We start from the raw sequence: 144179 nt of genomic DNA on the forward strand, positions 1-144179 counted from the left end.
ATTTTACCCAGAATTGTAAATCTAGAAGATTTCTGTGGTTCAGTTCTGTTTGCAGTCTTTGATGCACAGAATAAAACTGTGCATCAGACAGGTTGACACCATTGGTTTAGTTCTGAAAAATGCATTTCTGCTGTGTGGTTATCACTGTTGCTTTGTAAATTAAAATGTAAATTAGCACAAGCGCAGATGGAAAGGTTTAAGGTATATTTGTGTTACAACTACAGGGATACGCAATAAATGGATTTCTATTGAAAGGTAATGCTAAATTGAAAAACCTTCGGGATTTAGTTGACTCGACAGGCAGACTCACACATGGGACGAAAGGTCCAGGTCCATCACAACACGTAATGCACCTATTTATTCTTTGTTAAAAAGAAAAAAACACCTAGCTAGTTTTAAACAAATAGTTGTTTTAAAATGTAACCACTCTCCACAGGCGGCCATTTTGAACATGAAAAATGACATATCTGAATTGACTTAATCTCTTCCACAGGCTGAAAAAACAAATGGTAAAATGATGCTGTATAGTACTATTTGTGTCAGTGGGTTCTGTAAACGGCTTTCTTTCACGCTAGAGAACACGTTTGTTCACTCACCAATTCATTAGCCCTTCCTGGCTAACTAGTTAGCACAAGCTAGTGTTAGCTAGGTTCAACAGTCACACACTGACCATAGAATTGGTCATAACAGCAATATTGAAAAGCAACACTGTATAAAGTGTTACATACAGAATATGAACTCTGTTGTCCGAATTGAACTGTTTGGCAATAAAAGTGTTATTAGACATTGCTAAGGTGTTGTGCAGATCAATTCGCCCCTTCACCATTTTGTACCTTTGCAGTTTGGGTCATTTTATATACATGAGATTTTAATGCATGAAATGGTGCTGTTTTCCAATGGAACAATTGAGAACACCAGACTTACGTTTTGCACTTATTTAGGGGACATTTTGCACTGAATATACAGTATGATATGGTTCTCGTCTGCATGCCTCAAAACTTTTACATTAAGATAAAAACACACAATTTTATCTTCAAAAATGAAAGTATTTGAAAATGTTGCCATATTATTTAATTATGTTTCTATGATTATCTATCCGCTATGCTTTTTCAGCCAGAATACGCAAAAAATATGGATGTATTTTGAATTTTTTTTTTTCTTCCACTTTCACAATATTTGTCGGCAAAATTCACCAAAGTGCTAAACCCAGAGGAAAAACTAGAAGCCTATACAATATGGTAAGTACTTGTATAAACCATGATATATGAATGGACAAAATGGTAGGCTTGTTGGCACACACTGGTGGTGGAAAGGACAAAAAGGCAACACGTGGACACAAAATAGGGTTGGGAATAAATGAAGTGGAAAACATTTTGCACAGAAATTACTGTTTTTTGTTTTTTTTATTCACTCAGCTCACTGGTAGCCTTGCCATTAGACATTAGTGAGTAAGCCAATTTTTGTGGTTGAAGACCAAGATCAAGTTGCTGCATCAAACTTTTAATCTGACCATGTGGTTTGAAATACACTCAGAGTTGAGTTGGCCCATATTTGATTCAGGACTGAGTTAGGGAAAAGTCCAGTTGGGTTGTCTTTAACCCAACAGGTTTTGAAGTTTACAGGTACTATATGTGAGGAGAGGCCAGACTACCGGCAGTCTGTCACACGGCCACCACTCGCAACAAACATGCATGCACCCCTCCACACCTACACCTAAATGCAAATTTCAGATGCCAACCAAACTGACAGGCATGTTTTTTGGACTGTGGCAGGTAACAGGAGTACATCGTGCTACCCTATGCATGCATGGTGAGGAACTCTGCACTAAAAGGCACGTGCCAAGATTTGAACCAAGGAGTTCTTGCTGTAAGCCAACAGCCACTGTTCTAGCGTGCAACCCAGCCATATCTATATTTTCCAACATTTACAGAGCCGAAATTGGCAAATAAATTTCATACCATGTCTTAACTGCATTGCCTTATCTCTCATATGATACTAAATATTTATCAAGGTGTTATGAATGTCAGCCTGCAAAAAAAAAAAAAAAGTATAAATTAAAAAAATAATAATATAAAATCAACCGTTTGAATGGGAAGACCCTAAAACTAGTAAACTGGCATAGTGTAGTGGTTGACTTTCCCTTTTGGTCACTATTAACTTGAAAAGGCTGCAAGTGAAGTTAAAGCTATTTAGGTCCAATCCAGTGTTTGTAGATCAGCAGGAAGTATCAATAACAGCAGTACGATCCTTTGATTCACACACAAGACATTTATACACCAACCAGGGAAAAAAGGACTAAAGAAGGTCACAAAACCATGGCATACTAGTAATGACATCTAAGTCACATGCTAAAATTGGCAACAATATTTTGGCTTGACGTGAGGTGACACAATTGGAGTAACTGATTGCTTATAGAAAATAATACCTGATGCTTTCGATCGTTTTGAATTCTCTGTCTGCAGCAAGGCAATGGGATAATACATAATAACAAATATCTCTTCAAGTTAAAGTGAAACAAGCAAACTCCCTTTGAAAAATAGCATTTCCCCAGTGTGCATCATTTAGTACGTAACCAAAGTTCATGTATTAATTTTATAGTGTAAATCTGTAATAAGTAACCTTTTATTGTTCATGTTGTGTCTCTTTAAATTAGGCAATTCTTGAAAAAATAGACATCCATGCTTCATGCTTTGCATCCTTTTGGGTCCACTGTTGCTGTCCTGCCCAGTCTTCTTTACATGTTCCTGGCAATACTTTTATTACATACCACCAAACCGGGGTGGGGGGGGGGGGGGGGGGGTGCTAAAATAAAATCTGGTGAAGAGCAGCATTGAAAATGTTTGACCTAGTGTATAAAACATGAAAACTCACTGGTCCTGTGAGTGCTGAGTTTTAGATAGATTTCCTTCTCCTCATGAGCTGGTGATTGTCCGTGAAGCTGTGAAGGCCGGGAGAAACCGAGCTGATGGGCGAGGGGAGGAGGCTGTTCTTCAAGGTGCTGGGCGAGATCTCCTCGATCCTGTACGAGACCGAGTGAAAGTACTGATTGCGGTTGAGCTGCGAGCTGAATGAGTTCTGATGGGAAAAGGCACAGCCCAGGCCTCCGATCCCGCCGCTGGAGCTGCCGTAGTCGTGCGAGCGGTAGTGCATGCACGGGCACACCGACTGGAGGTCGGTCACCTCCGTCCTGTATGGCTCTCGTCGCCGCCTGCTCCGCTGCAGTGATTCGTCCTGGATGTGGATGATCATGCTGTTGCGGTTGCCCGCGAGGGAGGCGCGTTCCTCGGCGTCCCGTCGCTCGTCCTCGCTGTTCATAGTCAGGAAACGGAGCACGACAAGGTTGAGGAAGGCTCCGATGACAGTCAGGCCCACAAGGATATACATGAAGCTAAAGGCCACGTACAGGGGCTTCTTCTGGAGGGCCCGGTTCTTTTGAAGGGCCACAAAGTCCCCAAAGCCTATTGTTGTTAATGTGATGAAGCAGTAGTAGTATGACTGAAAGAAGCTCCAGTCCTCGTAGTGAGAGAAAGCAGCGGCTCCGATGCACAGCGTGCCGATGCAGGAGAAAAATCCCACCGTCACCATGTTTTCCATGGACACGTCCGTGATGCGCATTCCGCAGCATTTCTTGATGCGTTTGAGGAGGTACTTGACGAACGTGTTCATCCTCTCACCCAGGCTCTGGAACATGACGAGAGTCAAAGGGATTCCCAGGACAGCATAAAACATGCAGAAGGCCTTCCCTGCGTCGGTCCCGGGTGCTGCATGCCCGTAGCCTGACAAAAAACAAGAGACAGAGCAGAAGTTAGCCATGCTAGGATCACTTTACTTCCAACTCCTTGCAAAAGTGTTTATACACTTTGAACTTTTTTCCCCTTTTGCTGTTTAATATGGAAAAATGGAAGGAAAGCAATAGATGTTTTTTAACACTACAAATGTGTCCAGTTGTATTTTGGTCCCTTTAATCTGATACCCTTCAATAAATCTCAGTGCTCTCTGAAAGTTACAGAATTTGTAAATAGTATCTAAATGACATAAATGTTAAATGTTGCCACAGATTCTTAATTTAGATCTGGACTTTGACTGGACCATTCTGGCCCATTAGTTGACTTTGTTGTGAGCCTCTCCGTTGCAGCTCGGGCTGTTTGTGTTGCCTCGTTATTCTGCATTCATCTTCCTATCAAATCTGATCAGCTTCCCTGTTCACCCCAGGGGAAAAAAAAACAAAAACACAAACATCACATCTGAACAGCGTTATGCAACCACCACCATGTTTCCCAGTGGAGATGGTAAATTCATTTGCATTATTAATTTTCCACCGCACATTTTCCAAGTGGTGCCAGAAGGTTTTTATTCTGGTCTTCTGTAACCTGAGCACCTTTGCCAACAACATGGCTTGTAGCAAACTGCAAACGGGACTTCTTTCGAATGATAGCTTTTTTTTTTTCGTTTTTTTGCTTGTTTAAAAGTCAGATTTGTGGAGCGCATGAGTACAGTGATAGCTGTCCAGTCAACAGATTTACCCACCTGTGCTGAGGATTTCTACAATGTTAACATTTTAGGGATTATTGACTGAACAGTCCATTATGAGATGTTAGTAAGTAACCTGCAACTCCTTTGGATAATTGGTTGCACCTGAATTTCTATGTAGGGGCATTAAGGTAAAGGGAGATAAAAAGATCTTTTACATAACACTTTACAGAAAAGCTCAAAAACCTATTGACATTTAACAATTTTGTGTTGTACATAAAACCCAAGTGAAAAAAAACACTATAAAGTTTGTGGTTGTTATGCAACAAAGTGCAAACGATTCAAGGGATGGGATTTATTTATTTATCTTTTGCTTTGGCTGCATGTGCTTTTCAAGCTGCAGACAGGACCACTTCGCTTCCGCCCCCCATTCAAAAAGCCCCGAATCAGCTTTTGTTTACAAACAGCGCCATACAAGAAATCTCACTAAGAGTCTGCGAGCGCTGCCAGAAGAGGTATACTGAATAGGTGGCCGCCACAGAAATGTGTCTGCTCATTAATCTTATTTGGGCTTCAACATTAAAGTGAAGGGGCGTCCCATTAGTCAGAGGTTTCCGGTGAGGTAGAGGAGTTTGGAGCAGGGATTGGGGAAGAGTCATATAGGGAGGCCAGTAAAGCTTTTAGCTTAATTAGACTTTATATTTAGACCAAAAGCCGCTGACTCACACAATACTTTGGAAAACTAGCCTGTGGGATAACAATGGAAATTATTCACAATGTTTGATTCGATTTTCAAATTTAAGTGGTTTTATGTGTACATCATCTTATTTACAAAGTCACTTCTGCGATTACAGTATAAATAAGAGCTACAGTTCTTAAGTAGTGTCACACTGAGCGTGTCTTTTTACAGAGTCCATAGCTGCCAATATTAAAACTAAAGTCAAAGCCAAGAAACACCAACTGTCAGCTGGCATATCATCACTGCATGAAAGGCTCTCCAGAACAGACTTCATATTTCTGGAGTACTGTAAAGAAATATTAGGAAACATATTTATTTAAATGTCCATGATAAGCTCTGCGGTTTATATTGTCAAATATTGATTCCGTCTTTTCCCATTTGGCCTTCTGCCCACTCGCGTATCTGTTATTTATGAACTTTAAGAAAAGAGACCTTGACTAAGAAATCTGGTTTGCACTAGCAACAGCATCACTTACTTCATGTTCGCATGTGTGCTGCGGATTACTGGAATTTGCACTTCCTCTGTGGATTTTCAGAGAAACGCAGGGCATCAGGATGGGATTGAGCTCTGCATAAGCAAATACGGGTTTGAGGATTTGGTTAAATTGGAAGCCGAAGATTCAGTTTGAATTATCAATTTAAACAACAGCGTGTCAAAAGTCAGAAGACAATAGGTTTGGGTTTGTCATTAAATATATACTTATGGTTTACTGAAACACCTTACTTCCATGATGCAAGACAACTATAGTTGTCTTGCATCATGGAAGTAAGGTCACACTTTTCTAAGTGTGAGGACAATATGACCCATTTAAACTAAGCAACATGTCAACAATGCCACAGTTCAATGAATTGCGATGTAAATATAGAGAAATATTTATACATCTGAGAATTTCAATAAAACTGGAAATTCATGCTTCCAGTGTTATATATTAACCTACTTTCATCATACATAAATAAATATATAAACATAGTTGCTATCAAAAAGGCTTTCTTTTATTACATCATTATTTCCTTTCATGGCCATGCGGTGCAGCCCAATATTATATTATTTCTCTTCTTTACAAATCAAATTACAAATCAAATTCCATTTGCAACATTAAACAATTGTAGGAAAAAAAGCTGAGTTGCTGTGCATCCTAACCAACAATTTGAGGATTTATTTAGCAAGACGCAGAAGCAGTTTAAGTTGTTACATAATGCAAACAAAAAGTAATTTAAAACATTGAAATATTTTATTTATACCATCAAGATGAGTTGCAGTAATTTCCCCATTTAATTCCTTAAAGGGGCCATGATAAAAAAATATTTTTCTGAGGTTTTGGGGGTATAATATGATCTGTTGTGCCTTGATGAGGCCGTATTAATGTCAAAACTGAATACCAAAGGATCTGCTCAGGGGTGATCAGCTTTGTTGCTTTGCTCGGATCATAAAACAGGTTGTCTTTCTATGTAGGTTATCTTTCTACAGAAATAATATTCTCCAATCAGAGCACACTATCAAGCAAACAGCCTTCCCCCTCCCCTCCTACACCCACCTGATGCACCAGCCGTGGTTTCCCACTTGCATGTCTGACTGCTCCACTTAAGAGGAGGAAGGCGGAGCAGCGAGCAGACGGCAGAGCCAGATCAGCCTCCCTGTATCGGCTCAAACAGGAGGCAGTCACCGCAGAATATTCCATATTCAACCTAAATCTAACTTCACAGCGGTTACTAAAAGGGGAGCTGAAATGTCCGAGGGTGGTCTAAAACGCATGAAGGTTCCACTCACTCCTGAAGGATGAGAGCTACACAGAAGAGTGGCTGAAGTTCTTCTATGAGGACTTTACTGAAGACTGTTTCCTGTGAGGGAATGTAAGTCATGGTTTTGGAACAAATGGATTAAAAAAAACTTTTGTTCCAACACGGAAGGTGGCGACCACAACGCTGTCATTACCTATAAGTTTATTTCATTTCTAAATGCTCTCAAATGTAAGGAAGGTGTTTGTAACTGAAAAATCCGGTTGACCGACTGACGAGCTAAGCCGCTGCCAGCTGCATGATTTTCCTGTCGCAGCCCGGGACAGCGAGCTCTGCGCCATACAGTCTGAGTCACGGTGACTGTGTGGAGCTCTCCTTCTCATAGTCCATTGTGTGGACCATGCCACGGTCTATTGGCTTTGTATTTCAGTCCCACTGTGTTGAATCCCGGCGCCAGGTTAAAGCCTTTGGACAGCTCGGCCTCACCTGTTCCACGTCCAGCAACACAAACACTTCCACCAGCCAGAATAATGGATTTGTAATGGAGTGTTGTGCCGAGAAGAGAGGTGTGGATGGAGAGGGTCACTTGCCTGACAAAACAAGTTGACTTTTTTTTATTCAATTCTTTGGAGAACATATGCAACAATATCAACCACATGAAATGGTTGATACAGTGATGTTATGGCACCTTTAATTTAGTAATTAATAAAGGCCTTTGATATAGGGCTGCACAACGTGGACCAACAAATATTTTAAATATTTTTAGGCTTGATGCCAATATATATTTATCTCGATATGTTTTTCTTTTCATAAAATAATCAGAAGTCAAAGCTTTATTCCAAATGTCTCACAGGAACATTGTTTCACAAACAGCTGTAGATAAATATGAGAAACGGCTGCAAAATAACCTATTGGAATACATAAAAGCATAATTATAATGCTTATTGACCATTTGGAAATAAACAATGTATTTCCAACTAATTTCAATATTTTTCAAATCTCTGTATATTGCCCAGCCCTACTTAAATACTTAAATTATAACATCAAAACATTATTAAATGGGATTTTTTTTGGACATGTTGGACTATTATCCCACTACAGCAGTAATATCAGTTAGAACCTGATCTAAGAAGAAAACAACCACAACATAAAAAGATTGCATGAAGCAGATAGGAGGGAGAAAATGAAGGGGAGATGGGGAGAGAAAGTGAGAAGGGGGAGGGGGAGGAGAAAGAAGTCAGAATGATTTTAAATAGTACAGATATATCTAAAAAAACATTTTGATTATTTGTGTCATTAATTTCTGAAAGTGAGACAAATAGATTCACTAAATATAGAATGAAATATTTCAAGCCTTTACTTTTGGTGATTTGGATGGCTTACGGTTAAAAGAAATCCCAAATTCAGTGTCTCAGTTAATTACTATAATGCATAATACCAATAAAAGTAATATTTTAAAGAGAAATGTCATGGTAGTGGAGAGTATGTTCATTTCTATGCACTCAGTTAAAGCTGTAATGGAAGCTCAGGTTGCATTGACGGGGGTCTTCATGTCATCTCCATTGGTTCTGCTGTCCCTCATCTTCCTCTGGACAACACTCCGCAGGTTTTCAGTTGGATTCAGGTGAGGGGAGTTTGCTGACCATTCAGGAAGTAACACCAGGGTCACTGGACCAGCTTTTGGTACCTTTGGCAGTGTGGGCCGGTACCACTGCTGGAAAATCAAATCAGCATCTCCAATAAGCTCGTCAGCAGAGGGAAGCATGAAGTGCTCTAACGTTTCCTGGAAGATGGTTGTGTTGACTGTGGACTTCAGAAAACCAACACCAGCAGATGACAGTCATCACTGATTATGGGAACTTAAAACTGGACTCCAAGCAAAGGGGATTCCATCTCTCCACTCATCCTCCAGACTCTGGGATTTTGACTGCAAAATGAAATGCAAACTTTACTTTCATCTGTAAAGAGGACTCTGGATCACTGCATTGGGGTGTCAGGAGTGGCGTGACTCGAGTAATGCAACGTTGGTGCAGGCTTCGTCTGTGTGCGGTGACTCTTGATATGCTGACTGCAGCCTCGGTCCTCTCTTTGTGAAGCTCTCCCAAATTCTTGAATGGATGTTGCTTGATAATCCTCTCAAGGCTGTGGTTATCCCTGTTGCTGGTCTACATTTGTTTTCTTTGACTCATCTTTCTATGAATATGTTTGGATAGAGTGTTTTTTAAACAGCCAGCTTCTTTGGTAACTTCAGTGGCTTACTCTCGTTGTGGAGGCCGTTAATGACTATCTTCTGGACATGTTTATGTAGCCTACGGACCCAGACTCAGATTCTGTTGTCCCAAGCCTAGGCAATGATGTTACCAGTGTCAGTACTGGTCCTATATTTGCATTAAAGTCAGCTCATCTGGACTCTAGGTCTCTTTTTACCATGGCACCATTGGCAGACATTTTACATGCACAACAGTCTAATGTGTGGGTTCTCTCTGGGTACCCCAGCTTCCTCTCACAGTCATCAGTTACGTGAATTGGTTACTCTATGTTACCCAAATAAGGAAATGTATGTGTGCATGGTTGTTTGTCTTGTGTGTCTCTGTGTTGGCCTGTGGTGGATTGGCAACATTCCCAAGGTGCCCTCCTCCTTTTGCTCACTGACCACTGAAAACAGGTATTATAGAAGAATAGAAAATAGATGACTAGGTGGTTTTATGTTGGCAGGAAACTGCGATTAATAATCTGTCCATTAAAGTGAACATTATGCATCTCTGGCTGTATTTGGCGTATTATTTCCTTAACTGATACTTTACTATTAATGAAAAGACCTTTAAAGCCTTAAAGAGGCTTCTTGGTTACTAGGTTGTAAACTACTCCTCTTTGCCACCCAAACAATATCTTGTTTTGATGTATAGTTAAAATGTTAAAGCTATTGTCTTTTTACTTTGTTAATATCATTGTGCCATACAGAAAGAAACATTAAGACCATCAGGGGGGGTACATAAGTTCAATTTAAGTCAACGGGGATTACCTCAAAGGCACTTTCTAACTTTCAGTCTCTGCTTGGCGTATTGTATTTTTATATCATACTGTATGTGAACAGCTGTGTTAATTAATGTGGGTCTAACTTTTATTTCAATCTTAGTATTGCTAACAACAGTTGTAAAAGTAGATCCACTCTAAGTAAAAATCACACATTTTTGTCCCCCACACCTCTCGTGACCTTCTCTTGAACTGTGTTGCCTTTAAATAGATGCAGAACGGATCACTCTCATTTCACCGTTAATCTAAAAACTAATATAAAAAAAGAGTTCACAGAGGGTGTTTGTGATGATTAGGATGTTGGATCATTTCCCACACAACTGAATCTGCTTCTTAATTGTAAAAGTAGAACACTAATTAAATATGCGGCACATAACTATTTTCAATTTAACGTTGTAACGGCAAGGGTTTAGGTAGATTCCTTAACAAACCTTTGAGTATATGCAACTGTAAAAGAAATTGAGGATTTTATGCAAAACTATGTTGTTGTTTTTTTGTAAGAACTGTACCCTTAGCTCCAGAAAGATAAGGTAAAAAATATAGCAGCAGATTTTATACGGACAGAATTTGCGATGAGCAACAGAGTTGGGGATTAATGCAAAAATGTAATGTAGGAGTCACTGTCCAAGAAATAAATCAAGTTGCTTAAAAGTGCTACAATGTAATAGTGCTAAAATGTTTTCTAAGCCCTGCCTGTTTTAAGCCAGTGTCTTAAATTACTTGGTTTACATTGAGAGTTCATTATTTCATGTTGCATGGGCAGCTTGAAGCAGGGGTAAGGTTCTCTGATACAATCAAAGCAATGGAAACCAACAAGAGGATATGTTTTTTGCCGGAAAGGGACAATTACCCTTGCTGATCATATCTCAGGCCAAACTGTGGAATTAAAGAAGCCGCTCAATTCACTGCACTATCTGTTGCAGCGATCTGGAGCAGGTTTACCACTCAGAGAACAAATGAGAATAGGAAGCCTTATCTCCATGACAAAATAAGCCAATGTGAAGACCACAGTAATCAGGATTCTGCTGTTTGCAGCAAACCTGATTAAAATAACAATGCACCAAGCTTTCCATTCCTTTTTCCAGATATCACATAATTTTGTGTTACTATGCGACTAGGGTTCGAGTCCTGGGCCCGGCAGGGGCCTTTCTGTGTGGAGTTTGCATGTTCTCCCTGTGTCTGCGTAGGTTTCCTCCGGGCGCTCTGGTTTCCCCTTCCACTAAAAATATGCCGGTCAGGTCAGCCATTAGTGGCGGCATGCTCAGTCGCAGCAGATCAGACTCGCCCTCCATCTGATCTACGACATTTCATTGTATGTACCTTGTATGTATAATGACAAATAAAAGAATCTTATCTTATCTAACTATAGGTTTTATTGCTGTCTTTTAAGAAGCTAGACAAGTAAAACCCACAAAAAACAAATGACTGACGAAAGGACAAGAACATAACAACAAAAAGTTCCACAGCATGACGGCTGCAGCTCTACATGCCATAAACATAATCCACTTGGCTCTGTCTTTGTGTTGTCAGCACCTGGTGAGAAAACTGGTCCCCCTTGGACTCAATACCCCCTGTGTAACTGGCTCCTGGAGTTTCTCACAGGCAGACCCAAGTCTGTTCATAAGATAACACCTCCATCATCATCTCCCCCAGGGCTTCGTACTGAGCCCACTGCTCTTCACCCTGATGACCCAGGACTGCCATGCCAGGTCCAGTACAAAAACAGAAGAGGAGCTCATCAGGGACACCTGATGAGCTCCTCTGGCGTTCTGTTAACTGTGACATCATCCAGAGAAGACGGCTCACCCGCTACTACCATCTAATGTAGAACAGATTACTGGATCAATGTGTGCTTCTGTGCTTTTTTGTCTCTCTTGTTGTGTCTCTGCTCTGTCTTCTGTAACCCCAGTCGGTCGAGGCAGATGACCGTTCATACTGAGCCCCGTTCTGCCGGAGGTTTTCCTTCCCGTTAATGGGGAGTTTTTCTTCCCGCTGTCACTTCATGCTTGCTCAGTATGAGGGATTGCAGCAAAGCCATGTACAATGCAGACGACTCTCCCTGTGGCTCTACGGTTCCCCAGGAGTGAATGCTGCTTGTCGGGACTTTGATGCAATCAACTGGTTTCCTTATATAGGACATTTTTGACCAATCTGTATAATCTGACCCAATCTGTATAATCTGATTGAACTTGATTTTGTAAAGTGCCTTGAGATGACATGTTTCATGATTTGTCGCTATATAAATAAAATTGAATTGAATTGAATTGAACTGGCCTAAAGGATGGAGGTGATATATATAGATATAGATAGACATAGATATAGATATAGGTATAGATATAGATATATAAACTTCTGTGGTGTCTCTGCAGCTGGGCCCAGTGGGGCCCAGCTGCTCTATGGAGCTCTATGTTTGCAATAATCATAAATGAGCTGACCTGATTGTTCTATATAGTTCTGTACAAATAGAATTCAGTTAGAAACATTTGTGTTTATATGTCTAACCTGAGAAGCTCAGTAGGCTAAATTCTCTTGAGGTGCCTTGATATTTGGGCCAGCTCACCAGCGTTTGTTTAAATAATGAACATCTGAAATCGCAGTGCGCATGCCCAAGACGCTCTCAGCAGACAGCCGTGTAGCACAAATCATCTGGCCCCAAGCTCGGCTTGTCCAATCAAAATACTTGAATTGCACACGTTAGGTTTAAGCTCTGCTGGATAGTGTGTGACAATCTAGGCAAAGCAAATTTATTTGTATAGCACATTTCATTACAAGGACAATGCAAAGTGCTTTAAAACACATATCTATATCCAGATAGATAGATAGATAGATAGATAGATAGATAGATAGATAGATAGATAGATAGATAGATAGATAGATAGATAGATAGATAGATAGATAGATAGATAGATAGATAGATAGATAGATAGATAGATAGATAGATAGATAGATAGATAGATAGATAGATAGATAGATAGATAGATAGATAGATAGACAGATATCAATGTGGGCCACTGCCACAGAGTTCAGGGAACAACAACATTTGCCACATTCTTCTCAGTCACCAAGTGGCGTCTCAAATGTATTGTGCATAATGATACAGTTGGTGGAATGCTGCATTCTGCACAGCAAATGCCTAAATTGTATCCTCCCATGCTGCTGATAAGCTAATGACCATGATGGAGGTACTGCCATCATAGCACAGCAGATTGTAAGTAAACATCATGCAGAGCAGATGTTATTTCTATGATGGCAACATTGTGACAGGATTGGCACTTATGTGAAGAGCACTCAGAATAGAGTAGGGTCATGTTTGTCTTCACGCTGAATAGAAAGAAATCTAGTAGACGTTTGAATTACTAAACTTTCCCTTTTCAATCCACTTTTAACCTGGGAATCTAGGGACAACTTAGATTGTCATTTAGACGTGTTTCAGTACGAATAAATGCTCAGTGGCAATCCTCCTTGGAAATGTTCCTCTGTCTGCAATGACTTCATTTGGAACATGAGTCATGCATGACAACAGGCATCCCAACAGCCACTGAACACAAGCTGGAATCCTGAAAAACAATATCTTAAAATCCATTGTAGATTGGAAACTGGGAACAGTGTTATCTCTGAAGAATGAAACCAGGGGGTCTCGGGAATTTTGAGGTCATTCTGTACAAACATCGTCATTTCAGTCTCTAAAACTTGATTTATTTTTCTGTTCTACTCTTTGACTGAGGGAGGTGTCTATCACACCTTAACTTGTTTCATTCCTCCTCTTGTGCCAGCATGTAGGTTCACTTTTTCTTCACATCATCTTTCAATATACAACCTGCACTCACACATAATAAGGTTCTGCTTATTACATGCAGCTTATTAGTACGCCTCTACTTATTACATAGGGTTGCATGACACTATATTACTCTAGAATAGATCACTGTGCGCATCAATGTAGTTTTTTTTTCTTTTTTAAATCATCAATTCAACATAAACTCTTTGAAGCATGTAGAGTAAATATGTACTACAGACACAGAGCGAGAGCGTCTTACACAAACAAGATGATGTACTGCTCTACTAACATGACAAAAGGGAGGATATTGACCTGCTTTGGTGTAGGATAAATAAATATGATGGGGTTGTATATCGATGGAGCTGGAGAAAATGGCAGACAACCATAAGATTTTCAGCATGATTTGTCCTGACTGGTGCACTGCTGGTCACGGCTAATGCCATAACAGAGTGAAAGCAGTTCACACTGAAACAAGCACTCGCCAGTATAGATGTTGCTATTGAGTGAAGAAGACTCAATGTTGGCTACTGGGAGTGTGTGTGAGGGGTTTGGAAATGAACTCAGAGGAAACACAAAGCAGTAAGAAGCTTTTTAATGTAAGTACTATCTATGGCATGTCGCGGTATGTATGGAGTACGTTCAGGCTGTAAAAAGTCAAGGGAGACCAAGACTTTTAGTCAATAACAGGAAGGCTAAATATGTCCTTCATTCTTCATTCACCACAATGAAGCGTCTCTATTTAGTCTTTTTGAGGCTTAAACCTTTGAATTTAAGAGAACATGTTGGATCAGGAAATGGTAGCATGCTTTTGAAAATCTCCAAGTTAATGATAATTATGCTAATCATTAATATTAATAAGATGCTGTAGACTCTTTAAAAGGTCAACCCCTTAATGTTATCATTTTAACATCCTGCTTGACAGCAATCAAGTCTCTAGCACTAGTTGTGTGTCTTCTGCTCTTGAGATAAATTAGTGTGTGGTCTGGGCAGGAAGGCTTGAAATTAAAAAAAAAAAAAAAATGCTGTTGATTGTAATATTAAAACATGGGGATGCCCTGAGTTCTATATCAGAGGTTGGAATTCAATCACAAAATTATATTTTTGGATCTTCTCAAAATACAGACAGAGGCTGGGAATGCACTATATATAATTTTGCACAGTTTTAGCCCTGATTCCCAGCTGACAAAAGTCTGGTTCTGTCTGCGCTAGTTTTGGTCAGTTGGCATAAAAATGTGTTAGTGTGAGATGGGATGAATGCTGAAAGTGTGTGTGGGGAGACAACCTAATCCATCCTCTGTTGCAGTGAAACTGGATGCAGAAGGGAAGTGGGAACTAATCAAAGTACCAACTCTAAATGCATGTTGCTGACAGCCAGGTACGGACTGGGACTACAGAACGACCATAGACTTTGAGGAGCCAGCCCCAAACAACTGGGGCACGGAAAGTCAACGCCTGTCATGATACTTTAATCATTGCTCATGACACTATACCATCCAAAGCAACAGCATTGCTGCTGACTAGATGTGCTAAGACAAAAGTATTTAATCTTAAATATTCACAAAGAAATGAAGGTCTCATCACACTGCAGTGCCTCTGGCTGAATTAATTCAAAACAGGTATCTGAAACACACAACACATCCTAGAAGTTATGATGAATCAAAACAGTTTGTGGTGCTCTTCACAGTACTTTCTGTCTGTCATCTCTGTGTGTAAACATTTCCTGTACAGTCAGGTATTTTGTCTTCTATTGAGGGTGGGTAAGGAAAATAATTTCTAGTGCAGGTCTGTAACCTGCTGCCACAAGCCACTTTTTGAGCCTTCTGCAATGACTAGTCTAACAATTATTTAATATTAAAATACTATTTAATATTTTTAAATATAGATATAGCAAATGCAGATTCAAGAATTTCAGTGTTTTTGTGGAATAACAGCATTGAATTTCCGTTACAGAGTTACATTAAAAGAACCAGATATGTATAACTTTTTTTTTATTTTAAATATAACTTTAAATATGTAAAAAAATATATATTTTTTTTAAATTTAAAGTATGTTTTTTTCCCTGGGGAATGAAACTTGCGCTTTTTGTTTTAACAATGTTAAAAAGTATAGAAAAGTTAATGTATGCGTCATTTTTGTGCAAAAGTTTTGGCATAACTCTCTGGCTCCCCCAAGACCCTGTTATACAACTGAACATTTTCAGTTAGTTTGTGACGATTAGCGCTTCACTTTCCAAATGTCCGATTTTTTCCCCTGGCCTTCTCAGCCCCATGCTTTTCTGTGCATCTTTAATCTGTTTAATCTATATATTTTACAAAAGTGCTTCAACTACGACCAAAGACACATGATGATCTTATCTGCTGGTGCTACTGCTGCACTGCTACTACTTCTCCCCACTGAGCTATATAATACACTGGAGTGCTGATTTTGCTGAAAAACTGAAGTCACTGGCCGCCATCTTGCTCCTCCCTACTCTCACAGAATCCCATAGGATTTGGTTGCAACAACAAGCAGTTTTCTGGCTCAGTGAAAACGTTTCACAGGTAATTCTACAGTCAGTGGATGTACTAACACTATCAACTACTAGAAAATTAGGTGCTGAAATATTTTACATGTTATTCATATTAGATATATATATATGTATATATAAGTATGTGTATATGTATATATGTATATATATGTATACACATATGTAAATATATGTTTTTGTATATTGTTATTTATATATTTATAAATGTTAAACATATATATTTAAATGAATAAAATGCTAAATATTTCAGCACATGACTTTCTCAGTACTTGATATTTTTAGAACATAACATAAAACTATATGGCATTTGACATTTTAAAAGTTTTAAGCTCCCCCTGAACATGAGAAAATCCTCGTTATTCGATGCTGTAGCGCACATATTCCTTAGTTACTGGGGGGAAATAGGGAGTACCAATATGGCGGCTGGTGGCTTCAAAGTGACTCGTTCAAACAGACGGTGATTAGCACTCCAGTGTATTATATAGCTCAGTGCTTCTCCCTCACTTCACCATCGCGTACGGTGTCACTTTAACGTTAACGACACCTTGTTGCCATCTAGAGGACGGGAGTGTGAAGCTGTTGATTAGCAAGGGGACAAATGGCGACAACTGCGTGGCGATGGTTCTGCGATTCTCCAGAACATACAGATGGCCAGTCTGCCCCTGCTGACAGCCAATGCTAAAGAGAGGCTGGGTAATTTTTAAACTCTATTTGAAACTATACAACATTATGAACATAAACACACAACACCTCCAGGCACAATGCACAAATAACTAATTACAATCAATCTCTGAGGAAAAAATAACAAAAGAACAAATGAGAAATACTCCCATATCCAACAATAAAACACACTCAATGATGAAGGGCCTTGTTGAATTACTGTATGGATTGGGCTGCACCGTGGCACACTTGGTAGCACTGGTGCCTTGCCATAAGACGGTTCTTGGTTCAAATCCCAGCCTGGAATCTTTTGCATGGGGTTTACATGATTGACTGGGGACTTGTGCACCAGTGACTTGCCCAACGACCCTGCATAGATAAGTGGTTATATCCAATGGATGAAGATCACTCCATTTACCAATTATTGTGGTAAATGTACACCTAAATGGTAATCTGAATCTGTTACAACTGTGACATTCATGTAGTGTGTTCCCAGCATTATTCATGAACACTTAAAACACAAGGAACCAACTAGTAGTCTGATGGACTCTTAACTTCACCAGATTGGCCTTCAATTTGCACCTTGGGAGTCGGTGAAGTTGTGCCAGAAATCTTTCGATTCCAGTTTTAGAGAAGTAAGTCAACACCAAAATGCTTTTTCATAGATTTTTTTTTCTAATTTAAGCATTAGAAGAAGTATCTACTGAAAAACATGAATATTTAAATGGTGTAATAAAAAGGCTTTTAGCATCAAATAAGGCAGATTGTACTTACATCTAGGTAAACGTTTGTATAAGCAGCCATCCTCCTTCGTCCCACCATAGTCAGTGACAGCAAATTAATTGATATCATTTCTTATTGCATGAATTTGTTCATGGTGAGTAATTACAAGGCATTGAATTACAGTTGCAGCTGTGACAAGATGAAAGCGTTTATTTTATTTGCAGCAACACTCTCTGCAGAGAGATTACCCCAGGCCTAATCAGCAGGTTATCCTTGGGCATTGCGTTTCCCATTTTAAGACATTATACCAACTGATTTTGGTCATCGGAGTTGTCCCAGAGCAGGCCTTTGCTGCTGCAATCACATCAGAGTGTATTAGGTAATTATTCAACGGCCGCTATGAGCTGGTGGTCATCAGGCCGTGTTTTTGCACATCACAGTCGTGTCTGTTTTTCAAGCTGCTTTCCTCTGGATCAGTTCAGCAGCATTTTGAAGTCAGAAGTCATTACCTCTACCTGACGGGACCTACGCAGGAAGTCATAAAAGGGCCACATTATGAGTGGAAAAAAAAGCCCCAGTTGGTAAGTTCCTTACATTGCCAAGATAATAAGCACAAGATCATTACCTGGGAGGTCCAGGGGCACACACACATGACCTGCAGATTACCTTCTGAATGTCATTCCCTGTGACATTTATGGTATCAAACATTGTCCTCATGGGTGTTCTCTATCCCTGATTTAATTCACTGAGAGAAAAGGTTCATAAAAAGCTTTCAGTTGTTATCTTGTAAAAGCTAGCAGGTTATGGTACATTACACACTTTTGGTCACTGGAGAACTAGATGAAAGAAAAACACAATTGGGAAAGTGGTGTAAACTATCCCTTTAATTTTTCATCTTAAAGTATTCCTTTGATGTCATTGATGGGATGTGTTGTTTCTGCCTCAGCACTGAACTGTGTAATCTGTTTGCCCTGTTATAATGCCTCTATTATCTTCTGTTGTCTTGGGAACAGACATATTTGCTCCTCCACATGGAGCCCTGCCATGCACAGGTGCTTCTGCGCTCATGTGTGCACAGGTGAATGCTGGTGTTTGTGGAGAGCAGCTGAGAGAGAATAAAACTCCCCCGATGAATGATAAAAGGAAAAGACAAAACCTCTCACTCAAGATGCATCTACGAAACAAAATCTCAGCCAAAATCAGAAAGACACAAAGAAAATATCTGATGTATTTTCAATTTCAAGCCTCTGACAAGCTGCAGCAAATAAGTTTTACTTTCAAAAATATGTATCAACTGAGAAAGGTCTTATCAGCTAGAGCTACCACGTGACTCCCCCAATAAAAGAGAGACTTGTGAATTATTAATTATGTAAAACTGAGTTGTAGCACAAGTGGGAAGAAATAAGAAACAGAGACAGAGTGACTGATAAAATACAAATATTTTGTAAGCATTGTGAGAATAATGTATGTCAGCATCTGGGTCAGAGCTTTCATTGTGATCTTCAGCATTCATGAAACCTTTATTTATCTGTGAAGAGAAGGTAAAGCATCTCCTTTTTGCCGTTAGTGTCACCTTACAATTAGGTAAAATAAGAAAGAGAAATGTGCATCTAAACTCTTCAAAGCAGTTTGTGATTTTAGAAATGTGTCGGTGCCAAAAATAGTCAGCTAGCTGAAAAAAATTCCATCCATCCATCCATCCATCCATCCATCCATCCATCCATCCATCCATCCATCCATCCATCCATCGCCTTCCACTTGTATGAGTTTGTTTCACAGGGTAACAGGTCCAAAAGGTAAACCATTACTTCCCTTTCCCAATGGCGCATTCCAGCTCATTCTGGAGTTAGTGGGATGTGCTGAGAAAACTTCCAAAGGTCAGTGCATCCAGGAGACATACTACTTGGGTGCCTAAACCAGCTCAAAAGGCTCCTTTTGATGTGAAGGAGAAGCGGCTTTACACTTGAGTCGCTTCCAGATGAGATAGACGAAGGCTAAGTCCAGCCACCCCACGGAAGAAGCTCATTTCTGGAGCGACTGTGGCTTGATGGGCTGAGTAGTCGTCTGGCAATCGGAAGGTTGTGGGTTCGATTTCAGCTTCCCCTTGCCACATGTCGATGTGCAAGGCAAGGCACTTCACTCCAAGTTGCCTACCGACCTGCATCTCGGTGTACGAATGTGTGTGTTAGTGAGAGCAATTGGGTGAATGTGGCTCTAGTGTACAGTGATTTGGGTGGTCAGCATGACTGGAAAAGCGCTATATTCAGTCCATTAACCATTTCACAAACCAAACCCTGGTCATCTGGTTTAACCGGACACTCAACCCTCCCCCAGCCCAGTCACCCCTGTTTGTAAACCTTCTTATCTTTGACAATGGCCTCGAACTTTTCAGCTCTCAGCCATCACTCACCCTCCATTTCAGAGGACTCCATCCCACAGCCTTCCGCCCTCACCACCCTTTCCATTTCAACCCTTCAGGTGAGGCACGAGCTGCATGAGATCAAGGTGCCAAAGTTTGCAGGTCCAGATGGAATTAACTCCTAGCTCCTAAAGTGCTTGCACAAATTAACTTTGTGGCATCATGGGAAACGTGTTCAACATGAGCGTTATGATGAGGAAAGTGCTACAGCTGTGGAATACCTCTTCTGTGGTACCAGTGCCAAACACCACACATCAAAAATACCTAAGTAGTTAAAGCCAGTAGTGCCAAAATCACAAGTGAATAAAACCATTAAGAGATTGGTCCTCAATCATCTTCTTGTTGGTTGCACTGAATCCAACATTGAGGAATGCATTTCCTCAGTGCATCTGCGTTGATGAAACCATCATCTACGTCCTTCACTGAGGTCTGTCTGAGCTGGAGAAACCTGAAACCCTTGTGTGGAACATGGTCTTTGATGTCTTCAGTCCTTTTAATACCATCCAGTCAAGACATTCGATGGACAAGCTGGAACTGTCAGTAGTTGATCCTTACCTGTCTCAGTGGATACTGGACTTTCTCACTAGCCCCCTACAGTATATGATGAAAACAGGATTGTCTCTCTGTCAAGCTGGTCTGAAGTCCTTCAGGGAACTGTGCTGTCACTGTTACTGTTCACCCTCTGTACTGCAGACTTCTCTGTGAACTAACCCAGGCTGCCATCTACCAAGGTCCTCTAAATTTAATATAGGGAACTCTTGTAAGTGTCTGGGTGTTCACCTAAACAATAAACTGGACTAGAGTCACAACCCTGATGCTCTTCACAGGAAAGGTCAAAACAGATGCTACGTGCGGAGAAGACTAGGGTATTTTGGATTTGAGACGCTCCTGAAGATTTTTTTTGACTTTGGTGTCATCAGCCATCTTCTATGGTCTGCTTGTTGGAACAACAGCTTATGTATAGCTGAGAGGAAGTGGTTAGATAAGCTCATCAGAAAGGCCAACGCTGTACTTGGATATCCCCTCAACCCAGTGAGGAGGTGGGAGACAGAAGGACTCTGGCAAAAATAACTATAGGATAGTGTCACCCACTTCATGCATGAGACTGTTGCAGAACTAGAAAGGATATTCAATGACAGACTGCTGCATCCTAAATACACATTGGAGCGTTTATCGCAGATCCTTCCTCCCAGCAGCTGTAGACTTTAGAACCATTATGTCTGTGCAAATCCCCAGTTCACTGGGTCATAGTAACAGAAAACAGGCTGAAATCAGAGGCAACCTGACTTTCTCTAGTTTCAAACCTGTTTGTAAGCATCAAATTATGTTTGATGATTATAAACATGTGTTCATAACCATCACTGCTCCTAACAAACTCAAAAAAATATATATGTTTCCATTCTTACTGTTATTTGCAGTTTGGTCAGTTGTTGTTTTTTTCTCTACAAATATGCTTGCGTATTTTGTAAATTATTTAGATTTAACAGTCGCAGATTCTTTTAATGAGTATGCCATGTTAATAAAATACTTTAAAATGTTTGATCTTTTCCTTTCCCATACAGTCTCTTGTTCTGATTTCTGTTCTCTTCAGTTCTTTTACCTTTGCACTATAAACATTTCACTTTGTTTCCACTCGTATTTCTTCACTGAGGGACAATAATGGATATTTCCAAAAAAAGGTAAAAAACAAAGCAACTGGACTTGTTTTCCGTAGTTGAAGACGTTTCGCTTCCTCTCCCGGAAGCTTTCTCAATTCAAAAAGTCTGGAGTAATGATGAGTAACAAGCTTTATACCATACCAAACAAAGGCCTGTAATGGCTTAGATAACATGCAAATTCAACCGAAACAGGACCACCCCTTAGTAATGGGCGGTCGTAAAAACCATTAAGCCAGCGGAATGGACCGAAACTGGTCCACTCCTCTCTAACGAGGAGTCGTTAGGGTTGTTATTGGCTTGGCTTAAAGGAACAATGTTTTGATCACCCGAATGAGGGTGAGAGTTAAGTTGACGATTGGCTGGAATTAATCCTATAGCTGTGTTGTAAGTTTTTGAGAGTTGGAACCTAAGGCCTCCTCCTCTGTTTAAGGTTGGTCTTTCTCTCTTGACGTAGATGGCTTCCTTCACACCCCTTTCAAACCATCTGTCTTCTTTGTCCAAAATGTGAACATTTTGGTCCTCAAAAGAGTGTCCTTTGTCCTTAAGGTGTAGGTGGACAGCAGAGTCTTGACCTGAGGAGGTAGCTCTCCTGTGTTGAGCCATGCGTCTGTGGAGAGGTTGTTTGGTTTCTCCAATATAAAGATCAGAACATTCCTCACTGCACTGAACTGCATACACCACTCCGCTCATCTTAGGTTTGGGGGTTTTGTCCTTGGGATGCACCAGCCTCTGTCTGAGGGTCCTGTTTGGTTTGAAATGTACTGGGATTTTATGTTTGGAGAAAATCCTCTTGAGTTTTTCAGAGACTCCAGCAACATATGGGATGACGATGTTTTTGCGTTTATTCTTCTCACCATTATGTTCTGCAGCGGGTCTTTTGGATTTTCTTGCTGATTTGACAAAAGCCCAGTTAGGGTACCCACAGGTTTGGAGGGCATCTCTGATGTGTTTCTGTTCCTTGTGCTTCCCTTCTGTTTTAGTCGGGACATGCTCGGCCCGGTGTTGTAAGGTTCTGATGACGGAAAGTTTGTGCTCCAGTGGGTGGTGTGAGTCAAAAAGAAGATATTGGTCTGTGTGGGTGGGTTTCCTATACACTTCAATGTTGAGGTTTCCATCTCCTTCCAAATTCACCAAACAGTCGAGAAAAGGTAGCTTGTTGTCATTGGCATCCTCTCGAGTACACTTGATGTTGTTGTCCACCGAGTTGATGTGTCTTGTGAACGCTTCCACCTCTTTTAACTGGATTTTGACAAAGGTGTCATCCACATATCTAAACCAGTGGCTTGGTGGTGTTCCTCTGAAGGTTCCCAAAGCTCTCTTTTCCATTTCTTCCATGTAAAGATTGGCTACAATAGGTGACACTGGAGATCCCATGGCACAGCCATGCTTCTGTCTGTAAAATTGATCGCTGAACTTGAAATAAGTAGTAGAAAGACAAAGGTCCAGTAGGGTACAGATCTGGTCCGGAGTGAAATTAGTTCTGTTATTAAGGTCACTATCTTGTTGAAGACGTTTCCTGACTGTTTCTACTGCCTCTGATGTAGGTATGCAAGTGAAAAGTGAAGTGACATCGAAAGACACCAGAGTTTCCCCTGGTGCCATCTTTAAAGGTTTGACTTTGTTAGCAAAGTCCTTGGAGTTTTCTATGTGGTGTGGTGTGTTCCCCACCAGGGGGGCTAAAATACTAGCAAGCTGTTTAGCAATGTTATATGTTACTGAATTAATGCTGCTGACAATGGGTCTGAGTGGTGTTCCTTCTTTGTGAATTTTTGGGAGTCCATATAAGCATGGAATGTCTTCCCCTGGATATAATCTATAATAAGATGAGCGATTGATTACCTTGTCTTTTTCTAGTTGTTGTAGGTAGTCAGTGATTTTCTTTTTGTAGGAGTTGGTAGGATCCCTTTTCAAAGACTCATATGTATTGGTGTCACTCAGTAGAGTGTGAATTTTGTCCTGGTAGTCTGAAGTGTTGAGGACCACGGTGCATCTTCCTTTGTCTGCTGGTAATATGGTGATGCTTTGGTCCTGGCTAAGCGATGTTATGGCTTTCCTTTCCTGTGGTGTGAGATTGGAAGGAGGTGGTTTGGCGCTAGATAGGGTAGCTGTTATTTTCATCCAGCCAGATTGTTGTTCTTGATGGCCGATTCCGTGGCCGTTATCAGTTCCACAATGGGTATTTCTTGTGGAGAAATGGCAAAATTCAGGCCTTTACTCAGTACCTTCTTTGCAGAGTCCCAACATTCAAATTATCATATATTCTTCAATTCTTTGTTGATTTCCAAAAATTAGACATCATTGGAAAGCTTAGATTCCACTCTTTCAGAATCTGTATACAACTCAAAACGGCCCCAAGGAGACTTGTCCCTGGTTTTGCTGTGGCCTGTCACATATGTTGCGGTTTTGTGGACACTGTCTTCTCTCATTTTCCTCAATCTAAAGTGGTCCTACAGCCAAGAAACATTAAGACTGACCTGCAAGCAAGCAAGCAATAAAACACTTATTTAGGCTTCAACTGACAGGGAACTTTTTTTTTAATACCCCTCTAAGGTTATGCCACCCTGGGTGGACAGCCATATATGAATTTTCCCTCTAAAAAGAGCAGAACTGCAAAAATCAATGGCACAACTACTGTCACAACAAAATTGTGCTTGTGCTTTGTTTCTTACTGTGTAGCTCTGTGATCAAATATCTCATCAGCCATTAAAATGGCTCCTGAGTTTAAGATGGAACAGACTACTTTTAATCTTTGATCATAAAGTATCTGCAGCAGTCACAGAAGCATATGAAACATATGACTGATTGTAAGGGTTAACTTTCTTACCAGTGCTTTGTCTTTCCTTATTTCAAGAATATTGTCACTATAATTGCATACAATAATATTGTGGTACCTATTTCAATAAACTGCTATGGCAATATGTGATAATACCTTCAGTAGCAATAGTAAAGACTGCTAATATTCACTTTAGAACAAAAGTAAGTTAATTCTACATTCTGCATTTTTGTTTGAAACTGATGCAATATTATCATAGTGCCGTGACATTGTTTTATTTTTACCTATGGCCATTACACTACGAGTAATTTTATTTACCACCCAATGCTTGCTATCTTCTAACCAACTAAAAAAGCCAGTGAAAGAAACAGAAATAGTAAATTTGGTAACTTTTCTCTGCCCATCCCATTAACTTGAAATTTATACATTTAATTAGATGCAAACTGTACAGTACTCTACCCATTAGATAACATTTATTGGAGATTTTTATTAGACAACCCTTTTAATAGCAACTTTAAAGAATCTCTTCTATTATTTATCTTTTTGGAATCACAGAACAACACAGCAACCTGATTTCTACCAAGTCTCAAATATATTCAGGAGTCCTACTTAATCTGAAAAGAATAATCTATTGGTGTATGATAAACATTTGCCAAATTAGAACAGCATCATTAATTGAGGAAAAAAGAATAATTATTTATTTATTTTTAGTACCACAGTCAGACTTACACAGGGTCAGATCTTTGTTGAACCATCGATTCCCATAGCTCTCAGCAGTGATGACTTCATGGAAGTCTTTGAAAATAAAATTATTCAGGAAGGGGTAGTTAGCAGGCTCGTGGAGAACTTTATAACATGATGAAAAGCTAATTTATCCATTTGAATTAGCTGTTTTGGAGCAGGAGAACATCTAAAACAGGCAGGACACTGGTCCTTAAAGCAGCACCTTGTAACTTTTAGCCAATAGGGTGCGCTAGACGTGTAACTTCCAGGTTTAGTGTCTCAGAAGGCTACAGGTAATGCTGCACTGTTAAATGAATATCCCTCTGTGTTTTGGAATCTGACAGCAGAACACTTTGGACTAGCAGATTTAGAGGTCATGGAGTTGCTTGCAAAGACAAGGCCACATTCACCCATCTGGATTAAATCCTACATCAAAGAACAAAAAATATGTCTGATCAAGTAACTGTCATATCTGCTTTGTTTTGTTGTTACGCCTTTCAGCAATAGATCTGACCTTCTCAAGTTACATGGGCAGGTTTTTGAGAACACGCCCGATACACACCAAGTGCTGTACATTGACCTGAAAAATAATTTAAAATATCTAAAATTAAGCTAATACTTACACATCATAACGTACACGGTGCTGCTTTAAGGAGCAACAAGCAATATTTCACCACTAGGTGGTGCCTGAGCGCTGTTTTTAGACCAAAACAAGATGTGTGACAAGCTGCGCCCCTCTACCTTCACACCAGCTGCAACCCAGCCCCTTCTTTCCCTTTTCATCCATCGCCTGCTGTGCACATATTTGTAAAGGATAAAAACGCAGCAAAACAGCATCAACTTTCGGACGAACATTTCTAGTGAAGAAGTACGTAAGTTATATCGTTATAATCCTCTTAGCAAGAGAACATTTTGATCTGCTGGTGGTGCTCTCCGCCATGTTACTCCAACGCTGCGTTGCTCTGACGGTGGTATTTTAGGGCAGGGAGGGGCTAAGCCGTGTGTGGCAGCTGTTCACATGCACGTACATGGCTGTGTAAACATCTGGCTTTGTATACATGAGACTGAAGAACAACATAAGAGAGATGTGGTGTGACATCATACCGTAGTCCATCAGAAATATTACCTTTAATTGTTCACATACTAATCTTTTAGTTGTTTCTATCTAAAATAATGAAATTTTACTTATTGCTCCTTTAAAGACTTATTCTGGAAATGCAGAATGTCATGAACAAAAAACCCAGATGACTTTAATTACTTGAATTTTCTGCTTTTAAATTCAGACTCAACAGATGTTTGTTTCTTTGGACCAGAGTGTTTAAAAGCAAACTACTTAGTTGCATGGATGGCATTAAATTGACCTCCAGTGGTAGGGTAAATAATTTTCGTGTCACCTTTGACCGGGACATTTGATTCCAATCCCATAATAATTTTATAGAGCTTTTACAATTAGAATCGGAGGCAGATCTTTCAGCCATGACTCTCCTGTGGAACAAGTTTCCAGTTTTTGTCCATGAGGCAGAATCCCTCTCTACATAAAGACTATACTTTAAACTTTAGTTTTTGATGAAGCAGATAGTAAGAGGGTCTTAGGTTTACCTGTTTTTCAGTAGATATGCTGCTATAGCTGGAGGACATACAGACCAATTTTCCTCACTCTGCTCTTTTGTCTTACAACTCTTCAAGTTATTACTGCAGGTAATGTATAACTTGACATCCTTCTTATTTCTCCTTCTGTAAGTTACATCTGGTCCGGGTTCTCTATTTAGTTGCAACCCCTTCCTGGAGGGGGCCATCGACAGTGATTGCTGAAAGTAACTTTATGTTCTTTTTCAATAGCTGATACACTTGACCCTGTCATTCTATGTTTAGCCCTGTCTCTCTCCAACATAGCAAGCAAAGGACCTTGTCCTACCGCTAACCAGGATGTAATGAAATGAACTGAACTACTGCACTTTATCACGAGGCTTGACACAAATTTGTCTAATTGTGTCTAATCGGTCTGCATGATTGGATTCAACTGACTGTATATGTATACATATATATATATATATATATATATATATATATATATATATATATATATATATATATAAAGCAGATCTGTTTGTCTTGTAAAGTGCCTTGAGATGATTTTATTGTTAATTACCTCTGTATAAATAAACTGAACTGAATCACATAATTTAAGGATTATTGTGTCAGTGTGAATCTGCTTAAAATGTTAGAACAAACCAAAGTGGGAAGTGCGACAATGCATCCACACAGCGGCGGCCCCTTAAAATAGTGCTGCTTTCATTTGAAGTAGGAGGAGATACAATCTGTTGCTTTACAAACTTTTAATGTTACAATCATTTTCCATTTATTAAATCACTATTTTACAACTGAGCAAAGAAAAAAGACATACCAAAGTACACAATTGGGGAATAAGCTAATGTCATGGATTCAGTACATTGTGCTGGTCCAGGCATTCCAGGAACTGCTTATCTAATGAGATTTATTACAACAGGATCTCAGGTTTAGAAAAAGGGGGAAAAAAGTCCAGACAGGGCCGGTTCTATGGATGAAAAGGGCTTGTTGATGCCAGAGATCAGATGAGAATGGGCTGGCGTGGAATTGTAGAAGTCAAGAACAGTGGCTCAAATAATGAGTCTCAACATAAAATAAACAGAATACCATCTTTGAATGCACAACCCTTTGAACCGTAGACCAAATCGGCCACAGAAGCTGAAGACCACACAGGGTGTCACCCCCATCATCACAGCAGGAGTATTGTCACTCACCATTTCCATCCCTTTAAGACCATAGTGTACCTGTTTTATAATGGCTACTTCCAGGAAGATAATGACGCAAAGCTCAAATAATCTTGATCAAACTTCTTGCCCACGATGAAAAGTGCCCTGTATGTCATCCACAGTCAGCAAATCTCAAACTGACAGAGCACCTTTTGGACGCGACAGAGCCGGGGATCCACATCATGGATGTGCAGCCAACAAATTAGCAATAGCTGCCCTGCTATTGTGACAATATGGATCAAAATCTCTGTGAAATGGTTCTCAGAACTTCATTAACCTGTGGCACAAAATATAATGCAATTCTGAAGATAAAAAGAGGACCAACATCACTATTAGCAAGGTCCACGTGCTAAAGTGGTTCGATTATATTCAGTTCAATCTGCCAGGTTGTAAAGAAAATACTCTACGGTAGCTTTTTGTAGTTTAATAGTCCTCTGTTTAAGTATTTGTGAATTTCAGGCAGCTTTCATCACAAATTGTATGAGTCAGCCTTTGTTTGGCTTTACTCCACTTTACTATGACTTATTTTGAATGGCTGCCCACATCCACAGTGTGAGTTCTATAGGTCTGTGCAAGAGTGAGTCATTGTTGCTCCAATTTAAAACTGACAAAGCAAGTAGCCCAAATCTAATTATTTAATCATTTTATAATTGCATGATCAATATTACATATTTTCTGTGCTACAGAGACATGGAGCTACCTAAAAGATGGACTCACAGACTTAATCAAAGAATAAACATGTTTATGTATGATGAGCAGATATATTATGCAATTTCATCTGTAACCTGACAAAACATTTCTGAGTTAAAGTTTAGAATATTCTAAGAAATATTTACAAATAAGTGGCAAACAATAAGAGATCCTAAAAGACAATGTGTGAGTTGCTTTGACATATTTAGACGTATGGATATTAAATATAATTTTAAAGTTAAATGAAGAAGTAAGCTAGTACAAATATATATATATATATATATATATAAACTGAAGAGAAGAAAAAAAATGTTATTCCTGGAGAGAAATAAATTATGACACACCCACATTTATAACTAGCTTTCTAAATCTGGTGCAGATGTTTAGAACACCATCACTCTGCATTTGGAAGGATGTTTGCACCGTTTAAACCTCAGGCATTTAATTTGGTCTGCTGCTGGCTGTTGACATGACAGTGAACCCCATTGTTGGATCTAAACACCTGTCTGAGGCCTTCAGAAAGAAGATATTACCATTTTATAAGTCTGATAACGGATTTAAAAATGTCTCACAAGAACTTGAAATGAGCATCTTCTCTGTTCAAAACCAAGACGAGGATATTCAAATCAACAGTCAATAAGCCCTGGTCTGGCAAGTTTATAACCTGACAAGCCAGATTGATAATATGTAGCACTCTAAATTCTGCACAACATCAATCTGAGCCTGCTCCCATCGAAGCCACACCTAGTGCCAGCCTACGAAAGGATGAATTACACAGTATCAAATGAAAATGTAAGCAGCAAGTGCCATTAGCAACCACAACAAGGTAAGTTAGCGGGGGCATTTATTGCTGTTCTTCTTTTAAAGAAGGAATCGTGGATTCTGACTAAACAGATGTGATAGCAGCAGCTACGCGTGCATTTTCCTGGCTGCCATGTTTATTTTGGTTCAGGTATGGGCTCGGCAGCTCTTGCTTTTGTCACAGCTGTATGTCCCGACAAAAACCATAATACTGCAAGGTGATTGGCCCGAACCATTTTCGGTATGGGCCTGAATGATTGAGACGGGAGCGGGACAAGATGGACTCTCATGTGTTTGTGAATGCACAAATACCACGAGAATTCAGTTTGCAGGCAAGGTTAGCAAGTTTACATCACCAGCAGATCACAAGATGCAAAAATAAGTGTCCAAAAGGCCTAAAAATGTCATCCTGGGACCTAGACCAGGCTCCCAGGAATGTCGAAATGAAAATGCATGCCTTTACAATAAGAAAGAGATGCTATATGTTTAACTTTCATGGGAGCTGTGACAGAAAGTAATCGTTTGCTCTGTGAAAAATGAGTAGGCCATGCTAAAGTTTGACCTAGAGATAATAGACACAGACCAGGAATAATGGAAGAAATTCTGTTCATCCCACAAGCTAATCACAACTCTTACATCTTTTTTCTTTTGCTTAACAAACAAGAAATTAAATATTTTCTGCAGAGATTAGCATTAATCATAAAATGAGACATACTTGATTTCATCTGAAGAAAATGCTTTTTGAATAAAATGCATCCACGTATCGTCTATACCCTCCTGTCCTTTCAGGATGGTGAGGGGGCCCTCAGAAGCTCATTAGATAACTTTAGGGGACAGACAGCATCATGAAGACCAATTAACACAACAGATAGGTCGGGAATGGGGTTATTAAGAAAGACAAAGCAGGGTTGAGTTATAAAACACTATCCCAAGCATTGAGCATCTCATAATTTCAATTAATAATCTGAAAGTGAAAATGGTGTGGTACAAATGCAAACCTACACAAATATGCCTGGCCATTTAAACGGAAATTGACAAAGAGAGTTCATGGAAGCTCTAACGAAGCTCAGGTGGGGTGATCCATTGACAGGACAATTGGGTGTGCACTACAAATTTGGTCTTTCTGGAAGAGTTGCAAGAACAAAGCCTTTTAATAAGAAAACCAAGGGAATCCTGTTTCAAAATCGCCACAAGCAAACAAACGCAATATGTGGCAGAAACCAAGACTGCACTCAACTGCAACAGACAGTCCCCATGGTGAAACAAGGCGTTAAAGACTGTCTTCAGCATGGACAGGGAAGCAGATATGGCATAAGGATGGATTAAGCTAAAGGCAGGGCATTGCTGCAAGACTGGGCTACAAAGGAAAGGTTGAGATCAAAGCAAAATCAAGGCTGCCTGGCAGTGTTGCACTAAGAATTGCTTTGTTAATGTCAAAGTGAGCCCAACAGATTTACTTTTACAAGTGGGGTATTACTGCTTTTGCTAAAGTGCTCCGCTTAATATGTATGCAAGAAAACTCTATTAGATATAATTCGGCACATACCCGAGCACCCAGACACCAAGAATCACTAATGAACCAGTGGGTCATTGCGCCAACCACCTGCATGCTAACACATTCAAACACTCATAACAATATGTATAAGAATAGACGCTGTACACACACTTGCACTCACCACATGCATCCTATACTCCCAGGTAACAATACCCCAGAGGGGCGTCCTGGCCCCAGGAGGTGATCCCCATTACCAGAATGGAGGAGAACAGACCCTAATCCCCTGCCCCAATCCCAGCCCCAACAACTCCTGAACCCATCCATCCAGAGAAAGGACCAACACAGACTCCAGTAGGCACCTCCATTCTACAAATCACAACTGGTGAGGGAGGCACCACCAGCAGCGGCACCAAAATCTGCGGGACACAAGGCTAGTGACAAACGCCAAGGCCCAGCAGCACCCCCCAGGAAAGTCGAGCCCACCCCAAACCCATCCAGGAGTGACAGAGCGACAAGGCCAGGAACCCACTTCTGCCGGCACAAACTCATCACATGTAGTCTCCAAGACACACACCCCCCCATCAGCCACAACACCTCACAGGACAAATCCAACAATTCCCCATCTCAACTAGGTGATCAAAGGAGTCAAAAGAGCCCAGAGAGATTAAACTGATTTTGAGGCAGAGGCTCTCCAGACTAATATAGTCCAATAAATGATCTCTATGCTGAAAAATACTGAGAGTATTTTTTTTTTATTTTTACAACTCATGTGGATAGTTTTCTTAGTGATAAATGAAGCACTAAGTCTCTCCAGTTATCGGGCGAAAGTCAGGGTCACCCTGTACAGCTCATATGAGCTGATCTAAAATGCTGCAGCAAGAGTTCTGATGAAAATCAAAAAGAGGGATCATATTTCTCCTATGTTAGCTTCCCTTCATTGGCTTCCAGTTAAATCAAGAATAGAATTTAAAATTCTCCTTCTAACGTATAAAGCCCTTAATAATCAAGCTCCATCATATATCAGAGCTCTGATTACCCCGTATGTTCCTAACAGAGCACTTCGCTCTCAGACTGCAGGTCTGCTGGTGGTTCCTAGAGTCTCTAAAAGTAGAATGGGAGGCAGATCCTTTAGCTATCAGGCTCCTCTCCTGTGGAACCAACTCCCAGTTTTGGTCCGTGAGGCAGACACCCTGTCTACTTTTAAGACTAAGCTTAAAAGTTTCCTTTTTGACAAAGCTTATAGTTAGAGTGGCTCATGTTACCCTGAGCTATCTCTATAGTTATGCTGCTATAGGCTTAGGCTGCTGGAGGACATCAGGGCCTATTTTTCTCACTCTACTGATTTCTACTGTTCTCCAATCTACTGTTCTCCAGTTTTGCATTGCATTACATTGAAATGACTGTTGTCATTTCAATGTAATGGTCTGGCGTTCTGTTAACTGTGACATCATCCAGAGAAGACAGATCACCCGCTATTACCATCTAATGTAGAACAGATTACTAGATCAATGTTTGCTTCTGTGCTTTTTGTCTCTCTTGTTGTGTCTCTGCTCTGTCTTCTGTAACCCCAGTCGGTCGAGGCAGATGACCGTTCATACTGAGCCTGGTTCTGCTGGAGGTTTTTCCTTCCTGTTAATGGGGAGTTTTTCTTTCCACTGTCACTTTGTGCTTGCTCAGTATGAGGGATTGCTGCAAAGCCATGGACAATGCAGACGACTCTCCCTGTGGCTCTACGCTTCTCCAGGAGTGAATGCTGCTTGTCGGGACTTTGAAGCAATCAACTGGTTCCCTTATATAGGAAACTTTTGACGAATCTGTATAATATGATTGAATTTGACTTTGTAAAGTGCCTTGAGATGACATGTTTCATGAATTGGCGCTATATAAATAAAATTGAATTGAATTGAGTATCCGCAACAATTACTCATTTTTGTCATTGACATTTCAAACCAAAAATGTTGAACACAACACCTCACAAAAGTCATATCTATAGCTTATATTCTTTTTTTTTTTTACTAATTTTACTTTGATTGTTGATGGTATTTTTGATGCATAAGGGGAGATGAATCTGTGATTTTGTTTGATGTTACACATTGACAATAATACGTAATCGAAGTGTATTGGTTGATAATGTAGAAAGGGAGCCTGATACAATTAGATTGAAAGCACAAGTAATTCCTGGGGAAACTCGTATGTAGTAATTATGGAGTGAAAACAATATAATAAATACATTAAAGCAAAACACAGCTAATTCCCTTTGAACCTCTAAACACACCACTTAACAAACATACCATTATCAGAGACTGGATCAGTCAAGTAAATTAACTCTCCCTGTAGTCTTCATTTATTATTTGGGTTGTACAAACATGCATCATCCATAATTCATGACTGTCAAGGTAGTCCCTCATTAGCAATCGTGCACAGACTGGGAAGTTGCTCTAGTGTTGAGCAGTTTCCTAAACCAACCCCTTCGGCTTGTTTGATCCACAGGTTAATCTGCTTCCAATTATGCTAGCGGCCCCGGGTTTAGGCATGTTAATGAAGGTCTGGAAGAACCGGGAGCACAGAGGTGTTTTGTTTAGCTTTCTGCCTGAATCTCTGCACATTATCAGCAAGATCCTACTGTGTCAGAAAACTGGAAAAGTAATGGTTTACATCAGCAGTTAGAGAACTTTTTATTGTCTATGTTTCCCTGCAATTGTTCTAATGTTGCGGTACAATCATGGTTATGGTGTTCCAAATGCTAGTCATCTTAACCCTTTTGTTAAAGGGAAAATGTCAAACCATACGCTATACCACATATAAGGCAATTTCAACAATATAAAACATGCCTGCCAGCAGTTTAAAAAGATCACATTTACATTTTAAGTGGCTTGTTCATTGGTTTCATTCTGAGATTTGTAGTCAGTGAATAGCACAGCAGAATGTCACAGAGTAGGATAAAAGCTCAAATTATCATTCCTCAACTAAACATTTCATGAATGGGTTTTGTACCTCCAATTATGTCCTGATTTTACACACACTGTGTGCTGGCATGTGTGTGTGGTGCATTCTGATCCCATCAAATAAATTGATAGGGAGTTGCTATGTTGTTGCCTTCAGCCAAATGCATCTAGTGATGTAAATCTGTTCTATATGAAAGTCTTTGCCCATGCTTGATAATCTGGAACTACTTATTCTGGAATAAGAAATGAAGTAGTTCTTGTTGCCATGCGCCGTTGAAAGATTGGCCAGATTGCTGGACTGGCCGACAAGCATTGATGAAGGCCGCCTCCTACCACACATACGCCGTTAAACTGTCTGTGTGACAATGCAGTAGAAAGACACTTGGTAGAAAGAAGAAATGGTGACAGAAAAGATTAAATTAGTAAAATGTTTTTGTGTTCATTTGTTCGCTTGTTTGTAGTGTGTTCATATGTGTTTTCTAGACTGTTTGATTTCTATTACAGCATTATTGTGTTATTGCATATTAATCACATTATGAAAATTGTACAAAATCCAGAGTCAAATCCTGCATATGTGTACATATACCTGCCAAACAAAGTTGATTCTGATTCAGAAAACAGAGACACCAGTATCAATGCATATAAATATTTTGAAATATACATAACAGACTCAGGTTGTGAGACGTGAAAATGTGTGAAGCTTTGTTAAAGTCGTTTGTAGCCAACTCCTACCTCAGGTGTCTTGTTTTTGAGTCCTCACTAACCACATATTAGTGACACTCGTTCTTGTGTCATCCATTTGTTCATCAGCAAGCTTTGTTGACAAAAATGCGCCTACAAAGCAAAGGTGAATCTGTTGGTGTCTTTCATCGGTCAATTATATTGACATTATTTAGGGAAATAAATGAAGGAGACGAATTCATGAGAAGCAAATGCTGAGCTGCAGGCAACAGGCTGCTAACTTGGGGCTTCTTGTCAAAGCAACAAGATCTTCTCAATGTGCCAGGTTGTTTTCAGCCTCGTGCTGTGTGCAGAATAAAATCAATGCGGCTTGCAGAATGTTGCAAAAAGGCCAATTATTTCCCAACTCCTCTGGTGCGACGACAATCATTTGTTATGCTGTCAGATTACAGAGCCACGATTATTTTTAAACCCAATTTCACCACCAGTAATGTCAGGTGTTATCATATAAACGAAAGTGGAAACCAGAGTTCTATAAAAAGACAAATCCCATTGGAAAATCAGCAATGCTGTATAGAATGTAAGACCTAACAACAAAAAACAAACTCCTATCTGAATTTACCACAACCTTAAGTTACAATTAATTTTATATTTACTTCATTTTAGGAAGCGTTTCTTTATCTGTAAGTTACTTTGGATAAAAGCACTGGCAAAATGCATAAATATAAACATAAGGTCATTCAAGGTCACAGTATGAAAATGAGAGGGTATTGGCAGAAGCAGCAATTACGCATAAATACAATCCAATTTGGAGGCATAGAACTGTTTCATCATTGTCTGTCAAGCAGAAAATGGGAAAAGGGCTGGCTTAAGAGGAAAAAATGGATCTTTGCTAAATCAGCTTTCAATGAGGTCAAGCAAGCCTCCGATTTGTTGTCCTTGAATTGTCGGATTCTTTTGGGGGGATAAGACTAACAGCCCGGGGCATGTGTAAGAATGATCTACCCGTGTAAAACAAGCACTGAACCCAAAGAGCCTTGGGGATTTAATAGTGTGTTTTGGTTCGTCATCATGTTACTGGGTCCAGCTCTGTTTCAGCTTTTCTTTTTACAGACTGTCTGTAATATTCTAGGTTCTGTTTTGCTTTGTTTACTCTCCTGCCTTAGGTTCTCTGGCTGCTTTGAGTTTTGTCTTGTCTAGGTTCCTGTTTAGCTTGTTTACAGTTAGTTTATCCTGTTTTGGTCATCCGTGTTAGTCTTGGCTTTATCTTCTGTTTTAGTTTTATACTTCGGGGTTGTTTTGTTTCTTATAAGGTCTGGTGTAGTTTGTTTCTGTCCACTTGTCCTCTCAGCTTTTTAGGTTTGGTTTCTGATCTGTTCTTGTTTTGAGCCTCAGCACTGATGTCTGGTCTAATTACTTAATCTGCACACCTGCCTAACTCCACCCCTGCTGCAATCACCTCTCACCAGTTTCACCTGCCTCCACCTCCATATATACTGTTGAGACCAGACATCAGTGCCAGGTCGTCTTGTTGGTCTTGTCATGTTTTTGGGTGAGTCAATCCTGATCTGATGTTTGTTTTTGGAATTTTGACCAAGTTTTTCCCTGAGAACCTGAGTTATTTTGTCATGTTACCAGTCAGTTTCTGTTCCTATGAAGTTCTGGATGTTTTTTATTAGTCTTTTTGATTATTCAGTCCTTTTTGCATTGCTCTGCTTTTTGTTAAATAAATCCCTTTTTTAAGAACCTCTGCTGGTCTGGCTGAATTCTGGGTCCGCTGCCGTGATTCATTACACTGTCTCATATTTTCCTCAAGTATTTGTTGATACACGGGGGGATTCATGTTGTATGTTGCAAATCGTGAAAAGGCCCGGGGTTTTATTTATAAATCTTGCATATGCACAAAATGGGCCCTGAAACATGTGTATGCCACTTTCCACGCAAAAGTTGGGATCTATAACAAAAAACTTGACGGGAAAATGTGCGGTCCTCAGGGCAGCTCTGACCCAGTCGTACACTCTGTTTGGAGACAGAGGAACTCGGCGACGGAGATGGTGAATTGCGCCCAAACAGCATCATGATTCCTCTCAGAGGCTCAATTTCACTCCATATCAGACTTTAATCATAGATCGCCTTTATCATAACCATTCAAAACCACAGTGTCATTCATGCGTACATTGTGACACATAACTATACAACAGGACCTTTCTAATAAATAAATATGTAATGCCCATAAGCCAATTTAAATCTTAAATAAAAGTCAGCACAACATTTTATCAGGGTTTTCCATCATCACATTCCTTTCCCCGATGATGACCAGGCAATCACTGAAATTGCTATAAACAGTCAAAGACACTCACGCATAAAGCTGCGCAGTGGATGCATTGGCACTGTTGGAAGACATTGGATGTGGAAGAATTGGGAGGAAACACGCTTTCAGGGATCAAATATTTCTTGGCCAATCATGATGACAGGCCAAATGTACCGCCTTAGAATAAATGTGTACAGGCAAGTTTTTATTTACGGAGCCCGGGAGAGCTCACTTTAAGTGATATTTTTTTTTCAGGTCGTGATAATTTGTGAGCACGTTTCCTTTAATTGAGCCCTCGAATTAATAAAACGTGAGCACGTTTTCCTTAAATTGAGCCCTCGGTAGATCGAGATCTCGAATATACTATAACGTGCTCATGTTTACGCGTGTCAAGACAATATTGAGTGCACGTTTTACATATTGTGGCCACGTTTAAGTAGATCGTGCCCACAATGTTCTATAACCATGTTCACTAAATTGTGCTCTCGTTTTAGTAAATCGTGCGCTCAATTGAGTATATAGTGCACTCGTTTAATAAATTGTGCCCTCGTATTACTATGCTTAAAATGAGAGCTCAATTTAGTAAAATGAGCTCACACTATAGTAAAACGAGAGCACAATATTATAAATTGTGCACATGATTTAGTAAAACGAGCGTATGATTTAGTAAAACGAGTGCACAATATAGTTAAACGAGAGCACAATTTAATTAAATGAGAGCACAATTTAGTAAAACGAATGCACATTCTCTCAACATGCAAAACGTTTTGCGATGACCCCTCTAGGGCTCCGTATTTATTGGTGTTGCCTAGCAATAAAAGATATTTTGCTCAGATCTTTGCTGAGTGACTTTCTGCATGGGGTTTGTATGTTCCACCAGTCTCCAGGGTGTACCCAACCTCCCACTTTCTGGGTGAGAGGTCTATTCTTCCACCATGGATGGATGGATGGATGGATGGATGGATGGATGGATGGATGGATGGAGTTGACTTTCAGTATTGATGCATCAGAAAAGCAAACAGGCTTTTTCTTTATAAAGGTACCCTCACATGTCTCCAACACCTCATGGAAAGAGACAAAAGCTTTTAACCTGACGGAGATACTTAGGAGTAATAGCTTCTTTTTCAAGAAAATGTCATGAAAAGAATTCCCTGGTATATGAGTAAGAAACTCCTGAACTGACTATATATGGTGGGCCGGGATGTCTGGAAGAATGTGTGCGTTACCAGGTCCGGCTGATGAAAGGAGGTGGATAGGTGTCATTTGTTCATTCATGTAGGCGGCTTCAAGATATAAAAGTTGGTAACCCCCGGCATACGCATAACTGATTATCCGATCAATCAATGAGACTATAGATAGAGTATACGATTACTAAAATATAGTATTGCTTCAGTCTTACCTATGCTCACTGACAGATTAAAGCAGGGTTATACTAACTTTAGAATTTACACAGCTATATGCAGGGGAACAGCCAGAAGCCCTCATTGCTAACATATGGAATCCTCCAAAATTAGCAGGATGAGATGGGACTTTGACAGGTATGGTAATTAGAAAAACATAAAGCAGAAGCTGGCATGGCATGGCATAGGGAGTTGTTGTCAAAAATTAACTAACAAGTGTACACGAAGATTTTACTGCTAATGAGCAAGGACAAAACAAAAGTTTGTGAATGTCAAGCCATAACAGCAGGAAAACTTCAACTAAGTAGGCTAAGAATAAAACTGACATGATACATAGTTAAACCTTTATTTGAAAAAATGGCACAGTCAGTTTTTGAATATATTTTTCCACTTTACTGTAAATCTGGATTTAAGTGGATAAAAAGTCTGCGGCTGCCCGGGTTGTGTTGAGCGAATTGTGCAGGCTACTGTGCTGGACTTGTGATAAGGAGATGTGCTAGTGTCATTTTCTCATTACGACATGCCTTTCAGTGATACTGAAATGATAGGGTGTTACAAAATAGTGATAGGGTATTAGTAACGATTGAAATCTAAGACAGAAAAGAATGTGAAATAGATGGATATTCAAATAAGTATTGAAATAGATGTTTTATTTCTTCACATTTAGTAAATGCCACGTCTATGTACTCAATATCTAGGTTGCCGATGACATAGAGAACAGAATAACATTGACTGAACAGCAACATCTCCACAGGTCAGCCAGGAAGTGTTCAGATGGATCCTGTGGCCCTGGCATTATAACAGCAAGTCCAGAGTGATAGCACTCCCAAGTGCTGCTGTTCAGCAACAGTTCAGAGCAGAAAGTCATCACAAGCGATTTTACTCAGAATGTCAGTTGTGTTTTGCAGCTCAAAGCACCGGCTGAATTATTTATTTTCCATTACTTTGCTGTGTTTTCTTGCTCTCTTTGTTCGGGAGGTCTAAGCTAAGCTGTTGCAGACAGAGCCCAGGGATTCACCAAGTGTTTGGGGGTATTATAAAGCCCATTTTTAATGTCCTTAGTGAAATACCGTTATAATAAGAGCCAGAGTACACACTCTGACTGAAATGTCCATTTCTCTGTTTATCTTTCTTCCGCTTTGTGTTGTATGCATTCAGTCAGACACACATAGTTTTGCAGACTGGACCCAGGGACCGAACTATCCTCTGAAAACTACTAATCAACAATGAGTCAGCCAACAGCTTATCAGATGCTCTATGTAACACTGCTGTTCGGTTTTGTTTTTTCTCTCTCCGGGTTGAAGCGCAGTGCTGCCTGGGATTAATTTTAGCGATAAAACACCTCAGGGTGGATAGGTATTAACAAGGATGACGCACGTTTCAGCAACCTTAAAGACCAATTATAATTCTGTGTTTCATTTGAAAGAATGTTTCACTAATTTTCTCCTTATTAAATGCGCACCGTGAGTGTCTTTGTTGCCTCACATTGAAAGACGAATTGTCTTCCTCCAGCGATCATGGTCTGTTAGAAAACTACGACAGCGGCCCCTGAGATGAGTCTATGGATTCTGATTCAAGGTGTGGAGTTCAATCTAAAGGTTGTCCAGTGAAAAGCAACAATTATGCTGGGATAATACTCAGGCTAGTAATATGATTACTACTGAGATGTAAACAAATGACTTTAATCCAAGGGGGTGGAAAAACTAAACATGTTTTTGTGTGTTATTAGTGATGACAACATCATGAGAAGTTTAAAGGATCTAAAAGGAAGATATTTACTGTAAAATCAACCTAAATCATTCTCATGTGTCACCCGGGATGGAAGTAACATTCCCTATAAACAATCGGTCCTCTACATCAACAATGTCTCAGTCAAGTTTGTCTCCTGTCAAACGTAGAGTTACGGTCTGGAACTCCTTCAGTTCAGAGTGTAGCCCATGTTTACTTCCTGGTTCCTCGGCCAATCTGATTTTGCAGGGTTCCCAATCTGATTTTGCAGGGTTGGTATTTTATCTTGGCAAAAAAGATTTATTGCTGTCTTTGCCTACCATGATGACAGAATTATATGGACAGCAGGTCAGGACTATTCACTGGTGGCTGTTCTGGATACACCATGGCTGTTCAATTCTCAGCAGCATCCGGAGACGTCATAGTTGGAAGCTTCTTTATTGTACAGAGAGGGAAGATGTGCTGCAGGCCTTCTCACACATAGCAGGACTTTTTAAGCTGCACTATACTGCCAAAAGTCTTTGAAGGAATATAAATAATGATTTTGTTGTTTTTTTTTTACAAAAGAAGTGTTGTCCAATGACTGCTGGAGATAGAGCTCGACACTCAGTACTTACAAGGGAGCACCACCAACTCACTGGTTTAGATACGTGGATGACACTTGGGTCAAAATCTAAACCAAAGAAAGTGAAGCATTCACCAACCGCATAAACTCAGTGGAAAGCAACAACATTTTTGTTCTTGCACCCCCACAACTCTGCAAGAACAAAAAGGTATAGATGGATGGATGGATGGATGGATGGATGGATGGATGTTCGATAAAGACTATATTATAAAAACAGTAATAATAATCATTATATTTTACAGCTAGAGCAAGTTCTAAACAGCAAGAGAAATACAACTGATTAGAAACAAGAAGTGATTCCAGGAAATGAAGGCATCCATGACTGAAGACCAGTAATTACTTGCCTCCAATTAGTTTCTATTTTTTCATTACAGGCATAACGATTTCTGAGTCTTTATAAAAAAAATTATAAGATTGCATTACATGAAATCACACAGTCTGCAGATGATTTAATAGTTTTCATGAATAGTCTTGTGCCAACTTGAGTTGCGAGGTCATTCTGAGAGGAAGAAGCTATTAGTCTAAAAGCAAAATTTAAATCCAGATTAGAGTTTAAAATACATCTAGGAAAAAAATAGCTTAATTTATGGAGACATGACCTCTGATCTGCTAAAACTAAGATTAAAGTGTTTGGACACATTCAGAGGCAAGAGGGCCAGGATTGTAATCCTACGAGCACCATCTCAACTGGCAGAAGGGCATAATTCCAGCAAACTGTTGTTAGAAGATAGCAGGTCTTGAAGACCTTCTTTGAATCTGTGGTGGCATCAGCCATGTTCTATGGTGTGATCTGTTGGAGCAGCAGCTTATCTGTAGCTGAGAGGAAGCGTCTAGATAAGCTCATTAGAAGAGCTAACTCTGTCATGACTGCTGCATCCCAGATGCTCTAGGAAGTGTTTCCGCAGGTCCTTCATCCATGCTGCAGATAGGCTTTCTAATCTCTGCGGCTCACAACAGACTCAATAAGCATTTACAACATGCTTATGGTTGCACAGGTCCAGCCCTGATCATGAATCATTTACACTGTCTCTCAGATGCTGATGTCCATTTGCACACATTTTAGCAGCTCTGAGGTGTTTACTTGTGCAGTCGTGCATATTGCACAGTTTTTCTCACATCGCTGTGCAAATCGGCTGCTGTATATCCTCTGTTTAATATGAATATTGCATTTTATCTGAATCCACATTACTATCAAAAATGGGGCAATATTTTCTTTTTTGCCTTTCTGATTAGTTCATTGTCTTTTGCTATAGATCCTAACTTTAAATTAGCTTGTTATTCATATTATTTAATCTAATGTGAAACACTGTTTATGTGTTTTTGCCTCTGTCACGCCCACATTTTCCCATTGTGGGACAATAATAGTATTTCTATTCTATTCCATCTCACAGATAAAATGTTTGGCCCAAGTCATAGAGGTAAATGGCAAGTCTGCCAGATGCTACATAAATTTAGTACATTTCTGAATTTTGTTTCCCATCATGCTTGCTATACTTAGCAAAACCAATTATTTGAATACTCCTAACTGACCTAAGAGAGGACGGCTGACTGATGTCTGATGACTGATGATGATGTCAGGGACTGAGAAAGAACGAGAATTTTTATAGTGTTTCTAAATATCTGGTTTCAGCTGTACCTCATATGACAAATGTTTCACAAGATAATCTTCACCTATTCACATTTGGACCCATGTAATACAGCTGACTGATTATAAATACCATTAACCAATAAAAGGGAGATTATTCAACCGAAATACCTGCACTTATGACATGATTACAGATTGAGGAGGAAGACCAAGCCTAATTCACGCCTAGTAATACACAATGTCATAGTATATAAGCACCCCATTCCAGCACAACCTTGTGTTGTTTCTTCACACCCTCCACCTCCCCTTTTTATCTCCATTCCACTACAGTCATCTATTATTACCTAAAGGGGTTCAGACTAAACCATTTTATTGAGACAGGTGCACTGAAGTTGGAGTTCCCCCCTTTTTTTCCATCCTGCCCATCATTCTTTGACGTGGTATTCACAATTAAAAGGACTTAAAAATACAAATTATGAATAAAAGAAAATATCACCATACTTTACTCTGCTCAGCTCTGCTCGTTTTACAGAACATTTATTATGTCCTGGACAATATCTCTCTGCTTTTTGCATGTGATGTTGTGAATATATCTAACAAAACACCTTGTCGGTACTACAATCCAACCAGGGCCTTGGCTATTGAAAAGTAACGCAGGAGCCACATCCTGCAGGACTCTGAGCTGTCCCATGTGTCACTCCAGATCACCCCGTTAGGCTTGAAGCCCTCAGCCTAACGGGGTGGAGAAATATGGCAGTTGAGCGCTGCTAAGCAAAACACAGGTGTGTTGTACTCACTGAAATCACCTCCCAGGAGAAGCTGACACCACTTGGCCCGCTCTGTCCCCACTGCCTCTCTGCCCACAGACTTGTAATAAGGATAGTTTATGTTATAGTCATAAGGTCATATCACCCTGATGCCTTGTCGTTCTGTTTGGAAGATGGAGGCATGGAGTCTTAACTGCTATCTGATTCTGTTCACCCACAGCAACCAGGCAGCCTTTACTAAGGACTGGCTGGTAGCCTCCAGGCTCAGTATTACAGCAATACTGTAGCAGAAAGCTGAAATGTCAAATTTATCAAAACATTCGTGTTCTCCACCTCCGTCCTGTCGTGCATGCTTCATAAGGCCTTTCAGTGGCTTTTGGGAAGATCTGAATATGTGTAGAAATATAAAGACTCGCAGAATTAATACATTTGGGAATATGAAACACTGTGTCAAATGTGATGCTGTATTCAAATTATGTTTACATTTTGAACCAACCAGAAGCTTTCAGGTTGGTTCCAAATTGATTCAGCACCAGGGAACTTTTCAGACCTGTGTTTCTTAAACAGACAGTGGAGCATCAAGTGCTAGTTCACAATCATTCTGACCGTTGTGCTATTAAAGTTTTGTTGTAAATACTTTTGACACTGTCTGATGCTGTTCACAGAGTGATTTACAAGCCAACCAGTACGCTTGTCATAGCAATGCAAACACATACTCCTGTGTTTAAACAATCTTTGGATTTTTGTCTTGTTTTTGTGTCTTTTGTTTGTTTGTTGTTGTTTTGTATTGGGGTTTTTTTAGGGGGGGGGGTGGCATTAGCCATCAGTTTTCCTTGAATCCGAATCTACTTGCCATTTTCTGCCAGAAACACGAGAGAAGAAAAGTAGCTTATGTGTTTGGATCACGTTACAGGCTATACAATTATTACAGGTGTCAGATAGCATTTTGGTTGTTTGTACTCAAAAAATATACAGAATTAGACGTTTATTTCCATTCAGACCCTCCCTGCACCAGTAAAGACTGTTTTGATTCTGTAGAACCATGCAGCACAGTGATGACAGAGTACATTCATTTTATGTTATGTTTGATATAAAGCCCTATCAGATTCTTTTGTAATCACTAGGTTTGTACTGTGGATATGAAATAGTAGCAATATTTTCCATGCTGTTTTGATAACTTATTTCTTGATTGGAGGAAGCATTTGCTAAACTAAACACAGGCTCCAACATATATGTAACAGGCTTAAATCTGAGGCAACCGGACTTTCATTCATTCTTTCTTAAGATGTTCCAACACCTATCCAGGAGTCTTTGTCGAGTTCAGTGACTCACACTTGAGCAACCTGTAGTTGGTGTGCTGCTGTTTTTAAAGGACATGGAGGCCCATCCTCCTAGGTGCATTCTCAGTCAGATGCAAACCTGTCACTCTCCTGGGTCATTAGAAGCTATTGCTTAGTGTGAGTGGAGAACTTGGTCACCTGGATCATGATGAGACTGCTGATGTAATCTCTTTGGAATGTGTTGGAGGACCCAGCTGTAAACTCTGGGAGTTGGAAGCGTAATCCTCCTCCTCTGTTTAGGGATGGCTTTACTCTTATGACCAACACAGCTTCTTTCACCCTTCTTTCAAACCATCTGTTCTCCCTGTCCAAGATCTGGAGATCATTGTCGTCAAAAGAGCCCCCTTTGTTGTTGAGGTGCAAGGCCCTCCTGTGCTGTGCCATGTACTGTAGCTGTTGTTTAGTTTCTCCAATTCAGGAGTCTGAGCAGTCTTCGCTGCATTGGACTGTATACACTATGCTGCGGTTTGAAATTGACTGGTATGTTGGGTTTAGAGAACATTCTGCTGAGTTTTTCAGAAACTCCTGACTCCTGTTTTTGCATCTCTGTGTTTTCTCCTCTGTGTTCGATGCAGTGCTGTTTTTTCTGCCAGCTTTGTTGGCTGATATGACAAAGGCCCATTTTGGGTAACCACAAGCTTGAAGTGATTTCCTGAAGTGCTTGTGTTCTTTTTGTTTCTCCTCTGTGGCAAGGGGAATGTTCTCATTCATTCAGAGTTCTGATAACAGAGAATTTGAGCTCCAGTGTGTGATGTGAATAAAGATGCAAATATTGGTCTGTGTGTGTGGGCTTCTGGTAAACCTCAGTTTTGAGACTCCCATTTTCCTCAATGTGTACCACACAATGCAGGAAGGGCAACATGTTGTTCTTGGCGCTTTCTCTGGTAAAACCTATGTTGCTTTCCACTGAGTTTATGCGGTTGGTGAATGCTTCACTTTCTTTGGTTTAGATTTTGACCCAAGTGTCATCCACGTATCTAAACCAGTGAGTTGGTGGTGCTCCCTTGTAAGTACTGAGTGTCGTGCTCTCCACTTCCTCCATGTACAAATTGGCCACAATGGGTGACACTGGGGAGGCCATGGCACACCCATGTTTCTGTAGGTAACGTCGGTTGTCTCTTGGCTTGAAATATGTGATTGAGGTCCAACAAGTGCCAAATCTGGTTTGGTGTTAAATTAGTTCTGTGTTTTAGTGATTCATCGTGTTCCTGACAGTGTTCACTGCCTCTCATGCCGGAATACAAGTGAAAAGAGAGGTGACATGAAAGGAAACATTGGTTTCCCCTAGTGCCAGTCTCAGGTGTCGGACTTTGGAAATGAAGTCTGCAGAGTAAATTATCAGCATGATGCTGCCACCCTCCTGCTTGATAGTTGGTTGTATTATTAGCTCTGAAAGCCTCACTGACTCCATCAACCTCTCTTTAGGGTGTTGTGGCCAATTGCTGAGTCTTCCATCTGAAGGCATTTGGGTTGTCCATACCGACTGCTCCAAATCTCTGTTGAGATTGATGGTACTGATTTTATAGGTCAGACCTCTTCCTTTGTCGGCACCATCTCAGACCATGGAAATCTAAAATTTGCTTCAACATGAAATTGGTGTTCTGGGAGCTTCCATTTCACTATCCGTTTGAGGCAGTTTGTTCCTGCACATCCTAACCTGTGTCTTTCAATCTGAAGGTGACAGTTTGAATCAGACAGTTAAAACTTGGACAGAACTGGATTTTCCAACAAGACAAATTTCTCAAATACATAGGAAAACTGGTGTTGCGAGTGATACGCAGGGGAATATTAGGCCTGAGCAATGTTGAACATGGAAGGACTTGATTCAAAGGCTGGGACTTTTCAAGGAAACCATCTAATTTAAATGAGCTCCCCCCTTCCTGATAAGAAAAGTGGTTGAATATCCAGCCAGAGATGTACTAGAAGGACAATGGTGATTTTAAAATGGTGCATGTGCATCCAGTTCTGGTTTCAAAAATAATTGAAGATGTCTATTGCACTGACTCCACACTAAATGAAAAAAAGCACACAAATACATTGCCAAATGACTATAATTAGCATGGTGTGACATTTATGTCCACAATGTATATATTTAAACTACTGATCAAAACGGTAGGCTCAGGAAATTATATAAAATAGTTTAAAGAAGGTCTTTCCTACAAGGAACTATTATTTCTGAGACTAGAGATGCAGTTATTTATTTTTTACATGCACAAGCTGACCGAATTGATGCACATCAATTCTGCAGCAGGTTGCATTTCATATTTTATTCCAAAATGTCAGCATTAGCTAATTAATCTCAACAACTAAAGACAGACTAAGTGCATAAACATTTTATCATCAAACTACAGGTGACACACTGAGGCCTGTAGCCCACATCCTGCAACTTTTTTTTTTCCGCCTTGACAATGTTACTCTGCTGTCACTGAGCTATCACCCTGTATTTGTTTTCCACCCTCCAGGCGTACCGCATTTAGTATCAGAGACTCTACTCATGTATCAGAGACACCAGCGGACCGCACACTGAGCACAAGCCGCCGACGCTGATTTCATGCTGCTGTTCAGTGGCAATAACTCATACAGGAGGACCACACACTCCCACTCCTTCTGCAGATGGAATAAAGTGGTACAGATAAGAACATGTGGGAGTGTATTACAGAGAGAGCATCACTGCCAGGCCTGAATTAACAGCAGGTGGTAGCGATGGAGCGGCACTGGTCACCAGCACTCCTATTGTCTGTGCAGACACGAATTCCACGATTTATCCTGGAGTGTTACATGCAGCTTCTTTAAGAAGATACACAAATTGAACGAGTAAGCGCACGAGCGCTGTGATTGTCCATAAAAGGAGGAAATGTAAATCTTTTTGGTCCTTCAGCTGCTAGAAGAAACACCCAGCAGTTTGGCAGCTGGGTTCTGTGTCATGCTGACTCACGCGCTCAGGCCCCACTGAACTAAACTACAACCCAAGTCCAAAAGATGACGTAAGGTAAATGTCACCGCTTGTAATGGGTGGCATTTCTGGCAAGTATTAGGTGAATTTCTTCAGCATTAAGACACATACGTGTTAGTTTTTTTTATTAGCCATTTTCTTTTTTTTTTTAAATATACACTGCCTTGCAGCAGTCCTACCCCTTGAATTTCGTTCACATTGTGTCATGATAACAAGCACACATTTTTATGCATTCCACAGACTAGCAGACCAACACAAATCAGTGCATAATTGTGAAATGTAAACAAATTATACATGGTTTTGAATTCTATCTAATAAAACTGTGTGCCACACATTTATATTCAGTCCGCTTTCGGTTGAATACCCTAAAAAAAAGTTGTCTTCAGAAGTCACATGATCAGCAAAATGGGTCAATAGGTGTGTAATCATAAATGCAGCTGATCTGTGAAGGTCTCTATGTTGTGTTAGAGAACATTAGTAAAGAAACATTATCAGGAAGACCAAAGAACACAGCAGAAAGATCAGGGAGAACGATGTAAAAATGTTTAAAGCCTCGTTCGGCCAAGAAGCGCAACGATCATAAAAGCAACTGGAAGGCCCACGATGACTCTGGTGGAGCTGAACAAATACCCAGCTCAAGAAAGAAGTCTGTTGACATGACAACTATTTCTTGTGGGCGACCATGGCACAGTAGGAGTAGTCAACAGGCAGTCCAAAAGTTGTAGGTTTGACTCCAGCTTCCTCCTGTCACATATCAACTGGGTGAATGTGTCTAGTGTAAAGCACACTGAGGAGCAAATGACTGGAATAGTGCTAAATAAACTCAGTCCTTTTACCATGTAGTTGGGCACAACACAAATCTGACCTTTATGGCAGAGGAGAACACAATCAAATGTCCTGCTTGCAGTTTGCCAAATGTGAAAGATGGACCTCTGATAAGATGAAACCAACGTGAACATTTGGCGTGCGTGCAAAACACTGTCCATCCATTTATGGTTGTGGCAGCATCATGTTGTGAGGAAAGTTTTTTTTAAGCAGGGTCAGCAAAACTGAAAATAATATGAAGATGGACTGAGTTAAAAACAGAGGAATCTAGAAAGCAAACCTGTTAAAGGCTCAGAGTTGGTTTACCACAGAGGTGGTTATCACTTTGCACCAGTGCCATGATCCGAAAAATGCAGCTACAATGGATTGGTTCAGAGCTCAGCATATTTGTCAGAATGGCCCTGTCAGAGTCCAGGCCTAAATTAGTCATTAGAATAGGAATCTGTGGACATACTTGAAAATTGTTGTTCACAGATGTTCTCCATCCAGTCTCAATGAGGTTGAACCATTTCACAAAGCAGAATGGCCAAAGATTGTAGTCTCGATATGTGAACATTTGATGGAGACATACACCAAGAGACTTGTGGCTGTGACTGTGGTAAAAGGTGGTTCTACAAAATAAGTTATCATATTAGTTTCACTTCACAATTATGCTCTGCTGTGTGTTTGTCTGTCTCACAAAATCGTAAATAAAATACATAGACAAGGGATGTCATAGACAGATGAGTAAAAAGCTCCGAATGCTGTTCTGACTCCTGGATGTTTTAACTGTTTGGAAAAATGATGAAGATTTCTTGTCTTTATGCTGCTCTTGTCTCCTACTCCAGCTGATCTCTTCAAGTATTTCGGCAAGAACTGGCGCCGATTACCTTGGCGCCAGTGCTTGCCGTGCATTCAAGTAGATGTAGGCCCTTCGCATGAGAGAGGAAAAGCCACATGGATGTAGTTCCACCGAGCTCCACAAGGCATCAACACATCTGTCTGGAATCGTTGCCATTAGGAGGGATTCCAACACCACATAAAATGGACGAGCCAATCAGGATCGCCGGGCAGGATTTTCGTAGATGTGACGTATCGGAGAAGCGACTGTTTGGATTCTGACAACTATGGAGGCTCACAGCGAGGAAGCAAGCGGTAACATAGATGCTGCTATTTCATCAGTGCTGTCCAATTTACCGAATATTGATTATTTAAAAGAACACTAGAGAAGGGCTTTGAAGGCTTTTGTTAGTGGAAACAATGTTTTCGCCCTTCTCCCAACCAGCTTTGGCAAGAGCTTGTCAGTAAAGATGACAGACAAGTGATTTATCCAATCATATGCAAGGATTTTTGATAAGGCCCCCCCTTCTGAAATACATCTGCAATGGAGCAATCCCAGATGTATGTGGGGAGCTGTGCAAAGCTCGGTGGAACTACGTCCATCTGGCGAGAGTCAGGTTAGAAAAACCTAAAAACATCATAACTGTCAACTTTCCAGAGGAAACTGAACAATGTGATTATGTTATGTTTTGTTTTCCTAAGGAAGATTCATTAGGGGAGATCATTAAAACCAAATATCATCAAAGTCTGCAGAACCTCTGCAAATTATTTCAGATTAGAAGACTTTAACATTGCTGTTCAGAGTAAATCATTTTGAATAAGTACCAATCTAACAGGCTGAACATGGGATCAATTATCATGTCACTTTTGCATTTATCATTTTTCATGTTTTTTTATTTGTTCAAAGACATTTAGTGCTGCTTTAGTGAAAAAACTGCATGTCAAATGATACTTTGCTACTTTTTTGTCTACAAAAGAACAAAAGTTTTATTCAACATTTTTTTTTCGACATTCCCATTGCCAACCGTTTTTCCATTCAACTCATGACTTTGTTAAAGTGTCACCTGTAGGTACATTTATTCGCTATTCAGTTACATATTGGGCTCATAGGGTAGAGACTGGAGACATGTCCATCTTTTTCTTGAGCAAATATTTTCATATAGTTAATATATAATACCAAGCTGCTGCCCCTTGCTGCTCTCCCATGCGCATGCAGAAAAGGAATACTGGCCCTTTTTTCCTCACTTAGAGCACTCAGTCTGAGGACCACAACTCTGGAAAAACTTGTGTGGTACCAGTACCTGAGACCACACACACCAATGTACTCAACTAACTCACTTCAGATTAGTTTACATTTTATTTTTTCATCACTAAAAATTGTGTGTAACTGTAATTGTGTATAATTGTGTCTTTGCCACTGTCACAACCCATTGTGGGACAGTAAAGGTAAGTCGTATCTTATCATATTTTATCTTCAAATGATGACAAAAGTTACTTGGAAGAAATGCGACAACCACAAGTTACCAAGAACAAAGACAGAGTTATTTTTTCTTTTTTGTAGAAAGAGGCATAGTTTAGACCTCCCTGTTCCAACTATGTAGAACTAAAACCGTTACAGTACAATGCAAACTAAAACAAAGAGAAATGGCACTTCTAAGCAAGGACAAGACATCCAGAGCACATGAAAGTATTGAGTTATTGAAGTCTTTCAGCTGAAGTTTGTCTGTTTCAAAGCCTGATTAAAGAAAATGGTTTCAAAGACATTGGCTGGGTTGTTTGTTTAGACTTTGAAAAACCTCTTCTCAGAGCTCCTTTTTTCAGAGGATCAAAAGACCTAACAATGAAAACGTAAGCTCCGATGTAAAATAAGAAGAGTGCCTTTTAAAATGAGGATAGTCAAGGAAACAAATGCGTTTTATGTAACTGTCACTTTGGCTAATATTATCCTATGTCATTTTTTTTTTCTGGGTAAAGCCACAGGGCCAAGCTACGCTGCACGCTGGGACCTTGTGTGCAGTTTACCCTCTGAGCAGTGATAACAGACCAGCCGGCTCCAGAGCCAGTGACTACCACAAAGAGCCTCAGCTCCACAGGAAGACACTGCCATCGATCTGTGTAGAGACCTTCATCAAGCTCCCCATAGGACCCTCCAGCAAAGGGAAAATAATCAGCTTGCTACAAAGTGCAGCTGGGGTGAACGCCTCCAATCATTTTTCAAAAGGCATCAGACACAACATTAAATCTTCTTCGTTTTCAGAGGAAACACGAGCACAAATGTAGGCCCCTTTATGAGAAATTAAAGCCTGAAGGTAACCAAAGCACAAAATGTTCATTTACACCACAAATTTGATCTCAAAAGTCAGAATTTGAAAAGAAAATCTAAAGGGAGGCAAATCAGTAAGTACTCAATTTATCATTGACTGAACTGGTGAGATGCATAAAGGTAATTTAAAACTGGTGCTGAGTCAAAGACAGCGGGGGAATCTTCACTTATTTTGCAAATGCAATCATAAAAAACTTAAGATACACTACAACAACCAGGGTTTTGGTATACAATATTTGACACGGACAATTAATATCAACCTTCACAACAGACCTTTGACATGTCACCCACCCCCTCATACTCCTAAGCAGGGTGGGTGGCTCTCCGTTTTTCAAGCCCGGTCCTCTACCAGAGGCCTGGAAGCTTGAGGGTTCTCCTTAGGATCTTAGCTGTTCCTAAGATTGCGCTCTTCTGGACTGAGATGACTGATGTTTCTCCAGGTTTCTGTTGGAGCCACTTCTCTAGAGTCGGGGTTACTGCCCTGAATGCTCCAATGACCACGGGCCCTACTGTTGTCTTCATCTTCCAGGCTCTTTCTAGTTCTTCTCTGAGCCCTTGGTATTTCTCCAGTTTCTAATGCTCCGTCCAGGCGGTTTACAAGTTTATGCTTGTAAACCGCCTGGTTTACAAGCTATGATAGCTTTATGTTACTCTAAAATATCATGTGGTACTGTTAGCTTAGCATGTAGCACTGTTAACATCAGGGTCTAATTTAGGCGTAATCTGTTAAATTGAAATGCCTGGCAAGAAATTTCCTGGTTTGAGTTACTGGCTTGTTATACTAATTTATGCCATTCATCCTCCCAGGTATGTTCCATGTAATGCAGCCTGTTGTGGATGCAGTTGTGTAATTGAATAAACTGCCATTCCAGATTAAATGTCAGTATTTAGTATTGGATTGTGTCAAACAAATTTGAAAATAAATGCGACTTAAAGTCCGGTGCAACTTATATATATTTTGTTCCCTCTTTATGACGCATTTTTTGACTGATGACTGATTCCGGAGTGATTTATAGTTCAAAAAAATAAAAAAATAACAATTATATATATCCATCCATCTTCTGACCCGCTTAATCCCTTGTGGGGTTGCTGGTGCCATGCAAAAGCCATGCAGAAAGGCCCAGGATATATATATATATATATATATATATATATATATATATATATATATATATATATATATATATATATATATATATATACACTCACACTCACTTGGTATTAGGTACCCCATGCTAGTAACGGGTTGGACCCCCTTTTGCCTTCAGAACTGCCTCAATTCTTTGTGGCATAGATTCAACAAGGTGCTGGAAGCATTCCTCAGGGAGTTTGGTCCATATTGACATGATGGCATCACACAGTTGCCGCAGATTTGTCGGCTGCACATCCATGATGCGAATCTCCCGTTCCACCACATCCCAAAGATGCTCTATTGGATTGAGATCTGGTGACTGTGGAGGCCATTTGAGTACAGCGAACTCATTGTCATGTTCAAGAAACCAGTCTGAGATGATTCCAGCTTTATGACATGGCGCATTATCCTGCTGAAAGTAGCCATCAGAAGTTGGGTACATTGTGGTCATAAAGGGATGGACATGGTCAGCAACAATACTCAGGTAGGCTGTGGCGTTGCAACGATGCTCAATTGGTACCAAGGGGCCCAAGACTCATCAGACCAGGCAACGTTTTTCCAATCTTCTATTGTCCAATTTCAATGAGCTTGTGCAAATTGTAGCCTCAGTTTCCTGTTCTTAGCTGAAAGGAGTGGTCTTCTGCTGCTGTAGCCCATCTGCCTCAAAGTTCGACGTACTGTGCGTTCAGAGATGCTCTTCTGCCCACCTTGGTTGTAACGGGTGGTTATTTGAGTCACTGTTGCCCTTCTATCAGCTCGAACCAGTCTGGCCATTCTCCTCTGACCTCTGGCATCAACAAGGCATTTGCGCCCACAGAACTGCCGCTCACTGGCTGTTTTTTCTTTTTCGGACCATTCTCTGTAAACCCCAGCCCTTCTGGCACCAACAATCATGCCACGTTCAAAGTCACTCAAATCACCTTTCTTCCCCATAATGATGCTCGGTTTGAACTGCAGGAGATTCTCTTGACCATGTCTACATGCCTAAATGCACTGAGTTGCCGCCATGTGATTGGCTGCTTAGAAATTAAGTGTTAACGAGCAGTTGGACAGGTGTACCTAATAAAGTGGCCGGTGAGTGTATATATATATATATAAACTGTTAAACTGCACATGGATATACCATATTTACTTGGTTTTCTCATAAATGTTTAAGCAAAGGAAATGCCATGCTGAGTCTGAAAGAAAGCTGCACCTTTCATTCTTTCTGAAAGAAGCCAGAGATGCCAGACTGAAATGGTTTGAACATGTACAGAGGAGGAATAGTGAGGACATCAGTAGAATGATACGGAGGCTGAAACTGCCAGGCAGGAGGTCTAGAGGAAGACCAAAGAGGATATTTACAAACGGTGTGAAAGGGGACATGAAGGTTGTTGAAGTGAGAGAAGAAGATGTAGAAGATGGGTTAGATGGAAACAAATGACTCACTGCGGTGACACCTGCATGGGAAAAGCCGAAATAAGAAGAAGAAGAAAGAAAGAAGACTATAGTGCCTAATGAGTCTGATTAGGAACTGAAGAGGTCTCAAACGATTGAGAAATTAGCCTTTCTATTTAATATTTTTATAGTCTACAAATAAAGGACATTCAAAACAAATTGCAGACATGCCCTGGTCATGCTGTCCAATGAGTTCTCACTGAAAGCAGATGGGAAAATTTGAAACATACCCATCAAAACCCAGAAATGTGATGACAGAACCTACAAAAGCTCTTGTTATAGATGATATACAGTGAAAAAGTGGTTAAGCATGCTTTTTTTTTCAGCACCAGTGCCTCGTTTTTCGTACATTGGGCTGACAGGAAAGGGAGTATCGAAGCACACCCCAAGGTTAAGCATGCTTAACTTTAATGGAAGGAGGTGGGAATATGTGCTTGCTATGAAAAAACTTGAAGACCAGACTGAAGTTTACCAGAATGAACCAAGGCAAAGTCAGGGACATCTAGAATAATGAATTAACTGGACACCACAACAGAAAGTATATTTGGCATCAGGTGGGTTAAGTTGACTAGATCTACAGTCCAACAGGGACATTCTGAAAAGAGCTGGAGAAAAGCTGTTGTAATTGTAAACAGTCAAATCTGAGGGTTTTTTTTTTTTTTTTTTGCATTATATATGGTACATACATTATTTGTAGTGCACAAGACATATCCCTACATACATGATTTCTGTAACTTTTTGTTTTTTAAAAAACAAAAGAAAAGCCCATAGGTGTGCCATACTGCGCTTCACCTACTGTGAAGCATAAAGCTGGAATTGTCATAGTTTGGGGATACAGTAGGACTTGGCCTCATATAATACACCTGAAGTCCACTATACTGTATACAAGAGAGTGCTGAAGGAAAATGTGAAAATAAATAAATAAATAAAAAATACACTGAAGAAGAACTCGACTCTGCAATATAACAGCAACCCAAAACACACCAGTAACTCCACCAAGGACTGGCAGAGTCAAAGCTCAGGCTTTAAAACACGAAAATGCTGTGGGGTGACTTGACACTAGCTGTACATCTCAAATATCCCACAGCTGAAAAAGAAGAGAGGCAGACTTTCCACTGAACACTTTTTTGGATGCACAGCTTTTTTCAAGTGCACATGTTTTTGGTTAAGTTTGTTTCCAACTTTGAATCAGATCTAGCTGATGATGTTGATGCACTGACGACAGCTGAGCTTCATGATTACATCAGCTAAGTGGGGCTAAGGTGCAGTCAAAGTTTAAAGTATTAAGCTGCTTTGCTTCAAACTAGCACAGCATTTTAGCATGTTTCAACGGCAAAATGAACAAAAAGTAATAATCACAAAAATAAATTATTCAACGCTTTTCCTTGTAAATTGTTTTGCATGCATGTCACTGTTACATGAAGGATTTCAATAAAAAACAATATTTTCCCTTTGTTTATATGGTTATAAGACTGTACAAGATTTGGTTTAACAATCCAATATTATTGTGATTCAAGAAAACAGAAAATAATGATCTCAAGAGCAAGAACACAGACCAAACAAAGAGGAAGAGATAAGTAAGAAGAACAAAGAGAAATGGATGATATTAGGTTCATAAAAGCAAGATAGCGTGTTGTTTAAAAATGTTTGGGAATACTAAGTATTCTGAATTTGTGTTTTTGTTTTCATAAATAAAGTTTCATAAATCCTAAACATTACAACATCTCTGTTCAGTGTAGAAATAACCAGTTCATGTTTATCAACGTATTTTAGTTTCTAACAAGAAAAACCTAAATGCTGTCCAGACTCATTAAAAACTATTGCTATTATATAAAATAGCCCTTTAGTGAAATAGCCCTTTAGTTAAATGCTGACTGTATGTTTCGTCAGCATTTGTAGATGTGCTGAAATTAGAACTATCACAGGGACACACTCACAACCTTTCCTAAACCTGTTATTTTCTCCTACTACTCTCCGATTATGCATTATCTGCAGCTGCTGATGTTAGTTTTGTGTCATCTCTGTTTTGTTGCTGTTGTTGTTTTGTTCGTTATATCTTTTCATAGAATTTATTCCCACCCGTGGTGGGAGTAAATTTACATGTGACATACGACCTGTGACGTATAGTAGTAAGACACGCACACCATTTAGGGACGGCTTAAACGTCAATTTAATCAACAATCAAATATGTGCATGTAGAACCAAGAGGCATCCTGTTTTCAGAGCTCCGCCTTTGCTGGAAAACATAAACATTAAAAAGTGGGTGAGCCACATGTTTTGGCACAAAACCCAGAAACAAATACATTTTAAAAAAGAAAAAGAAAACAAATAGAAGCTTTGCAAAATGTAACAATCGGTCCGGGATGTTTTAGTAGCTCACTTTCAGACTGAAAATTAGTCCAACTTCCTTAGCTTGACAACTACAATTGTCTTGGCCTGGTGAGTAAATCTCACATTAACAAAATGTTTCATCATTTAGAACAGCCTAAATAAGACTATAGAGACCATAATGTAAGCCATTAATCATTCCATTTACTGGTCCTCTGCCACTCTAGGCCACTCTTTATGAGAAAGACACCAGGAGTCAAACATGCTCAGTCTTCATTCACAGTTAATTGAAGTGAATTTCTTTGTCCGTGATCTTTTGGAGAGTTCTATAATCCATACTAAGTGATGGGAAGGAGCTGCCGTATTGACCCCTCGCAAGGTTGTGCTTTCTGACGCTCAAATGAGAACATGAACAAAATCAAAGCAGCACAGCTGGAGGGAGGGAGTGAGCTCTGCAGCCCTCCAGGAAAAATCAAAGGGGAATATGCTGGTAGCAGTTGTAGTCCAATCAGTCAATTTGAAAATTCAACACAGACGGACAGCAGACCGCGTGTGCACCTCTCACTTATGTCCAAATACGCAATCCAAGGAAGATCACTGTCCAAATCCTTCCTTTTAGGAATAAACCTGATGACCCCGATCAGGAACCCTACATTTATAAGCCGATGAGAAAACGACAACTGCGCAGAGACAAAATGAAGGTTTCTGAAGCTTCTGTGTCAAGTGTAAAATCACCACATCTTGCCAATCTATGCAGAAGCATTTAAATGACATCAAAAATGCTTGTTTTTCTGTCTTTTAATTTAAAAGAAATGAGTAGGAATCAGAGTGAAACTCAAAAACCTCAGAGAAAGAAAGCTTTTTCCAAATCCCTTCAAATGGATTTGCTGGACTGTACAGTAGATCTAGTCAAAACAACCTCTTATTCCAGCCAGGTGGCTTCCAGAGGGAGCAAAATAGAGGTAGTATGAGTGAGGATCCAACCCAATTTTAGATCAACAAACTTGTTTACCTGTTCTGTTGTGGTGGTTCTGGTATTGATTCCTCACATGTCTAAGTAATTCTGAAACTTTAAATTCCTCCTCTGTTTTTATAGAATGAAGTAGGTATAGTAGCTCAGAAAAGTCAACAAACCCCACCAGATTAATCATTACTGAGTAGATCTTAACAACACATTCAAATTTTGAATGTATGAATTCTTAGACACTTTAGTTGAAGAGCAAAACTTTGGCTTTGATTCTAAATAAATTCCCGTCCTGGGAAATAAACAGAAATTTTGTTTGTTTTAAATGTGATAAAGTTCGCTTATTGTAAAGATCAAGAAATAACTCTTCAGACTTTCAAATTTTTATAGATTATGAGACTAATGGGTTTATGAATATTACAACAGTTTAGCAAATTATTGTCATATGGCTACATATTTTGCTACAGTTTATAATAATGATCTAAAAGTAATAGTTTAACCCCCCGTTTGTCTGCATTTTAAAATGTACGTGTAAATGAAAAGAATGCATGTTTCTCCCTGTGTGTGTGTGTGTGTGTAGTCCTCTTACTGTCTCCTAAACCAGATCCAGACTGAGAATGCACACCTGCAGAAAGAGCTGAAATGGAAATGATAGCTGCTCCGCAGTGTTGTGGAAACTGGTGCTGGCACAAAACCTGCAACAAAGACTCAACCGCTGACTCATCCTCACAAAGCGCTTTCAGTAGAGAGGACGGGTGATGAATTCATCCGTGAGAGAGCATCACTCACTTGTAGAGCCATACATAATTAAGGCAATCAACAATATGCATAAAAATAATCATGCTCTGTTTTAGAGCCAGTGGATTAAATTAAGGTTACGTTTTCCGGACTGTGAAAGTTTACCCAAGATTCCATCGCAACCAATGTTTTCAGAGGTTGCAGGGGCAGTTACTGCAGGCCTATTTATGAGAATGACACAGGATCTGGTTTTGCATTTAAAAAGCATTTCCAAATCACGATCACTTTAATGAACATGTGATCAGTGTAGGATTCAGGTCCAGGTTTGACCGTCCTCTGTGTAGCGGTTTTCTTAGTTCCCTCAAAGTAAGCTTGCCATTAGTGGCAGTTCTGCCATTAGTGGTGACCTGGATATAGCACATTTGTTCATTCTCCATTTCAATTTAACATCACCCCAAATGGCTTACACGCAACCAAAAATTCACCTCTTCGGTGAAAATGATTCTGCAACAAAAATACTTGTTTATATTTATAAAAACAAACGTACAACTATTCATTCAATTCAGTTTTCTCTACAAAATTTGTTTTCAATAAAATAATCCAATTAAGGCTTGATCCTAGCTATTTTACATTTTGAACTACAGTTAGTGAAACTGGGGGTGGGGGGTACATCCTGGACAGTCTACCAGAAAGTAACACTTAGACAGTCAGGACATACAACATGCACAAACACATCACCCTAACATCATATTTTTGGACTGTGAGAGGTAACCAGAGTACTCAGAGAGAACCCACACATGCACAAGGAGGACATGCAAACTCTGTGCAGAAAGACCCCAGGGTGGGATTCAAACCCCAGACCTTCTTGCTGCAAGGCAACAGGGCTACCAACTGCTCCACTGTGCCACCAAAAGCTGATACAAAAAGTATGAAAAGTAACAGCATAAAGCGCCTCTTGGCCTTTGTGCCATTATTTTTTTCTAGGCAAAAACCTTTGTTGAAATTATCAGGCTGACGCTGATTATCCACTTCCTGCTTCCATACAAGCTGTCATTAATGCTACTGCAAAGCTAAAGTATATAAGAAATTAAAAATGCCTTTTTTTACACTTTATTGTGTGCATCACAAAAAAAGGCCAAAACATTTTATTTTGGTCATGTTTAATAGTTTTCTAGCACAAGGTTTTCTACCTTTCCGTTCTGCTGTCTCTTTAATGTTTAATCAGTGGAGAGGTTGGGGGGGGGGGGGGGGGGGTCCATTTTTGTTGAGCATCACCTCGGTACGAACATATGATCGGCATACATTACTAATGGTCAAATGGATCACGTCCAGAGTCAACCAAACAGTGTTTTTCCACCACCACTTGAGTGTGGGGACACTCCCAGAATATGGCCACTGTTGCTATTGAACCTACTTTTACCTCGGAGAACCCATTGAGGGACCTGGGGTTGTGCCTCTCCATCGGTTCACAGAGAAGCAAACCTGCAGGAGCTACACCTCTGGGCTGGGGACAGTACGGTGTTCTAATTTATCGTCCACCTGGGTATGCTGCATCTTTTTTTGTTGGACTTTCTATCTTCCACTATTTCTTGAGCTGGATCAATATTCATGCCAAATACGCATCAAATAGTACCACCAAGGTGTTTCTCAGCACCATGGACACTGTATCTGGGCCTATCATAGCTACTGCAGGGCACACCTTGGATTTGGTCTTCCCTCATGGTGCTTCGGTTCGGATGTTCAAGTTTACGTGTCTTTTTAGCCTCATCAGTAGGATAAACTGCCCACCCTTGTCAACTGTATGTCTACGATTAGTAATGGGCTTTCCAGCAATAACCTTGTTTTAAACACCAAAGAGACTACGACCATGATTATAGCTCCTCCAGAACTAGATTAAAAAATATTTTGTCCAACTGCTAAGTCTGGGATTCAAAATCATGGTTTAATACTCAATTGTTCTCTGGTTTTTGACTCACACATAACATATGTATCTTGTTTATGTTTCTTTCATTGAAGGAACATTTCTCTTCAGCTGAACTGGAAAGAATAATCTGTCATTGGTGTCATCATGTTTAGATTATTGCATTTCATTGGTGTTCTGTACAGCGTTTGTGATGGTGTAGTCGCTTAACATATAAAATTAACTTATTTACTAATAACAGTAGCTATATCAAAATTTGGTGCAGGTCCTGTCTTGATTGCATCTTTTGCTTAGTTTGTTTGCATTTTCCTTCCTGGAGCTTCACCCTGGAAGTATTTTAAGTTTGTTTTTCTAATTTGATGCTTTGATATTTGTGTTATTTTCCATTCATTTCCCTGATAATGCAGAGTTTTCAATGGAAAATATTAGAATAGAATAAAATGGGGATGTCCCACAGAGAGAAAATTCAGGTGTACTAGCAGCAACATGAAAGGTAAATGGAAGCATGCAAATACACAGAAATGTTAAAAAAAAAACTATCTAAACAAAAAAAGGTAAGATCTTGTACAGAGGGAAAGTTTACAAAATAAGAAAAAAATATTTACAGTTATTAATTGTTTCATTAGTATAAAGACAGAAAATAATGATTTGGAAGAAGTTGCACCTTTTGCTTTTAATAAAATAAAATGAAAAATCTTAACCTTATCAGTGAGCTTGGCTGCCCTTCGGAGACACTTTACATCATGTCTTGCATTACACAAAGGAAAGGTTAGTAATTTTGGTTTTGGAGCATCTCATTAAAAAAAAAAGTGGGCTTGATTATCACATGTGCTAGTTTTCAGTCAGTCATATACTGAGCTCAACAGATCCACAGTATATCTACATGTTGATATTTCCAGACATTTAGCAGGGATGACTTTCACCTTTTAAGCTGTCTTTAGTCTCCCGGCAACACGTCTCAGTGGGATGACAAAGGCAGGGGTATATATACACACCACGGCACACCGGGGTTGCTTTTCTCCCTCAGAGCGCAGCTTCAGCAAGAACACATTGCGCTTTACCACATGCTTTCATCACTAAGTGTCACATTTGGTGCAGTTAATCACGAGGAATACACAGTGTCAACTCCCGGGTCAGTCTGGATAAGGGGGACCTGGGTGAGGCGCTAACAGCTGGATAACTGCGCTTTCTGAAAACAGCTGCTCTGACATGCTACACCTATCACTGCTGGGGCCCTGCTCTCAGAGATTTTGCTCTTTTTTTTTTCTTCCTTTTTGTTCCCATGAAGGTAGGATGACAACTGGGATGAAACACTGAGTACCAGTGTTGTTCCACGTGCATTTGCCCTGTCATCAATAACACACAGCCAGGTTCATCCTCCATCTGTAGATGACACATCTTATAATCCTCATTAAATGCGAAGCCTCAGATCTGTCGTTTAACGGAAAGGCCTTTCTAACTCTGCTGGAAAACACCATCATTACCATAACAACTATTTCAAATACTGTTATTACTACTGTCGAATCACTGCAGATCTCTGTTAACTTTTCAGGGACCTTTTTGATGCTGCCCTTACAAGGCTGACTTGAAGCCCAATCATTTGCCCAACTGATGTATGAATATGACATGCATATTCAGTTATGTCCATATAACTTTTTTTACATTCAGGTTTTACTTACATTGTCAAATCTTTAAGTAATTAAAGCATCTGCATGATACAGAGGGCAATTACCCGATGTTATTATTGGGTCATCACAGCAATGACTCTGTCTAGGTGCTGCATTTGTGCTTACATGGTGAGTCTGAGCTGCTGTGCTCATGTGGCATTATGGCGACCAAGTTAAACGTGTGTGTAGACAAGATGAGCATCATTCTCTTATGTCACACTGTGTTCCAGCCACACTTAAACAAAATGCTGACTAATAATGATGGAGGGAAGAAGAAGTTTGAAACCCATGTATTATTTATACTTCGTGTTATTTACTTTGCACTTCACAATCATCCACTACTTTGTGTTGGTCCTACATGTGAAATCCAACGTAAATACATTGAAGGTTGTGGTTAGGGTTAGGGTTATTGTTTGCTGCCTAAATAAGTTTGCTGAAATGAGTTGACCTTGGAGGGACTGAATTGTTTTCCATTGTTGTGCAACAATAGGTTTGGTTTGACTGTGAACAACTAATACTAAGTCCCAAAGGTAATTATTACTACATTTGGTAATTTTTATTAAGATCACTAAGTCAGGCATCACCTGATTATCAGGAATTAATAGCCAAGCAGCTCTTAGTCTCCGTCAGTTATTGTTTTATGAATACCAGCCTGGTGAGGTATTAGAAAACAACAGATCCAGGAGTGAATGTATACTTCAACTTCCATTTAAAATAATTTAGTAATATTGAATCAAACTACTAGATGAATACAGTAAACCAATAAACTATGAAAAAATAGTAAAACTAACAAGAATAAAACTGAAACCAATAGCCAATAAAATAATGCTGGGTTACACAGTTCAATGTGACTATGGATGTGTTTAAATCCAAAGTTTGTTTTCAGGAAGCCAAATTAGCTTTAAAAGCTAACAGATGATGCGTTCTTGGCTTTGTGTTGTCCTTGTACTGAAATATGCTTAATAAATAAATTTGTCTTGTGTGTTCAGAAAACCAGTTCACAGTGCAAAGCAGAAGGGAAAATAAAAAAAAAATTTTGATTGGGAATCAGTCACATTGTTGACAGTTGATTCTAACTATGACAATGATTGATTGAATGGAGTGATGGACTACCAAGATGGCGGCTAACAGACAGACTGTGCTGTGATTTCACATACAAATAAAATAAAGGGTCACTACAAAGTCCTACATGCACCTTTAAATACCATTCATCCAATAATTCCTGGGAGTGCTGGCAGCTACGGCTGATCACAGCACAAGCTGCTGTTACCGGACCATCAGTGTTTAAACTACTCACTCAGACAAAGTGTCTTACAGTCGCAAACCACAACCCAAAACAAATGTTGGGGCATCCAGCTGAGTAGCCTGTTAAAGCCCAAGCAGCAAAGCATCACATGCAAGGCAAAAGACAATTAAATAAATAACATTTAACATGTTTTGGGTAGGACGGGCATCTGCTCGGGTTGGCAGATACACAAAGCTCTGGTCTTCTCCAGGCGGTGGACGGGAAACCGCGTCGTGTTTCTGGACAGTGTCCCTTCATGTGTAGTCTAAAATCCTTACAGAGTCCTTACGGCCAATTTCAGGTGGCTAGTTTTATTTTTTACTGGGGTACTGTCACTGGATACACAAACAGCAGATCGTACTTTGGATCCAAGGATTCTCCAATGATGCCATCTTTTACTCAGCCAGTGAGATCAAGACTTTCACACTCGGCTCCTGACCAATGCAACCTGGAGAGCTGCAGGTAAAGAGAGAAAAAAGCTGATCTGTTCTTGCTGTTATACTCCTATGACATCAGGGGAATTCAAGATTGGGGAGGGGGGGGGGGGGTGGAGCTGCCATGAAAATGAGTCGGGGATGTGCAGTCTTCTTTTTACTGTTTGTTCTCTGTGTGCAGTGAAGTCCTTGCTCTCCATACATGGGCCGAACACCAGATAGTCAGTTTGGCTGAAAATAAACAGATTGATAAAACAATACTGTGGTTTCTTGGAAAAGTTACAGACCCTGTGGTAACACAGCAGAACTCTGGGAATGTCACTGCATTCATCTCCAGTACGCGTAGTATGGACACACTTCAAAGACATTACAGGACTTCGTGTTGCACAAAATGTCCCTAATTCCCTCCTGCTTAGGCCCATTTAGCAGGAGCTTATTAAAAGGCAAACATACATGTCAAGATCAGAGACAATGTGACAGCAGTTAAACTAAGAACATCAGAAATGTGCTTGCGTTCCTACCAACACTGAATGGTTCTCCCTGTTTCCACTGACCCTGTTAGCCCTGCCTTTGAAATCGTCCTCTACTCGCTGATTTACAGACTGATATGCCGTGTTTACAGCATAAGCCGGCCTGGTTTACTGGGATACATCAAAATGTGACCGAGGGAACCTAAAATTAAACTTACAACTGACTGATTGTCTGACTACATGACAACAACTCTACCTATGCATCACACTGAACCTTAATGGTTCAATGTGATGCATGGGTAACTATTTTCTTTTAGTAAACCGAATGATTTTATCTTTAGTCATCCACTAGTACAAGAATCGATACCTTCAATCCATCTTTCACAATCTTTATCAGTGTGCTAAAACACATTTACAATATTCAATGATTAACAAAACGATCTGTTGTGGTAAAGAAAGAGCTGAGCCAGAAAGCAAAGGTCTTGTTTATCTGTCTGTAAACGTTCTCAGCCTCGCCTATGGCCATGAGCCATGGATCATGACCAAAAGAACAAGGTCATGGATACAAGCAGCTGAAATAAGCGTCCTCTGAATGGTGGCCCGGCCAAGCCTTGATGATAGCTAGCTAAGGCGCTCTGTTATCCGGGTGGAGCTCAAACTAGAGTCACTGCTTCTCTGCATTGAAAGGAGCCAGTTTAGGTGGGTGGGGCATCTGATCAGGAAGCCCCCTGGGACCCTCCCAGTGGAGGTTTTCCAGGCATGTCCCACTAGCAGGAGACCAAGGGGAAGATCTTGCTGGACAGAATATAAATGGCATCTGGGATTCCCCAGAATGAGCTAGAGCAGTGTTTGTCAAACTTCAGTGAACAGAATATTAGTAGTTCAAATTAGTAATATAAACTGCTCTACAATAACAAAAACAACTGGACTGAGTCCTTAACAACTGTAAGAAGTATAGTAGCGGCTCAATATTACCCTCGTATCAGTAATGTTGGAGACAGGAATACGTTTACTCATAGGAAGTTAATGAGATGAGTGTGTTTTTGACCCGGTGAACACAGTTTTGAAACATCTGGCTCAATACGGGAAAGCTTCAGTCTGAAATCATCTTCTGCACCCAACCTGCTTCTGTGTTCACATTTAATCAGGGTGAGGGATGAGAAGCCTTTCTCGCACAGATACGTTGTTGTAAGAGGCAACATATCCACAGCTTTTGTAAAAAAGGGCACGGTACTCTCTTTGTCTCTCTATCCAGAAGTCTGACAGTGTTTGTGGTTTAAATGCAGACACCAGTGTCTCATCACAGGACAGTTCAGCTAAATGTTCCTGACATGTTAGACACGTCAGCATCAAAAGCACGTCTCATCCACTGGTTCTCTGTAATCAGGGGCAAAATATTGAAACCGCTGCTGCTGTAGGGATGCAAGGCGCGAGAGTGTGACGTCATCTGCAAATGGTCAGGTCATTGTGGGAAAGGAAACTTGAGAAACCGGGGAAAGGATGAAACTTCACCTGTACGGACATTGTTCTCAAATAAGCTTAGCTTCTTCAACATTGTGTTTATTTTGTCCTGCACATCAAAAACTACATTCCCTGTAGTCCCAGATTGAGTTGGTTTAAACATTGGACAAGTAAGCCAGCTTCAAATACACCTGCCAAGGAGAATTTTTTATCTTGTTAAAACAGGAGGACCTCCCTCACGTACTTGAGAAAAAAAGATCTCTAGAGGGGTTTGAAAAGTTGCTAAATATAGCGACAAAGTTGGCAACAGTGCCTGTGCCTTAATTGGCCAAAAACAGACGTACTAAAAGGTTGTAGTACAAAAATAAATTTAAAAACCTGAAATTTTAAATCAATCAAAATATAGTTAACACATGCCAAAGTAGTTCATCACACATTACAAATCATTATATATTTTCTTTATTAAGGACAATTCTAGAGTTCCAATATTTCAATGCATTGGGCTCCGCGCATACCACTGATGGAGCGCTGTGGTACCACAGCTTGAGAATGATGGAGCTAGAGGATGTCATTGAGAAAGATGTCTGGTTTCCAATCTGATCTCAGACAAGAGGGAGACAATGAATAGACGGATGTCCAAATGTCATTCTTTCCTCATACCGATACTGCCTTTAAAAGGTTTTTGGCCAGGCTCTAATCACTGGCATCTTCTGGACTCTGTAGGTCCTCATGCAAGTACAAACGGCTTTAGAAATTGAGCACAGAGATGCGTGCACAAAAGATGTGCCACAAAACCGGAGTGAGTACAGATGATTGGTGAACTTGTCCAAAAGGGCTCACAGCAAATCCAAATTACTGGTCCTGCATGCTAATAGTGTTTATGAACTGCAGAGCACATTATTAGAAAGATCCTGTTAAATTCTTACTGAATCTGTACATTCAGTTGCACAACATCCCAAGCCCATTTTAGTCTGGTCCTCCATGTTTGCACCGGCCCCTTCAGTCACTGACTCAGCGAGTCTGTTTGCCACTTGGTGGGTGTTATTCAAAGCAGGAGACACCTGCAATGGCATGTGTTCCTTCTACTGTCAGAATCCTACCTCGGCAACAAGGAGGGCATATTAGCATTATTATTTTTATTAGGCCTACTACCTATTCACAGGAACTGAAAGCCTTTGAATTTCACTGCCAAATCCACACGAGTGTTGTTCCTAACGCTTTAATGTGTAGAATCTCCTAGGCTTCTTAAATATCTGTGATCCAGGGACAACCTATATGATGCTGTTGGCTACAGTCATTCCTTCTGGTGCCGATAAATTAGTTGCATGACTGCCATGTTTAATGGGGCACATCCAGGAGCTCGACTAACTGATACACTGTGAAATTTATGGGAGAAATTACAAAAAGGACAAATAAATTTAAAAAAAAAACAGAATGTGCAGCGCTTGTTCTCCTGTGGAGACCAACCCCATTCTCCTAATCACTCATGTCCACCAACCTCTTGAACCTTTAATTTGTCCGCCAACATTATGTAACTGTACTTAGGGACCAGGCTGATTTCAGCGATGCAAAATAGTAAACAGGGAATTAATGAAAAGGGCTCTTGAGATTTTTACAGCGATCTTACGACAGACACACACAGGAGAGCTCAAGCTGTTCCTGGTCGCTGTGTGAAAAAGACGCATCTAGCAGCGCGAGCGCCAGCATGGCACGCTGCATATCTGAACACAAACCTGATTTCATACAGTCTGCCACGAGTTTAATGAGTTCCCACTGACAGCTCACTGTTGACACTACTAAGATTGGTTCTTTATCTGTGCCTCAGAGCCGCATTTCACACGTTCCCATTGAGCACACTGAATAATAATTGGGAAATCTTCTGACCAAGACACAGTGGGGCGAATCAGCTTTCCTTCTCTTCCATTGAATTCACAGGGCAGACCTTAGAAAGCGATGTAATCACATTACAAATAGATGATGTGCATTCCTGTCGACGTGGAAATACATTTGAAATAATTATAGCTCCACTGCTTTCAGAAAAGTCTGCTTAGTTTTGGACGCTTTCTGTGCAGCTCTGGTCCTGACCGGTTTGGCCTCTTTGACTTACTCCTGTCCTTCTCTCGTGTTTTTTCCCCCCCATCAGCCAAGAATTTGGTTCTACACATTATTCCAGGAAAGGGCTTCATGTCCCCTCAGCAGCTGCATACAGAGCGTGATAAGGCAGGATGCTGCTGCGCTGAACACAGACACTTCACAGAACATGAATATTACCGTGAGTTTTACCACTGTAGCCTAGGAACAACAGAAGTGCCACCTCTGCTGTGCTGAGCAGTCGTCCCGGTCAAGTGTTGCCTGGCAAACTGGGAGGACGGGCCACAGGACCACCTCCTATTTCCCACAGTGCCCCTCTGCAAGGCTGGGACTTCTTCCATCCTGGTATCTGTCTGCAGCTGGATTCAATTCACTTAAATTCAGCTCAGATGTTCAGAATTAATTCACCAGATCCTGACAAAACATCGAAAAGTGTTTTGTAACAAAATTCTATCCAGCAAAGCAAAAAAATAAAAATGAAGTCACAGGGAACTTTAGCGGAGTCATTATAATGTTTTTTTTTTTTATAGACGTAAGGTGTTCAGCGCTCAGTGTGACAGTTTTCATTTACAACCAGCTCACACCGCTGCAGCTTCTTGTTTGTGGCTGTGAACAACGAAGCGTGAACACACTCCACCGGCTGTGAACGAGTGCACAGATCGGGTTTCGGATGCTGAGCTCCCCTTAGCCTGCCTGTAGCCAGAGGCGCCTCCACAAAGTGTCCAAAGAGCCGCCCTGGTGGGGGGCCCCTTACCGTCCTGGAGTGAAAAAAAACCCAGAGCCACAACAAGTCCAAGAACTTGATTTATGCCGTTATCACATTTAAAAAAGGGTGGGGAGGCCAGAGAGAGAGAGATGGACATGTAAAATGTGCATGCTATGAACAGCTAACTGAGGAGAAATGAATAACACTGACTATCATTTCATCAGGGCACCTGTTGGTCAGGAGGATGTGTTAGACAAAAACCGGCCCTTAAAGCTGATGTGTTACAGATGATTTGAATGAGTTTCAGGGCCAAAGTGAGACACCTGGATGACTGGGTCAGAGCATCGGCAGAACTGCAGCATTTACAGAATATACAGGACAACAAAAGTCAGGTACCCAGGTCTCAACCTGACGGGTTCCAGGCGTAAAGGCTCTGCTGCAAAAAACCTTGGTGTCAGATCCTGCAGCCCACCTTCAGGGGCCCACTTCATGAATCGACCAATCACAGCACACTGTCAGCCATGTGGTGGGACGTTCTCAATTCCTTTTATCCTGGCAAAGTCCCCCTGACTAAGATTAACACTCTGCCTATAAGACTGCACCACGGTTCATTACATGTGTAATTTCACACATGGCAATTTAACATTTTTATCTTCAGCGATTCAACTCAACACATCAAAAATATGTGAAGAATTGTATTTATCCCAGTAAGGATACCAATATGTTCCTATATTAAAAAATAAAGTAGCAGAGAAAGGTAACTTCTCTTTTTCTTTGGAAGGGTCGTTAGTGTCTTTATTATTGCTGTACCGCCTGATCAAACTGCCGCTCATTTGCTATACAGCCCATAACATAGAATTTAGAGGCTATCTCCTCCCAACTTTGAGTCAGAGGATATCAACAATTATTATAAAACACTGGTTAATATGCATTTAAAAGCTTTGTTGCCAGGTTGAAACTGTAAATGTTCTAGTTTATGCTACAAGATCTGAAATGAGTGGATGAAAGAGATGTGTGATATGTTTGAATGAACCCAGAGTGCTTTTATTTTGAACACCTGAAAGTGTATTTTTAAAAGCGCCCCCTTACGTCACTTGATCTCACACTACACCGTGCAGATGGCACCTTCAACATACGTGAACAGATTGTTCACGTATGTTTACGAGGATGCCTGGGTAATAAATCAAACGCATAACCCATAACAAACCCATAAATATTATGTGGAACCTTACTGCAAGAAGGGATTGAAATGGCCATCACCACTTCCCAGCTGGCCTACGCCTGTGATTGAGATTAAAACTGAGTCCCAGAGACTTGAGTCCCAGACCTTAAGTCCAATACTTGTCCCCCATCTTTAGAACATGATTCTAAGGTCTTGTCCACATGAAAGCAGATAATTTACTAGACTGGAATTTTATCCTAAAACGACAAAAAAGAGGAGGAAAAAGAGGACACTCCGCCTGGTCGTAGAACTGTTTAACGATACTCTGTTTAGAAGACTTTTATGTCTTTTAAACATAAAAGTCTAAAATAATCTTTTTCTGAATGGTTTGGAAAAAAATGTAATAATTAATTTCAGGTAGCCTTTCATAAGTCAACAAGTATAACCATGATTTTGAAATATCTGGAAACAAATAATAATAGAAATAATGAATCGCCTGAATTAGAAAATTTATTTTAAAACATTAAAACCTCACTTTTCAGCCCACACTAGACAAATAAATAAAAAATAAATCTGAAACAGTAATCAGAGAAAAATAAGTATTATATTGTTTTCCACCCAATAGTAAAAACAGGAAGAAACAGACTCACAAAGACAAACAAAAATGGGGACAACACAGTCTTCAGTTTCTTCTTCATCCTCATTGACATAACTTGTCTGCATTGCTGATTATGAATTACTAGGCTTTTGTGTCCCTGGCAGGACTTTAAGGTCATCAAATCAGTTTTTATGAGATATAATAAGGACCACGTCCAAACACTGGGGGTGGGGGGGGGGGGGGGGGGGGGTTAGGCTTTCTCAGTAGCAGTACCAGTTCCCTCTGGATCTACGCTCCACCACTGAACTAAGTCCTTTTAAATCAAACCTCAAGTAGCACCCCAAAACCCTCTTACTGATTTTTAATCTTTATTGCCTGTTCTGATAATTCTATGCTTTGTTTTCTTTATATCTGCATGTTTAATTGTTTTTAATTGTAAAGCACTAGGTTGCTGTATAAAGCCCTTTACTGGCTGGGCTTTATAAATATCCTGACTGACTGACTGACTGACTCCCCATCCATATTTTGCTGCAGAGCTGGTCTTATCACTTTTTGGTTGCTCAGCATAAAAAGCAAGTCTGCAAAAAGTTTCTGAAATAATATCACATAAACAGACTCTCCTCCAGTGAAATAACAGAAAGCTGCTGGTTCCTCACATTGGTCCACTACCTCTGCATCAGTGAGAAACTCCTTTAAAATATGTGTTGTGTGACTGAAAAACTGTGCAATCCTCAATAATTTTTAGTAACATGTCATGCTTTTGGACTTCTCAAAATATCTGGTCCACTTCTGGTGCATACTCGCCCTTTTTTTCGATGTACCTCAGTCAATTTGCACGGCCTGTTTAGCTTTTTCTGTGTCCATGTGAGCGAAATGGAAATACAAATGCAAGCTTTCCTCCACCCATTTGTCCCGTTTGAGACAGTATGAGGGAAATTTCTTCTGCGTTTCCTTCAGTATAGGTACACTTTGACTTCTTGTAAACAGCAGCCAGCGCTACCAGCAGCAAGCACAAGCAGCAGCAGTGATAACGCCAGTCCTGGCAGCAGCAGCAGCGATCCCAGCAGCAGTGCTAGCAGCTCTGTCCCACTGTTCCGTCTGTCGGAAATGACATCGCATGCAAAAAAGGCTGTTGTATTTCAAGCATCGCACCAGTCAATTAAAGTATACTCCTATTCGGAACCCCCCGCCTGGATGACCCTAACCTTGCATGCAGGATGAGTTCTTGCAGTATTTGTGCATTCAAGGAAACATGAGAATCCATGTTGTACCACTTAGGCTTCAACCGTTTGTGTCTGAACCAAAAACGGTTCGGGCCAATCACGTTACAGTATTGAAGCTTAAGGCGGGACATACCGGTGCGACGAAAGCAAGCTCGGTTGAGCCGACACCAAACCAACACAAGCATGGCAGCGCAGGAGGACACACGCATAGCTGCTGCTCTCACATGTATTTTGTGAGAATCCACAGTTTCTTCTCTGATAGAAGGATAGCAGGAAGTGCCTTGACCTTCTTGTGTTTTCGCTTGACGTCTGCTGCTTATGTTTTAATTTAATACCGTGATTAGCTAAAACCAGCCTTTGTTTTCACCCAAACAGCTGAGAGAGTTCTGCTGAAATTCCCTCCTTTCCCCAAACGGATTCAAACGGAGCAGTCCCAGATGGATAAGGTGTAGAACTAGAGTGCTACACATTATCAATCTGGCTGACCAGGTTAGGATTCCACGGCCATAGCCTGAGACGTGGACATGTTTGGGCAAAAAATTTAATGCTAGTTTGTGTTAATAAAACAATATGTAGAAGCTGATAGTGTTGCCTTCTGTACTTAAAGACACAACTACACATTTATTATCATGTTTTCCTTCCACATCAGTCTCACATTGTTCCAGTTCTCTATCCACCAAACCTTAAATGTAGCCCAAGGAGGTAATGACTGAGAGGATAGGGTCAAGTGGATGAAGGAGAGTAGGAGCTTGTCTTTGCAAGACTTTTGGCTTTACCCATGCTTAAGACCTGCTTCTCTTAGAGTTCCCTTCTTCTTCCAGCAAAGGGAACTCTGAGTGCTTCAGCATACCAAGACATTTTGGACAATTCCACGCTCCCAATTCGTGAGAACAGTTTGGAGCTGCCTCCTTCCTCTCCAGACATTACTGTACACCAGTGCCTAAAACAAGGTCCATAAAGACATGAATGATAGTATGGTGTGGATAAACCTATAGAAAAATATACAGAATCCTGACCTCAACCCAATAGAAGACCATTGGGATGCATTAGAGCGGAGACTGAGAGCCAGACCTTATCTAACATCAGTATGTGACCTTAGAAATGTGCTTCTGGAAGAATGGTCAAAAATTCCCATAAACACACTACTAAACCTTGTGGACAGTCTTCCCAGAGGAGTTGTAGCTGTTCTAGCTGCAAAGCGTGGACCGAGGTCATATTGAACCCCTATGGATTAGGAAAGGGATGTCACTTAAGATCATATGTAAGTCAAGGCAGATGAGTGAATACTTTTTTGCAATATAGTGTATAAGAGGCAAGCATCTATATGTGGAACATAATCTATGCCCTGAAACAAAGTGGCTCGCATCAGTGGTAAGGAACTTGAAGCACCTCTCAACATCACATGCTTCAAAAAAATTTGTCACCAAGAACTGTTGTTGTTGATCCTTGCAAGCAAAGGCCAAAATAAGGGAAGGCTGACAAATGAGATAGGTGGTCAACAAAGAAAGGAGAGACACAACCTTAACAGTCTAACTTTGATTTCACTGATACAATACACCCATGCCATCAAGCAGTGCTATTGGGTGGATGGATGGATGGATGAATGGATGGATGGATGGATGGATGGATGGATGGATGGATGGATGGATGGATGGATGGATGGATGGATGGATGGATGGATGGATGGATGGATGGATGGATGGATGGATGGATGGATGGATGGATGGATGGATGGATGGATGGATGGATGGATGGATGCTTTTCTAGCCAGTTGCAGCCAGTGAATGGGCAATAAAAATCAAAATGTCTAAATTGCATTTTACTGTTTGAAAATGTTTGTTTGTATTACAAATGCATAAATAATCTTACCTACAATCCTAAATGTAATATTTGTATAGTTTAGAGAAGTGTATGGCATTTTCTGTCTGCAGTCCCCGCTGACAGAAGTGACACACACACACACACACACATACACACACACATATATATATATATATATATATATATATATATATATATATATATATATATACATCTTGTGAATATATACATCAGTGAATCTTATTTTTATTTTCTTTGTTTATTTTTTAATTGTCGTCGCTGGCATATTTTACAAAGATAATGTCTTTATATCTGTTTTAAAGTTGTTGAATAGTTTCCAATTGTTTTAGTTCTTGATCCAAGTTGTTCCACTTCTTTACTCCTCTTAAACACTAAAATGAAAGCTTTTTAATGTTGTATAGACTTTTTGGATTTGAAAACAACACAATCCTTGTAGATTGTATTGTGTTTCCTTTCAATAAACTGTCGCTGAATGTTTGGAGGTAATTGTTTGTTTCCGGCCTTAAATAAAAATCTGCAATGTTTAGAAATCCACCAAATTATGAATTATTTGTATTTTTGATCAAATAAATAATGGGTTGGTATGAGCTCGATATCCAGCATCGTTAATGATTCTTCCTAATTACTTTTCAAAGTAACTTCCATGACACTGAATATGACTAACTATAAAAATTCAATCCGATCCTAATAGACAGATTAAGATGAAATCGCAAACATTCCAACAATCCAAACAAGACGAGTTTCTCAAACCAAGCCGTAAAAAAAAAATTCTATGTAAGGACGGCTAGCCAACTTATCGATTCTCTCACTTTGTAGCTACCCTTATTTCTGAGTGAGCATGTGGCAACCACAGAGAGGAACAGCTCCTTTTTAGCAGGAAGAGAACCACCTCCAGCAGAACCCGGTCAGTATGAGCAGCCATCTTGCTATGGCATCACTGGTCCGGGAGTACTTTCTATGTTCAAGTAACAGTATACTGAATCTTTAGCTACTTTAGCCCCGATAGTGTGTTCATTTCGGGGAGAAAAGTAACTAAAGTGTGGCTCAAGACCCTATCTTTGACAGGAGCGCAAAGGGTAATATTGTTAGGACTTTTAGGTGTAGGTGTGAATAAATAAATAAATGTTGCACCTCATTTGAGCTTGTTCTCTTTCTTAAATCCACATTGGGGAAAAAAAATGTTGTGTGCATGTGACTATCTGTCGGATCAGAAGGGAACCGGGGGGCCCGCAAATGATCAATTATTTAGGGACGCCACTGCCTTGCCTGCTGAGCTGTGGGGAGCTGTCCGTTCAGCACCATCGGAGCCCACTTCTCCGCTGCGTCCTGATGCGCGGTGAAAAGTTGCGTTCTGCGCCGCGGCTCTCAGCCCTGCCTTGAATTTGCCAATGCAACGACGCTGCAAACGCTGTCTGACGCTTTCAAACTTAAGCTCCGGGCAGAAGGGCTGCAACATGTTGCTCACAAACTTGATGCAAAGATTCGCTGCACGGAGTCTCTGGGGTCTGGCATGTGTATGTGGCGTTCACGCAGCGACGTTCCTCTATTAAATAGTTTCATGCAAAGTGGGCTGAGCAGCAGGAATAACACACGCACACGCGCGGGCTTACCTATGGTGGTTATGACCGTGATGGCAAAGTAAAAGGAGCCTGCGAATTTCCACTGCACCCCGGCTCTGTGGGGCTCAGCCTCCATGATGATGCTCTCCAGTTTGCGGTAATCATCCTCGCTGATGTTATATTTCCCCTGCAGCCGCTTCTCCTCGGCCTCCAGCTGTTCCTTCTCGCGCATCTCAAACTCGGACTCCAGGGCGTCAAACACGGCGGCCCCCACGAGCAGGTACGTGAACGTGCAGATGATGAGCGACAGGGTCCGCACGTTTTGCCGCTTCATGGCCAACAGGAATCGGCGACCGAGGGTCTCATGTCCCCTCGGGTGACCCGGTAAGGCGCAGCAGGCGTGGGGAAAGCCGCGTGGGCAGCGCCCGGAGGCGGGGGAGCTCTGGGGACGGAGGGCGCCGAAGTCCCCCGCCTTGTAGTGATCCCGATGACAAACCCCAAGATCCTGCTCCTGGTTCGCGGAGAGACACAGCAGACTGCTGGATCGCCTGGACCAAGAGCCCTGCAGACGAGAGACCCTGCGCAAGACCTGCCCGAACCAAGTCCTCCCTGTGCGCAGTGCCATCAACAAGCTGCTTTTCGGATCGCCTGTTGGTCTCTCTGTCCTCCCCCGACAAATTGTGCAGATGTTAAAAAAAGAAAAAAAGAATAAAAATCGCTTCCAAGTAAACAAAGCAGCGCTGATAGAGCTTTTTCCTTCCTTTGCGTCTTTATTCTTGTTTCCCCTCTTACTTTGTCTGTGATCTGAATAAAGATGTCCTAAAACTTGGCATTTTTCCGCCTGGCTTTAAGTTTTTTTTTTTTCTTTAGCCTGAAAGCAACCTGTTCACCTTAACCATCAGTTTGTTCTTAGGAGCCATTCTCCCCACAGCAGGTGGGGGAAAAAAAATCAATTTACTCTGTATGAAATCCGTGAATCTTCCCCGCTTACAGCCAGCATCTCCATCCGAAATGTGCTGACTCGTCCAAATGATTCGAGAAGGTCTCAGCGTGAAGGGAGAGGAGCACGAAGTGGGAGAGAGTCGCTCACAAGATTTGAAAGGCAGGTTTTCATCTAAGACCAAATGTAAAGCTTAGTTTACTGCGAATTTCAACCAGACACTTGTTGGGGGGAGGGAGGGGGGGGGGGGAAACAAGTGTGGTCGCTTCCAACAGGTTCCACGCAGGCAAGTTTCCTCGGATTTATAGGTGTTTAGTTTCAGGATGTAAAAAGGCTGAAATGGAAGAGAAAAGCACTTTCCAGGTCCGCCGGCAAAGAAGGGTGGATAAGTGCGCGCTCGGTGCCCGCAGTGCCACTCATTCTCTGTTGCGCACACTAAAGGACATCCACGGCTCCCTGTCCGTACTTTGTGCTAAGCCCCTTGGTTTGTGTTCTGGGGGGACAAAGAGAAAAATGGCTTTAGTTTTCCCTGGGCGTTACGAGCTGCTCACGTTTTAAGGGCTCCACATTTTATGCCTCCATCCAAGCACTGATCGGTGGGCGTCGCTCCTCCCGTCTGTGTTTCTGTTTCCGAGTGTCACGATTCACTTCAGATCTGATGTGAGATTTTTCGGCTTGCTCTACCAGCTTTTTTTCTTCTTCTTCCCTTGTGGATGAGTGGCTGCAGCCCTGCGTGACCCCTCCCACTATGGCCACTACTATCCGTCTTGTGGAGGAAGAGGATCCACTCGGGCTTAATTGGTCACCGTGGTGCGCTTTCATGGTTTACAAGTGAGATCATGAAATGTGCGCAGCCCGGGCAATGTGCGTGGGGAAGAATGATCCACAGCTATCACACTCCAGCATTTACAGACAACAGTTCAGTGCAGCAGAGATATATAAGAAGGGAGCGTTTGAATAATTCAGATTTTACGCAAAATTGAATGCCTTGCATTTAACCTAAAGGATGTTCTGGAATTTATAGTTTGTTTCTTAGAACTTTTCTAAAGCTAAATGGGTATTTTCCTGAAAACTCACAAATATCTCTAAGTAAACGTAAAGGTTACTTTCATGGAACTTACAATGAAGTTGTAATTAACATGTTCTCAAATATTACAGAATACATTTAAGGAACTTTCATGAAAAACAAAATGCTTTATCAAAACCTAAAGGTAACTTATCCAGAGGTTACGGGTTATCCTCAACAGACCGGATACTTTTCTGAACTGCAAAAATGTATTTCCCTGAACCCAACAAGAACATACAGCGAATGTTTGAGTTTTCGTGGAACTTAAAGGATATGTTCCCAGAACGTTCAGGGTGTTTTCCTGAAATGTTCGGAAATTTTTTAAATAGGTTCTATTATTTTCCCAGATCTTACAGAATAGCTTCTCTTTTGAAACTTTCCTAAAATGTAAAGAATAGGTTCTGGTACATTACTGGGACTTACTGTATAACCTTACTTGAACTTTCCTGGGACTATTTTAGGAATTTACATGGTACTTTCTAATCATTTCTCGGAATATTCAGATTCACTTTTCCTGGAAGTTTTCTGGGTCCAATATGGCATTTTGTCTAATGCAAATTAAATTTTCGGACTTTAGTGAACCACAGAATTTGCTGTCCAGATATGTAAAAGTTACTATCCCAGAACAGCAGCAGAACAGGATTCTTTACTGAGACGTTTAATAAACATTTCTAAGGTTTTCTTGATTGTTCTTAGCAGCTTTTCTTCTTTTGTTAGCCGTGCCACTGTGATTACTTCTACCTATTGTGTGGATGACTGTGGTTGAGTCAAGCTTAATTTGTCAATAGCCATGCTTTTATCAAATTTTCATGCAAATTTTGAGCAAACTTTTAAAAATAATGTGAATTAGGCACAAATTAACCATGCTATGCAGAGCGTAATTTTGTCAGAAGCTGATGTTATGCATGGCTGTTATAAACAGGAAGTAGAGGTTACAAACTAGCATGGACTACAGACTTTTGCAGATTTATCGTTCCCCAGAACTTTCATGGTCTGTGACAGATTGAAGTCTCAAAACTCAACCTTTGTGTTACTTGAGGAAGCAATAAGTATGAAACTTACTGTAAAATCAACCTAAATCATTCTCATTTCCACAATTGAAGTAACATTCCCTATGAACAATCAGTCCTCTCCATCAACAATGTCTTGCTCAAGTTTCCTCCCTTCTAAACTAGAGGTATGATGCAGAACAACTTTGGCGCAGAGTGTAGCCCATGTTTACTTCCTGGTTGCTGAGCCAATCATATGAGAGCTCCCAGGGTTCCGAAAACAGAGCACAGCATTTGGTATTTTCTCTTGGCAAAAGAGCAGCAGCCTGCAAATATGGAAGCCTGTAGGAGAGGCTTCCTGGAAAGCACTGCAACATACTCTGTGCAATGTACCCAGTGAGTTTCTCAGAAGGTAAACAGTAAGCTTCCAGGAAATAACCTGCAATTTTATGGATTTCCTAATTCCCTTAAAAGGAGCTTGTAATTATCTGGAAAGTATGATTTAGGTTTAAAAAAAAGTGACCGGTATGTTTATATGCTGTCGATTACAGGAAGTACTGTGAAATTTTAAATGTACTGTCGATTACGGGAAGTACTGTGAAATTTTAAATAACCCATACATTTCAATGTGTTGCTCAATAAATGAAAACAAATAATAACAGCACAAAAACATGAGGACCTGCAGCAAACAGAGCAAGGCAAGTTTATCTGCATTACAGCATTTATGCACAAGGCCATCCTGGACAGACAGATATTTAATAGACAAAAACACATCCATGAACGAGAAATATGTTAAAAGCCATACTTTGACAGTAATCCATTCACATATATAAAGACAAAAATGGCAAGTTTTAATTATATTAGTTGATCAACTCTAGAAGAGAAAAAAGTGAAATTCATGGAAACAATCAGTAATATAATTTCATTCATAAGGTAAAGAAACTTTATATTTATATATTTATATACATATTTTGCACTGTTTGGTGAACTACAACAGGTTTATAATGTATACGCACATGCACACTGTGGTAAGGAAGCCATCACTGCATTGAATGCTCATGTCTGGATGACTTGCGTAGTTAACAGGTGATGTGAAATACACATGAGACTCTTTCAGACATAAATTGATGCTCATGTTGGTCTCGAGGAAGGGAGATGACTTCAAGCAGCAGCGGGAACAGAGCACACACCTGTGATTCTGCCTGACAGAGGAGGAGGAGGAGGAGGAGGAGGAGGAGGAGGCATCCTGAAAGATGGCTCCATGTTCATAAATTTTGCATCAGGGTTTGAAATTGCGGGTCCATAATGGGACAGAGCCATAAGCTGTTTAAACGAGCATCAGGTCTGATGATGTTGTGGATGATAAATGACTTATTCTGCATGCAAATAAAGATTAAGTGACGGGATGGAAAGCTGCAGAACATCTGCTGAATGAAGACTGCTTTCAGCATGTAAAAACTTTAAATCAACACAAGACTCCATTTGTCTTATTATTAGAGAGCTTTATTTAAAAAAAACCAGGGACAGTGTGATAACACAATGATCAGTTTGAGAAAACTAGACACGCTATATTTTAAGAAAAGAAATAAGGACAAGGACGTCTGTCTACAATTGCTTACATAAACCTTTAAAACCTTCCAGAATCTTTTCAGAGCATTATGCAATGGCAATTCTTAAGAGTTCGGCACCAACCACAACCTTCAAACTTGGCTTTGGAAATCTGAACTTAGAAACAGGGCTTTACTCCCAATACGGGGCCTGTTAGTCTGAACTCAGAACAGCCAAGCACAATTAATTTTCTGGACAGAAACATTGTTTATGTATGAAACAGCTGCTCACCGCTAATCGCAGATTTTAAAAGAGGTCTGTACTGCAGTTAATAGACGTACCTTACAACATCCTCATCTCAAAAAGTCTGGAATATTTATGAGTACCAAGCTTTATACTACTGCCTAACAAATGCCTTGTGATGGCTTAGATAACATGCAAATTCAACAGAAACAGGTCCACCCCTTAGTAATGGGCGGTCGTTAAAGCCATTAAGCCAGCAGATTGGACCGAAACTGGTCCACTCCTCTGTAACGAGGAGTCGTTAGGGTCGTTATTGGCTTGTCTTAAAAACATCGCTCCTTTAAGACTTTTTGAATTGAGAAAGCTTCCTGGAGAGGAAGCAAAATGTCTTCAACTACGAAAAACAAGTCCAGTTGCTTTGTTTTTTACTTTTTTTTTGGAACACTCATCCCCATGTTCAAGAAAGCAGTTTGGGATGGTTTGAACTTTCTAATACGGTGCCTTCTCCTGATGGAAGCGGCCATCAGAAGATAGGTAGACTCAAATCGGTAACTTAAAAAGCTAGAGGGCGCTGTAGGCAGACAATCGCTCATCGATGGTATGTCGAGGCACATCCGGGTCATGTGCCATGTGATTGATAAGTTAATCTTAAGTCACAAATCACCGTTAAATCGACATTACTGTTCCCTAATTAATGCTGTAGGGGCGGAGCTAGACATTCGCATCATCAAGGGCTTAGCCCACCAAATATTTCATCATTACGAGGCTGATTTGGTACACCAAAAAAGTAAGAAATGATTTACACAGAACTAATTTAATATTTGCCTTTACATATCTTAAAGTTTAATTTGCTCTTCTTTATTAATCATACTAGTATATACCAATAGTATATTAATATGTTCTCATTTGAATGATGAAATGGACAAACACTCATGTAACAATTCAGTCTTGGTGTCACCCATCTTACTCAAAGTACAGAATTGGGTCCTCCATGCCACTTATGTATCAAGATTTTTTGCACATTTAATCATTATTGGCAGCTCAATATTGTTAGGGAAATAATTGCCTGAGAGGGTGTGGTTAAGGAGTAGACCCGAATATGGATGACTTATGCAGGAGACGTTTATCACCATAGTTGCAGGACCCAGAAACTAAATTAGCAGTTAACAGGCAAAATGTCATAAGTTTAACTTCAACAGGAAGTACACAAACTATGAAGTGTGTTCTACTATATGACATCAATTCCAACCCGGTCCCACAGACTGATTACCACTAAGCACTGACTACTCACAGGTTGGTGTTTGCTGGAGAGCCCAACCAGCTGCTGCAAACTGCATTTAAATACTCAGATATTTGAGCTTCAAACTAGGCTTCAAAGTAAGACTAATTAATTTACTGAACCACCTTTTGTTAGGTGGTGGGAGGACTGGAGCCTATCCCAGCATTCATCAGGCAAAAGGTATGTACACCCTGGACAGGTCACCAGCCCATCACCCTTTGAGACAATGGCACCCAGTTGATTCACTGTTACTGACCACAGGCAGCAGGTCTTCTCCATTTCTTACCAGGTTCTTGTTCCATCTCTGTGTTCTCCTCATTCTGGCCCGTTTCTCTCTCTCTGCTGTCTCTCCCTTTTTGTGCTACATTCATACATCGACCAGAGCAAATTAATATTATCCAGTGTTATATGACATACAATAATGTGAAATTGTCTCAAGTTGTCTCACCTGAGCCAGTGTCCATAGTTGGCAAATAACTAAAAAAAAAAAAGTATATATACATTTCCAAATTAAGCAATACTGGGATTAATTATAATAGGTTTAACACTAGAATGCATTCCAACACCCCTGTAACCGCCAAAGGAGATCGTTTTTACTCCCATTGCAACAGTCTGAGTGATCCAAAGATGCAGTAAAGTTGTTCTAATTTATTTTTTAAACATTTATATGTACAAACTAAGGAAAACTAACAAAACAGTCTGGACCCATTTTAGGAAAAGTTGTGCAGTGAGAGAAACCGGGGTTTATTTTAAGAGATACAAGAATTTGAAAATCATAGGCAGTAAAAATCACCCCTTATGTGGCTCCAAAGTTAAAGATATTTATCACTTATTTCATAAACCAACTCTAATCTAGTCAAGTACGTAATAAAATTCAGTTGGAACCATATTATCACGTTCTATGAGTAAACACCTTCATTCATAGTGTTGAAATACACATCTGTGCTCACTGCATAACAACATGACATATCTGGATGCTAGCAGGGACCAGAGTTAGCAAGAATTATGAAAAACAGTAATAAACCGGTGGGAACTGACGCGCTGTCATCCTTCATGACAGGTTTGTTTACACTTAGTGCGTGACATGACCATTACCTACCAGCTAAACGTTAGATAGTCTGATTGTCTGATCTCTTACTGCTCTGCCTCCCATGGTGAATGAGCCGATGGGAGCTGCTGTGGGTCGGCTGTGTACCAATCTCTGGCGCTGTCACAGAGGCAGTACTGGGCACACCACGCAGGCAGCTTACCCCTACACACAAAGCACTCATACGGGGCACACATTGAGACAGGTCTGGATCAGACCAATTTAAGGGGGTAATTATGGCGTACGAGAGCCCCTTTTTGTTACTGTTGGCACATATTGTAATAGAGAATGATATTTACACTAATACTAATAATAAAAAAACATCTGCAGTGAACTCAAGATTCTCTGAGCTATTCTTATGATGATGGTTTTCAACTATTTTTATTTGTCCTTTTGTCAATGTGTGCTTCTCTGTGTTGTTTTGTCTCTCTGCTCTGTCTTCTCTAACCCCCAGTCGGTCGAGGCAGATGACCGTTCATACTGAGCCCGGTTCTGCTGGAGGTTTTCCTCCCTGTTAAAGGGAAGTTTTCCTCTCCACTGTCTCTTCATGCATGCTCAGTATGAGGGATTGCTGCAAAGCCATGGACAATACAGACGACTCTCCCTGTAGCTCTACGGTTCCCCAGGAGTGAATGCTGCTTGTCAAGACTTGATGCAATCTGCTGGGTTTCTTTAGATAGGAAACCTTTTTGACCAACCTGTATGATTTGATTTGACTGAATTGACATTGTAAAGTACCTTGGGATAACATGTGTTGTGAATTGGCGCTATACAAATAACGTTGAACTGAAACATTGTTGCCACATTAAATGCTAAGAGACTTTTTTTTCTGCTCTCTGAATGTGGAAAACATTGTTGGAATGAAGCAAATTGTTTTTTCCACATGAACTGAATGACCTGAGCAGGAAGCGAGACAGCTTTTATGAACTTCTGCATCACTATTGCTCTGTTACCTTTTCTTTATCAGGGGCTCTTAATACTCTGACGTCATTGCTTTGTTGGAACAATATTAAAGCCTTTCCACAAATGACTTGAGGGCTTCCCTAATGTTATTAATTGTTGGGTTGTAATAAAGCAGTGCAAATGCACCATCATGTCCCAGAAGACCATAAAGAAGCATGTAGGTTGGAAGCAAACAATAACAGCCCCAGTTTCTCCGATCAGCGGTGTCTGAATATGTGGCTGATTTATATTTAGGTCCAACTTCTCATATCTCAAGCACCCGCTCTGCCCACATCTAGAACTCCTGATGTATTTCTGGAGATGCTCCGATAGCAATGTTTACTAATGGCAACTGTTCAGGTTAGTCTCCATGGTAATGGTGGAGAACATACAGCATGATATGTCTGCTCATGACACAGGTCTGCGCAGCGGCAAGGATATGTCCTCTGAATGCAGCGTAAAGACGGAACGCCTTTAACATTTGATCTGAACAGACAGCAGAGAAACCAGCAATGAAGCATGAACAATGAACAGAATGACATGAGAACTAAAAGACAAATGGGCTGGAGGATTCTGCAGATGCATTTAAATCTTTACCTGATTTGGGATTTCCATATTAAATGAAATAAAATAAAAAAAATGCTCCCTGCAAAATAAGGAGGGATAGGAAAGGATTTAAATCTGGCAGCAGTGTGACTTTTTAATATATCTTCTTTTAAACCAAACCGAGATCATTTCATTTCACATTTTCAATTTCAGTCCAGGACGAGATGAATAAAAATACTTCAATATCAAATTAAATAAAAGAATTATAACTTTTTTTGTCAAATGTCAGAACTCTAAAATTAAAAATGTAAGAAAATAATATTAGAATTTTGGTTGAACAAATTGCAATAAATGTCTTGCTATATAATGTGCCATTATCCCTGAAACTTTTTCACATTTTGTCATGTTACAAAATGTACAATGTACAGACAAGCACAAAGTTAATCAAAACTAATTGTAGGAAAGTGAGATGTGGTTTTCAAATGGTCTTATAAATAAAAATCTGAAATGTGTGGCGTGCATTTATATCCAGCACCATTTACTCTGATGCCCCAATAAAAATCTGCTGGAACCAATTGCCAATAAATGTCACCTAATTAGTGCTCCCCAAGAACCACTGGGATAAAAATGACCCAATTTGTTACCCAGTGTTGGGTTTAATTTGTACCGAACCAACTCTGCGTTGTTTCCACTCAGCATGTCAGGATGTGTTGGTTGTTTGCAGGACCAAAGTGCAGACAGGAACTCAGGAGCGGCATGGTGAGTAGAATGATTCAGCAATAAATGAAACAGAAAACTTCCAGCCAAAACACAAGGAGAAACAGGAGAACAATACGCCAGAGAATAGTGTGAGCCAAAAAGTGAAAACACTGAAGGAAGTCTTAAGAAAGACAAAAAGTCCAGGTGTGAGCAATCAGGTGAAAATGAGGAACATCTGAGGTAGGAGGAGGGCAAAGAAGCTGAGGGAGGGAGACTAATTAACACAAAACGGTGAAGAAAAGATAAGGAAAAACTTAGAAATAATTTAAAACACAGTAACAGACCAATAACTAATGCACAAGGATTGGCAAAATGATAAAAACAGAAACCCAAAATTCACACACCTTAGCGTGATAGCAGCAGGCTTGGGTAATTGGATTGACCCAGCACACTGGACTAATATTACTGGATTACTCTCAACTAAGTGGAAATTCATAACCCATTGTAAGGGGCATTATACCAGTGATATGTTGGTAAATTGAACCCTAAAATATTAAGCATAAATAATGATAGCTTTCTTTATTAAATCCTGGTTAAAGGGCTTTTCATGATCAAGAGAAATTCTAGTACCAATAATTTGTGATTAACAAACATAACCCTATCACACTTAAACTGTTCACTTTTTACCAACCATGTTTCACTTCACAGTAGAGGAGAAGTCCAGTGCGATCTGATCCGGTCACAGTAGAGTTGAAAAAAGCGGTTTGGGAAAATGGTGTGGTTTCTTCTGATGCTTCGGATAACCCAACCAATTGGGTAGAAATGCGACCCATTATTTGATCAAAGCTGCCCAACCTTTGAGCCAACAGAATTAGCCAAGCTGTGCAGTTAACTAAAGAATCCGGCACGTCACTGACCCAAATCTTGAGTCCCAACTTTTGAACCAATATTTGGCCCAACTAACCCAACAACTATTCCCCAGCAGTTGAGTTATGAGAAGAAGGCAGCTTTGGGTGTGTTTAAACATCTGATAAACTACCTCTGTAAAATCATTCTAGACATGGCAATTTTACCTAAACTGACAAGGACCAAGCAGAGCATTAATGGGAGGAGCCACCAACAGGACAACTCTGGGGGAGCTGCAGGGATTCACAGCTGAGGTTGGAGAATCTGTTGACAAATAACTATTAGAGGTGAACTCCAGAAACCTTGCCTTTATGGAAAAGCGGCAAGACGAAAGCCGTTGTTAAAAGAAAGTCCCAGTAAACCTGGATAAAGGTGTGCCGCAAGTTGTTCAAAGGACACAGCAATAATGGAAGAAACTTCTCTGCTCCAACGCGGCCAAAATGTTTGGTCCAAATGTATTAGAGAAGGGGAAAGCTAACACTCGTTATCATCCTGGTTTGCATCAAACCTTACATTAATAAAGTTTGATACAAACCAGGTTTCAGTGATCCAGTCTAAGTCCAGACTACATTTAGAATTTGTGGCAAGACTTGAACACTGACTATGCAAAGAAGAAAGAGCAAATATTATAGTTGTAGTTTTAGCTACAACAAAAACACAATAAGCTGTTGATGAATAAAACTGATGGCCTAAAGGGCTATGTCTCATGCTACTACTGAATGGTAATGCATCGCATGTGTGTCTCAGAGATCTTCTTGTACGTATTAATATCCTCAAGCACTGTGGTGGATTGTTGCATAAGAATTAATAAACCGCACATTTATTGCGGATGTCATTGTTTTGCCATACAATAGGACTAAATAAAGAGAAATTAAAACAAAGACCTCTACCTGCGTTACAGAATAAGGGGACAATATTCTCTTTCCATTTTATCGGTGCTTTGACCGAGGCAGTGTTTTTCATAAGCTATAATTCCCATCTACATTTTTGGGGGCCTGTTCGGGTTTCTCCACATTTGGCAGCTTGCGTGCTGCGACAGAAATCCACTCTGGATGGGCATGCGTGCTGCTGAGAGGTGGTTACTCTGCCAGGCTCTGTCTGCAGAACTGGAGATGTCAGAGAGCTCCTCTTTCTTTAACACACACACCTTAATCCGCTCCGCTCCTCTCCTCACACCATTTACATATCAAGGTAACAGGTACGTACGAATGGACATAACTTGCAGCAGGCGAAGAGAAAGGGATTTGATTGAACTCTGCCTTCTTGGAGGTTCATTTGCATTAATATTCTGCTGTGTGACAGACTCAGCTCGGTCTTCTGCTTGGCTCCGAGGGATTTTGCGAATGAAAGGCTCATTTGCTCTCTAACCTGGGATTCTTTTCACCGTGGTAACAGGTTTATATCACACAGTGAGAACGTCTATCACCACAGAGTGAGGAATGATTTACTTTGATTAAAATAGCAGATCTGCTGCTAGGTAATGAAACTTGCCGGCTAAGAATGCTTTGCTGATATCTGATAGGTTATCTCGTTTGAAATTAAACCGAAGACCGTAGTTTACTGTTTGGGACGCCATGGTTCTCAAACTATGGTACAAGAAGCACTGCTTGTTTACAGAGCTGCTTTCAGTTCCACTCACAAACTTTATTAATTATTTACATCTAATTATCTGTGACCATGTGTTTAAACAAGTTGATCTGTGCTTGAAGACTAAATCTACTCCGACAAAAACAGAAAGAATTTGAGAAGTCCAAATATAAGTTAGAATGAAGAGGAGGGATTTCCGGTTGTGGCTACCACAAAGGACGATGTGCCGAACATCGCTCCGCTGTTGCTGCTGGAATGTGGACATAAAAATGCGCTGCTCACGTACAGCTTACGGAAAAAAAGGGACAACTTAGGATATAATGTCCAACTCGACTAAAGTGCATAAAGGGAAAAGTGAAGCATCTGAAAAAAAAACAAAGCTGTTGGACCACATCCTCCACTGAGAAGCTTGTAACGCGAACTAAAGCATGGCTACATGAAAAGAAGAGAGCAAGTCTGATCAAATACTGGCAGCACTCGAGTCATTGGGAAGTGTGTTTTCCTCCAAACCTGGTAATGTGATGGTGACGTTACAAGACATGAAAAAGGACCAGACATGTATACTTTTGGGAGAAGTGGATACCTGAAGCATTGAGGAGTGACGCGCTGCAGTCCTACAGTGAGTTTAGGAAGACCTCACAGAATTGGTCTGAGAGAGGACAGCTCCTCGAGCCCGAGAACCTTGATAATGACGTTCCTGAACTACATGGATGAGCAAGCGGTCATTCGACAGCAGCACGAGATAAAAAATATGTCTATGACACGGACCAACCAGTGCCCTTCTACCCTGACTTGGCCGCGGGGGTGCATCAGTTGAGAAAATGTTTTTATCCAATCCAGCAGGAGCTGTGTAAACAGGACATTTGAATGGAGTGACTCCCACCATGATGCTCCTAGTGACTTCTGGAAACAAAACACTGGCATTCAAAACGCCCGCAGAGCAAGTAAGTTCCTCAAGAAAATCAAAGAAGGCCCGGAAACACAGAGAAATATTTAACAAGATGCCATGTCATTAAGTTCTGTTGAGAACTAAAATCCTTTATACGATATTTTTATTACTTTCTCAAACTGTACTTTTAATTTGGTGAGCCAGTAAGTTATTAAAAATTTTAACTTTATCTAAACGTTCAACTTGCATGTTAGACTAAATCCTGCTCATCAGACTTTTGGCGGTTAGCAGTGCCTAAACCACGTTCAAGACAATCCAGACTCTCCATGTTCCACAATGGCTGAATGACCTACCGAGTGCTACAGGAACATGGTCCTCCCTGTCCTATTTCAAGAAACTCTTAGACGGGCACAGTGGTGGCCCAGAAGTAGAGCATGCAACCTGTGCTTGGAGGCCTCAGTCCTCTTTGCGGCCATTCCACATTCAAATCCTGGCCCGTGGACATTTGCTGCATGTCTTTCCCTTCTCTCTTGACCCCATTTCCTGTAAGCCTCCTGTTAAATAAAGGCCACAAAATAAATACAATTACAAAACACCTCTTAAAGCCAGGTCTTCAGAGAGGGAGTCCTGGATAAAGGGAAGGTCTGCCCTGATGATCCTCTCTGCAGACCTAATTTTTTTGACACAGTTCAAACATGTCTGGAACACTGAATGATAGCAGTGTTCAAGATGGCCAGCAGCTCTTGTGGAATATTCCACTTATTCCCACGGGAAGTAGAATCTCTGCTGGGCCTTCATCCGAGCAGTGACTATAGGTGATGACCATATCAGGTCCCAAAAAAGGGCGGTTCCAAGGAACTGGAAGTAATTTACAGTAGACAGTGTTGTTTAGGATGGTGAGAGGACGCAGGGTGGGGAGAGTTCTCTAGAGTCCACTGTCATCTTCTCGGTGTTTTAAGCTCCAGATGGTCCTGACCGCACCACTGGACCACCGGGTCAACCTTATGCCCTGTGGGACACTGACCGATGGTTCTTGAGCGGGAGGAAATGCTTTCCAGCTGGCTGGTTGAGGCGAGGCAGGATTTTGTTTAGTCCCATGTTGGCTGCATCCTCTGCCAACTCTTACCTGGTAAGCAAACTGCAGAAGGTCCAGCAGAGAGCCTATGACGTCTTTCCAATGAAACACCAGTGGCTCAAAGGATTCCATGACCACAAACGTCAGGGTGACAGGTCTGTAGTCATTTACCACCATGGTGGAGCATTTCAGCTTTTGGCTGGAAGTTGCGATGAGCTGAAACAGACAGTGATCAGAGAGTCCTAGAGCCGGATGGGTCCAGCTCGGTATGCATCTTTTAAAGCAGTATAGCACGAATCCAGTGCCGTTTTATCCCTGGTGGGACACTTAATATGTTTGCGTTTTGAAAGGTCATCAGAGAGGTTTACACAGTCAAATTTCTCAAGAACAACGATAAGAGAAAATCTATTTTTTTCCCCTCTATGATTATAAGCTTGTTGAGCTGATTTTCAGCCTCTGATGTACAGGTTTGTGGTAGTATATGTATACAACCCACCTGAACAAAAAAAGAGCACTCCCTCTGGGATCGGTGGAAATTGCGGCTTTCTTGTACTGGGGAGCAGCTTGTCTGTTTTGTTCACTAAGGAGCGGACATTTGCCAGGTGAGTAGATGGGAGTGGAGCCCCTGCTGTTGAAGCCTAACAAAGCATGCCTGCTTGTTTCCCCTCTTCTGTTCCTGAAAGACCCACAGAGAGCTGCCGTGCCTCCACCTACTAGCAGAGGCAAACTCTGGGTTGATGAAAACCCGAGATAAACTGTCCAGACAGGACTGCCTGGTGCGTAGGAGACGCTCTCTGGTGAAACTGACAGCAGTATAGCAGCAAATTACAGTGGAAATATACAGAAAAATACAAAGTACGATTGAGCGTACTACCCTGGCGGCCATCTTAAAAAACTCTGTTTAGTCAAGTTTAAGATCGGAAGGAGGGAAAAATAAATTATGTAAATATCTGGTTTCAGCTGTAAATAAAAAAAAAAACCTGCAAGATATCAAACACTGAAAACCATTAAATAAGATTAGCCATCTCTTCTCATGTAATATCTTTATATAAAATTCTTTGTTTTCCCACCAATCAGCTAGCTCCCCAAAGCTCTAAATGTGATTACTGTTAAGAGGCTAAGCTTATGATGGATGAAATGGCATCCAAGTGAACAAAATATAGCTTTTTAGGCATTTATTTACAGCAGTACTTCATCAGCATAATCAATCCAGTCAAACCGATCTATATTTCAGGGTTCCCAAACAGAGGTGAGTAACAAAGTCAGCACAGAAAATTAAATAAATCAATATCTTGCTGTCGTAGGATTTTGCATAAAGTATACAAAAAAAAAAAAAATTGTGTAAGAATGCAGCTAGCGCCTGAGAAAAAAGAAATTACAGCAGTTTCACAGAGACAATACCAGTCCAACAATTTATATCTTGCCACACTATACCGTAGGGTCCCATGCAGAAACTTGACTCACAAACTTACAATTAAATGCAAATTGGGTTAAACCAGAGCTTACAAAGTGAAGCTAATTCCTATTTCCTGTAATGAAAAGCAAAGTCTGTGTGGCTTGATTATCAGTAAATAATTTCATGTCACAGTTAAACCTAGAAAAATGTACTCTGCTGTCTGTGAGCAGTTTGTGCTGGTTTGGTCAAACAGAGCTGACACTGTGACACAGCAGAACCATTCACCAAAGTTACATTTACCTGTGATTCAGGCTGCTATATTTACACTGCTACACTTCATGCGGCTGTATAATCCTACGGACACTAAGGCCCCTGGAGCCCCTAGGCCCCCGCCTGCAGAGGAGTGTCCAGGGCCCTGATGTGCACACATGGCAGAGTAAACCAGGCCAGAGGAAGCTCTCGTGGAGTGCTGTCATCCTGGACCTTCATGTTAAGGTAGAAATCTCCGGTGTAGAGGAACAGCAGGGCGCCCTCACAGACTGAGCTTTCTTTGGGTTTAACCTGCAACAGAAAGGAGGCAGGAATAAAAACTGTGAGTGAGCGCTCTGCTGTCATTTGTTAGTAAGCTGGGTAAACACTCAGCAACAGGTGAGTGACATGTTGCTTTAGGTGAAAAAAAAAATGAAAAAAGGTAAGAACAATTACTAAACTAAATCTGTCTTGCCTAATTCTTAATTTTTTTCTAAATTTTTTTAGGTCCTAAGCTCTTTGTTTTAGTGCCAACAGTCTTTTTTAATCATCTGTTGTTTGTTCTAAACTCACAAAAGATTTTTTGTCTTTCATATACTTACAAAGTCTCACTTCTTGGATTCTTTCTGTGGTAAGATTCTCTTATTTTGAGGCAACACAGTTTAAGGAATGTTGGAGTCGGTGGTTTTTCAGAGATCTTCCAGGTTTTCATTGCTGACAAAGGTCTGTTTTGCTCTATAGACACCAACTGGTTTCTCTTTTTTTTCACAGACTGATCTATCCCCTTAACAAAAACACATTCTCTCTTTTGAGTCACCAAATGTACACTGCTTTACTGGCGTCTGGACATGTGAACATGCTTCATTCATTTTGAACATCAGTGCCAACATTGGCTCCAGGTAGTAACTGGGATTGTCAATAAGGGGCCCTCAGGTGCCACCCCCATCAAAAATATTGAAATAAAAAGTAATTATTACATCTGTTCTCTCATCAAAATGTGTCTGACTTCAGATTTTTCAGCATTCCCATTTCATTGTGTGTTTATTTCAGGTGATTTTTGAGTAAGTAATTTTTTAATGGCAAGGATGCCAGACAGATGTATGTATGCTTTCAAACTTTTGTCTTCATGCTTATTCAGAGATTCTCCCCTGACGCAGTTCTCTACGGCCATGGTCAATCAGTGCTTTTTGTGTCATTCTTCATCCAATCATACTGATTCCTCATACTGCTCATTCAAAGTCACTCCCCTGGCAGCTTAGATTTGTCACTCAGACAAATGTAAACGGAAGAGTCAGACAACAAGACAGGAGGGAATGACGCAGCAAAAGAAAATTTGGTCCTTTAGACTTAGACATTATTGTCATTGAGCTTTGCATTCACGGCGTACATTTGGGTGAAATTTTGTCGCAAGGCTCAGAGTAAAAACAGAAGACAAGAGAAACCTTATAAATGTAAGTCAGTGATGTAGCTGGTCAGTATGCTCTCTATTGTCCCACTGTAGAAAGTGATGAGGATGGGAGGAGGGAGGTTCCCTGTTCTCCGACGCAGAAAGTGCAGACACTGCAGTGGAGATGACGTGGTCCTTCGCTGGCCTCTCGAGTGTGATGAGGTGGTAATCATTCAGTGATGAAACTGAGGGGTTTTTTTTTGGGCACTGGTGTGATGGTTACAGTCTTGAAACAGGATGGGATGACAGCATGGGCCAGCAAAGTGTTAAATATGTCCACGAGTCTTTGAGCACCCTCAAAGCCCGCTGCTTTCCGTGCATCGAGTCTTCTCAATGTTACGGACATTAGATGTCTTAAGTCTGAGCGACCGGTTTGTGTTGGTGAGGTGTGGATTTCCTCACAGGGGTATTGAGATCTTCAAACCGACCAAAGTAATTACTCAGTGTGTTGAGAACGTCTGAGTTGTCCTCACAGGGTAAAGAAGCAGGCCTGTGATGGTCTGGGTACCTCACCACATCCGTCTTGGGTTTGTCGGGTCAAGGAAGAATCCTTGGAATTGTGCCTATAGGCCCACTCTGCTGTTCCAATGGCCCAGTTCAGGTTGGCTCTAGTTGATACGAGTACCTCTCTGTCTCCACACCTGAACGCTGCATTTTGCATGCTCAACATTGTGTTTACCGCACTGGTCATCCAAGGTTTCTGATTTGCCCATGTGGTGACAACCATGGTCGAAGAGACATTCACTATACACTTCTGGATACAGGAACAGCATAATCCTCCACATTGGTATGTTGGCTCTCAGTGTCAGCCTCCCTGAGCATGTTCCAGTCTGAGCACTCAAAACAGTCCTATAATGCTGACACAGGGTCTGCAGGTCAGACCCTCACTTGCTTTACTGTGGGTTTTTCCTCTGATAACCAGCGCCCTGTATGCAGGAATTAGGAATTAGCATAACAGAGAGATGGTCTGATGAGCCAAGGTGGAGCCGGGGGATGTTTGATCCTTTGAAAAGTCATTAATAGTGTAGTATCAACCAACCATGAATCAGTTTCTTCCTGACGGGGGAAGATAAGAGCTTTTATATTTCTGCTCTGTGCCTGTCCCTTAAACATTGACCTTCAGTTTGGATCATCATGTTTACTTTTAGACTTATACTAGACTGACTTATGACAACATCTAAAGGAAATTTACTTTTATTCCATTATCAGCTAGAATAAGGGTAATGTAGATGGTGGCCTGCCAAAGTATTGATGGATTTTATTGGGATTGTTTGTGACTGATCAACCTGAGGTAGTGTGTAACTGTTAAGTGTAATGACAATTAGGTATATTTTTCACATTTCCTTTACTAATAAAAATCTGAAAAGTGAATCATGCATTTATTTGAAGCCACATTTTTTATGATGCCCCTAAAATAATCCAGTGCAAACAACTGCTGTTCAGAAGTCACATACTTTGTAAAAAGAGTCCACCTGGGTGTCTTTTGATCACACTATAAATCAAACAGTTCTGTAAAGGCCTTAGAAGTTTGTTAAAAAAGATTAGGGAACAAACAATGATTAAGACCAAGGAACACAGCAAACAGGCCTGGACGTGTACAGCTTTAAAGGAGACATATGCAAAATCCACTTTTTTAGCCTTTAAATAGTGTTGTGTAATCTCAGTCTCCAGGAGTAAAGAAAAGTTGAATGTAGTCTGTCCGGGAGCTGCGTAGAAATGTTTATATTCTGTTTGGGTGATCATTTTTGAGCATTTCAGTTTTCTCTGTTTTCTATTAAAAGTTTTGAACAATTATGTCCACAGTATTTGATGCAAAACTGCTAAACACGGACATGGACTTCCAGCAAACCAGTTTCTCAAATCTGCCATTTTTATTCATCTCAGTGATTTTTTTTTAGTCCAAACTGATGGATGTTGAAGCTACAAGAGTAAAAGTCATCAGTTGATCATGACGCCGTCCCCCAGCATACTCCAAAAATGGAGTGTGGAGTAGAACGCTCTGTGACCTGGAGGGGGGACGGGGAGTGAAGTGACTCCTTTAGATTCACCAAAACAAGTTGCTCTGAGCTGCACCTCAGAACAGTGAAAAGGAAGAACTGAAAAGCATGATATGTCCCCTTTAACGTGGCATTAGATTATATGATAAAAACCAAAGACTTAAATATCTCAGTGATCTCTGTTTATCTGAAAACAAAGTATGGTGAAACTGTAGATCGACCAAGAGATTGCCGGCCACTGAAACTGACAGGTCGTGCAGGAAGATTATTAATCAGAAGAAGGCCATTGTTGAACGATAGCTATAACAAGACAAATTTGTAGATTGCCATAAGCCATGTTAGGGTCATGGTAAACAAATGGAAGAATGTACTCCGCTCAGAGGAGACCAAAATTGACATTTTGACTTTCTTGCAAATGCTATGTTTGGCCACTGATATTACTGGACAGCACATCCAATTCACCTCTACAGACAATGCCATAAGCACACAGGTGCCATTGCCAGTGATGAGTCTATTCTAATGCCAAAAGAGCACACATCTGTCAAAAAGACGGTCATAGCACCCATAATTAATTACTTCCTACCTGTTTTTATAAAATATGGCTCAAATTAAAGCTGAGAAAATTCCAGATGTTATGAAACATAGAAACATGTACTCTCCCAAAACATAAATCCAACAGCAGTGAAGGAACTGTGCAGTTATAGTGTTGACAGGTATACCTACTGTGCTATAAAAGTCGCCATGCCATCAGTTTGTTGTTTAACAGCTCAAGATGCATTATTACATCACAGTTTGTTGGTTCCTGGCCTTGATGCTGACATTTCTAAACTGATATAAGCTAATAAAAGAGGGTTTCAGGGCGGACTGGCCATCAGGACATTTCCCGGTGTGTCACCGGGCTCCCAGAGACCTGGCTGGCTAAGCTATCACCGCAGGGCAAAATCAAAAGCTCGGTTTGGGTCCTGCTTAATTTTTTTTTTTTTTCAAAATAACCAATCAATCAATGTAAATTTATATTTGTTCGTAATGTAGCCAGTTAGACAAACACTAGTGTCAGAATGCTACAATAGCCTATCCAGCACAACTAGCCTAAAACCTATTTATTAAATGCTAAAATGTCCAGAAATTCACATTGTGTGTACCCTTCACAAACTCCACTATTAAATGACTTTAAATTAAGATTGACACCCTTGTATTATTTTATTTAACCAATTAAATGTTTCATTTCAGTGTTTTGAACACTGTACTACTTTTTAAAGGCATCGCTTATTTTTCCTAGAATTTCTCGCAAATTACATTTCATGTCAATTAGACTTCAAGTCAAACAGTCGAAGCAACATGTCATTTTACTTATAAAAGTTTACTGGCCTTTAAAAAGAACCAGTTTTGCGTACTTGTGATGCCATTTCTGCTTCTGCAGCAGCCCTGACTCAATGCATATCAATGGCGCCTGTGTGTCATGCTGTAGTCTTCTGTGTCTTATCCAGTATTATATATATCAATGTGTGTGGTGACTCATCCTGAACAAACCAGAACAACAAACAGACAGAATTTTTTATAAAAGTTTGAAAACTAGTGTGGAATTCAGATGGAAGGAGCCAGACAATGATTTTTACCAAGAGAGTGGTTTTTGGGTCTTCTATTACACTAATCCAGGTTACGGATTCCACACAAGTCTAGTCTCTGGGATATTAACAATGACAAACAGTTTTCCCTCGGACATTTATAGAACAAAGCCATTTCCTGCTTCTACCATCGCCCTCAGCCAATCACAGGCTGCCATTTCTAATCTGTACGAAGATCTCAAACACTACTGGATAAAGAAGCCGTGTCAGACCAAGATCTGATATTGTGCTCATAAAACATTAGACGTGAAGATCTAACTCCCTCGCTTTTAAACCCCATGTGAAAAAAGTTGTAAAAAAAGGCTGAAATTAAAGTTGCTATTTTTTTCATCATAAGCAGTGTTTTTCATACGTTGCTAAAAAGTGGCTTGCCACTGTAACATTTCTATCTGTATTGGACCATGGAGAGCTCATGGCTGCTTCGTCACGATGTCTTAGGATGCTTGAGTCTGTCCATCTCTCTTCTCTGGGCTTCATCACATACAGCAAAATGTCAACGCATCACTGTGCTTTATATTCACGGGTGGGATGGCCTGGTCTGGCTGGCTATCTTTTCTTTACAAGGCATCACTTCTGCCTCCCTAATTCTGTACTGCCATCGCACTGAGAAATGTCGACTAGCAGAACTTTCGCTCACACAGCTTGCTGCTTCTTTCCGTCCTCTTTGCTCGAACTGAAATGGGCAGGAAGGCGTTTGTTCACTCAGCGCTCTCTGAAGAAAACGTTGAAATTACGTTAACTCATGTCATTAAGTGCTTTTTCTTCCAAACTCAAGTTCTCAAAGCTGATTTAACAACATGTACCTGTTCTTCATAGATAGTTTTTTTTTTAGTTTTTATTTGTTGCTGCCTTTATATGTTGCTCCCTTGAAAAAGTTTTTTTTTTATTCTCAATGGGACTATATCCTGGTTAAACAAAGGTTTAAGGAATGCATCAGTTTACCTATATCAAAAAATTGTCCAAATCACAAATTAACTTTAACTTTCTGGTACGTTATGCCTAATTTGCGTCGGTCCATCATCTAAAATCTGAATAAGATAAACTGAAGGTTCTTAGTCATACGTGACAAAATGTGAAACACTTCAACAGGTATTAACATTTTTGCAAAGCGCTGCGGCTGTACCAAACCAAGCTTCCCCTGGTTGGGTCTGGGACGGACAGACGTTCCAGCTTTTACTGACCGTGTCGATGAAGAAGGTGTTGGAGCCGACAAAGGCGACCGCTTCGTCCAGGTCGTAGTTTTGGACGCCGTTCTGGAAGTCCTGATAGGGCATCACGGTCAAAGTCAGCGGGCCCACTGGGTTCTTGCTCAGGTTGGTCAGTTTAACCTCCAGAGTCACGGCGTCGCCCGCTTTGCAGTCTGCTACGACGTCGCAGTCGCACGGCTTCCCGTTCACCAGCACATCTGGAGACAGAAGAGAGGAAACGTTCAGAGCTGACGAGACAAGAGTACAGGTCTCTGAGTGAAACCGACACATCTGCAGGATGTGTTCACCCGCTGACCAGAATCAGCCTCTCACTTTCAAAATATAGATTTTATTGCTGCCGGCATAGAGAGAGTGCTTAACCCCGAGTAGTAAAACGGATTTCCCTCCTTTTAATGTCATGCATGAATAATTTCTGCCTAGAAAAGACGAGAGGAGATGGTTGGAAAAACGGTGTCAAACACACACAAACAAACAAACACGCAGGCACCCACAAATGCACTTGTCTGGTGTCAAGTAGATCAACCCTGCCTGCTGTCACAGCCAATCAGGAAACGGAGAGCGAGTTCAATTCAATTTCACTGATGTATGCCACCGACACCTGACGCGGCCCCTGCTTGGCTCCGGTGCCGATTGAGAGGCAACGATCTGCTTTGAACAAGCAGCGCGGTGACGTCAGCGCCGCGTGCTCCCAGCAGGTTCAGAAGTCTGAACCCAAACATACGGACACAGCGGCCACGATCACCCAGTAATGGCTCTTTTTAGTTTCTCAGTGGCACACGCTCAGCCGCAGAAACACAGACCCGGCTGGTATATGCTTTCTAGTGTCACGCCCGCGGCTGCGATAAACACTGTGAGTCAGAGCCGCTGTGACAGCCTGATGAAAGAGTCGGGCTGCGTTTGGTGCCGCTGGTGAGCCGATCTGTTGCGCACAGCGGCGGGGGCGGCCAGGGTTGGGGGTTTGGAGAAGGAGCGACTGTCCAGCAGGACAGAGAGGATGGGCTGTGGGCAGGAAGGCCGCGCCGTCACAGCGGACGAGAGCCCCCCCCCCCCTCTAGGAGGCTGGGGCCACACGAGGATGACATTGAGCTTCACGTCCGGATCGACTTCACTGCTCAGTCAACCAGAAGCAACGCTGAGGAGTCTTCTTAGTTCACACAGGACACAAGCTTTCCATTTTCCTAAAAAATGCTTTGTTCACCGTTTTACAAACTGGGTCAAAGTCCAGATTTAACTGCAATAATTTACTTAAAAAATTCATAGACCCAATTTGTCACTTTACAGCGACGGACCTTAATGTAGCTTACTGGGATGTCAGGGGACAGGCCACCCCAATGAAGCGTATAATTTTTTTAGTAAAAGAAAAATTGTAAAAAAAAATGTAAATAAATTTGTACAAAAAATAGTTTTAAATTTACAAAAATCTTTGAATGAGATGTGCTTTTGTTTGCAGCCAAACATAATCCCACTTCAGGCGACAAACACACCTGCAAGTCTTAGGTAATGTTTGTGCCTGCTCTGCACTACCAAAGATTCAAATCTTTGTCAGTTCTTTGGAAATCAGCCGAGTAACCACAAGGTTTACGTTTTGCACTGGGTTAAATTAGTGTCGGCTCTTTGACCATTCCGGCCTAGCCCTGGCTGTACGTAAAGGTTCTTCTGGAAGGTGAACCTCCACCCCGGTCTCAAGTCTTTTACAGCCTTTAACAGGTTTCCTTCCAGGATAGCCCTGGATTTAGCTCCATCTTTTCACCACTTCTGACCAGCTTTACTGTCCCTGCTGAGGAAAAGCATCCCCATAGCATCATGCTGCCCCCCCTCTGTCTCCTGATGTGGGTGAAGTGTTCAGGGTGATGAACAGGGCTGTCTTCCTGCCACACACAATAGATTTAATGCAGGCATGAACATTCATTGAAGGTGTCTTGGGACCGGATCATCTTCATGTTTGTTTTAGTAACCACCAAATCACACATCTACACATACTTACTGCTCACTGTTACCTACAGTCAAGGTAAAAGCAAGTACACATTGTGTCACTTCTATGGTTTTATGCATCAGAACAAAATTAAAATCACCCGGCTTTTACAAGAATCTGAAATTACTTGCATCTAATTTCAACCTCATCCCCCAACAGATTCAACCAGGTCGTAATTTGTTAACTAAAAGCCAAGCCAACATGTAAGAGCTGTGTGTGAAACACTAAGCTTTGGGAGGATTTGTGTGAGCACAAAGTCAGGTTTTAGCAGATTGTTGCTCAGGAACATTGGGTGCCGAGAAGCAAAGACAACATCGTCGCTTTATTAAAATCTCCCCCACAATTTGAAGTTCATCTTTTTGTACGGTGAGTTATATTCTTCAAGGGGGGAGAACATTTAAGACAGCTGCTGACCTCTGCACGGGTGGACGTCCCGGCAAGTTCACACCAGAGTCAGACTGTGCAATGTGCAGACACTGCAAAAGATAAAAGCTCAGGAGCTCCATCTCAGATGCCACAGGTACCATGTGAAATGTTAAAAGTTCACGACAGCACAGTTAGAAAAAGACCAACGACGTATGGCTGGTTGAACAGGGTGGCCAAAGAAAAACTCCTCAGTCTAAAAGGAACATGGCAGCAAGACTTAGGTTTGCGAGACTGCATTGAGATGAACCACAAGACTTCTGGAACATTGTCTTTAGCACAGATAAAGCCCAAGACCACTTTTGCCCATGATGCACTGCAACAGTCTTTGGCCTAAACCAAACAACGTACCGAGGCAAAGACCACACGGCAACCGTCGGTCACAGTCGAGGAGGGCAAATATAGAACAGAAAGATGGAAAAAGAAACCAAGCAGGTTGCTGTGATGGTAGTCAAACCATCCAGATCTCCAACCTGATTAAAAAGCTAGTATGAAGTTGGGAGCCTGAGAGAGCCGTCTGAAAACAAACGGCTGTGTGCCAAATCCCCGTATAGTCATAACGCTGTAGAGCGGCACAAAATTCCATGAAAAACAATTTGAGAGACTGATAAAGTCATTAAGAAAATGACTACTTCAGTTTTTTTTTGCTGCTAAATGTGGTTTTAAAAGCTATTAAATCATGATGGGTACTCAGCACTGCTGTCATCTTTCCTTTCAGACATCCTCATCGGGCCGAGATGAACAGATCTCTTTCTGAAGAACGTGTCCATGCTGGAAATAATTTTGCTAACACCTGACCGGGATCCAACCGCGCCGCGTGCCAGACCTGTTTTAGACCCGCCCCGGCTGCTGCCGCAGATATATTCAGATCTCAAAGCTGTCTGCTGCTATTCACACTTGTTATTTCGCAGCCCTTTTGGATGCAAGGTGTAAAAATAAAAACTTTGTTAATTAATTCACCAGCGGTGCCCGGCAGCGTCATCATCACCTGCTTCTGCTGTTGTCTGCTTCCTTATAATGACATCATTGACTTCTTCATGTGCAGCAGAGCCGGTCGGCGAAATGAAATCCCAGCTGTGGACCTCTGCTTGACAGAACATGAAGAAATCGGGATGTCCACGACGTGCACGAAACAAGCGCTCCAGAGCAGGCAGCACCGAGCCTCTAGTGACACCTTGGCACGTAGATATATTTAGTTTGTTCAAAGTCCTGTTGCTAGGAGATGTGCAAATTATAGGTAGCCTACATTGGTTCTAAATGTGGGAATGCATTTTTTTTTCCCACATTAAAAGTGAACAAAAGATGATGGTTAGTCTGCTGATGAACTCCCACACACAAGCAGCTCAGTCACACCCACCCACAGCCTGGAGCACTCGCGCCAGAGTTTCTCGCTCTACTATCCCAGAGAAGGTGCTGCGCCGCGGAGGAGACCAGCTGATCAGGATGACCAGTGGTGTCCGCTGACAAGTACAAGGGGGCAACCGTGTTAAAAATGTATTCAGTTCAAGGAAAAGTGGAGAGGGAAGCGAACCTCATTTTGTTATGGAGCCATCACAAGTGAAAGCAGGCTGGATTAGGCAGATCAAGGCTGTTGGCTCAGCGTCTCAGCGAACATGTGTTAAAGTACCCCGAGAGGACCCGGAAGATGGAGACTGCTTTAGAAACATCTGCTGCGTGTTCCTGGTTGCGCTCAGCCGAGTGTCAGGAAGTCTCTGTGTGACTCTGTGAGTCCACGTGTGGAGGCGAACTGCTCGTCTGCAGGCAGAACAGGCGCCGCTCGTATCCCGCAGGCTTCAAATGGGATGCGGTCAGGACCCACCGTGCCGACTGCATCACATCCCATGTTTTACTGGGATGCTAGTGCTACACCAACACAACGTAGGGCATATCTGTCAGGTGGAACAAAAATGTCCCCAGAGTCAGGACTTTACTTTCACTGCAATTACAGGCTGCAGGGCTTCAGGGGTGTGTCTCTACCTTATAGAGACTGCCACTGTGCCCACTCTGCTTAGCAAAGCAGCTCAAGAACATTCAGATTGGATGGAGAGTGTTGGTGAGAATCAATCTTCAAGTGTTTCCACAGATTTTAAATCGGATTTAGGTCTGGACTTGGACTAGGCCGTCCTAACGCATGAGTACGGGTTGATCTAAACCATTCTATTGTAACCCAGCTGTATGGTTAGAGTTTTTTCCTGCTAGAAGGTGAACCTCCTCCCTAGATCCAAGCAGGTCTTCCTCTGGGATTGTCCTGTATCTAGTCTCCACTCACATATTCATCCTCTCTGATCAGCCTCCCCTTCCTGCCTGAAGAAAAGCATCCTGCCATGATTATTTTATTTTTTTCTGTTGAACTGTTCCAGGACTGACCTGGATTTAACTACATCCATCTTCCCATCAAAGTCTTTTCCTTCCACTTACCGAATTATGCTGATCTTTCACCTAAAATCCCTCAAATTTAAGAGAAAACAGTGGTTATGATGTCACAAATGTTTTGAAAGGTTAGATGAATATACAGATCCTTTCTACAAATTAAACAATTAATTAAAAGTCTGACCTGTCCAGGGTGAACCCCGCCTCTCGAGATAGGCACCAGCACCCCCCGCGACCCCCATGAGGGATTAAGCGGTATGGAAAATGGATGGATGGATGGAAATAAAAGTCTATTTATTTCAGTAATTCTGCCCACTGAGACACATTATACAGATCAACTAAATAGACCGGTGTTTTCAAGCCGTTATATTCTGCCAGTTATGGTGATTTTTCCCTTATAGTTAATGAAAATAGAATATTTATGATTAGAATATTTTAATACAGAAAAGCGGGCTTGATGAAGATGCTAAATGTTTAAAATCTAATAACAAAAGGTTATTTTCAAAAGTTGCTTTTAATCTGAGAAACGGGCCTCATAGGGACCAATTCATTGACTGTGACCGCAAATGCAGTCATCAGCATGATGGTGGCTGAGGATCATGAATGCCTCAAAACTCCTGCTCCACTAAGCGCTGTCTGAGCAACAGGTACAGAAGAGAGAGCGCGTGCGGGTGACACGCCTCGGGGATCCACACAGCTCCATTTTAATGCCTTTCTGCTTCGGTCTGAGGAACGGGTTGAGCTGCAGCGTTTCATTCCTTCTTTGCACATGTCAACAGGTATGTGCGGCTCCGTCGACATGTTATGTAACACGAGGACCTGGCTTCATGTTAGCATACACAGCTCTCTGACCAGAACCTGCAGAGGTAAAGAGCTGCAGCGGGCGTCACCACAGCAACCGGGGGGGTTGGGGGTGGGGTTATGACACCTGCCCCTCTCCCCTGTAAGTATGAAAGCCGGTGCTGGAACTACAACTCAGGGTTTATACATGGTCCGGCACCTCTATCAGAAGAACCACTGGAGGTGGAAAACCGACCGGCACATGCTGATTGGTTCCTGTTTACAAGATAATGCCGCGTGTCACTACGGCTGTCGCTTCAGCTCTTTAGGAGTCGCTCCTGAATATTGCACAGTGTGCCAGATGAGTGGACAAATCAGGTCCATGCAAATAAAGATGTCATGCCCAGCTTCATGTAGGGCTGTATTTCTGACTGAAGCACTTAGAAAAAGCTACAGGGTGATGACTGCTACGAACCGACTGCCTGAGATGGACGGATTCATGTGTGTATATATGGGAACAATGCTAGAAAGACTACATCTATGTAGATGTGGTTTACAGAGATGTAAAATATGGGAATATTATTATGTAAAAAGAATCAAGAAGTTGGCCATCTTCAAGGACTTTTAAAGATAGGAGCTGAGTGAATATACAGTAGGTCCAAATACATAAATGCATGGCCAGTGATATTTAGAAAGTGGCATCTCCACAGCATAATTTCTGTAGCCATCAACACGCTCCTGGCATTAATATTGCAGATATCTGACAAAACTGGTAGACTGCTTTAGAATTGGTTCATTTACTCTCACAGATTTAGATAAAGGTTGAATATAGTTGGTAATAGGGCCATTCCTGGATCCTACTGTCCATTCCAAGACCAGTTTTGAACCAGGCAGTGTCCCTGTTTCTACCTTCACACTGTTGAGCTCCTTTGAATCCATCAGGGCACAGTGGCACAGGAGCTAGGAGCTCATCCTGTAGTTCATCAACCTAAACCCCACATTCACATTTCACCTGCTCTGCCTGCTGTCAGTAGCGCCCTGTCTGGCAGTCCCTCTTCTGTCAGTCTGCCTCAGGGTGGCCGTGGCTACAGTGCAGCTTACCATCGACAGCGTGTGAATGAATGTGTGAAAGACTGAATGTAGTGTGTAGCACCTTCAGGTCCTCAGGACTTGATAGAGAGCTGTACAAGTACAGACCCATTACCATTTGGTTTTGCAGTTCACCAGTACTGTCGGTAGCAGAACAGCCCAAGAACATGAAGCTGCCATCACCATACTTTCCATTTGGTGCACAGCTCTCACATCTGAAGGCCTCAACTTGAATGCAACATTTTTTTTTAATTTTGCTTGAATCGGGTCTGCCTTCTGATCATCAGACTTTTCTCAAGGAGGTCTTAATCTTGTCCATTATGACCGCTACAAAATCACGCCAAGTCTAAGGGTGCCACCTTCGGAGCAGGGACCACTTTATTGGTCCGAAGTGACTTAACACTTGCTTTACTGTGGACTGGTGTCCCTAGCCTCGTGAGACCATCCTGATCTCGCGAGCCTTCAAGGTTTCACTCGCAGATCAGTCTGGCTACTCTCCGTTAAAGAAAATTTGGAGCCGTTCACCAAACGAACGTCCAATCAGCGTTGGCTTTGAGGCGGGTTGAGGTGTGACGCAACGGGAAGCGCGACAGTTCAGTCTAAAGAACATGGCGGCTTCAGCCGATAAAACTAGCGTTAGCGTGGCTATCGAGCAAGTTTTATCGGAATTACAGAGTATTTCTTTGCTGAGCTAACGAGCCTTTACCTGCAGCAGCAAGAGTAGCTTGGCTTGAGGTTGTGTTTTCGTCGTCGCTCTGTTACGAGCGACGACGAAGCATGTTGACAAGTACGTCATATACTTCGTTGATCTGATTGGTTTATTTGGCCCGTCTATCACCAACATAGGCCAATCAGCTAACCAGTATTTTCGCCCCTTCCCAAAATTACTTCAACGGAAGGTTTCCAGATGGATATGCGAAGCAAATCTATCTGGCGGCGTCAGGTTATGGTGTCCCAGCATCTTCCAGTTTATGCTCAGCGTGATCCGCGGTTCCAAATCATTTTCCTCTTATCTGAGGGTACCAGTGAGGGTCCTGTTCCAGGCCTTGGCAAGGCACTGACACATCCAAGCATTTATACTTCTGAAGCTGGGCTCAGAGTTGCTCAGACTGATGACGCTAAAATCTGTGTTTCTTTAAAAATGTCTCTAAGAGCTCAAGTGCGAGCCTCCAGAATCAACGAAGTCTCCTGGATAGGTGTCAAAACCTTTTCAGAAGAACTGAGCAAAAGTCCGGTTGCCTCCGATTTAAGCCCGTTTGCTGTTGCGATGACCCGGACAACTGAGAAATGGGGCTGCTTGTTGTATTTAAATACAATAAGTTATATTTTTACTATAACATTAATCTAAGTAACGAGTGGCTCTAAACAAATATCTGAACACACTAGTAATAGAAGTACCTTGTGTCCAAAACTCCACTCACTGAGGCTGAAAATTGAAGCTCTGAAAGGAAATTTGATTGTTTCTTTGAGCTTGAAAGCAGAGAAATAAAAGGTTCCCTTACAAGTTGATCTGGGGTGCGAGCAAAAAGCACTAACGAGAACTTTTCCTGCACGATGGATTCTGACAAAAAGCAGTGACCGGGTCATTGGGGTCTAACAGCTCCTCCCCGCCTGTGGCTGCTGGCGGTGCAGGGTCACTGATGAATGCTCTGATGGAGGCGGAGGATGTGCTTTAAAAGGTTGAGGTGTGCGGCAGTGAGCCTAAAAATAACCCGCCAGCCACTAATATCCCCCCCAAAGCCATCTGCCCCCTTTTTAGCATTATCCCCATAACAACCGCTCACATGATACGCGTGTTGTACTCTCTATGGGCGAACGGTCCCGGATTCCATCTGCTCTGGCGACAACAAGCCAGGAACATGCTCGGGATGTTGTTCTGCTCATATGAAGCGGACAAGAAACACGTCTGCACCAGCAGTCTGGACCAGGACGGCCACTCGGCCATTTCAGATGCTTAAAAACTACTTCCCTCCTTACAGATTTCTTTGCTTTAAGGGAAAATATTCTACGGACTGTTGAGACATAAGTGGAACATTTGGGAAGGTGAGGGTCCCTTCCTGGTGTGTAGAACTAAGACAGCGTCTCAGAGGAAGAACATCATCCTGACCGTCAACATGAAGGTGGGAGTGTGATGGTCGGGGGATCACCTGGACAACTTGCCGTAACTGATGGAGCCAAGAACTCGTCTCTCTAGCAGAACATCCTGAAGGAGCAAACCCGGCCATCAGGTTGTGACATGACGCTCAGACATACTTGGCTTAGGCTGCTAAACATTGACCCAGAGCACACCAGCAAGTCTACGTCTAAATGCTTCAAAGATAGAAAGAGAGAGGTTCATCTGGGCCAAAGCGTGGGCCTAAATCTGAATGAAACGCTGTGCCAAGACCTGACAACTCTACAGTGTTACTGAACAAACACAGTGAGTGGACCAAATTCCACAATATTAACATGTCATTTATAAACTGAAACATCTGATTGTGACGGAACTGAGAAAGCAGCACATGTTTAAGGGGGGCCAATACTTCCTGTCAGCGATGTAGATAACCGAAATGAAAACATAATCCGGCCACGACAGCATCTCTCGTTAAAAGGAAAGAGAATTCCTTCTTAAAACCCACCACCAGCCGATGGGAAAAAAAAAAAAACGTTAACATGACACGTAAAAGCTTGGCGGTTAACGAGTCATTACCTGAAGAGGGGAATTTACCGGGTTCTCTGAGAGAGAGAGTGGACAGATTTGTTTGACAATAAATAATCAGCCTAATATCTCTTCTGCTGTCCTCTGGGAGGCGGCAAGCGTTGTGGCAGCAAAATGATTTCCTATTCATCATATAAAAGCAATTGGAACTAGAATAGAAAATAAAAGACCTAGAAGGAACTTCTGCTGTATCCCAAGAAGAAAAACCATTGAATAAAATAAGAAAACTAAAACTATAACAAAACAGAATAATAGAGGCAGGAATACAAGTCAGCGTACAGAGAACTTTAATCATGGTGATGAAGCAAGCAATCTCCTTGCAAATTAATTGAAAAATAAGACAAGGTAACAATTTCAGCAATAACTGGCAGTAATGGAAGTCCTACTAATTACCATAAAGAGATTAATGTAATTCTTTTGACATTTTTTACAATGAAATGATAAAGATGGCCATATGTAAGCACTTCACCGTTGGCTCTGCCATATTCAACAAGAGTCCTCCTAAACGAGCAGACCTGACAGTGCGCCGCTGTCTGAGTCAGCAGCAGCAGCCTGTAGCAGCAAAACCTGACGCTTGTGTTGAAGCAACAGTTTTAGAGGTCCGTGCAACAATCCCTGCTCATCTGCACACAGGACACTTCGCCGAGCAGAGCCTGCATTACTCATCCAGAACATCCACCATCACTTTCATCCCCTCCTGCTCGTTATCAGACTTCTGTTTACTCAAATAATAGTCCTCCCCCTTATCCTCAGCCTTTGTTCCCTCTGTGTTTACCTATTTATGAGCAGTAGTGCACCCAGTTCGCTCGGGGTTTGCATGTAAAGCTTTCGCCCGGCCTGATGACACCGAGTTGCACTCAGAACGGGGCAGAATGCAGGTTAAGATGCTTACAAGCACTTATTGAGACATTTAACAATGCTACTTAGAGCTACCTGTCTGACTGAGAGTGGAAATAAAAGTGCACTCTGTGGCACTTCAACACAGGATGACAATAGAGGTGAAGAGGCTCTGGATGATGGGATGAGCAAATATAAACTGAGGCTCAAGGCTCAGATTTGTTGGGTTGATTTAAATGACTAAATCAATGATAGACGAGGTGCTGAAATACTAAACGTAACTATAACTAAAGCGCCTCGCAAAACTATTCACATCCCTTGTACCTTTTCTGGTTTTATCAGATTACGATCACAAACGTGTTTGAATTTTATTGGGATTGGATGTGAAATACCAACCCAAAGGTTGTGCATAAAAATAAGGTGAAAGTTTTTTGTTTTTGTATTATTTAGAAATAATCTGAAAAGTGTGGCGTGCATTTGTGTTTAGCCCTCCTGAGTCAACGGTTTGTTGAACCAGCTTTTGCTACAAGGACAGCAGCCGGGCTTTTGGGCTATGTCTCTACCAGCTTTGGACATCTAGACATTGAACTTTCCTCTGTAACCCAAGTCTGAGTAGGACATCGATTTTCAGGTCTTTACACAGGTTTTGACCAGGCCATTCTAACAAATGAATATGTTGTGATCTCATCCGTTCCATTGTAGCTCTGGCTGTATGTTTAGGATCGCTGTCCAGCTGAAAGGTGAATCCCTGCCTCAGTCTTAGCCTTTCAGCAGGTTTCTCTTTTTTCCAGGACTCAACTGTGTTCAACATTGGTCTCATCTGACAAGACCACCTTCATCCACGTTTGGGGAGAAGAAGCCTTAAGAAGTCCAAATTGCACGTTTCCATAAGTTTTGTAAGGGAAATGACAGACAATGTTTTTTTTTTTCTGGCTTTGGCTGCAGCTTTTCGTCTCGATGTTCTCCTCACCTAGTCTGTCTTTTCAGGAGACAGACCGTGATCCATTTTTGTATGATGACTAAAAATTGCTCTGTAAATTATATGAAGGTTGGCAAATTGTTTTATCATCCAACTCTGCTTCAGACTTCTCCAAAACTTTACGAATGACCTGCCTGGGGTGTTCTTTTTTTTTCATATATTATTCCTTTTTTTTCTTTTTAGCAAACCTCACTCTGAAAGTCATCGACCATATAAACTTTATACCAACTAAAAAAATCTAAGACACCTGCATGTCTTATTGAGCTCTCTCTTACATTATTTCTACACCAAAAGAATGTTTCAGCACTTTTCTTGAGTACAAATAGGAGCAAGACAGAGTACAGCTGGTAAGAACATGTGTTGTATGAGCTGCTAGCCTATGTTGTACACAGTTGAGGCTTCAAATGTTAAAATGTTCAAATGATGCCGATCAGCTTCCAAAGACAAAAGCTACACTTTAAGCATTTCATAGATCGAAGTGAATGCTATTAGCATATTAGCGTATTAGTGCTATTAGCATATTAGCGTATTAGTGCCTGATGCCTAGTGTCTTCTTGATGTGTGAAGATGGTGTCATGCAAATCTTATCATGTTTCTGCTTAAGATGGTTCTGCTGCTGACTCTGTCAGTGACCATGTGGAGGCCAGATTTCTCTGACTGGGTTCAGTGTGCGCTGTCCGCTACAATGAAACTCCCTTTCAAAAGATGGCGCCAAACACGCAACACAAACCACAACCAGAGGAAGAAAGACAACAAGGACTCTTGTTTTGTAAATAATTACTATTGTTTTATCCTCAAACTCCTGCTGTACATTTCTTCTACGAAAGAAAAGAAGTGAAAGAAAAAAAAAGAAGTATTGGCAAACTTTGAGCTATTGTCAAACTATAGGCATCTTATTGGAACTATGGTCGGAATGACCTAAAATGAACGTGATGGAAACATTCTTGGACATCGCAAGCATGTTTCCAGCCTAAAAACTTCTGATCGAATGTTGACCCTACTTCCTCTACTCAGCCTTCATTTTTATGAACCTGAAGGAAGCAATAGTTTTACAATTTTTATTGGTTGCTTTGACCTGTTTGAAGAAACTGGCAACCTCTCAGTCTTCATCATCACCATCTCAGCAGAGCAAAAGACACTTCTTGCAAATGAGTTAACCCATTCTCATTGGTTTCACATATTTTCCCCGTCCTTTTGCAAAACAGTTAACTCAGATGTCATTCATGCAGTCCAAACTCCATTGCTTTAGCTCTGGTAGCAAAACAGAAACCATATGTTCCAAGCTCTTAGAAACTTCTTGATCAGAATGAAATCACTGAAGCACCTGATTGACACTTCTTTACACAATTTTTCAATTTGCTGTCAGTTTACAGGCTTTACATAAAAGGTGCCATGTTGTGTGTTGTTCTTTGCAAGCGTGGATGGTCTAAGGCAGATGAGAGTCAGAGTAAGAGGTAGATGGATCAGGGGAAGAGGAGTCAGAGGAAGAGGAATCTGAGTGCGAGGTGGAGGTGTAGCTGGAAGGGCTCAAGTTACAGATGAATTTAGGCAACTATGATTGATCATATGGTAAATCATGGCCTTTCACTTAGAAGGGCGGGACAAAGAGTCCAACCTGTTCTCAATAGAAACATGGTTGCATCCATTGTAAGAGTCTTTCAACGGGAGAGCAGGTATTGCTGCTATACAGTATATACATCTCTATCTATTACTATAGAGGAATTCTTCAGTGCATGGAGATGGAAGGTATATGATCACTGCCCCTATGAGCAGATGCCCTTGCTCAATGCAATGACTGCTGCTACCCATGATATAGATGCAGAGGCATGTCAAGGATGGATCAGGCATGCAAGAAGATTTTTCCCTAGGTGCATCACAAGGGAAAATATTGAGTGTGATGAAGGTGAGGCCATGTGGCCTATTTGTCAAGAGAGAAGAGACAGACAGCTCTAGTATCTTCTGTTGGAATATTTCATTTGTAGCCACAATCTGAAAAAAAAGAATGAATAAGCAATAAAATTTGGATCACAACATATCTACAAATTTGACTACAAATGACACTGACATGTAAGCTGCGTACAGTCTTTGACTGATTCACATTGAGTGCGGTGTTTTGTATTTTGTTGCCCCTTGTGTAATGAATGATGGGAAGAGCTCAAACATTTGTGTGCAGGTTGTGTTGTTTGAGGGAAAAATTTGCTTTTGGTTCATATCTTAAATGTTTTGGCAGAGTTGGAGCCTTTTGCAAACAAAATGTGTAATTTTGACCATTGTTGCCACTGTTTAGGCCTCTGTGTCAGCTGTTTTGAAAAATGTGGGTTTTGAGTTGACTGCTGCGCCAAAGCAATCAATAAAAAGTGTAACACATTGACCAATATATTACACCTGTACCTTTCGCATCCTACATATAAGTGAATGCTGGTCCACATGTATGGAACCAACAGACTTAGGTTTATTTCTGTTTCAGTGGGGATGAGAAGTTCAGATTTAAAGCAATTGCAAGGATTCCAGCAAGGAATTGAGAGAAGAAAAAGACAACAGCAAGCTTGTACTAGCCCAAGCAACATGAAATTTACCTGCAGATTTTGGTCCTCTATCAGTGAAGGTATAACTGCCCAAAGGGAAGCACAAAACAAGCTTCCCTGGAGCCTTTGGTTCACAGTACATTCCACAAAAAAGCACAAATCAATGTTTGGCACAACTCACAAGCGAGATGGCTGACTGCCTTTGCTCTTTAACAGCCCAAACTGAGGTAAAGCCTTGGGTTTTTATAACATTCTGATAAAGTTACACACTTGCTGATAAGGTATGTTTAGCTCCCGAACAAAGCACTAAGAAATGTCAAAGCTTTAACACTGTAGAACGTTTTCTATGGACCACAGAATAGCTTTACGTTGAATGGAAAAACAACAACAACAAATACTTTGTTAGGATGAGCAATGTCAGGACTAACAGTTTAGGAAGACAGAGAAATAAGATTAATATATATATATATATATATCCCATCTGGGTCAAATTCATTCTAAATCGAGCTAAGATGATTCAAAAACAGTGCCATACAGTCAAACTCAGTTTTAATAATACATATATAACTAAGCACATTCAAATTGAGTTGATCATATCATACCAAAGATAGGAAGTTATCTATCTAAGCGGGTCAGAATACTGCACTTTGCTGCAACCTCTTTTTCTGGGCAAGGATGTGCCGACACTCACTTAAAACCACTCCAGCCCCCAAAACTCCCACAGTGCTTCCTGCACATGCTGCTAGAAAGCACAGTATGAACGATGACTATTGACAAGAAGTTGCTGGAAAAGCTGGCAACTAGAAAACTAGTATCTCTTTCATCAGTGAAAATTCTCACCGCTGGTTGAACGCCTGCTGCTCATAAGCTCTGAACAGATCCCCAAACATATACACTTTAACTAAATATCATATTCATTTTGCAACATATGTCACTGAGTGATGTTCAGTCAACACTGAATCTGTGTGAACTATGTAGACCCATGGAAAAAGGCCTTACACTAACATCTATTAAGTAATGCACTCATAACGTTGATGGTCATTGTTTCTGCAGGGCATGCCTACATCAGTAATTTGATGTACTTCAGACCTAATGACTTATTTTGATAGTAAAGATTAATTGATTGAATAAATGATATGAATGCATTCAGTAGAGCAAATAACCAACTACTGAAAAAAAAAAAATACTCTCTGTACCAAAAGGTCAATATCATCACGGGACCGGGGTCATCATTAATTCCCTTTCCATTCAACTCCTGACAACCGTAAAATTTCTTAACTAAATTTTGAGATAATTAAGTCAGCAGCTGCTTTTAGTCCACTCTAGGTCAAAATGGCTGTCGAATAGACAGACATCCCCATCAGTAGAGCCAGTCAGCTTTCCAGGCCAAAGACAACAAGACAAACTCCAGCACTTCATTCCCTATTGCTCTTCGTATAGTAGGTATTCATCTCCGTACCTGCCCCAATAAGCCAGAAAAAGCCCAGAATTCATATTCAAACCAAAAGAAATATTCTGCAGCGTTATTGCTTGCATATATATTGTGTTCTAGATTTATAGAGTGCCTCAGTGTTTTGAATTGCAATTCTGTCCCTCTGCACATCTCCCCAGCTAATATCACCACAAAGCAGCTGAATCTGAGCTATGAGTTTTGGCTTTTTTCTTTTCTTCTCTGCTTTCCTCTCCACACCCCTTACCTGTAAACAACCAACAATTTACCCATCAGAATCCAATTTTTCAATTTCCCCAATGGCCTCAATCAGGGGAAAAAAAAAAAAAGCTACAAAAGAATCTTTTCTAATTACAGACTCCAGTTTGGGACTACACATTATGAATAATTAAAGCCAATCAAGAGCTATGCTTGAGATGGAACAATTCCACAGCTGCAATGCGTGCAAGCCGGCCATATAGCAGCCCCTTCTTTTCACGCCGTTAAATATATGGTGGCTGTTAACCCCTTTGAAGTTGCCTCAAGTACGTTGGAGCTCTTCTGACATTCTTAAAGGCAAATGACTTTGAGACGAAACTTGCAATTGAAGGTTCGTAGCTCCGTTCATATTCACATGAAAGTTGGAGCGCAGCCAGCCATGAGCTCATGGGTCCAGTCTGATGCTACTGGTCCGTGTCTGAGCAGCTTTGGCAGGGCGATGAGTGTTCAGCGGGCCTTTGAATATAAACAATCTGTATCTGGCTATATCCCTGTTGATCACATGAGGGGAAATATTTCCCTCTCTTTTCCCCTAACAGATGTAGGGAGCTATAAACAGCCGGTGTGACAAAACAACTGAGTTGATAATTAATCTGAAACTGTAAAGATAGAGCATCTCGATGTCTCTTCTGATGTTCTTATGTACTTCTGTATAGCACATGGAAATTGGATGCTTGAGTGCTAAGCTATAGTGCAGGGGGACAAAATGATAGGAAGAAATACAAACGAATCTTATCTCCTTAATTTTCTTCCTTGGAATATATTGGATAATTCAAATGCAGTAGGAATTGCCACTTTGATAAGTACATATATGTTCATAATGCAAGTTAAGCTGTAGTTAGGGATGCACATAGAAATCAGCTGGTAACCTGAAGTGGACCATTTTCAGCTCGATCAACCCCAAACAGGGTGACCAGCTGGTTCGGGAACACAAAAATCTGATCATCAGTAAGTCAATCCATCATACAAAAGTACAATATTATTCACTAAAACCACAGAGAACTCTTTACTGCTGCTTTATAAAAATACAAGAGGATCATCTTTGGGAAACCTAATGGAAAAAGAAAATGGCATGCAAACTCTACAACGTGGAGGTGCCTGGAGACAATGAGAAGCAGAGCAACAAAAGAGCGGCTCACATCTAAATTGTACCCAAGAAGGGTTTGAATGGAGCACAAAGCATTTATCCTAATCAAATATTTACCAACTGGACCAGTATGGCACTCAAAAGCGCAGGAGAGGAGCATGTCTGTAAAGTACCCACCTTTGCCTGCAGTGACATAATCTCCAGGAATGGAAAACCAAACAAGGCCATTGTACGAGAGGCAGCGGAGGCGACTCGCCAATCAGCACGCCAACCCCACCAGCAGGCTGTGGAGAGGCTTGCTTGGCGAGGGCAGATTCTGGGTTAAACTGTGAAATGAGGCAGTCTGGACAACTGTTTTGACTCATTTTAGCCAAAATCTAAGTCATTAGACAGCCTCTCCAGAGAATCTGACTGCAGCGAGGTCTAAGCAAGGCTGCTGTCATATACCACGGTGGACTCTAACTCCCATTTCCCTGCCTCATTACTCAGCTGCGTGTCTTTTCTTATTATACTCTAACCTGAACCAGACACAAATCTGCTTTTCTGTCAATATTATGTTTAATATGTGGAGACACTTTTAGTCTCAATCTCAATGACAAAGAGCTGCTGGCCTTCGAAACTCTCATTGGCACGATGCACTTCCATTAGGCTGATTTTAGTAGCACCCTATTTTCTTTATTATTATTATTAACTTTGAATCTGGCATTCATTCAATGTAACATTAGAGAACAATGCTGGTGAAGATTCTCAGTCATCCAGGTCATGGTCATTCCAAAAAAAGGGAAAAAACAAAGCAACTGGACTTGTTTTCCATCTTCAACTACGGAACCTTTTTTTGGAATTAGAGAACAATGTCCAAAAACTCCTCCGGAGTATAGGACCGTAACCTTTGCATTAAATAACAGCTAAAAGGAGCACTTCAGGTCTCATTTCAGGGCTTTTTTTATGTTGCTACTCCAAAAGCAAAATATAAAGATAGATTTGTAGTGTGACTTTGCAATCAAGGACAAAGACCTTACATTTTGGGGCCGTCCCGTTATCTAAAGATTTAGAACCAACGTTAGATTTGTAGTAGCAGATGGGAAGTTTGCAAGTCTGAGAACACCATCAATTAGAAAATTAAGCCCATGATTATTCAGAAATGTTTTTAGTAATCTTTTAATTTTAGCAGCATCCTTCTTTTTACTGGAATTAAAAATAAAGTTTAGAAGTGGCTTAGTCAGCATTTTAATCAAGCCTGAATAAAGGCTGATAAATATATATATATATATATATTTCACTGTTTCTATTATCTCTCTCCATTCCTATCAGAAACTATTTGGTGGAATGACAACTTTTATATGTAATCCTGCCAGGGGTGTGAATCATTCTGTGGGGATCACTCCAACAGACGCAGCATCTTAAGTGCAAAATGGGGTGCAGAGTTAGAAAAAAGAGAGCGTGAGCCATGAGGGAGACAGAAATGTCCTCTGGCTTCATGTGTTTTGCTACTTTGAGAGGAAACTGAGTTCTGTTTGACTTACTTTGACACAACCTGCTTATTAGAGGAATCATACATGTTACCTGAACAGTGGTAAACTCAGAGATTATTAAGATAAAAACTTTCCAGGAGGACAAAAAAGGTTTGTAGATGTGCACATACTACTGAAAAACAGTTTTAACAATATATTCTCTTTTTATTTAAATGTATAATGGAGCACTTAGCTCCTTGTGACAATAAAATAAGCCTTTAAGCAGCTGCAATAAAGACTGGTCATCTAATCCCTGGGTGCCGGGGAAATGAACTAACATGGTACAGTATTAGGCCCATGAATCAAAACTGAATGAGTTTAGACAACCACCTGTGGAGGCTGGAGAGTGGGGGGTTTGTAACAGGGTTGCATAATTAACAAGTTCCTGTTTTCTAAAACCCAAAGAAGCCTTTAAAAACCAGCTACCTTTTGAAAATTAAATAAGGCTGACCTGTAGGTTTTTACCTATCTGAGCACATTTACTCAGCGCAATGTCAGGAAAATATGCAATGATATTGCTGAAAGTCACCATGATAATATGACTTACTATAAATAAATAAATTAAAATTGCTGTCTAAGCAGTTCTTCGTGATTTTCATATTCGGTACAGTAATATTGCCATGATGAAAAACTTGCTGTGCATCGTGCAGCCCAATTAGAACATACTGATGGTGCAAGTGATGAACAAAGTACTACTAATAATGTTATTAACTGAAATATAATGCGAGATGTTACTCTTTGAAAAGTAGGTGCTGAAAATACTGAAACACAATGAGAATCTACTAATCCCTGACAGCTAAGCTAGTTCTTGCACCAATACCTGGACATTATGATGGCATGGAAGAAGCAAGAAAAAAATAAAAAAATAAACTTCTTTCAGAGGATAAATTCATGCATGCAAATTACACATTACCACAAACCAGTCTATGACTATCACAACGTAGCTGGGTTGTTTTATGAAATACTACAAGAACATTAGCACCAAGTGTGAAACTTAAAGCTAATATCAGTGGGAAATCTCATTCATTGCTGATGATTCACACGGCCTTCATGACAACAGACAAGAAAATACTAATATCTACACGCTTAGCGTGAGATTAACACATATATTCACAGGGATATATTTGCTGTTGCTGGGAAAAAACATAGCTAATAATCATAGTAACTTTAGATTTGTAACTGAAATACTCCAGCAACAACATGAGGTCAAACCCAGGATGTTCTTGGCCTTCTTTGAAAGGTTTTTATAGCGGGAGCGGAAATGTAAGCGTTTGGGTCACGCTTCCTAAAAGTCTGGTTGGATGTTTTTGTTAATGTAACCTTTACTGCTCTGAAAGCTCGGTTTGTTGAAGGGAACTCGGTCTATCCTGTTATCTGTATAAGGCAGAAAACAAAAACTCTATAACCCCACGTAAGCAACAAAACCACATTTTTTCCCACAAAGCTTTGCCTCTTGAATTTGTCTATTTTTTTTCTGCTTGACATTTTTTGCTTTGCAGTCTTAGATTGTTCCTGCTAATGTCCTGAAGGTTTTTAAAGACATATCAAGTCTGACAGCAGTGTTATACTATATCAGCATCTATATAGGGAAGTGTTCTGGAGCCTCAGCTAGTATTGCCACTATGCTCCGCTTTTTGCATCACGCCTTGGATCAGCCACGCTCCACTCCAGCTCTCCGCCGTCTCTTTCTGACAGTGCATGTGTGACTGAAGAAAGACTGAACAGAAGCGTCGGCCATGTTTCCCAGAAAAGCTCTGGAGGTCACCAGTGAAACAATGTTTTTATTGCCTCCCAGTCAACACTTTCACCTCTGTTCATGGTTGGTCAGTGATGCAAATTCTCATGTATGAGATCAACACGGCTGAACTCTTCGGTTTATGAAAGCTTTAATCGGATTTATTACGCCTCAGTGAACTAATCCATTAAGCACAGTGATTCCTGCGGAATTAATATGATTTGATCCAAAATATTGTAGTTATAAATGCAGACATGACCGTGCCGGCTCAGTTTCTGTAAAATATCCCACATTTTCCATCTGATACACACCCTAAAACCTGCGAGTAGAATATTTGGGACGGGTGACGACATGCAGATGAAGCAAAGCTTTCAAGATAAGAAAAAAAAACACACACACACAACGCTGACATGACATGCAGCTTTTTGTCTGGATTATCAGTGTCTGGTAGGGACGGTGATATAATGAGCTGCCGGAGCCGCAACAGGGGGACAAATCAGTGTAGACAGCAGAGCTACCTGTGGGGCTATTAGTTCTTCAACAGAACGAGCAGCAATCAGTGTCTTTAAAAAGTTATTTCATGCAGGAGTAGAAGAAGCTCAACGGAGACTGATTTAGCAAAAAGCCTCCTGTCATGCAAACAAAGTTGTGTGAGACTTCAGAATTCTACAAAGATTTCTTTTGGTAAACAAACAAAAAAGCTATTAGAAATAAAAAAGGAGGGCAGTACAGTTAATATAAAGAAAACTAAATCACTTTTTTAGTTCGACGAGGCTGTACGTTAGGCTTTTCTAATGCAGTGATGAATCAAGATGTCATCTTCTGTGAAGCCCAGCAGTAAATCTGAATAGACAGTTAGAACAAAGCACTTGCCCCTCGTTATGTCTTTTCCCAATGCTTCACCGAAGCCCACGCAAATGAATAGACCTGTTGAATTCTAACACATTTTAATTACTGGCTTTCTCGCCACACCGGCGATGAATGCACCCAATTTCACATGTGAGCTTCTGATCCAGCATATAAATGATGGAGATCAATATCACGCACCAGAAAAGCTGAAAATAGGCATAAAGACAAGATAAATGGCTCCGTTTGTGCATTTCTGGGGAGATGCTGCTCCATCTGAGGCAGCAATGAACATTAAGGAATATGAAAAAGGCTAATTCCCTGTGAGGACAACAAAATACATTTTGTTTGAGGAGTAAGAAAATTCAAACAAAAACTAATTATGAGATGCCACATTGGATAATGACTCACTCTCTGAGATATATTTAGCTGAGGAATGTACTGTGCACAGATAATCAGCTACCGTCAAGCTAAAATGTTACAGCTCATCAATTGATTTGGGTTAGATTGGATTAGATAAAGTACTTTAATAATCCCAGGATGGAAATGATTTAAAGCGCAACTCACCCAAAGAAATGCGTTGTGTTTTTTTTGGAAGATAAACTGACCCTAAGGGTGCTACTTTAATATTACTGTGCAATTTGTGTGAACTTGTTTAATTCTGCTATATTTGTCTCAAAACCGTCTTAGTGCTGCCCTCTTAGGGTTGAACTGTGACTACTGCCGTTGAATTTTCATATTGGTTCAAACGGTACATGCTTTAGTCACCTTAGCCACAGCATGCCACATGTGGACTTAATATATCCCAGCCTCACAACAGTTTTACAACTCTGGGAAATTTCAGGGCAGCGGATGTCCGAGGCACTTTTCAGGTGGGTCCCCAGAATTTCTGCCAGAGACAGGTCTGGATTAAAAAAAATGAAACAACCGTCTCACAAGATCATTGTTTTATTGATATGGATGGAAGACAAAATTCTGAGTGATAATGAAAACATGACTTGGCTATTCATAACTTCTTCTACAGTGACAATATCTCAGTCCAGTCCTAAGAAAAATAGCCCCAGAGCATGATGCAAGGTTTGAAACTGAATTCATCAGAGTACAGCGTAATCCCCAACAAGGTTTTAGGGATTGAAGCTTCCCTTTGGAAGAAGATATTCCTCATTGCACCTCTACTCCTTTGCCTAGATACATGGAGAATATATCACATTGTTGTTGTACTGTTGGAAATTCATTTGGCCCCATCAGGGCTGCTGTCAGCCTCTTAGCAGCTTTCCTGACCAGGTTCACTTCTGTTGCTTCATCTATTTTGGATGAAACCCAAGTTTTTCTCACTGCTGTCCAAGACTTTCTCCAGTATTAAGTCTGCCACGTTCACTGAATCCAGGTGTGTATACTGTATAATGGTTCCTCTCTCCAGACTGGCACCTTTGTTTAACAAGATCTTTTTGATTCTTTGTAATCTCTGAAAATCATAGCTTTAAAAGATGCAAATGTATCAAAAACGCTGTTATGGCAGCTGATTTTTCTTCCAGGTAAATCAGATTTACCCTAACAGATGGCAGATGGGAACTCAAGAAGTTGGGAGTGCTAAAACTAAATAAAAAGTTGCTTCAACAGCGTTTTAGTTTAACGGTGTGTAGAAATGTAGCAAGATTTTATTTTTTTGTTTTATATGTCTTCCTTCAGTAAATTTCTTGTTTGTTTTTTTTTTTCATAAACTGCCCATAATATATGTTGCATTATATGTGGAAAAAGATTGCTCAAAGTGGTGTTATTTTAGCAGGGACTTGTCTACGTTTGAGAGCTGCTGTAAATCTTGACTGAATGGCAGATAAAGTGAATGAAGCATCTAACCCAAAAGGCTGGGAAGCTTTTCTCAAACTGATGGTGTAGCTGGGACCATTATCACAGTCGTCTTTATCATACATTCTGCAAATCAGCAAGGAAAAGTTTCTGTGGCATGATTAATGGCAAAATAATGCAAATTCCCTTTACGAGTCGGGGAAAAAAGGTCAAACAGAATTAGCCTATGCTAAGCAATCCAAGTTCCTAGCTTCCAAATTAAATCAGCGTGAATGGCATTACGTCTCCAACCCGTCCTCTATCAATCACCCCGCTAACTCACTCTCTCCATCATTCAGGACTGTAGCCGGCGTTCTTCGCCCAGATCACTCAGGGAGCCTGTGAAGCTCCTCTCATTCTTCATACCTGCACAAAGACTGCACTCTATCTCCATTTCTCACTCCGTCACTCCTCAACTCTATCATTCCTGCTCATTAAGTGTTGTGGGACCTGCTTGTTGTTATCCATCTTCATAAGTCAAATCTGCTTCCCTCCTCCAGTCCTCTCTTTGTTTTCATCACTGACCCTGCAATCCTGTCGTCATCCGCTTCAGCATTTTGTGTCGTCCCTCTCTTCTTCCCTACATCGACCTGTTTTTTTTTTTATTTCCATTCAGCTATATATTCGAAGAAACTGGTCACAACTCCAAGAGACGGGGGGATTCATATCTAACCTGAGTGTGCTTTCATTAGAAAGACGGCGAGTTTAAAGACAAAGTGAACAGCCACTTGACTGAACAAGTATGATTTGATTTGTAGTGAGACGAAAGCTGCAGAATCTAGTTTCACTCCAACAGCTCTTGTGCCAAGCTCTCCGCGCCGTGGTATGTTTGCACTGCACTTCCATAAACCACCCGCCGCGGCTGCTGAAAAATGAAAACACATTACTTTCCTGACACCTGACTTCACCGTGGCTAAGAAAACCGAAATGAGGCGCGGTCGCCGGCGGGTTCCTCTGTTCGCTCGCGACAGAACAGAATGACATGGCAATTTTCTGAGAGATTCAAAGAGGATATCTAAATTACCCCATAAAGTAGTCTGAGAGTTTAATCCAAACTGGATATAGAAGAAAAAAGAAGATTACTATTTTAGGCTGTCAATTAGTTTTATAGCAGGCGAACGAAGTGGAATAGATCCACAGGTCATCAGGGTCTTGGAAGAGATTACCAGGAGTGAATTAAACATCCTTCATTTAGAGTTACAAACAGCAGTATTCAGCCTCACGCATCAATAAAAACCCACAGATCAGATACTTGGAGTCAAGTCTATTGTCCCTCATATACTGCAGGGTCACTCAACACAAGTACAAACAGGCGCATCAATTTTGACTGACATAAGAAAACTGCAAGAATTTTTTCTCTCAAAATTATTACTGGTATAAAACCTAAACAAAAAAAGTAACACCAGACGCAGACATTTTTTTCATTATTAATCGTATCGCTAATCATTTCAATTATTAAAAGTCACCACAACGCGTCACATAAACTGTGTTTTTTATTATCTTAGGTTGACTGAAGAAATAAGCGACAAAGGACAAAACTGGGATGAAATGTGACCAACATACTGTGTGCTGCCACTGACTGGCTGATGAAAGATGTAACAAAGTCACTCAGACACCGGACTACAATCAGCTCTCAAGTTGTTGATGGTAACATTTAAATCTGATCGATTTTTCCTGATCACAGTTTTCAGGGAGAGGAAAACAATCTTGCTCCAGACGCGCACCGTCTCCAAACCACAAGCTGAAGAAATGCTCAGTCCTCAAACACAAGTCTACATCTGCCGATTTATTTAGCCCCCATACTTTGGGTGAACGGCTGTCAGGACAAATGTGAGCTTGTGGATCACCTGTGCAATTTAAGGCAATCTAATGCAAATGGGTTGCAATAAATTAGCCATTTTGGAAAGCTTGTACACAATTTTGCTTCGATCGGAAAACAGACTTTAGGTCTGAGTGTCATTTTCAAGTTGTGGTTTGTTGTGCTAAAGTTAGGTTGGAATTATCGGGAGGCTTTTGTGACAGGAAGATAAATAAACCCGAGCCACTGCCTATTATTGGCTGAGTTACAGAGCCATGAAAAAAATCTTTGCCCTGTCGAACATTACCTGAGTAAGTACAAAGAAAAACAACCGTTTTCAAATTCTGATTTCATTTATTATGAAAAACAAACTACCCAAACCCCTGTTGATAAATCATGAATTGAATGTGATTAACCACATTTTTGGTGCTATTTGACAAGCCAAAATCTACTTGACTTCCTCCTGACCTGACGAACCAAGATAGCCCTTAAGTCTGGTTCACACGGCAAATTTTAAAAATTCCCTGCTGGTTTTCAGAGCCTCAAAGACACCACATATAAATAAAAAATTCATGCAACAGGTTTGCTCGTACAGCGCGTGTTGTCCGGTCAGACGGCAGGACAGATTTCACTCATAAAAGTCATTAGTTAAAGGAATGGAGACAAAGCAGCTCTGCGTTTGCTACACTATGATATAGAGATGAGCTGTCTTTTATTTCTACCGGTCATCCTCACCTCGCTTTCTGAGTAGCTAAATGTCACATTCAACAGCTTGTTAGTCCTGGGGGAACACCCCACATGCTAGGATATCGGGCCAAGACAATCCAACTTGTTGAATATTCCCCATTTGAGGCCAGAGTGGTCCAGATGTCCTTTCAAACAGACCAGATCACTCTTAACACACCACACGCAGCAGGAATATCTCTTAAGATTATCTTAAGAGCCATCCCAATAATGGGGACGTGTCAGAAGTGGAAGATTGGGACAGAAATGAGGCTAATTATCCTGCCACATGAACCAGACCTTAACTAGAACCTGTCTGACAACGTGAAGTTGGCAATGACGTCTATTAGCTTTGACTTTAAAGCCATTTTTAAAAGCCTGTACGCAGTCTGCAAGAACAGAAAAAGTAGTTATCTTACTCACAGTGACAAGAAAAAGAACAAAGTTCTTTCTGTACAGGACAATTTATACGTCACAAGAACTCAAGTATAAAACTTCTGGGCGTCTTTATAGGTCGAATGCCACAAAGGAAAAAAAGTTTCACAAGATGGTGTGCCAAGAACTCCCACACCAGGGCTACAAGGCCAGAAAGACGTCCTTTTGTTCCTGCGTCCCTGGGAGACAGAACACATTTTCTGTTCATGCGTACTACGTACAACTCGTAAGACAACCAAACATTGTGTGCAAACAAATAAAAGTGTCACCTTGAATAAAACACAGAGCATTAGAATTCAAGGGTGAAGTCTTGAGCAGATGAGAGGACAAACCATCAACCTGACAACCTAACGGCTGCGTTCTGTCTCAGTCAACCGTTCCCCCCAAATGTCTGTGATGTACGTGATGGACGGTTGTACTGAAACTATCATTTTGATTACAATGCAAATTGTAGTTGACATTAAGACTGATCAATTAATTGAGGATGTTTTCCTCTTGTTGAACTTAAGAGATCAAGTAAATGTCTAAACCACACTGTACCGTCCTGGAAACTATTGAGACGCTTCATTAGATAATTCCATGTGAACAGTGAAGGCAGAAGGTTAATCAGTCCTACAAGTACAGACACTATGTTACCCAGGGCTACTTGAACCTTAGCAAATCCAACAGTCTAAAGGGGTTGACTGTCCCTGACCTCTGATCAGAGTGTCGTCGCCATTTATTAGAAAGCTAAATCTTGTTAAGAAGGGAATATCAGACAGAGTTATATGCCCTAGACGAGGAAGTCCTCTGTGCTTCTGAGCCAAGGTCTAATTACCCAAAGCAGGTTTGCTTGTGTCTGATATAATTAAGAGGTAGAGGAGTAGCTCTGTTGCTGATGAGGACCAAGATCAGAGCATCAGGTACAACCTCTCCATGAGAACCATAATCAAAAACACTTCAGTACATTAGTTTTGTAATTTGATACAAAGAATAATTGGAGTAAAAAATTGGAGGATATGCTCTTTTAATCAGTGTGGCTAAACCTAAGTGCTTGCTCTCGCTAAAACGCCACTTCCAAAGACTGAGAGCAGGCTGGATCACAAATGCCTTTTAATTAAGGATAAATCAGAATCAGGAACTGATTTAAGTGAAAACAATATAGAGTAGACAGGTAGAATTTGAAAAGCTAAAAATCAAATAAAAATATCCGCACACCTTCAGGAATGCACAGCACCCTGCAAATGTATTGATACCCCTTCAACTTTTCCACATCTCGTCACAGGAGAGCTGTAAACCTTAAATAGATTTTACATTTTAAGCGTCTCCATTTCATTTTCACTTTTAAATATCTGAACTGTGATGTGTCCATTCTTTGAGCAGCCTCTGGAAATCAATATTTTGTAAAACTAGCTTTTGATGTAATTATAGGATTATAGCCTGGCCAGCCAGTCTGACTAAACAATCTGGCTGTAAGTCAGTCTGGTGAGGCTCTATGCTCTCCAGCCTAAAAACAGAGCGGACCACAGTACGGGAGGCGGGACATTGCAATGCGCCACTCTCAGCGGCAGAATTACCCATAATGCAGCAGCACTTTTCTGTAACCATAACAGTCAAGATACATATGGAGATTTTTCTTGCTTGGTCCCTTGGAAAATTCAGAAAGTACATGTGAGTACACCATATATACTCAGAGTTTGTAGACAAAAGCAGCAAAAAAAATCGTTCACTGGAGAGTTTGCTGGATGGCATGACATCTTTCAAGGACTACAAACTACAAAAACAGAGCGCGTCGCTTGGAGTTTTTTTGAATCACATCTGTAGTTATCTGATTGGTTCTACCCTGTTGATGCTGACCCTGTTAGTCCCGCCTTTGAAATCGGACTCTACCAACTCCTTTACAGACTGATACGCAGTAAATATGATGTAGAATAGTCTGGCTGGCCAGGCTAATAGGGTTAAGCCTTTTGGTTTCTGTTTACCATCTTTGCATTTTTATCTAATTAAAATTTTGCTCATTTTACTTTGCAAAGTAGCTCAAGCAAAGTCAGACTGCATAGAAAGCATCTTTGACCACTAGTTTCCAGGTCAAAAATATACACTAATAATATCTGAATCATGCTTTGACCATTCCATTGTATATATCTCTATATAGTGACTACACTAAACCATATAGTGATAAATGGTGTCATTTTGCTATCCTGCTGGGGTGGGCGTCTAAAGGTAAGCCTCTAACCCAGACTCTTTTCCAGCTGCTAACAGGTACTACCACGATTGCTCCGTTTAAACTAACAGCATGATGGTTTCACCATAGGGATGATGTGTTCAGGATGGGACTGCAAATAGGAAATATGCAATAAAAATACGACTTGCAATAGACAAACATATCATTAAGAAGCGTTACCGTCTTTCTGTTTTGGGTTCATAGCAGACACATACCCCAGACAATAAGTAGCGACTGGAAAAAACAAACAACTCTATTTTCATCTTAACAAAAAGTTGCTTCTAGCTGACATCTGATAAAGGTTGCAGTTTCTTAATGAGTACCACCTCTATATCTTCTAAAACTCTTTATGCTGCAGTAGAAACCTGTGTCACCAAATACATTACAGGCATAGAGAACCTGAATGCACAGCACTTAAATAATTACCTCGCATTTATTGCAGTCCAGGAAGTTCTTTGCAATAAGCATATTGCGTATGGTGATATTGTGATAGATTTGTGATGCATTGTGTATCCCTGGTTTCAGCTGATTAGCTGTTTTTGTTTTCCATTAAACACGGCATCTGTTTTTTTTCCCTCTGTCCAGCTGCAAAACGGACTTTTTCTGTCTGTCTTTCAACAATGGCTTTTTTGTTGCTACTCTTTCATAAAAGCCAGATTTGTGATTTGTCATTTTTTATTTCGAAACATTCTCCCACCCGAGGTGTGGATCTCTGCTGCTCCCCCAGAGTAACCATAAGTGTCTAGGTTGTTTTCCAATTGTTTTAGTCTTATTTTCTTATCAGTTTAGGCAAAGGACCATTGTATTTCCAATTCCTGAAGATGGGTTGAACATGGCTTTTTAAAATGTTCAGCTTAGAACATTGTTCTCTGCTTTAAAATCTTTCCATGACTTTCCATCCCAAACATGCCTGCTGTGTTCCTTGGTCTCCACCATGCCGTTTCTTTACTAATGTTCCCTTACAAAGGCCTTCTGGGAGCATCTGTAAATATACTGGAATTTAAATAATTTATGGTTGAAGAGAATTTAAAATGTGTCTCACACTTTTTAGATTCTCCTCTATAAAAACATTATAGCCATTTTGCACAATTATGCCCTACTTGATGTGGATTTACCACATAAAATACCAATTAAATACACTGTAGTTTGCTGTTGTAATAAATGTGAAAAAAAAGTTCAATGGGCGTACAACTTCAGGTAGGCGATAGTAAAATCGTGTTAAACAACATTTTAAAGAAGCTTCTCCCTTTAGTCTGCTGCTGCTGCTGCTGCGTTATTTCTCTATTCACTTAAAATTATTTGATTTTACAAGCTATGCAAGCGCTGGTTTGGAAATGAGTCAGACTATAAAGATCAAGCCAATCAAGGCATAAATTTAGCAAAACCCTGTTAAATAATTTATGGATTTCTGGGGTAATAAACCGAAGCTGGTTTATTTTTAGAATCTGGAAGGAGACATGAAACACTGACACATGGCAAGTGCTCCAGACGGGTTTTTTATTTAAAAGCGAGATTTAACTACAGTATTTGGTTTGTAAAGCTTTAAACAACATTTGTATTCGACTGGGACTAATGAAAGTTACATGATGTGAACATTAATATTCAGGATGGAACAGAGCCGCACAAATGTTTCTTTTTGCAACACTGCATATTGGGTTATTTTTTCCCATTTATCAAACAAGCTGCCATTTCACAACTACTGTATGAGTGCCTATCTTTGAATGAGGAACACAGCTTAAGTGCTACAGCTTTCACACCACATTTGTGCCTGTAAAAGCAAACAGCAGTTGAACCTTTCTCTGTTACCCGGTAGAAATAAATATCTAGGTCTACGCTCCGCGTTAGAGGTTTACTTTTAATGTAGATGGAAAAGTGGCTTGTCTGAGTGTATTTACATATAGTGCTGAAGTCTTTCAGCTTCAGCAGCATGCCTCTAGGAATAGCAATGTTCTAGGGCTGTCAGTCAGTCCATCACTGTCGTCCAAAGTGAAATAGTCCACAGTCCACAAAACTGGAACATGTTAGTGCATCTTTCACTTCAAAATCAAAGCTTCAAATGTTTACTTTTAATCTACAGGACAACATTTAGTAACTCTAGATTGATATAAGAGACATTTACCCTTCAGTTAGAACTAATTTGGTCAAAATCTGCTGTAAACTATTTGCTTGTTTTCCTTATAGCACATCAGCTGGATCAAATGGATAAGGAGCAAATGTTAAGATCGCTGATTGGCGTTCACTGAGCCTCATTGCTTCCCCTCAACCTTTTAAGACTTGTAAAATCAGTCTGATTTTAAAAGCAGCTTTTGCTGTGCACACGTTAGCCTTAGTCCAGGTATGCCTGCGGAGCTGTCAGCCAAGCTCAAGACGAGTGTGACTTTCTGACAGCATGTCTGTCAAGTTGGATGTCAGCAAACGAGAGATCTCCTTTGTCAGAACAAGCTTAAGGATTCCTTCAGATCCTCCGACTCTATTTGTGTTCGTTGGCTGGCCATGTTCCCTGAAAGTCAATAGCTAAAGTGGAGGTGATGATGGACTCCCATCAGGTTGCCCCCTTACGGATGTCCTCTGTTTTTGCTTTGACGTTCACTTAAATGTTTCAGATTAAATAACACATTTGAATTTTAGACAAATGTAACCTGAGTAAGAAGTCTATTATTCCATTTATGAATGTAAAAAAGGTATCTGACTCAAAGGGCCCGTGTGAAAAGATTGCCACTTAAATCTAATAACTGGGTGTGTTGCATTATGAGGCAACAACTAGCATCAAGCTTTTACAATAACTGGCTATGAGGTTTTGATATAGCTTTGGAGCAAATTTTGGCCCACTCTTCTTTGCAGAATTGTTTTACTGGTCATGGCTTAGGATATTAATCACATTCAGGCCATTCTTTGACTAGGCCACTCCAAGGCCCTTATGTTGTTAATTTTTAATTATTCAGAGACTGAAGGTCTGCTTCGGATTATTGCTTTGCTGCACAATCCAAATGTGTGTCTGTGTAAATTCTCAGTTATCCGGGTCATCGCCGTTGACATTACGGTCAGCCTGATGGCTGGACATTCTCAAATTACAGCAAGTCGTCTAGGTTTAAAGGAGCAAGGAACAAAGCAAGAAACAAACGGCAACCAAAAGATCACAGCACATAGTAAATTATTCAAATGTCCGTACATGTTCACAGTTAATTTCATTAAATTTATTGTCTGCACAGTGGCTTCCTCCCACAGTCCAAAAACATGACTGTTAGGTTAATTGGCTTCTCCAAATTGTCCTTAGGTGAGAATGGTTGTTTCCCCTGTTTGTCTCTGTGTTGCCCTGTGACAGACTGGCGACCTGTCCAGGGTGTACCCCGCCTCTCGCCCAGTGAACACTGGAGATAGGCACCAGCAACCCCCGCGACCCCATGAGGGATTAAGCGGTTTGGAAAATGGATGGATGGATGGATATTATCTTCTCTACATTTCTAGCATCAGGTCACAACCCAACATTATTCTTAACGGGCTAATCTAGATTTCAAGAAGTAGGAAGGAAATGAGTCAGATATCTTTCTTAAACTAGGATTACAAAGTGTACTGATGTCATTTAAAGGCTGTAAACTATAAAAATACGATACTTTTCTTAAAGAAGACAATTCTGGAATAACATGCACCAATAAATGTTACAATACATCAGATGAATATGCATCTGAAATACTTCAATACAAGATAAAGCAGTAAAATGCTTCTAATCTAGAGTATCTATATTTAGCACAATTTATGTTACTGCATCAGGGAATACGACTCTTCCCCTTAAACAAGAAGTCTATGAGCATGTCCTACAGAAGACTAAGGGTGCTCAATTAAAGCCAAGTTGCAAAACAACACAGAGAACCAACACCAGCCATAACAAGTTCAGTACAGCCTCTTGGCACACTCAGAAGAGGGGATGCATAACCTCCAATATGTATATGTTGGTCATGAGTATGAAGGGAGGGTACCAAAAATAGCTTTGAGGGTATAAATACTTTCCCGAGTCTCTGGAGCAGAATGTATGAAGGTTTTGGTGATTACCAAGGGGACTGAACAATAATGGTTCCCTCGGTTTTCTGAGCACAGACATATGTCACATTTGTCAAAGAAAGACAACGGGTGATACTGAAGAGCAGGGTCCGGTCTTACCAAAATGTTAGCTTTTTTCCAGCTGCTGTCTTTGATACTTAAACGTAATCCATCAATCAGAAAACCTATGTTTTGGTTTAAAAATGTAAAAAAATAACCTAACTACAGAGTGATGAAGAGTGACAAAAGTGAGAGCATATAGAAATTGTAAAACACGTGTTGTTGTACTTGGAGAACATCCTAAAAAAAGCTAATCCCTGGGAAACATTTGCTACTGTATGTTCTCAAGAAAAAAAACACCTTCTGCCAACACACCCATTTCTGTTAAAGTGGTCATTTTCAGACTATCAAGCATAAATGCAAAACATAAACTTTCACTCTTCCATGGAATATTGTAATCATCTTGATGCAAACTCTTTTTGCAACGTCTGTCACTCTAACCGCTGGGTTAAAAAGTGAAGATGGAAAGAAATATAAAATAGTTATTTTACACAAATACTTTTCTAATGACACCTTTATTCACAAGCTCTTAGCCGTGGTTGAAAAAGGCTGATGTGAGAAAAAGCAAAGGTTGTCTTTTTTTGAAAAACTCAAGGTAAAGTAACTTGTTCAACATTAGCTTGGTTTGGCTTTCCATAACTATTAATAATAAATTATAATGTCTCTAATTTCAATAAAAACTTAATTTCGAGGCACCACCTGATTATCAGCAATTGGCAGCCAAACAGCTTCAAGTCTCTGTTAGTTATTGTTTCATGAATACCTGCATGGTGAGGTGTGATGTAAAAGAGTACACACATTAGAATCTAACTTTACACATTTAGCATAGGTGTAACTGGCATTCATAAGCCTAAAACAAATTCACAGATTCTACTCAGACTCTCAATGGTAGTTGGGAAGCCTTCACACAGACACCAAATGAGAGCCAACACCACTATGTTTATATATGAGTGTTAAGTTAGATGTAAGGCTCTCCTGACAGCAATGAAATAGATCTGGGCCTATTATGGGTAAAGGATGATTTTGGGATATATCTGCTGGCACATTACTGAAAACTGATTAAAATCCACCTTAAAAGTCAAGGAGGAGAGGGGAGTATGCGAGTCTAGGTGTCTCACATGCAAAAGGGTCTACAATTTGGCCAAATTTAAAAACTACACACACACACACACACACACACACACACACACACACACACACACACACACACACACATCAAAGCTTCCCCACCTATATAAATAATGGAAATCAGATGTTCTAACCATTTCCATGGCCATGTGTATAAAATCAAACACCAGATATGCAGACTGTTTCTACAAACGTCTTCTTATAATTTTCAATAAATCTTTTAAAGACAAAAGAAGCAGCAGCCTCCATTGAAATAGCAAAGGTTAGGGTTAGGAAAACCACTGTAGAAATATTATCTACACTTCCTGAAAGAGTAATATGAAAATATTTTGCATTTTTATGCTAGAAATGTCATCAAAATGTAGCGAAATGGAGAATCCTGTCTTTAAATGATGCATTTCCCTCTATATGTACAACGGATGGGTTGAGAGTAATTGAAACATGGCCTGTTTTAGTCTACTACACGCGGTAGACCACATGACACTGAAACCTTTGGCAAAACTAATAAAGGAAAGATTGTCTGCCTTCCCTGAACGAAGATTAGAACTACATTATGCATACTTTTCGCTAAAGATGTCATAGATTCATAGTTTCTTTGAAGATGAAGTTTTTTACTTGACCAGCAGGATCAAGACATTCATGCACATCTCCCAAATTCAGCTCAAGTAGAACTGCAGGAAATGAGGAAGTGCACTGCGTCGTTCACACTTTTTAGAAGTCAAAGGGAATTTCCAGCAGTGTGGCACTCCCGTTGGTTAATGCTATGCATTCTGGGACTCATTTTTGTTTTTTTCTTTTACCCAATGTGGGTGGAGTGGATCCTCAACACACTGCCTCCAGAAATTGGATGGGTTGAGACTTCTTGACAGCTGCTGGGGTCGCCTAGCAAACACTTCTAAAGGTTTCGGAGGTTACATCTGACAAGGAAGAGCAAATGGGTGGAACCTGATTGAGAAATAATGCTCCTCGATGGTTTCAGTGTCCAATGCAAAAGCTGGAGACAGCTCTGCACACAACGACTCAATCACCCACATGACGCATAAATAACAGGAAGGACAAAATAAACATTAACTTTTACATGACTCTGACTCTGCAACGTCAAATATCGCCTCTGTCACAGTCTTAAATATGCATTTTAGGATAGATGCAGCCATTTGATGGTTATTTTTCTCCTGTTTCATTCTGTTATGGTAAAAAACATACAAAAATGACTATTTTACTATTCTTAGAATAGATCAAAGCCTGAAATAAGTCTAAGACAGAAAAAAAAAGCTTAAGAAAACTATGCGGTGGAACATTGCCTGCTGTTAAAGCATGGCAGCAAACAAGCCAATCTAATAGAGTTTTTCCAAATCTGGCATTATTGCGAGCATGTGAGTACAGTTTTCACTTTCTATGTATGAGCCACTCCTTTCAGTGCTGCTGTCAACTGATACGCGGGACTCCTGCTCAGCTGCAGAGAGAAAGGGAAAATGAAGACGGTAACACAGCCAGCATGATGAATGAGCGAGACATGAGTGAGATTAGAAGTAGTCCTCTGAATAAATGAACAGATTAATGAAGTGAGAAAAACGAAGAGGCACGATGCTGCCAACAATGACACATTCCTCTCCTTCTAAATAAAAAGAGCTGCTTCTAAGAATAGCCCGTCTTGCCTCTGGTCATGGGCTGCGATCGCAATCATCATTAGCGCCCTTGTGGTGGTGCGATTCTCAACATAGCAAAAGTTGCAGCGTGTGACAGGGTGAGATGATGTCATGCGACTGAGCTGTGCTGCTTTTTCCACTGAACCGCTGCTGTGCTGTGCAGCAGATAAACATGCTTTGCACTTATCAAGTCAACGTGGCCCCCCTTGTACCTGGCATTTAAACAATACATAGGTTAGAGGGGGACGTTGCCCGGGTCAAGATTACATTTCCAACCATCAGAACAAAGTCATTGGGAGTCGCCCATATACTTAAATACCATTGAAGCAATAATTCATGGCTGTCAGTGCAATAACCTCTAAAGCGAACATCAGAAACCCGCAGATCCAGAAATGGCACCGTATTTCAGTTTTATTTGCCATGCTGGCAATGCCAGTGGTTCTGATGGCAGAATACACTTTCATTTCAATTTGTCATGTGGGGGGGAAAAAAGGGCATACAGCACCACCTTAGGGGGTTTCTACCATAGACAGAAATATTTCAAAGTAATTTAAAATGCTGAAAGGTTTATGGTATTATAAATAAACAATAAAGACTGAAGAAAAGACGTTGTAAAAGTTTCTGAAAATTCAATAGAAATGCAATTTCTGGCGAGCAATAAATTAGGAGACCACCACATTCATTCCCAGGTAAAATACCTAAAATTACACACAAGCGTGTCACATTAAGGGTACGCCATTAGAACATCGTTACATAGCCCATTAAAGGAGGTTTGCAATATTTAAAGCTTTAAACATTTTGTCTGCAGTGCTCCTGAATGCTGAACAGATAATGAATGAACTGAGACCTTCAAAAAGAAGACTGTAACAGCACGTGTCTGATACAGGATCTAAATGGCCTTAAAAAAAGTTTAAATCAGCCTTTTACACTATACACAACATAGTCTAAAAGTGGAAGACATTCAAAACTGCCTTCAGTTACCAGATCAGGCTGTCTAAGCAAGTCCACAATAATAACAGAGAGCCACATATTAAGTAGTCGACCAAGACGCTAAAAAGGTTATCGCAGGCTACCGAGGTTTTTAATGCTTTTCATTAAAAATGCCATGACTGTACAGCTAGAAAGCGACTGTAAATGTTTAACATTCACTGGAGCAGACTAAAATTTCCCAGAGGAAACACAGACAAAGTCCAGATCATCTGGGGGAAAAAAGTTATTTTAACTAAACTTAAATTACCTGGACACCAGAACGGAGGACATGTTTGGCATGAGGCAAATGCACGGTCCCTGGATAACAACTTTATACCACCAATGATGGTTTAGGGATGCTTTGCTGCACCAAGACCTGGCCAGCTTGCCATCATAGTACCCACTATGGATTCTGAGGCTGCTTGAGGAAAATGAGACCAACTGAAAAAGTTAAGTTGAAGCAGAACTTGATGCTGCAAAGTGGTAACGACCCGAAACACACCAGCATACTCACCAAAAGCAGGAGAATAAAGCACATAGCTTGATCTCATTCAGCTTGAAATGGGCGGTACATGTACCAAATCCCACAATTATATCACAGCTGAAAGCCATGAACGAAGCACACTTTTTTTCATCTTTTTTGGAAGATAGGAGGTGGCTACAAGAAGCATCCCACACTCATATCACAGGAAAACAAACATTTTCCAGAGAGTGCGAAAAACGTTTCACATCCATAAAAGCTTTGCGAAGTCAAATCCAAACCGCGGAAACCGTCAGCACAGACGGGAATTGTGCTGCAGGTGTTGCAGCTGCAGAGCAGAGATCAGAACCGACGGAAATAAATCGGACCTGCATACCCGTGTGCAGTAAAAGGAAGACGGGTCAGATGCGTGCCTGTATGGCAGATATGATGTGAGATAAAATGAGTAGCTCCTTCAGAGATTGGGAAAAGGTCAAGACACTCGTTTATGTAAAAAGATATGAAATGAAGCACAGAAAAAGAATATTGTTTTGATTTGATGAGAAACTAAACTAAAATACGACGGATAGTGGAAGCTTACGGGAGGTTTGTTGTTCTCTGTTCATGTGCTGCGATTACGGGGGAATGGCTGCTAAGTCTTTCTCTCAGTCTCTATTGAATATTTCATCATGAATTAAAGTGACTGATGAAATTAGTTCGGAGAGGAATTTATTGCTCTTTTTACGGATTAAACGGCGGCTTTAATTCAAGCAAATCAGAGTTTTTTTTCTTCGTTAGCAGCCAGGGGAAGGCGTTGATGATTCTCCTCCTACATCATAAACAGATCAGATGATGGTGATGCTGTGACTCATCTGCTCTCAGGCCACAGTTTACTGTAGCACGCTGTCATCGCTCATAACAACGGTACAGAGGCCATATGACCATTTGGGAAAGTAAGTCAGATTTTATGAAATGAAACAAAAACGAAGAATATCTAAGGCATGTTTTGTTTTCCCATCTTGCAACACAAAGAACCTATAGGAAATTGCAAAAACAATCCATGTAAAATGAAAGAATGTACTTCTAATATTTCCTGAGCAATAATCTGCCATGTCTGAGCCTCCTAAATGTCATAAACTTCATCATTGCAGTGGCTGGCATCGCAACAGAAGCTACTTTAGCTTGTCCTACAAGACTAATATGTTTACTGCTCTGCTAGGTCCCTGAGGGCAAGGTTGCTTATGTCTGAATGTCACTTTATTGGAGTGGCACAACCCGAGCTATTTAACATTTTCACCGCTCGTTTTAAAAATAGAACCTCACTGAAGCTGATCCGTGTCTGTTTTCCAGCACAATCTGCTTCGCAAGGTCTGCCTATTGTGGAAGACTTGACAAGGGATTTCACTTCTTAGAGAATTTCAAGGTTCGGTTTCCATAAATACTGTGACATTTTTCAGTGTTTAGCTAAAGGAAAGAAATGATAATGATTGCTGTAAAGAACATATATGGAGGGGCTGCTTTACTATGTATAGAAGCCTTGTGGTATTCATATGTTTGCATAAACAGGCCCTGACACCCACTGACACAGATGGGTCCTACCCTGACAGTAGCATTGCCAGAGAAGCACAAGTTTAAACACTCAGCTGCGTCCTGGTTATCCTTGGTACAAGTACAACTGAAAAAGTAGGAACATTGTGAAAAAGTTCAATTTATTTTGCCACTCATTTGAGAAAATAAAAACTCATATACTATGAAACTTCACTACACGGAGGGAAATGTCGCAGGCCTTTATTTGTTGTACAGGCCTTTATTTGTTGTACAGGCCTTTATTTGTTGTACAGACCAGTGTCTAAACAAATTCCAATATATATATATATATATATATATATATATATATATATATATATATATATATATATATATATACAGTTAAAAAGGACATTTTAAAGTGTACCAAGGCCTTACTCTGTCCAATCTCATACCGGTGAACCAGGAAAAGCTAAATAAACGAACTAATGCTAAGCTAGTAAATCGCTAACCTGAAAAGTCGATGGAAACACAGCAAAACTCCCCATTCAAACTCCAACTCGCTACGGAGGCACAAACTTTTGAACCATTCACAATATTGCAATATTGCTTCAAAATTCAATACAAGACCACCTTTTAACCCTAAGGGGGCGCTACACTGATGGTTTTAGACACAAATCAGGATGCAGTAAATTATCCAAATAATCACCAGGATTAGTAGACAGCACTATGAAACAACAATGTTAACAGTTTATTGACAAAACAAAAAGTTGATTTTGGGGGTGAGTTACCCTTTAAACAGAAATGTCATGTGTCTGAAAAGTATGTTAACTCCCAGCCTTCAGAGCTTCATCTATGGTTCTGCCGTGTCTCGTCGTCTTCTGGAAACACACCAGAGGTTCTCTGTGGGGTCAGGTCAGTTTTCCGGGCCAATCAACCAATGTACCACCATGATCACTGAACCAGCTGTTGGTACCTTTGGCAGTGTGGGCTGGTGCCAAGTCCTGCTGGAAAATTAAATCAGCTTTTCCACTCTTCCTCCAGATTCTGGGACCTTGATTTCCAAATCTAAACTATATTTCCATCTGAAAAGAGACTTTTGACCTCTGAGCCACAGTCCAGAGGTCAAAAGATAAGTTGTTAAGTTGTTTAGCCATGGCATGACACTTCTGACATTGTGTCTCATTCAGAATTGACTTGTCACAATAAATGCTACATTTGAAGACCATTTGTAGAATTTGCCCGTGTGTATGGTCACACTCTTGGCAGACTCCAACCTCAGTCCACTCCCTGTGAACCACCCTCAGTTTCTTCAATGGACTTTTCTTAGCAATCCCCTCAAGGCTGTGGTTATCCCTGTTGCTGGTGTACTTTTTCCTTCAACTCAAATTACTATAAATGTGCTATAATTTTAACATTACTTTTTTTTTTTGCGACACAGAATTTTGGGTTATCATTGGGTAGGGTATAACCATCAAAACTAAACAACTCGAAAGCTTGAAATATTTCAGTCTATATGCAATGAATCTAACATTATGAGTTTTGCTTTCCAAGAGGACTAACAAAACATTTTTTGTTAGTTACAGAAAATTACAAGCGGGACCTTATGAGCTAATAAATCAACGGGTTAACTAAGTGCTTCTTAAGGCAGTACTGAAGGTCATGGGAACTTTGTTTTTCTCCGTCTCTGTCTATTAAATTAGTTACAATTGCATGAAATGGGGAGAAGAACAAAAAGAGGAAACTGTCAGAAATGAAATAAACATTTAGGTTTTAATTTGTGTCTGTGAAACCATGATTTCCAGAAAGCAGATATGGTTGTCCATCAACCTTCTAACACAAGCCAGGTTTAGGTCTCAACTTTTTCCCACTAACACAGAAATACACAATGAAAAGGTCTGAATGAACACAACCGACTGCATCAGTACCTCTCTGTCACTGTTTTGACAAAGAAAAAGCTAGATGATCACGCTATCACGAGCAGCAACGAAAAATCCAACAATGAAGCAATACATTTCTGCCAGCATTTTAAATTGTTCTTGTCAAAGGCCAAACACATTTCAGAACACTTTGTATTTAATGAGATCCAATACATCGCTCGGTAAATTGTAGCTCTCTTGAGGCTGAAGAGATAGTTCAAAAGTGATTTAACATCCAAGCTGAGAAATTATAGAGAAAAACTAAATTAAAGTGGGTTCATCAAGGGGAAACGTGTTCAACAGCCTGTCCAGCCTCTTCAGTCAACGTATGTGGTGTAGTCTATTACTGATACCTTGTAAGCGCTCTCTCAGTCTGCAGGCGCAATGAACGATGAGCAAAATGAGTGTCGTCTTTCACAGCTGTACAATTATCTAGATGACAGTTGCCGTCTTCCATATTCATGAATAGATCAAGGCGACAAGGTTCATTTTAAACTATTTTAACCAATCTGAAAATACTATTTATTTAATAGACCACAAGAACAGGGTGGGGGTTTCACCTGGCAGCAGAACACCAATCCTAAACAACATGCAAACATCACCAGAGCTAGCATGGTATGTAATCAAAGTACATTAATGTGTCAGAATCGTCCAGTCAAAGTCTAACTTCAAAATGTTCAAGTGGTATGAATATTTTTATGGCACCATGTTAGTCTAACAGTTGCTAGATCTTCACTATAGAATAAACAATGTAGTTAGACATCCTTGGTTTGGAGTAAACTCTGCATCTTATAGTTTGAAAGAGTTCAAGAATAAACAATACAAACTAAAGTTCACAAATCCCTGGTTTTTCTATCAAATAGATGCAAACATTTCGAGGGGAAATTAATGTATGTTCACCGCAGTCTGATATTTAACTTGTTGCTGATACCATACACAAAAAGTGATTTTTATTTAGGAGTCTGCAAGCCGCAAAGGAAATTTTTAACTGTCAATAAAACACACATTTTGCCACACTACTCTGTTAGTCAATAGATCAGCTATAAAGTTGGGATTATGAGGGCTCACACAAATTCTGAGGAAGGAACTCAGTGGATTTGGATCCAAAACAAAAGGTCAGTGCATCCCAGTTAGGTTCCTGCACTTGGCTGAGTAAACACATTAAGCATGTGGCGCGAGCTGAATTTAAACTAAGACTTGAGACACATCCCCAAAACTCCTCAGTCTTGCTCACCTGACTGACTCCTTCGCCGATTCTCATCTCACCCAAGATGACTCAGAAAGCCTAAATCTCCCAAAAAAAAAAAAAATCTCATTACGGTCCACCACAGCCACTGAGTGCTCTTGCATTATTCATGTGCTTTCCTGGGCGCTCTCACAAAATGGGTAAAATATTCCATCAGATGTTTAAAATGCACAGAAAGAACTAAAGTAGGCTGCATCTGAACATAGTTTGTAATAACAAAACAGCGGCTAGGGTCCTGAAGATTGAGTTCAAGTGACTGGTCAAGGTTTGAGCGCAAGCTTATAACCCATTCAGTTAAAAATGCCATTGTTATATCGTCAATCATTCATTTTACTTGTGAAATCTACCCAGGGAAAGTAAGTATCTTTAGCTCCCTAACAGTACTCTCATATTCTGCATACTTATATGATAAGTATGCAGAATATTTTAATCTCATTGATATTGTTTGAGGGTATTGCTGAGGCTTTACACTAAATCACAGAACTTGGGTGTAAAAGTGTGTACGCTTCTCTATCTGAGCGATGGTAGCGCGTGGTTTGGTCACTGTGCTGACTGCCAAATATTTAATGTACAAACACTGAGCCCTGAGGTACTACTTTAGTAACTGTTGGATCATTAAAATGAAAGAGTTTAGATTGTGGTTTTAGCTACACCACATCTTGGGTGAGATGGGTAGATGTGAACATAACCCCAGGCATTTCTGACTTAACATGGAAACTGCCACCTGCATTTTAGATTATACAACCATCTCTAGTGATATTATCATCTCTACTTTACTCTGTTGCCTCTAAAGTAAGACCAATGCAACCTGTTTTCTTCAGAAGGTCACCTAATTAATAAACACTCCTGAGTAATTCAGTCTATATATTTAGCTGTTGTGTGAGTCAAGTCAGATAAGGGACAAAGCGAGCATATGCAACATGGTGCTTTGCTCAAATGAGACAAAACTGTGTGGTGTTCATGACTCTGAACTCAGCACTACCATGGTGAAACACAGTGGTGGAATCATGATGCTACGAGCTGCATTTCTTCAGCAGAGCCAGGAAAACAGATTAATTTAAACCCGGAGGATAACTTCTCAGTGGCTGCAGAGACAGTGAGGTTAAAGTTCCCTCTATGACAGTGTTATCCACGATGGAATAATTTAGATCAAGACATCTAGATCTGTGTTAGAATGACCAAATCGACGTCCTGAACTAAAACTGAAAATCGATGGCAAGACATTTAAATGTACGCTCATAAATGCTCTTTATCCAATTTAGGTGAGTTTGAGCTCATTTAGAAAGGAGAATGTGGACAAAAGACAGTTTTCGGATCTGCACAGTTTGTAAGAGACACACTCCTAAAGAACTACGGTTGTATCAGCAGCACAAGGCAGGTTCATAAAGTATTGCCCCGGGAATGAATACAAATGCAACAATATTGGACTACTTTGTATTTTTCTACTACAGGAAATCCTATTAAACTTCATTGAGGTCTGTGGTTCTGACAAAAACAAATGTGGAAAAGTGTAAGGCGTATGAATACACCACAAACTACTGGGTAAGTGAAAAAAAAAATATATAAACACAGTGATGTGAAGCTGCCCAACTCACCATTTCACAATGTTTTGGTAGTTTTGCCTATTGGTCAATTAGCCTATAGAGCAACAGGAAAATCTATAAAGGAATGGATTAAAATGGGACTTATACAAACCCACCACATACCAGTCTGACATAGTTCAGTCAACAGACTGGATCTCCACTCCTTCTTTCATAGAAAAACAAGGACAGCATCCACTCTCAATAAACTCAGCCTGTGATAAATGCAACTAAACAGAAACAGTGAGAAAAGCAGATGGACAAGATTGAACTTTTATATTTGGCAATAAATTGATTACCTGGAAATCGTGTTCGAGACATGCTAATTTATTTCTTTTTTTAATCCAGCATTATTTCTAGGTAACAACCCTACATAGTAAAGCTATGTTGCATCCAAACATTCTCTTCTCTAGGCGTCATAATATATATATATATATATATATATATATATTTATATATATATATATATATATATATATATATATATATATATATATATATATTTATGTGTGTGTGTGTGTGTGTGTGTGTGTAAAATCAATAAGTGAAACCCTGCTATTAATTGAGTTTCTTAACTACGTCAGGCAATTCTGTGTTGCCGTTATCATTTCATGGCTCTGCTCCTCCCTCCACATGAGACGTGCCGTAGGCAGGCCATAAGATGGGAGATTCCACAGCTGTCTCTCTTAAAATATGCAAATCAGTGAAATATTAGACCAACTAAATATAACCCATCATTAAAATTTTAGTGTAGCATTAAGTCAGGGCACAACGCATTAATGACCCGCATTAAGTCACATCCAACAGCACTATTTCACCTGTAGGCCTGACGGCTGTGGACGCAGGGGCGACAACTAAATAAGCACAAATCCATTTATTATTGATGTTTCAATAGGATGCTTTACGGCTATGTCTGGCTAAACAAAATAAGGTTGACATTAATACAATGCATTGGAATGGTTAACAGTTGGATGAAATGCTAATTTAATTGCATTATACTGTTCTAATTTGAGTGCAGTATAAACAAACGTGCAAAAGTAATTCAGTTTTGCCGCCGGCGTGGCGATAACATGCCTGCATCATGGACTAGCATGTTTCCAGCACTTCATAAGGAGGAGGACCCCTCATCGTAAATGTGCTGTGAGAATTAACTCAGACTGGCAGATGGGTAGAGGGCATCCAGTAAACAGCCACACAGGTCAAAACCACATTAATGTCTTCTACTGGCCGGCTCGCTACACACGGAGGGCGTTCTTGCATGCACAGAGAGAAAGCACCGCAGCGCACACACGGATTTACTACCAGGTTTCATCCGATGGTGCAATCTGTAGCTGGTTTTCAAAAACAAATTAAATATGGGAAAATGTGGCATTTATATATGTAAACAAATGCCACCCATTAGATTGTAACTATGTTTTACCAGCTACGTTTCAGTGGGGCAGTTTTCTGGTGCTTGTATTACGACCGCACCAGCTCAGGCTCTGACCCTGAAGAAACGGTCTCTTTCTCCGGCCTCCACCTTACGCTGGGTCAGATCAAAAAACTGCTTTCGTCCAGAGGGGGAAGGCTCAGGGACTAAACAATCCATCAAAAATATTATAAGCAGTTTAATCTGGACTCTTTAAAATAAAAACCACAGCATTTCATATGCAGGTTAGAGTATTGCAAATATAACTACTGCATCACTAATTGGAACTAGAGATGGAAAAGCTTTTAAAACTTAAGTTTATGAAAACTCTTCAAAACTAGGGAGGTGGGATATGTATAAACATCAGAGATACTGGAGAAAACCCAGCTGATGTCCAAATGGTTAACTGTAGCATCCAACCAGCCAAAACTCGGCACATCGTATAAAACGCAGGTCGTAGGAATCCCAGATGATAAGAGGGGATTTTCCCCACAGCCACACATGCTGTAAGAGACACACTCCTAAAGATTTAGACAAACTAGGTTGTGTAAATCTCAAAACAACTCCAAAGTGGATTAAACGTGTTTTATTCCCAAGTATGGACATAATCTGTAATACAAAATTTCTAAACGTTAATATTGACTGGTTTTATGTCCATTGTTTTATAATCTGCAGCCCCTATCAGGCATCGGCTATGCATGCTATTGATGATTGAAGCGTGCCAAAAACGTAGGGAATCGTGACTTTAAAACCCAAATACATACTGAATCTGCATTATTTTGTGCCATCAAACCCATGTTATTGTCCTATTTCAATTATAAATGTTAAATAGTTGACTTAAAATATCAAAAGCAAAGAAAAAGGAAAAAAAAATAAAACTAATTGAGATTAATCTTTTCAAAAGTGACCTGGCTAAGACAGCGGCATAATGCGTACAACAAATACAAAATACAAAACCAGATACACAAAACACATAACCAAGAGGCATCACATAATTAAACATTAGGGTAAACACAGAGGCAAAATGATCTGATGTTTCTGTCCTTCAGAATTGACTTGAATTGCTCCAAAAAAGAGATGATATGTTTAAATCCTTCCGTATGTCATTCCAGGTAGCAGTGGACAGAAAACCTCAACGCCTTTTTACCCAATTCAGTTCGGACCTTTGGGACCTGCATCAGAATTATGTCCTGAGAGCGCAGGCCATAACGGGTAAAAGCTCTAGACAGAAGTATATAGGACGACTCCCAAGAATATATCTATAGATAAAAACTAGCCAGTGAGAGTCTGCGATCAGTCGGACACTTTGCTGTAGGATGCAAAGCCCAGCGATGTGTTTTTATAGCTACAGTTAGTGATGAATCGCAGGGCACAATGATATAGCGCGTCCATTTTTTTCTAATGCTTGGTTGAAGCATTCATGCATAGAAGATCTCCATAATCCATCTCATCAATCAGAATACCTAAATATCTGTAGAACCTGATAACTTGGATTTCAACCCCTTGAACAGTTAACAAGCTGGGAAGGAGAGGTGAGCTTACCATTTGAAAATAGCATAACCTTTAATTTCTCTGCATTCAAAACCAGCTTAAACCCAGTCGGATGGGATTGAATGGTGTAAAAAGCAGAAAGCAGAGGTCTATATCATTGTGAAAGTGAAGAAATTAACAATCAATAACCGTATCATCAACATAAAGATGAGATTCAACATAGGGCCGGACGATAATTCAATAAAGCAATATATCGATCGATAGTAAGGAGCCTTGTGGCATAGCTCTGACACAGGAAGGAGGGAAGAACAAGACCCAGCAGTTTGGGTACTGACTTCTATCAGGTAACTAGTTGGAGAACTAGTTTACAGCCTGAACAGAGTTGATTAATTAAGATGATATGATCTACATCATGAAATGCTTCAGTGAACTCAACAAAAAGAGCTGCACAATATTTTGTGGCTATCTAGGGCATATATGATGTGATTTACCACTTTAAGAGCAGCAGTTGTCATACTGTTGTTCTTAGGAAAATCTGACTGGTGCAGTGAGAGCAAGCCTGTTGAATCTAAAAATGTTTTCGGCTGTTCTGGGACCAATTTTTCCAAAACTTTGCAAAGTACACGCAATTTTGAAATAGGTATTTTAGTTATTGACTGCAGATGGATTGTCACCTTTCAACAAAGGAAGAACATAAGCAGATTTCCATATAAAGGAAATCTTATTTTCAGACAGAGCTAGATTAAAGATGTGACATAAAGGTTCTGCTATGAAGTCTGAGCTCAAGAGAAAAGGCTCGAGTTCATCAGGTCCAGCAGATTTATAAGGATCCAGCTGTTGTAGATTCATATGAACCTCAGCTACATCAACAAGGGACAATTTACATCAGAGCAACAGTCATCCAGCTCTAATGCTTAGCTTACATGGTTCTAAAAGTTAATGCGACACACCTTTGGCTGCAAAGTGACAGAAACTTGTGGTTGAAAATAGGGCTGGACGATATAGAAAAAAGCATATTGATAAAATAGAAATCATACTGATCGATATCGATAATTAATTCTAAACATATTTTAAGTCCAGCCCTGGGCCATGTTATGCTGTTGCTTAGCAACCTGTTTTTAGATACAGGACACACAGACACTGAATTCAAACTCAACCCTTTATCTAACCAACTTTTTACCAAAACTGCAAGTTTTAAAATAAGGAAAAAGAGAACGCATGCTCTCTGAACTTTTTTAAGGGGGCAGGGCTTTGTTCCTGAGTCTGCGTTTGTGATTGGTTGGGAGGATGTAGTGAATATAATATATGTAACATGGCTAACATGCAAAAGGAAGGAAAACTGTTATTCTTTTGAACTTTTTATTGATCCTTTTTTTTTCCTATCATCAATATACGTCTATTGATCGATATATATTGTTATTGAAATATCGCCGAGCCGAAACCCTAAATCTTCTTTTAACCACTCCTGCACACTAACAGACTCTGGCAACCTAATTTTTGTGCATGTGCTGTAATGTGCCGCAGCACCAGTATACTGTCAGACATTCATTTGCAGTTGCACTTTAAGCTGTGATTATAAGAAGAAGAAAAAAACAAAAACTTCTTATATAACACTTTCATCCAGCACCAGTTAATAGATTTGGACAGATTTCTTACATAGAGCCATTTTGAGACAACATATTTTGGATAAACACTGGATCAACACATATGGGTAATTAACAGTGGAGTGTAGATCCTTACACAGACCTGATCAAACTGTAACTAACTGGACAGGAGCCATTAACTTTAATATACTGGAATCTGTTGGACTCGCAGATAGAGAGTTTGTATATGACTGTTGCACGCGTGTGTATTGTCTGTGTGCGTCTTAACTTGTTAGGCGCCCATGTCCTCCTCACCCCAGACTGTCTGAATCACGCACGGGTAAGGCGGGCAAAACTAAGGCCCTTCTGCTTTTCATTTATCATTCAGAGGAGCGCCAGATACTATTTGTCTCCTGCAGAATTACAATTTCATATCTCGTTTCAGGGCGGAATTGCTTTTTGAGAGAAAAAAGGCTTTGCACATGTACTTAAGGTTTCAGGTGTTCTTTTGCAAAATGCTCTTTAGGGAATGTAATTTTAGGAAAATTTATTGGAAAAAGAAAGATACAGCAAGAAAGAAGTGAGAGATCTTTCAACAAAAAAAAAAAGCTTTTGAATGTTAATATGCATTCAATAAATGATAAAAATCCTCCTGCTCCTTTTCTGCTGCACCTCTTTCTCTCTCCTCTGTGCTCAACAAAGACATCCAATGCATCCATGAATACCAAAGGTCTATACATTCAAATGACGGATTAACTGGGCTGGAAGTAGTAAGTACAAATACAACCCCGTGCATCGCAGAAGAAACACATTCATAGCAAATAAACAACTGATACTGAAAGATGCAACAGCTTTTATAAAGGTCCCATAGTTCAATGCATAGATAAACTAGAGATGAATATATAGAAAATTTACTAAATCCAAAAAAAAAAAAACATTTTCCCTTTTATCTATTTTGTTAAATTATTTGTATCTATCAGCTTAATCCATTTCAATCAGCCAGACTGACAGCACAAACTAAATATGATAGCTTATGTTTAACAAATGACTTCCTGTGCAGCTTAACCAATCAGATGCTAGGGTGTGTTTGATAAACCACCGTGAGAGTTTTTTTTCACAGTACACTGCAAAAAGGCGGAACCATCAAAAAAGATCTAGTAAATATAGATAAAAAACAGGGATGTATGATTTTTTTAAAAAATTGGAATTCCCTACGAATGCATTTTGTCTGGCTGAAACATCATTTGATTCTTTCCTTTTCTCTCTCAGTCAGGTTAACGGGATAGTTGGATCTTTTTAAAGAAACGTTCTGTGAAATTATTATCAGTAGGAATTTACTTACTTTAAGTAGGAAGATTTCTTCAGCTCATTTCTTTATTAAATCTTTAAAATGAGAATTTGCTTTTCCTGCTATGATTACATAAAACACTGAGGAGAGTGAAAGCGAGATGACAGATAATTTTGTGTCATGTAAACTCACATTCATCGTGTTCAAATCAACAACAGAAGA

General features: G+C 40.5%; 2 protein-coding genes across 5 annotated transcripts in view; both read right to left on the minus strand.

Annotated features, from left to right (window-relative positions):
* Positions 1–1397: 1397 nt before the first annotated feature.
* Positions 1398–75504, minus strand: kcnk9 (potassium channel, subfamily K, member 9). Its single transcript, XM_036145566.1, has 2 exons — positions 74387–75504; positions 1398–3776 (listed from the first exon to the last, which is right to left on the minus strand). Exons 1-2 carry the CDS (start codon positions 74958–74960, stop codon positions 2893–2895), a joined length of 1458 nt encoding a protein of 485 aa, XP_036001459.1. The 5' UTR covers positions 74961–75504; the 3' UTR covers positions 1398–2892.
* Positions 75505–89291: 13787 nt separating this feature from the next.
* trappc9 (trafficking protein particle complex 9) overlaps positions 89292–144179 on the minus strand; it is a 270154-nt gene continuing 215266 nt past the window's right edge. For all 4 annotated transcript variants that reach the window (XM_021322125.2, XM_021322124.2, XM_036145568.1 and 1 more), the window contains 2 exons: positions 96027–96250; positions 89292–90088 (listed from right to left, as the gene is read on the minus strand). In XM_021322125.2, the coding sequence (XP_021177800.2) occupies positions 89909–90088; positions 96027–96250 (404 nt within the window). In that variant the 3' untranslated portion in view covers positions 89292–89908. The remainder of the gene's footprint in view (positions 90089–96026; positions 96251–144179) is intronic.

Source organism: Fundulus heteroclitus, chromosome 13 (genome assembly GCF_011125445.2).
Source record: "Fundulus heteroclitus isolate FHET01 chromosome 13, MU-UCD_Fhet_4.1, whole genome shotgun sequence".
Lineage (NCBI taxonomy): Eukaryota > Metazoa > Chordata > Actinopteri > Cyprinodontiformes > Fundulidae > Fundulus > Fundulus heteroclitus.

Bases quoted from the DNA above. Each gene is read 5' to 3' on its own strand.
- kcnk9 (XM_036145566.1), bottom strand. From the start codon at position 74,960: ATGGCACTGCGCACAGGGAGGACTTGGTTCGGGCAGGTCTTGCGCAGG. The intron at 3,777-74,386 runs GTAAGCCCGCGC...GTTTTTTGTCAG, and splicing joins CACGGTCATAACCACCATAG to GCTACGGGCATGCAGCACCC.